The sequence below is a fragment of the Rhineura floridana genome, chromosome 3 (genome assembly GCF_030035675.1).
Source record: "Rhineura floridana isolate rRhiFlo1 chromosome 3, rRhiFlo1.hap2, whole genome shotgun sequence".
In the NCBI taxonomy this organism is placed as follows: Eukaryota; Metazoa; Chordata; class Lepidosauria; order Squamata; family Rhineuridae; genus Rhineura; species Rhineura floridana.
The window spans coordinates 164185536-164329714 of record NC_084482.1 but is presented as its reverse complement, the minus strand read 5'-3'; the positions used below and the strand labels follow the sequence as shown (position 1 = coordinate 164329714).

Below are 144179 nucleotides of genomic sequence, written 5' to 3'. Positions count from 1 at the left end.
GACTTTCCTCTTCTCCCAGGCATTTTAGCGTGTGTTTTAAATTGTTTTTATATTGTTTTAAATTTTAAAATTGTGTTTTAAATTGTATATTTGTTTTAATGTTTTTGATTGCTGTAAACTGCCCAGAGAGCTTCGGCTATGGGGCGGTATACAAGTGCAATAAATAAATATGGCACTGGATTTCAGTCTTAAACAAGTAGATCCTGCAACAAAATGCAGCAGTGCGTCTTCCCCTTCTAACAGGAGCACTCTTGTTTAGAGTGCCAGCCAGCCAGCCATGCCCACCTACATTCAGTATTTTGTGGCTACCAAGTATGCTTGAGCTGTTTTAAAAGTTTGTTATTTTTACACAGACACTAGTTTGGGGCCTTTTCAGGGTTTTTTTTTTTTTGTACTTCTGGAGATCTTGGGATTCTCAGAACCTTTGTTTTTAAGTGGCTCCAGTTGGGCTACATTTCTATAAGTAGGAGTTGCTTGCAAGTCCCCCCGGCCCCCCTGTCTTGTGATGAACCAGTTTAAAATCAACTGTTAAACCAATCAGGTAAATCAGTCATTAAAGGGTGGTAATTATAGTTGGAAGGTGTCAAAGATCTATGGACACAAAGTTATAGATAGAAAGATAGATGTGTGTGTATGTGTGTGTATAGGTATATAGACACACACCCATACACACACACACCATCAAACTAAAAATCTAACCCGAGACTCTATGTCACAGCTATTCCAGTGTGATGTGGCAACCAGAAAGCTTAGGAAATAGTCCTCAGCTGCTGAAGGGACTTGTGCCTGCCCTCGGCAACTGAAGAGTCAGAGCTCTGAGAGAGAATGGCATTGTATTGTGTAGTGTTTTGCAAACAGAAAAACAGCAGGAAGTTTCTGAAGTGTCTGCTTTCCCCACTCAGAGCTGTTTAGTCATCCGTGTGAGTATGTCTGTGTGCGTGTGCATGTGACCAGAGGTGGGAGGCAGCGAAGGCAGAGGGGACAAAGCCTTTGGGAATTTGGAAAGATTAAAGACTTACGCTGACCCTCGAATGAGCTCCCAGCCTGCAAATCTAGCCCTGATCCTATCTTACACCTAGGGCGGATCCATTTCACTTTCCTTCGTAGCACTTTCCTGATTCAGCTGGCGCTCCCCAGTCCAGACATGCTTTGGTGAGGATGTGGAAGGTCCACAAGCCTCTTCTCTGACTTCTGCACTCCAGAGACTTTGACTGGGTGCAGCTGACAAAGGAAGCCAATGTGGATAACAGACGGGCGGGCAGAATTCTTGGGAACCGCTCCCCCAGTGCAGGCACACATACGCACAAGCCAGCCAAAATGGTTATGCAGATCATGGTGTGGGTGAGGTACACGGGACAGAATGCTTGGCAGCTACACCCAGCGTGTGAGAAAAGGATTTACAGTCAGTGTGAGGTGTGGTGCTCTGGGCAGAATATGAAGTGCATGGCCTCAGCAATATTTGGGACACTGATTTGGCAATTTATCTGTCCTGGAAGGATCCTGGCTAGGGTCCACCTCAATTTCATGTTCTCTGCATGCTGTTTTCTCCTCAGCTAAAGATGAAACAAGCCAGTGACCCCTTTCAATGGTGGCTGGTTTTATATTCTTCAGCAGTTGGGCTGCCAAGAGATGTCCCCTTTGCAGTGTTAAGGCTGGACATTTCAGGCCTGTCTGGCTATCCTCTTATTATGCAATGGAATGGAGACTTTTGTGCTTCAGTTCCAGGAATTTTTCAGTCTTAAAAACACACACACAAAAACCAAGCATTTATATACTGCGTATTATGAAAATATCTCAAGATGTTTTTTAATTAACATAAATAAAAATACAATAACAATAATATTCAGGTGGAGCTACCAGCTTATTTACTATCGACATACGGTTGTGATTCCCCTCCTGCCCACCCCTAGCAAAAGGCTTCTTCCATGCAAAGGGGCATTGTTGGACTTGATCCAGCTTCCTACGGTTTCTCCGTATATTCCTTCTCCCCAAGCACCTGTTATGTTAGACCAGAGGTCACCAACCGTTTTGGACCAGTGGACACATTTTGATTTTTGAGAAAGTGCTGTAGGCACCAGTTACAAAATGACTGTCATGTGTGTGTGTGGCATAACACCACATGGCTGACAGTGTGTGGCATAACAATATTAGAGTACAGCCATTGCTGCTCCCTTCCATTATCCTGACAGCTTGATGCTTACTGTGAAAAGTCAGTGATGCCTTACTACTGACTGTGGAGAGCATAGGATATTGGTTTTCACACACATACAATTATACTGCTGCTGTATAATAACAGGGAGCATTCCTTAGTACCAGGAAAAATATACAAAGTAGCCACATCACATTACACTCACTCTTACACACACAGCACATGCACTACACGCATACAGACCACAGACACAAATGCATCTTTTTTCTTATATCCTATGTGTTTAAATTATATTTATGACATTACTGTAGTTTATTGTGTTTTAGTATTGTTATGGGCTTGGGGTTGAGATGGATAATTTCTATGAGTCCCCTTCTAGCCTCTCATTTGGAATCCTGTGCCTGGGGGTGAGAAACCCCGTCTGCTAGTCAGATGAGTTTCTTTTGTTAATCTAATAGAGTGGCCAGGTGGGTTAATGGGCCTATCAGGTGCCCATCAACTGGGCCAGGGAGATTCTTTTGTCATTGAAGCTCTTCAGGAGAGCGTCCTCCCCTTGTGTTTTGAGTTGTGTCTGAGAAAGGCTGGGAACTGGAGGCAGGCAGAGAGACTGGCTCTCTGCACCATGGCTTTGGGGTGCCTCTTGTAACCCTGATGGAAAAGCTGGATATTGGACTGTTGATGCCTTGAACCCCTCCCTCCTAAGCTCAGGTTGGAATGTGTGTAAATAAACAAACCATTTGCAGTCGAGGGGCGAAATAAAACACAGAGACGTCAGCTTGGGTTGAACAAGGGCCACTTTATTAAATTACATTAAACAAAAACCCAATTTAAAGTGACCTGCAGAAGGAAAACCTAGGTGCGGGAACTGTCTATAAGCAAGTATCTTGCCACACAGCTCTCGGGTGACCAGCCCCTGCCGGAGGAAGGGAAAGCCCATCTGCTTACCTTTACCCAGGCCACACCTAGTAGGTGAGTAGGGGGGCCTTCCTACGTCATCCCCACCCAGGGCCGGATAACCGTTGGGTAGATGAGATAAGTTGGCCCCAGAGGCAGCCCATATCCTGCCTTAAGCTGGAAAGCTCTGACAGACAGGCCTCCGAAACCGCCAATCACCTCCAAAGGTGCCTAAGGGGGCCACCTAGCTGTCCTTACCTATTTCCCTTCCCGCACCTTCCCGCACTACTGCTAAAATAATCTGCCCGGTAGGGCATTAAACTCCAATGCAAATTAGCCAAATTAGCCAAAACCACCTATTGATCGCAACGCCCCCTAACCCAATCCCCTCCCGCTCCCATAGTGTGGAGCAGGCAAAAAACCTGCCCGCCAACTAGGGTGGGCAGGATAAAAATTCCTACTCGGCCCCGAAGTGACCCCTAGGCACACCATGAAAGAGGGAGGGTGGGGTGGATGTCGCGCGAGCAAAGAGGGGGTAGGAAAGGGCAGCTGGGCTTAAATAGGCCCTTAAGGCCCGCCCCCTCACGCTGCACATCGTGCGTGCGTAATAGACGCGACACGCGACTTTGCCCTTACAGAAGATGGAGGCAGCAGCTTTGTCTCCGACTGCAACTAGGCCCCACTCATCAGTTACACAGTGAGTGAGGCTTCATATTTCATAAAGACACCACAGTCTCCGTTGAACTTCTTCCCAAGGAAACCAAACCCTGGGCAAGTGCAGGGACCCCTGGAAATCTCACCGCTCGGAGATTGGGGTGGCACACAACAGTATTATAAGCAACCTTGAGGCTGTTTTACAGTGAAATGTGGGGTAGAAATAGATACAAATAAATAAATGCAAAAAAAGTGTGTGTGTGTGTGTGTGTGTGTGTGAGAGAGAGAGAGAGAGAGAGAGAGAGAGAGAGACCCCCTTCGTGGAGTGATCTTGTGTTTGTATTAATATGATCTTTAGATCTGTAGATCTTGTCTGTAGGCAGGTAAATCTACTTACAACCACTAGAGAATTCTCTGTACTTTTTGCTTTTGTTATTTTTTTCCTGAGTCCTTCATTTTTTCTGCCTGGGAAAATACTAAACTGACAACTGTTCGATAGCTGTCCACTCCCTTTTTCTTCAGAAAACACAGCAAGGGGAGTGGCAAGGTGTAGTGCTGCCCCCTTAGCAACACACCTCAAAGATTAGATGTCAAGGAGTTGTTTTAACTCTCTGTGCTTGCTGAATCATTGTCCTATCTGATAGGACAGATGCCAAAAATGGCAACTGCACGATTTGCTCTAATGATGCAGGTTCCAAGCAGAAACCTCTAAACCAGGGATGAGGCACCTATGGCTCTCCAGATGTTGCTGAAATCCAACTCCCAACAGTCCCAGCTATTACAACAAATGTTCAGGGATGATGAGAAGTGTCATCCAGCAACATCTACAGTGCCACAAGTTCCCATCTTTGCTCTAAACAGAACCAGAAAGTGGAGCTGGCGGAATGGCCAGGGAAGACTGTGGGGATTTGGTGGATGTCTGAGGAACATGTAAAGCCAGTGAGCAGCAACTGTGAAAAAAGTGAATCCATGTAAGGGATCAATGGCTACTAATTGTGATGGCTATAGGCAGTATGCCTCTGAATACCAGTTGCTGGGAATCATAAATGGGAGAGTGCTGTTGTGTTCATGTCCTTCCCACAGGAATCTGGTTGCCTATTAGAAGTGGCTAGAAGAGCCTTTTACTAGCTGCACCTGGTATGACAGCCAAGACCATTCCTGAACTGGGAGAGTTTGACTACAGTTGTTCAGGCATTGGTGACCAAGACTGAATTACTGCAATGCAGTCTTATGTGGGACTTCCCTCGCACTTGACCCAGAAACTGCAGTTGGTGCAGAATGCGGCAGTACAGTTGCTGGCAGGAGTGTGACTGTGTAAGCATATGACACCTCTGCTCAGTGCAGACAAGTGCAGATCTGTTACTGGGCCAAGTTATAGGTGTTATTACTGGTACAATATATAAAGCCCGTAGTAGGTTGGGACCAGTTTACTTGTCTGGTCACTTTATTCCATATGATCCCACTCGAGCACTTCGATCTGCAGAACTGGCACTGTTACAGGTGCCACATAATAGTAGTTCTGTACTTGTAAGAAATTGTTCTTTTAGTGTGGCAGCACCTATACTTTGGAACTCCCTGCCTGTGGACATCCGGCAGGTGCCTTCACTGATTGTTGGTGCCTTCGCTGATTTTTGGTGCCTACTTAAAACATTTCTGTTTAGGCAAGCCCACACAGTCTCATAGATACTGACGTCTTTTAATCTCTTTTTAGTTTAATGTTGTTTTTATTGTCTTTTTAATGCTTTTAATTACTTGCTTTGAACTGTTTTTATTGATAATTTTAATATTTCTTATAAACCGTTTAGAGGTTTTCTTACAATCCAGCAGCACATAAATTTTGTTAAGTAAATAAAATAAATACTGTGGGAAACAGGACACTGTGCTAGAAAGGCCTTTGGTCTGACTGATCCTGCAGAGCTCTTTTTATGTTCTTATGTACCTTGGACTTGAAAAAGAGAGTTAATAGCTTAACATTGTGGGAACTAATTGTTAGACCATTTTTCTTAAGTTTTCTGAATGGCTAGGAAATGCTGGAAACCTTCAGAGAAAGGGTGCAAAAGCCTTCATGGCCCCCAAAGGCGTCATTCCCCCTAAGCTAAGGATGTTGTAGTATTGGTGTCTGTATGAAGTGAGATGTGGTTTTAAACAGAAAACATTGCAGACCTTGGGCCAGTCACTGCCTCTCAGCCTCAGACGGAGGGAATGGTAAACCCCCTCTGAATACTGCTTACCATGAAAACCCTATTCATAGGGTCGCCATAAGTCGGAATCGACTTGAAGGCAGTTCATCATCATCATAATCTGAGTCAGGGAGAGACACAGGGACCTGAGTTCTGTGATCTGTAAATGCTCTGGGGAACTGTCACTGTCTGGAGACCTGATGCTGGAGCTGTGGATGCTGGAGCTGTGGACTTTGGCTGTCTGTTGGAGTGTCGAGGTGTGCCTCTCCACCTACGTTCACTCTGTATAGTTATAAAAAAACTCAAATATTACAAAACATCCATAAGTCTCCAGTGACCTCCTTCCAGACAGTACCAAACTGGGGAAAGTGTCGCACAGCTGGGAAATCTCACCTTTTGGAGCAGTGGGGGTGAGTGTAACAATAACCACGACCTCAAATGGATTTGAATCATTCAAATATTGAGGTTTTGTTTATTTTGGTTGACTTGCTTTCCAAACTATTGTGGGGTATGTTGCAGACATATTTTAAACCTTTTGCTGCAGAATGAGATTAAAAAATAATGATGGTGATAATTAAAGCTCGCCTCTCACTTGGGACATAATGAAAAGAGAATCCAAAATCTGCTGATAGGTGAACAAACATTGGAGCACTCAAGTGTCATTCTGAATCTAAGCCTCACCTTGCCCACTTCTAGGAGCTCCCCTTATTATGCCAGAACAAACTACTTATCCATCTAGCCCAGTATTGACTAAAGTGGCTTTTCAGAGTCTCAAGTTGATTTCCCCCCCATCTCCTGCTGCTTTTTAGCTGGGTAGCAGGGATTAATATGGGTGCTTCTGGCTGCATAGCATGTGCTGTAACTCTGCGCTAGGTACACTTCCTCTTTCCATTACCTCAGTCTCCCGTCTGCATTCCCATTGCTTGTTTTCAATCCCTCCCTTTCCCCTTCCTTGTCTTCGCCATCTGCGGTAGACTTTAAGCCTTTCGGAGGCTTTTGGAAACTATGGGGTGTGTGTATGGGAAACATTCTGAAATCTCTTGATAATTCTATTCCATTGGATTTCAGAATGTTTCCCATAAACACCCCCCCTCCAATAGTTTATCAGGGGATTCCTCCGTGAGAAGATCAGTAAGGATGGATGAGACAGTTTCCCCACCTTTGCCAGTTCTTCTCTACAACATGAAGGGCTGACATCAGCTGTCAGTATTGTTGGGCATCTGACTGGGCCTGCCTCCCAGCAGGGGATTAGTTGCCGATCCTCCTCTTAACCCTGCTTTCCCCCTTCCCTCTCTGCCTGCCCTCCCCAAGCATGTGAGAACTGGCATGAGCAAGGAGAAGGCACATCAGCCACCACTTGCCTTGCCCTTACCTTCTCGGCAGTGGAGAGGCAAGCAAGCGGGCCTTTTGCTAGAAGGTAGGCCCACTCAAAGAGAGGTGCTCACTGACATCATCTTACCAAGGGCCTTCCAAAATCTGGAGCCAACATTGACAACTTACCCCCTCAGGTGAATACTGGGTGTGTTTTAGGAGGCTCCCTTCACTCACTGTCACACAAGGTAATAGGAAGGACAGACTTGGCCAATGCCTTATGTGTGTTGTAGGTTTCTTTCTTTCTTGCTACATTTATACCCTCTCTTTTCTCCAGAGAGCTCAAGGTGGTGTACATGGTTCTCCTCATCATCATTTTATCCTCACAACAACCTGTGGGGTAGGTTAGACTGAGATGAAGTGCCTGACCCACGATCGCCCAGTGAGTTTCATGGCTGAGGGGAGATTTGAACCCTGGCCTCCCAGATCCTAGTTCAACACTCTAACCACTATACCAAACTAGATTACATACCCAGAATCTTCAGCAATAGCCAAAGGCAGACATGCAGGGGTTTCTTGGAGACAGCCTGGCCTTGAATGGGTTTCCTACAGCAAGCCAGAAAGTTTGAAAAACTACTAGCCTACTCAGTGACTTGCCTATTGCTGTCCCCGTACAAACATTCAAGAGTAGCTGTAGGAATCAGCCATATTATTATTATTATTATTTATACCCCGCCTTTCGGCCAAAGGCCCTCAAGGCAGCTTACAAGAAAAATAAACACAGATATAAAAATACAATAATATACAATATAAACAATGCAATATACAAAAATTAAATTAAATAGAAACAACATTATCATTGTAGACACTGCCAAGAAAGAGGAGGTTCTGTTAGCGAGGGCAGCAGTTCAATATTGTCTTCTCCCCCATGTCCTCGGGCTTGCTCAGCTGATGCTCCCTGGGCTTCGGCTGTTGCTGCTGATGGCAGTTTATGTCGGAGGGCAGCTGCAAGAGCTCGGGCTCGGGGATCTGGGCCCTGCCTGGAGCAGGAGGGGGAGAGCAGTGCTGTTGCTATGAGAGCTTCTTGCTTAGGAAGGTTTTGATGTCGAGGACCCGTTTTATAAATATATTATTTATCTAGGTCCTGCTAAATGTTTTTGAGATCCCAGATGCCTGTGGAAAGCATCACTGAGGCAAACCTGTCAATCACGTTACGGTCCTGGAATACATTTGAACTGGTGACCTGGAGGTGAAAGATTCAGCAGGTTCTATTTAAAATCTGTTGGGACATCCAGTTCCCACTGATAACAGACCAAGATATAAATACAGTAACAGTCCAGTGATGCCTTTTTCCCCTATCATGTTTCCTTTAGACTTTGTAGGGACTGATGCCTAGAGGTGTCAAATCTTGGGCTCTTTTTATAGAGTTTTGTGCATCACGGCTAAAAACAGGAATTTTCTTATTAATACAGGGTTAGATCCAGACTTACTCATCATATTTTAGTAAATATTGCTTAGTGAAGTCCCATTGATTTCAGTGAACCTACTTTTTCAATGTGACTAAGTTTGGATCCAACCCACAGACAGCAGAGATAGAAATATGTTTTAAAGTATACAAACTATTAATCAGGGCTGCAAACTTTGATTAATTGATTAGGTCAATTGATTAAGTGGACTAAAAAGACACCCCGAATTACTCTGGTTTTTAAATTTTATTTTAATAGTTCATTCTTTTTCATGTAAGTACTTATAAAAACTGCTAATGGCAGGCACTGTCTAAGCAGAAGTATGTCACTCTCATACAGGAGGGAATGCCTCTTTGTAAGATGGCATCTGACTCCACCACTGAGTAGCTGTATTGGACCTGCCTTTCCCTTACTCCCTCTGTAGGAGAGAGGAATAGCAACCGGAGAGTCATTTCTATTGATGGAAAAAGTGTGGGGTGAAATGGTTAACCCTCCCTCACCCCAGTACCATGATCCTGATCCAAATTGGGTTCTATTCCTGCCACTGCTAAGTAACCAAAGAAACAAAAAGATGGCCCTGAGTTAATAGCAGTAGTGGCTGGTGCCTATTGGACTGGGAGGATGGAAGGCAGGATGGTCAACAGTATGTGGAGCCAGAGCCAATGACAGGCGGAGCCAGAGCCAGGTACAGCCAACTAATTCTCTGCCCTGCAGAGTTCTACAATGACAACACTAGCTGACAGGCAGTGCCACCCCCTGGACTGGTTGTAAGAAGGCAGGCACATGAGGGCTGGCTGAGGGCAGACTGAGGTTGGTGGGGCAGTCCCCCGTACACCCTAATGCATCAGTCTCCACTGTTAATAGTTGCTTATAATATAAATCCAAAGGAAAATGTTGCACTGGTGGGTCAAACTAAATCTTCTGCTTTATACCACAACTTAAAAAAAAAAAAGGCAAGAGGCTCTATGATCTTCACTGTGTTTCAGTAAAGATGACCTTACCACATAACCCTGCCACTATTTTTCTTGATTTATGGATACAGTTCTGAGATTGCATCATTGTGAGTTGCCAAGACTTCAGAATGCGTGAATAGTGCAGATGAAATTAGAACTTGGGTCTCCAACTCCACATTCAGTTGTCAAAATTCACTCAGCCACAATGACTGGGTTTTAAAATAAAACAAATTCTCTTGTTAAGCGACCTGTTATATATTGCAGATCTATGTATTTACTGAATTCAAAAAGCCTTACTTTAAGATAGGCGTGCTTAGGAATGCAGTTGTGCAGTCAATTCTATGGATGTTTTCTGGGTAACTCTTGCTGAATTCAGTGAGGCTCACTCCCAAGTCAGTTATATAGGATTGTGGCCTTAGGCTGCTGCCATATACCCACTTCCCTGGATTAAGCTCATTGAACTCAGTGGGATTTACTTCTGAGTAGACATGTACAGGTTTCTGCTGTCAGTCTCAAAACAATCATAAGTATGTAAGAGACTGCTGTATGAGACCAAGGCCCCATTTAGGCTGGCATCCTGTCCTCACAGTGGCCCACCGGATGCCTATAGGAAGCCTGTAAGCTGGACCTGAGCGCTACAGAGCAGTCTCTTCTGGTGATCCACAGCACCTGGTATTCAAAGGCATACTGCCCCCAGTGGAGGTAGAAGACAGCCATAGTGGCTAACAGCCATTGATCAAATAACAAGACATCAGTTCTGGATGATGTACAAAGCAAAGCCTTAGTGTGGGTCTGTGGGCAATGGTTTTGGACATCAGTAGAATGCAATCAACAACAGATGGAGTGAATCAGTTAAAATTATGCCAGTGAAGTTGCCTATAGCTACATGTACATGCAGTCCTAGAAGGAACACAGAACACCTAAAGGCTGGTGTCAGCCTTTTTGGAACAGAATATGACACTGCTATATAAATGCAATTAATTTCTACCGCAACTAAAGAATTGGAGAATTAAATACAAATGCAGTTGCAACCCCATTAACCAATAGCAAGCAAGACTGAACTGTAGTCTGGGCAAACTAATAAGAGATTAAAGAGTCCATTCATATGCATGGGCAAATTACTTCAATGCAGAGTTTCTTATTTCTCACCTTTCTGTAACAATGTGCAATGACAGCTTACAAAAAATAAAAATAATATAAATTCAGTCTGTATAACAAAATCCACAATCGTTACAACAGACAGCAGTTCAAAGTGGTAGGAGATACATAATAAATCAGGATCCTTAAAGGGCTCTTAAATAAAATTGTCTTTACTCTTTGCCTAAAAGCAGGCTATTCCAAAGTCTGGATGCCGTACCCAAAAGGCTCCTTTCTGGATACTTGTCCATCTTATCTCTGAAGATGGGAGATTCTAAAGGAGGGCTTCTGTAGTGAATAAAGGCCCTGAGCAGGTTCAGATGGAAGGGATATGATGAATTTATGAGGTATTCCCATGTTACATGTTTCTCAGAATAGCTATGTACTGCTTCCATGTGTGTAAATATCACATCGGTTCAGATGTTAATATTATTCACACAGGTTGTTCTTAGGGCAGTGTGTATGCTTCAGTACTTCAGGGCCACAGGAAAGCCACAACATGTGGTATTAGCTGAAGAATCTAGCTTATTGAGAATCCCAGCTTTAAAAAATTAAAAACCTTTATAGTCCTTATGGTTTCAGATAAGTACTTCCAGACAGCAGCTTTATTTATTATGGCATAAGTGTTAGTGGACTACAGCCCACTTCATCAGATGTATGAAGTATTACCCTGAGTGTGCACATGTATACACATACATATAATATACACATAGTTTTTCGGGTGTGTGAGGAAGGATTGTAACTCAGTAGTCAGAGCATCTGCTTCGCACACAGAAGGTCCCAGCTTCAACCCTTCACATCTCCAGGTAGGGCTGGAAGAGACATCAGAAACCCCGGAGAGCAGCAGCCAGTGTAGACAATATTGAACTAGGTGGATAAATGGTTTGACTTAGAATAAGGCAACTGCCTATGATCTGTCTATGTTCTGGAACTAGTGAGGGAGGGAAATGAAATGCAGAAAAATACAGACATGTACTTAATTAACTTTGTAATTCACAAAAGAGTTATTGATAACACAGACATCCTTGCATTGGTAATGTGCTAAAAATTATTTGTCTTGGTTAGATTCACAAATTATAGCATTGAAACTCTTGATGCATTCTGCAGCTTCATGTTCATTTGAAGTTCATTTGCTCCAGGATGGCCACTCTAAGGTCACTTACAGAGTCTTCTGGGAAGGAAAAATATTCCATCACTGGCTTTTGAATATTGCCATTTCTGATGTCAGATTTGTTTCCAAGCATTTGATGGCTGAGATACTGGCCATGGCCACCGTGAAATTAATAACTGTGAGGGTATGTGATTGTTTTAAAATGTTTTAGATGGCTTTTAATTGTTTTTCAATGTTTAAATATGTTTTTATTGGATTTTAAATAGCACCAATACAATATTTTGATGCTTGCAGCCCTGTGCTTCTTTGGGAGGAAGGGCAGGATGCAAACTGATACTGCTTTTGTATTCACGTGTCACATATTCCTCATGTAAATGCAGTGACAGAACAGCTATGTACTGCTCCCATGTGTGTAAATATCACTGCTATAGGCACAGAAATACTGGTCTGTTTGTCCTATGTAGAAGGCAGAGCAGCACTGTTGGCAGCAGTAGCATAGAGCGTGGTGAGGCTATGTCGCCCACCTGACCTCCCTCCGGTTATGTCACTGCTGCATGCTGGGATGGTGAGAGGGAGGGGCGAGGCGGTAGCAAGGTTGGTGAGGGGCAAATGTGCTGCTGGCACATTTGCCCCTCACCAACCCTGCGCTGCCTCGCCCCTCCCTCTCTCCATCCCGGTATGCTGCAGTGGTGACACAACCAGGGTGAGGTCAGGTGAGCGGCTCCACAATGCTATCTGCTTCTGGTTGGCAGATAATGGAATACATCCCATTGGAAGATAAGCAGGATAATGAACCCCTGATGTTGTGGATGACATTATTAGGTCCTCTAAAAGCATTGCCCACAGTAGACATGGAGACTGACTTGGCATCTGGGTCTGCCACACCTGTGTCAGTATCTCTGTTATGTGGCCTATTGTTGCGTGTGAATAGCTGTTTTCGGTTGTGGATGTGTGTGCTGGTTTGTGCTGCCTGTAAGCAAGTATGGGCCTACCATCCAAGGCATGTGAGTGGGAAATGTCATTGTCCAGGGCGGACTGTGGATCATTGCATGTCTTTGATTCTTGCTTCGCTTTAACTTGCAAAGTGATTCAGAGAATGGAGGCTACTAGGCATGCAGATTGTAAGTGAACTATTGTTTCTATCAGCCACGTGGACATGTGGAGGACAAGTGATTCAGATGTCATTGGATCTCAGATGAAATTTGGTTCAGTTTAAACAGACATGAAACTAGAGGCAGATCCTTTAGATTAAATATTTCATTCATCAGATATTTCGAGCCTGTTGCTTAGGTAGGCTCAGGTCTATAAAATGCGTGACTGTGAAGGAAATAAACACAGAAACACACACTATGTAGCAATGCAGTCCTAAGACTATAAAAGCCAGAATGCAGGGAGAATGCATACTGAAGTATACCTGTGAGCCTGTAATGCAAGAGCTGTAATTGAAGTGAACAAGCATTACTAAGAGAACAAGCCAACATCTAAAGGGTGAAAGGACTGAGCAAACTTGATAACAGGACTCCTCTTGCGGATTTTTGAACTCTCTGCAAGGGAAGACTGATGTGAATTGGAAGTTATGAAACAGTGTTGCCTGTCTAGTAGTCTCTACTAAACTAAGAATGCTGTACTACCTCTGACAGACAGGAGGTAGTTCTGTTTTGTTGGACCAGTGGCACTATCACATGACTTTAAATGATCACACGTGACACATGGAAAAATAAGAAAGAGAAGTTACTAGTATTGAAATGGTGGGAGTAAGGTTAATGAAATCCACAAGCTTCATCCCCTGATAATTCCACAGTTTCAGCCAGTGGTGCCATTCAAGTAGGACTTTGGGCAGACATCTAGGGCCCCACTCAGCAGTATGGGCCCGGAGTCAAGGCAGGGCTAGCTTACCAGATGTTGAAGTAAGTGAAGTAATACATGTTACCATATAAAGAGGCAACTCAGCTCAGAGGCACCATTACAGATGTTCTCTCATCTCTAGCTTGGCCCTAGGGATGAAAGCAAGCTTGCATTCTAAGTACAGTGGAAGTGGTTTGAACACACAGTCTTTCCCCAGAAAACAAATGCCTCCGAATGCAGCAAATGTGTGTTCAAGTAAACCACTTCCACCACATTTTAAATGTCTGATTTCTTAGGATCCAATGCAAATACAGGAAGTGGGGTGGGGTTAGTGCAAATACAAACTATTTGTTAGCAAGTACAGCCTGCTCTGTTTGCCTGAGCAACAAAAGAGATTGGAAGATTATTTTACCATGCCAAGTCCTTTTGATTTCCAGTCAGCGCTTGCTCTCAAATGAAGGCACTTTATGTCATGCAAATTAAACCCTGCCTTATTTAGCAGTGCGTGTGGTTTCCGTTCTCTTCTGGGCTGCCCCTGCTAGTCAGGGGTGAAGAAAAGGTCAGGCCGGGGACTCCAACCCTGTCAGAGAAACTATAAGAGTTGTTCTGGTTTTGATCCTCCTAATCCCCCGGATGAAGCTTTTGGTCCAGTGAAGTGGGGTACTAATTAGTCTTTTATTAAATACATTGACTTCAGAATCCTAGTAGTAGAGATCTCCTATTTCAGGTCATTCCACCATAGGGAACCAGAGTTATGGGGGCAAATTTGTCTAGGGGCTACCAGGCCTAATGGTGGCAGACCCACGTCTTAGAAGTAGGTTGGGGGGCAGGGAGGATTTGAAGCAGAGCATGGGTAGGCAGGGGGGGCATGAACCCTTCATTCTCTCCCCCCCCCACTTTCCCAAGTATAAGGTTCAGACAGCAAACTTCAAAACACTAAGGACTTTCTACTTGGCCACACTTTCACTAGCTGAAGCAGAGGAAGCTGCTTTATAGTGAGTCAGACCATTCGTCCATCTAGCTCAGCATTGTCTACACTGGCTGGCAGCAGCTTTCCAGGACTCCAGGCAAAACTCTTTCGCAGCCGTACCAGCATATGCCGGGGACTGAACCTGAGACCTTCTGCATTCAAAACAAATGCTCTGCCAATGAGATTTTTAACATTTTCTTTGCTCTGTTTTAAATGCTTGTGTCTTGATCCAGTGATAGTGGTTTGTATGTGGAAGCAGGTGCAAACCATTTTTCTACTACTGAGGCTTTGAGTCCTCAACCATCACATCTGGGGGACGGTAGGATGGACATCTGGGGAGAAGCATTTCTGAGGGGAACTGTGAATGGTGAGTACCTCCCATCCATGTTGTTCTTCAAATCCCCCTCCCTTTGCTTTAAAGGGCTTCAGCCTAACCCACATTAGTCTCTGTAGGAATCAAAGAAATTATCAAGGGAGGATAATTTGGAGTTGATGAGAAAGAAATCAGGAAATAAGAGTGGGTGATAAGCAAGACATTTTGGTGTCTGGAAAGCAGCAGTAGGACACTGGTGGCTTCACACACAGTGCATGGAGCCCACCATTTTGAGAAAAGGGGTGAATGAAAGATCTATGTGCATATGCATGCTCTAAATAAACAGAGTTGTATGCAATGCTGGTCCCTAAGTTCTCTAAGACCCACCAAAATGAACAATCTGAAGTCAAGCATGTCCATTAATTTCAGTGGGTCTACTCTGAGTAGAACTAGCATTGGATACAGCCCAATCTTGCAGCTTTGCAAATGTGTGGGACGATTTGGGATATTTTGTAGAAGAATTTTGAGACTCCAGGATGGAGCCAGTGCTAGTGCATGGGCACAGCGAGGTATACAAAAATAGCCCACAGGGTTTGCTCCCTGTCATCTGTTGCTGATGATGGTTGAGCACTCCACCAGTGTTGTTAGATAACCAACTCCACTAGACCCACAAGGAAGGGTTCATGGCATATACACCACAGACTGTAACTCATCAAGAGACTAGAGGGTGTGGCATCCTGTGAGTGATCTTTATTTCTATTGAAGTCAAAGGGGTTAAGCAGGGGTTGGTACTAAGAGGACTACTGGTGACTAACCCACAGCCTGGGAAAGTGATGTGTTCCTGCAGTGCAATGGGCTGCCAGAGGCAGTGGTTTATTGAGTTCATGCAGTATTTGGGGCAGGGGAAGAAAAGCCAGGAGCTACGTAGGTTTTAGTTATGAGTAAGAGTGGGCCCCCAAGGAAATCGCAGTGAGGAAGAGAGAGGAAGGGGATTGTTCTTTTGTACTCTCTTCACCCTGATTCCTACCCTCAAGCACACCCATTCTCTCTCTTTCTCTCTGTGACACCCACACGTATGTTTTTTCTCTCAGGCGTGTTATCACACACACACACAAATATTCTCTCGCTGAGGAAAATATTTAGCCATCATAGCAAAAATGTTTAATAATTTGTGGGCTGGACTGGGGTGTTTTTGTTTTTGTATTTTATGAAGTTTTTACTTGGCTTTAATCCATTGTTTTTAACCAGCCTTGGATTTCCTTGTTGTACAAAAGCAAGAATACGTGTATATATGCATTCCCTACATTATAGATCTGTTGTAAGAGTGCTTGAGATGATGTGAGCCTCTTTGTGAATACTAAAGCACAAGACAAGAGCTGTGCTGCTATTATTAAGATCCATGGCACACACAATTCATATACATATTTGAATGTAAATACTAAAGGTCCACTAAGAAAGCAGACTTTCTAGGGCGGAAGGAATCAACTGGAATAAACTTCCCAAGAAACAGGGGGAGGGCATGGAAAGAACATTCCTGGGCTGCTAAAAGATTCTGCAATGCTAAGATTCATAGGAAGGTGTTTTATACTGAGTCAGACCATTGGTCCATCTAGCTCAGTACACTGACTGGAAGCAGCAACCCCGGGTTTCAAAGTGCTCTCTCCCAGTGCAACTGGAGATGCCAGGGATTGAACCTGGCATGCTCCATACCTGAGCCACAGCCCCTTCCCTTTAAAAAAATATTTTTAATATTGTAAAGGGTTTTAGGTCTTTGCTGAGCAGGCCTTTCCAGATTAATGCTCAAGGTTAATAAACATGGATTAGTTACCCCATAACTCCAGACAGTACCATAGCTATGAAAAGATGGATTTGCCTCAACCTTTCAGTGAATACTTAATGGTAATAGGGGATTCTAATTTGTGTTAGTGATTATAAATAAGTTGTTGGTGGGGAGTTGTTGTTTGGCATTAATAATGTGGACTATAGAAGGGTGTGATCTCAATATGGGGCATGTGAGTTGCGCTAAACAAGCAGCAAAACTCTCTGACACCTAAAAGCGTCTGCTGGCTGGTGCAGTACACCAAGCAGAACAGTCCCCACTTAAGGTGTGGGCATTCTTCTCTGTGTGAGTCACAGGAGAGACAGGCTTTCATCCGTGGAATGTGAAAGGAGGGGATGGAGAATTTTTGATCTTTGCAGGATAAGGAGCTCTCCCAAGGCTGCAATATGCAGAAGACAAGTAGGGTTTGTCAGCTCTGGAAAGAGGCTTTGATGGGCAAGAAATATATATACAGTTTCTGGAGGCCCTTGGACAAACCTACGACTGAACTGGATTTTATTGGGAGAAATCAGATATAGATTCAAAAACCTGGAAGCTCATATTTTTGGATCAACATTATTGCTCCCTATGTGTTTCATAGTTACAAAGAGTGTTAGCTTCACACATCTTCAGCCTTATGCAGACCAAAAGCAGCCATTTTTTCACACTAGTAGGAAGAAACAATAAGCGGATCTGCTGAAGTACTCCTATATTCATTTTTATCCTACTCTTCCTCCTCCAGAGAGCTCCGGGTGGATACAAATGGGTTTTCCTACCTCTTATCCCTACAACCACCCTGTGAGGTAGTGACTGGGCCAAGGTCACCAAGTAAGTTTCATGTCTGAGTCAGCATTTGAACCCAGGTTTGCCTGGTCCTTTTTCTTACACTTGAACTACAATACCACACTGGTTCTCGATGAGTAGGTGCTTCATTCCTGAGCGACTCACAAACAGAGCTCATCTGCTCATAAAATGGATAAAAAGATATGCATACCACTCTTCAGAAAGGAGTATCTTTCTCCACAATTACTTCCCTTTATTTCTCCTTATAACACAGGTGGATAAAGATCTTTAGTACGAGTAGAGTGAGACCCCTATCATAACTGACATGAACAATAGCGCTTGTCTTTATTCAGTTTCTAAGCCAGATTCCACACTGCCCAGGAAGTTCACTCAGGTTCAAATTGCCTTTGCTCTACTTTTTATACCATATTAATTAACAGTGTTTGGAAAGGATACATTCCAGCCTGAGAGGCTTTTTTAGTGGAAAACTAGATGTGATGGTAGATGACTTAGGGTGCAATCCAGCTCACCTTTACGCTGGACTGGGGTGAGTTGGATGCTGTAGAGCGCTGGCTGTACCAGGAGGCTCCCAGTTGCACCAGCCTCCGCAGGCAGCAGCCCTCTGCCATGGCGCAAATGTGGCTTTGCCAGGAGCCTGCCAGCACCACTATAGCTCCGCCGGGGATGGCCAGCCTAGTGGATAGAAGGCCAGTGGAAGCCCCGAAAATGGGGTGTTCCAGAGGGGCGGGGGGGTGGAGCCTCGGGGGAACTTACACAAGATCCTTCTCGTGTTCAGACCCCTCCCTTGGTTCCAATCTCCCTTGAAAATCTGCTGGCTAATTTTTTTTTTTAATTCCCATTCAGGCCTACAGGGAGTGCTTACTTCCTGGGATACCTGTTTGCCGGAGCCAGCGCTTCCCAGCCAGCTCCTGAGTGCAGCTCCCAACGGAGCCCGCATTCAGCTGGGGTGGTGACTCCCAAGCCGGAGGAGGATTCTGAAGACCTTTCTGCCAGCCTCCCCTCCGCAGCTTCCCAGCAGTTTGGTTCCTCTGCCTGGTGTCAGAACATTGCAGGAAACACTAAAGTGGGGTGAGGGATATTGTAAAGCAGCCTTCCCCAACCAACGTGGTAGCCTTCAACTTCATCAGCCCCAGTGAGCATGGTCAACTGTCAGGGATGATAGGAATTGTAGGCCAGCAACATCTGAGGACAACAAGTTGGAGGCAACTGTTTTAAAGCCTAGCACATATGTGTTTCCCCTGTTAACCCTTTCTCTTACAAAACTGCCTCTCCCTGCTCATTTTTCTACCGGTGGGCCTCCAAGACTGTAAGTAATCCTTGCTGGGTGAAAAATGGCTGGGGAGAAACAACTGGGAGGGGGAATCTTTTCCAGAGTAATGATTTAACATCCCCCCTTCCATCTATCCACCTGCTTCATAGGAAATTAGCACAGTCTGCAATCTGGCACACAGATTGTGTCACCATAACATCAGTTTTGGCCCTCAGGGTCAAATGAGATACTGGGAGTTTTGTGTTTGGATTTTCTGTTGGAGTTTGATGTTGTTCACAACAGCCACAGCCTTTTTCTGTACGAATGAATCACATGCTAACATTTTTGACACTGAAATGAACTTCTGAGGACCTGTAGAGTTTCAAAGTACACTGCTAGGTAATAGAGTCAAACTATGTTTACCCTAACTATTAAAGTGTTTTCACAAGTGACACGGGAAAGTCAGTGGAAGGATGTTACCTGGAAGAGGGTTGTTTTTAATTTAAAGAATGTACTTTCACCCTATGCTATTTTTCTGCTTCAAATTGCCCCATCCCAAAGTTGGTATTTGGTCCTTGAGGGAAAACATACAGGTATCATAAAGGCACCTCATTGTTTAACTTTGTGGAAGCAAATAACACCTTTGAGTTGATTTAAATTACAAAAATGGCACATGACAAAATAGTTAAAGTTCACCTCTACCCGTGCCACGCCCAGAGCTTGGAAAAGTTACTTTTTTGAACTACAGCTCCCATCAGCCCCAGCCAGCATGGCCACTGGATTGGGCTGATGGGAGTTGTAGTTCAAAAAAATAAATTTTCCAAGCTCTGGGCCCCTGATCTGCTGCTGGCTCTCCCATATCTGCGTTGAACTATGTGGGAAAACATCTCATCACAGATCTACCAGTGTCACTCATGGCTGGTGGAGATACAGCTTGACTTCATTCCATGCCATGGTAGCTTAGTGAAGGAGAAAATATACATGGTCCTCAGAAGTCCAGGCCTTAGAATGTGGGAGCTACAAAAACACTCCACAGAATAAGAACTAGCATGAAGTTCCTCAAAGCCTATGGCTTGATCTTGAGCCACAGAGGAAATGGGTTTCATAAGAGACACTAAATTCACTAGAAAGGGCAAAGAGATAAATGGAATTGTAAAGCCTTCCCCTTCTCTTGTTTTTCTTGAACTATACAATGGAGAAATTTGTGGGGAAGGGTGCATGTGTCGTATAGGAGGGGCCTGAATCATTGTTAGAACACATCATCTGCATGCATGGTATTCCCAACCTCAATCCCTGACATCTCCAGTTAAAGGCTTTCAGCTAGTTAGGTTGGGGAAAATATTGGCTCAGAATTCTGAAGCGTGACTGCTTGCCAGTCTTGATACTGGGGACAGGGAACCTGTAGTCCTCCAGATGTTGTTGGACTCCAGCTCCATCAGCCACACCATCATGGCCAATGGCCAGTATTGATGGGAGTCTGACAACATCTGACAAGCCAGAGTTTCCTCATCCCTGCTTAACTACATCTAAGCTGCCCAAGGTCTGCTTGCACAAGAGCAAAAGTTCAGTCCAAGCAAGAACTATTTTGTTAATTACTGCCACCACTGAATTCTTACTAGCACTCTGGATAGCTGAAAGAAGCATGAGTTGAGGGGAGATAAGCGAAATCTGGTTTCCCCTTTGCTAATCTCACAGCAACAACCTAAAAAACAGTAAGCAATTAATCTAGGCAGTACCTTTAAATTGTATGGACATGCTTGATAAAAGAGAATAAAACTCATCAAAATGTTTTAATGCAGAGTAAAATACAAGTATCATAGTATAAAGCAGCAAAACAAAAGATTAGTCAAGCAGGTTCATTTTTCTCTGCTTGCTTTAGGTGAAGGTTAGAAAACTTTCAGATTCCAAGAGCCCTTTCTTAAAAACATCTTAAATGGTCTGCTATGATACAGATCACATAGCCTGTAGACCATGTATGTCACAGAGTTGCTCTTCCAGACCCCACACAGGCATGAGATAAAATCCACACAAAAGGCAGAGAACATTTCAGAACCTGTTCTGCTTCTTAAAACTAAAACCTTCCACCTTGGAAAATAGATCAGATCGCCAGGCTTCAGTTCCTTTAAAGCCAATTAAATCCAGGTGATGCACTAAAGACATCATATACCGGAGCTGGGTAACCACATCTCTTCTGAGGAAGGAAGACTTTAAATGTTTCAATTGACAATTCAGGATGGTGGGCAGAAACAGGCTGGACAAAATATACAGACTTGCTCCCTAGGTGGGCCTAGGCAAGGAATAGATGTGCCAAGCTGCTCATTGTGTGTGGTAGACCAAGTCAGCCAAAGGAAATGAAAAATACATAAATACCAGGTAGGGTTGTCTTCTCTGAAATCTTCTCCCTTGATGAGCTTCGGTGATTTTAAAATGGCAGCCAGTCATGCTGAGTAGGTTTACAATAGTAAGTATAGCTGGAATATGATCACACTGGGTTATGTGAAACATTGCCACAACTCTGTACTGTATATAGCAGGTTCTGATGCCTGTTCCCTATTTTGGTAAATTACCTTCTGTTTATGCTGTTTCGGGGGGGGGGCAAATAATAAATCTTCCTTGGCAGTTATTTGGAATCTGACTTTATTAATTTCATTCTGGATCAAAATAATTTGGTGGCTGATGCAGAAAATCCAAAAGGTGCATCCCAGTTCAATAACCATGCATAAATTCTGCTGCCTAGCCACAGTGGCTACCTCATTGTGACTCAGGGTAGGGCCATTTTTGGATCTGTTCAAAAAACTAAAGATAAGGAATCTCACCCTGAGCAAAACTTACATCTTCCAATATGACATGCTTTAAAGTTAAAGTTATTGTCAATGTCTGCTTAAGCATCAGTTAAATTTGCAGATCATCGACTCAGAGTTTGAAGGGACCTCAAATGTCTATCCAACCCACTGCTGATACAGGAACTTTACTACTATGTTGAAAGTTATGTCTATATGGCCACGACAGAATCTACTGCACCTTATTTCCATGATCTGGATTTTACAACATTGTTCATGCGCACTGAACTATTAAATTCTGACATGCTTAACCGTAAGGTTTTGTGAAATAGGACAATTGGCTACAGATCTAGGATACTTGTCTATTCAAATGTGCTGCCTTGGCTGTGGGGAACTTCATTGTTTCAAAAACTCGACAACATCCTGGCAGGTTATATTACATATTATTGCAGGGTATACTGAATTTGTCACCAATACTGCATTGTAATTTCCAAGGATGTCAGTTACAGAACTTCATTTTCTTGTTTTTACTACCAGATCTAACAATGGATATAGTCCTACATATATTAAGGTAGCCCTACAGCATGCTAATAAGTATCTTGGTATGAGTGGGACTTAGCTCTGATGTTTTGAAATTCCAAAAATGATAGTTTGGGGAAGCTAGACTTCTTTCAGGCTCTAAAAATGTGTAGATTATGGCATACAATGGAGAAGTGTGTAGTTATAGGGAACTGAGACTTCTTAGGGAATATACACAAGTGACTTGAAAACTGATTTAATTCTCAGCGCCTCAGTCTCATCAGCTGATTTACATTGCCACTGCTCATAAATGAGGCTTCTGTCACTGCAAAAGTCACCACACTAGTGTGGTAAGAGGTTTGCTCTGACATTTGCTTAATTTGTAAAGTATTGCACTGTAATAACAGGGGATGGAGCCAGACACATAATGAGCTTCAGGTAGAAAACACTTGTGTTTACAGGTGATCCAAAAACCAAATTGAGGTTGAAATACAATAGGAACTTAACCGTCTTACATGGGCCTCAATCAATTTATAAAATTGGATTTCTTTGCATTTAAACAGTGTTGCAGTGACTACATCATATGGAAGTGCACAAGCAGCATGAAAAGCAAAGGCAACCATGTTGCTCCATAAGGAAAAAAGAAATTCAGAATTTACAGTTACGACTATAGGGAAGGGCCAGAGATCTGTGGTAGAGCATCTGCTCTGCATGCAGAAGGTCCCAGGTTCAATCCCTGGCATCTCCACACAGGGCTGAGAGAGAACCCCCTCTGAAATTCGGGAGAATTGCTGCCAGCCAGTGTACATAATACTTCTGAGCTAGATGGACCAGCTGTCTCACTCAGTATAAGGCAGCTTCCTATGCTCCTAAAATGCTACAAAATACTAGCAAGCTTTTGAGTTTGCCAGAAGTCTTCATCAGGCAAGTTATTATACAACATTGGGGAGACCCAGTGCCTGCAGGAGGAAGGGGACCACCACTGCCCAGGGAAGGAGAGCTGTTTGCTGCTGCTGCCTGCCTGCCTGCTTGCTGCTGCTCAGCTACCACCACTGCCCTCTCCCTGTTGGACTTCTGCTCTGCAGGGGTCATGCCTTGCAGGACCAGGCCCCCAGGTACTCAGCCAGCTGTTGGTGATATCGTCCACCTGTCCATTCCCTGGAGGAGATACATATGCTGGCTGGCTGAGGTGGCTCCTGCTTTGCAGATTACCTGGCTTTTTGTGGGTCTTGAGTCATGTGCCTGGGAGAAAGGACTCAGAACCAAGTGGGGAGACGTGAGGGGGCCCCAATCAGTGTAGTGACGGGTAGAGGGAGATATGGCATTGTGAGGAGGACTTGCCAGGTAAGGGGAATGCGGCCCAGGCACTTAACTACTGTGCCTTGTTCCGGTCCTCCTCACATCCGCAGGTTTGTTGGTTGCCCTGTCAGCCAGCTCTCAGACCTCCGGATGCTGCTCCTAAACACCAGATTGGTGCACAATAAGGTATCCCTCATCCACATTTTAGTTGTGGATGAGGCAGCCGATCTGGTATGTATAACCGAGAGCTTGGTGGGTGAGCAGGGAGGAGTCAGTCTCTCCCAGCTATGCCTGCCAGGGTACTGGTTCAGCATCAGGGTAGACCTGAGGGTCAGGGAGGGGGGTTGCTGTGGTCTATAGGAGCTCCATCTCCCTCTTCAAGCACCCTGTCCATGTGATGACTGGTCTGGAGTGTTTGCACCTTGTGTTGGGTGTACTGTTGAGATCCCCCAGATGTTGCCTGGAAGAGGGTTGTTTTTAATTTAAAGAATTTACTTTCACCCTATGCTATTTTTCTGCTTCAAATTGCCCCATCCCAGACTGTTGGTTCTGGGGATGTCAACATCCATGCCGAGGCCATCTTATCCAGGGCGGCTCAGGATTTCATGGTCTCTATGACAACCATGGGACTGTCCCAATATGCCATTGGCCCAACACATGTAGCAGGGCATACTCTAGACTTGGGTTTTGCAACTGGACATGGAGATGGTGATCTGAATGTGGGGGGCCTTACATCAGTCCCTCTGTCATGGACAGATCACTGCTTGCTGAAGTTTAGACTTACAGCGGCTTTTCCCCTCTGCAAGGGTGAGGGACCTTTTAAGTTGGTCCACCCCCAGAGACTAATGGATCCAGATGGTTTCCAAAGGGCTCTGGGGAGTTTTCCAGCTGATAGGGCTGGTGCTCCTGTCAAAACCCTGGTTGAACTGTGGAATACAGAAATGACCGGGGCAGTTGACATGATTGCTCCTGAGCGCCCTTTCCTGTGTAGAGTTCATACGGCTCCATGGTATACCCGAGAGCTGAAAGCGATGAAACAATATAGGAGACGGCTTGAGTGCAGATGTAGATGAATTCCTGGTGTTTGCAATTACACACTGGTAAGTGCCTATGGTAAGCTGTATTTAGGGGCAGTGAGGGCAGCAAAAAACACAATATTTTGCTGTCACTATCAAATCATCAATCTGCTGCCCAGCGGAGCTCTTCAGAATTGTCTGGGGACTATTACACGCTGGCCCCAAGGACATGGTAGATCCATCTGAGGCCCGCTGTAATGAATTTGCTAGGCACTTCCAGGATAAAATCTTTAGCATCCGCCAGGACTTAGACTCCAGCGTTATAGCAGGTGAATCAAGCGAGGTATCCAGAGCACAGCCTTGTCCCGACTTCTTGGATGAGTTTCAGTTGGTACAGCTTGAGTGTGTTGACAAGGTGTTTGGACAGGTTCATGCAACGATTTCTGTGCTGGATCCTTGCCCTTCTTGCCTAATAAAAGCTAGCAAGGATGGAACAGCCGGCTGGGCCAGGGAAGTGATTAATGCCTCTCTGCAAGAGGGGGTGGTCCCTGGCTGCTTGAAAGAGGCAGTAGTGAGACCACTTCTGAAGAGACCCTCCCTGGACCCAGAAAATCTTAATAATTATAGGCCGGTGGCAAATGTTCTATTCCTGGGCAAGGTCCTTGAACAAGTGGTGGCAGGCCAGCTCCAGACACTCTTGGATGAGACCAATTATCTGGATCCATTTCAGTCGGGTTTCAGGCCTGGTTTTGGCACGGAAACAGCCTTGGTCACCCTGTATGATGACCTTTGTCGGGAGAGAGACAGGGGGAGTGTGACTTTGTTGATTCTCCTTGATCTCTCAGTGGCTTTCAATACCATCGACCATGATATCCCTCTGGGACGACTGGCTGAGTTGGGAGTGGGAGGTACTGCATGGCAGTGGTTCTGCTCCTACTTGGCGGGTGAGCTCCAGAAAGTGGTGCTTGGGGAGCATTGCTCGGCACCCTGGACTCTCCAGTATGGGGTTCTGCAGGGGTCAGTTCTGTCCCCCATGCTGTTCAACATCTACATGAAACCGTTGGGTGCGGTCATCCGGAGCTTTGGAGTGCGTTGCCATCAGTATGCTGATGACACGCAGCTCTACTTCTCCTTTTCATCTTCTTCAGGTGAGGCTGTCAATGTGCTGAACCTGTGTCTGTGTCTCATTCTGACAATGAACTGGATGAGGGCTAATAAACTGAGGCTCAATCTAGACAAGACTGAGATGCTGCTAGTGGGTGGTTCTTCTGACCGGATGGTGGATGTTCAGCCTGTCCTGGATGGGGTTGCACTTCCCCTGAAGGAGCAGGTTCGTAGCTTAGGGGTTCTCCTAGAACCATCTCTGTCACTTGAGGCTCAGGTAGCCTCGGTGACACGGAGTGCCTTCTACCAACTTCGGTTGGTGGCCTAGTTACGCCCCTATTTGGATAGGGATAACCTGGCTTCAGTTGTCCATGCTCTGGTAACCTCCAAGTTAGATAACTTAGATGCACTCTATGTGGGGCTGCCTTTGAAGACGGTTCGGAAACTGCAGCTTGTGCAAAATGCAGTGGCCAGATTGGTAACAGGGACCAGACGGTTCGAACATATAAAACTGATTCTGGCCTGCTTGCATTGGCTGCCTGTATGTTTCCGAGCTCAATTCAAAGTGCTGGTTTTAACCTATAAAGCCTTACATGGCTTGGGACCACAATATCTGATGGAATGCCTCTCCTGACACGAACCCACACTACTCTCAACATCAAAGGCCCTCCTCTGGGTGCCTACTCTGAGGGAAGCTCAGAGGATGGCAACAAGGAAGAGGGCTTTCTCAGCGGTGGCCCCCAAATTATGGAATGATTTTGCTGACAAGGTGCGCCTGGTGCCAACATTGTTATCTTTTTGGTGCCAGGTCAAGACTTTCCTCTTCTCCCAGGCATTTTAGCATGTGTTTTTAAATTGTTTTTTTAAAAAAAGTGTTTTAAAATTTGTATATTTGTTTTTAATTGTTGTAAACCACCCAGAGAGCTTCAGCTATGGTGCGGTATACAAATGTAATCAACAACAGCAACAACATTGAGGCGGGGAGAGTAATAATAATATGATACTAACATGTTGTAGCCATGGGGTCAGCTTGTAGACTCAGTTCTAAGATGGAGATTGCAGGCTGACTAGCAGTGTATTCCTTAGCATGTCTACTCAGGAGTAAGTTGTACTGAATACAATGGAGCTTACTCCCAGGTAAGTAAGGTTAGGATTGCAGCCTTACAATGCAGTCCAGTAATGTCTACTCAGAAGTAAGCTCCATTGGGTTAAATGGAGCTTACTCCTGGGTGTGTATTGGATTGCAGTGGCTGCAATCCAATACACACTTACCTGGGAGTAAGTCCCACTGAACCCAATGGAGCCTACTTTTGAGTAGACATGGATTGGATAGCACTGTCAGCGTCTTATTCATAAGGAAGGTTAAAGGAGTCTGAATGTCCTGTGTGAGAACTCCCTTGAAGAGATATTACTCCACAGTAATGGAGTAAATTGTGTGTGTGCCCTTTAGTTGTGTTCTCTTTTGTCTGGAGTCACCTCTTGCAAAGACATCACCTTTAAAAATAACTTTCTGAATAAGGAAGTTGGAATGGAGACAAAATGCCCGTTCTATCCATTCATTGTTTGTTGCCATCTGATTGACTATAGAGCCACTGCCTTTGGATTTATTATGTGAGCTGAGGAATAAGAGTTACTCAAGCACATGCTGGCTGCGTGTCAAGGCAACAGCAGCTCACTGAGTAGACAACCCAGGAGGCCCCAGATCACGAGGAAACCACGTTTCCTCTTGGAGGTGGCCTGATTTGTTTTTGAAATGCTGAAGGTGGAAGCGGCTTTCATGGGATCACAGCTCCCTCTGCTGGATGAGAGAGTGTATGCCTGAGTGTGGGGAGGGGACAGCAAGTAACTTAACCATAGTGTAGCTGTAAGAAATTAACAGGGAGGGAGGGAGAGAAAGAGAGCAGGAAGGTTAATTTTTTATATCAAACCATACAAACCCAAGAGCCATAACTTTTCCACATCATTAAAATTTATGGGTATGTAATTTTGGTTGGTATTCAGTGCTAATCCTAAGACTAGACCCATTGAATAGGCATAGGGTTGCCAGGTTCAGGGCCTGAGACTTCTCCTGTATCTTTAGGAGAAGAGAAAGTCAGCCAAGTGCAGGTGTTCTTGCAACCCTGTAATGGGAAAAACCACAAGGTGGAATTCTCCCTTCCCCCTGCACAACTTTTCAAGATACAGAAGACCTCTTTCAGGCCTGGCAACCCTAGGCATGACTGACGTAGGTTTGTTAATTTCACTAGGTCTACTTTGAGAAGGACTTCGTTAACTATAGCCCTTTAAAATTTATGTAATGAAAAATTGATATAACCTTTCCTTAACTATGATTACAGCTGAAATATAATTATTACTATTATAATCATCAAAAGGCATTGTGCAAGCCCTGGGTATCTCTGGTCTTGGCTACTCTTTCTCCTTGCCATTTATTTTATATTTTAAGGTGATTCAGGATTCATTTTTGCTAAATTCATATATTTCCCCCTGGGATGGTGTGATCATGTCACAACTCTTAAAAAACAAACACACACTATAGCAGAAATCTCAAAACTAAACTCTAGAAATCATTTTTCAGCACTGATGCTAGCCTGAAAGTCTTAATGCATCAGGCACTATCTCCAAGCCAGGAGCTGTCAATTCTGCACTTGTCTTCTCCCCTCTACTCAGTGTCTGTTCCTCAGCTCTCTTCCCCAGGTTAAGGGCAAAATAGGGTGAGCCTGTTCCATTGCAATTCAGTATTAGCACAATCAAGGCTGGAGAGCCTGAGCAACACAAGAGACTGGCTGGTGAATAAGCAACGGACACACCATCGGTCTTGGCAAGCTCTCCCACAATGTTTCCATAGGGCTGCCACCCTTTCTGTAGTGCTGCCATGAAGCCACTTAGAAGGAAAGGCTTCCTGGACTCACTCTTAGAAATCCTTGGAGGGGAAAAATGGCAGCTGCCAGCTACTGAGACCTTGGGGTGTGTGTGTCATAGATGCCAAGACCCTGAAACAAATAGGGGTAAAAGAGGTAAACTGAGAGAGTTTTGAGAAACATTTTTTCCCCAAGCCAGATGCCACTAGTCTCCAAAATTCAAGCCAAATTCCTTTTGAGTTGCTTCTAAAGAATAGTCACTAGGAAGCAGGGCCAGTGCCAGGATGACTGAGCCCCTGGGCACTAGCCAGCCATGGGCCCGCAGCACCATAGCCCAACACACACATGATACAGGTGGCGTGGGGCTAATGAGCCTGCCTGTGCACCACACCTACCTCTTGTGCCGTGTGAATGATGTGCGTACTATGCATGCATGCATGCCTGTCATCAACCAAGATCGCAGTGGGGCCATTAGCCCCTTAGGGAAGACCCCGTCACCATCTTGGGTGATGGCAGGTATGTGCGCACAACATTCACATGGGAGAGGTGGTTGGGATGTGCATGCAGGCTTATTGAAGCCTGTGCTGTCTGTATTGGGGGTGGGTTCCTGGGAGCTCCCAGGATCTGTTGCAGGGTCAGGTTGCGCAGGACCTGACACTGCCGCAGATCATGGAATGGGAGCACAACCCTCCCACCCTAAGGAGAGACCCTTTAGGGGTCCCTCTGGGCTGCAGGGGCCATCAGCCAGGACCCAACCTGGCTGCCTTCTTGCACTGGGCCTGCTAGGAAGCAATAGCAGGAGAGGGCTATAGCCCTAATGCCCTGCTTGTAGGCTTTCTAAAGGCATCTAGCTGGTCACTGTGGGAAACAGGATGATAGATTAGATAGGCCTTGTGGTCTGATCCAGCAGTGCACATAATGCAGTCACCTTCCAAGGAAAGCAAGTTTAGGTCTGAGTCAGTGCTTACACAAGAAGACTGCCTTAGACCTCCAGGTATGCTGCTTTAAGTTCCATGGTAGAAAAAGGTGGACTATAAATGAATTTAAATAAATAAACATTTATTTTCCTCCCACAAAAGCAGCAATATGCCACACTCTTGTCTTTGAAATGTCTCAGTGATAGAACACAAGGGTGATATACAGAATGTATGATGGTATGATGCATTTTTATCATGCTAATATTATTACAAGCTGTTGGAAGAAGCCAATGCATCAGGGAGATGCAATTTTAATAACAAAGAGGGAACTATGTTAGTCTTACACCAAAAACAAAAGTCAGTCTTGTGGCACCTTAAAAGACTAACAGATTTAATTTTGAATAACTGACGTTTATGAAACACTAACCAGGCCCCAAAATTTTATGTGCCTAACAGTGTAGACATTACAAATATCATATTTTAAAGATACAGGTAGGGAAAAGTAAATCCTGAAGTTAGTGTTCATGTGCTGTATAATTTCATACAAAGAAAGATGAACCTTTAATCAAACCTGGAAGAGATGCCATCTAGTGGTCATAAGGAGCAAAGGCTGTGAACAAAAATTACAAGAGGCAAGTTTCACTGTGGAAGGGCACTTGCTGTTTGAGCACATATACAACCTCCCCCAAACCAAGCTCTGGGGAAATATGTTCTTAGTGTTGGTAGCTGAAGGGACTGCACATACTGCTGATTGGCCCAGCCTTGCAACAGTCAGGGAGCCAGCACACCAATCAGCTACTGTATGAGGAGAGAGGGGAAGGGGTGACACAAACTCCTGTTTAAAGGCATGTCTGTGCACACCTACAGATGTAAACCTAGAAGTAAAGAATGACCTTAAGCATGTTCAAAGGCTTGGATATGCCCAATGGGATTTCTGACTTCCCCCCCTCTTTGAATGGAGGGTCCCATATCATATCACAAAATGCTTTTGAAACATCCTGCCCCAGCCTCAGAAAATGACTTCCCATTTGGTATGGAGAGATTCTGCTTGAAAAATGGACATCCAGTCTCTTGGGGCATCAAACCAGTTTTGCAGTTCTTTGGATCCTGATCAAGGGTTCCAGTCCTAAATGTGTGTTATCTGTTGTGAAGAACAAAACAAGATAATATATATAGAACAGTTTTAGTGCACTTTGTATTGAGTACTCCTCACTTCCTGAGAAATTAAAAGTTCCATAGGCAGCATGATTTCATGCATTGGTACTCAGAACCATGTGTGAATGCCATGAAGAAAGTGTTTTATCACACAGCACATAATTTATGGAATTCACTGCTACAAGACATTGTGGCAGTCACCAGGGCTGTGGAGTCGGAGTTGTGGGGTCGGAAGCAATTTTGGGTGGAGTCAGAGTTGGAGTCAGTAGAAATGTACTGACTCTGACTTCAAAATAAAATTAATATTTTAATATTAATTTATTAATATTAATACATTAATATACAATTGCCATTTATGAAGGAGTCAGAGTCGGACAGTAGAAAAATAGAGGAGTTGGAGTCGAAGGTTTGACATACCGACTCCACAGCCCTGGCAATCACTAGCTTTGCTCGAGCCTTTAAAGGTTTTATGCTGCCATTTTATCTTACTGCTCTGCTATGTCTTGCTTTGTTGTGAGGGTTTTTTTTTACAGTTCATCATTTTATATTGCAGTTTTATTACCTTATTGTAAGCTGCTCTAAGAGCACTGGTGAAGAGCAGTCTAAAAATATTTAAAATTAAAAAAATGAATAGGTTAGGCTTAGACAACTTCAACAGGGGACTATACAAATTCATGGAAGAAAAGAGATTGACTTATACGTTGCTGTAGGTTGTAAGCTGATTTACAAACATTTGTTTTCTGAAATGTGAGATATATATACAAAATTCGATAAATAACAGCAGTAAAAGCAATCTCAGCTAGTGAATACTCCGCAACACCCTTCTGGAGCATTGTCAGGGCCAGGTTCAAGGCAGTTGCTGCCTTCTGCCACAAACGGCTGCTGCCTGCAACAAATAGCCTGCCTTCACCGGCATGCACTCCACTTGTATCTGCAAAGCGGCCACAGTCCTTGCCAGCCACTGAGTGGGGTGCAAGGCACAGGATGTGGGAATGGATGGTGACCGCCTCCACATCTTGATCCACCCCAATCCCCACGCTCCACATCTGCCAACAGCTCGGCACCTTCCACCGCAGGTGACTGCCTATTGCCACCACTACCCTGTTCTTACAGCCTGCTCATCCTTCTTGCTGCTGCTGCTGTTCAGAAGGGCACCTCAGCATCACACGCAGCATCCAAGCCCCCCTTGGGCATTAGATCACCAACCCGCATGAGGGAAGAGCCCTTCCACACCCACGCAAGGCAGCTATACCCACACAAGGCCCAGTGGAGCAGTCATAAGAAGCAAACCTTCAAGACAGGGAGAGCATCATGAACCTGCAACCACAACCAGTCCTGTGCCTGGCAAAGGGGCCACAGGAGCTCCCCTTGGAGTGAGGAGCCAGGGGAGCCACCTGGGGAACTCACACTAACCTCTTCAGCTACCTCTTCGCTACACTACACTAACCTCTTCAGCAACTAGATGGCATTAGATTTGATATAACAGTACAATACGCCCCTAGGGAATTCCCTTGTAGCTACTTTTCTGATCTTCCTACCTTTCTTCTGTTCCTTCTCCTCCCACCTTGTCGAATTTTAACTCAACAGCACCAGGAAACAGTCTTCATCTTCTCCCAAAGGCAATTCGATTCAAAAACTCAGTTTTATAGCAAAGAGGAGAATCCAATTCTTAGCAGCATCCCCAATTTTAAAAGTTCTATCTGAATTTTGATCCTTTCTCCAATGCAAAGTTTAAAGAGCTTCCACCATAGGGTTTCTACTGATAGAGCGACACCCCTTCTTAATTGGTGCAGAGAGAAGCCACGAAGAAGAATAATGATAGAGCAGCAATCCGTCTGACCTGCCCTTAAACATCAATCAAAGTCGCCATTGGCCGTGATTCTCTATAAGAATCTATAGAGATTCTTCAGAGACTCCTACCCCTTGGCGTCTCTAAAGATGAAAAAAAATATGCTCCACTTTGCTTGAAAGTTCAGTTTTAAGCCAGAGCAAACTTTCAAGATTGCGATAATGTGTGGGTCTATATTATTATATCTCTATGGGTAGTTCTTACGAGAACTTCCGGTTTTTTGGTTTCCATGCTTCCAATGCAAAGCGTAGAAGGGAGAGAGATGTAGCCTAGAGCGGCTAAATTCTAAATTGGTTTGGGTATTGTATCAAATATTGGCTTTATCCGATTTTAAATTGCATCGTTGTAATCAGCCGAGGGATCTTATGATGCAGGGCAGGTACGAAATCCTATAAACAAACAAACATGTCCCTTCTAGCGAATGCTCTATGGACATAAACAGAGCCGGCTCCAGGCATACCGGGCTCTTGGGCATCAGCTTGCCCTGCCCCCCCCCCAGGTCGGGGTGTGTGTGTGTGCGTGTGTGTGCGTGCGCACGCGCGGGCCCCACCGCATGCCCCCCCACGCCCCCCCACCTGTCTAGGCTTTACCATTGCCCTTACCATTGTTCCGAACTCTGGAACAGCTTACCTGAGGAGATACGCCTGGTGCCTACGGTACTTTCTTTTAGGCGCCAGGTTAAGACCTGGCTATACTCCCAGGCATTTTAATGTTTTTACGTTTAATTTTGTTAGTTAACTTGCTGCTATGTGTTATTGATTTTATTATATTATTGTATTTTAATCCAGTTTTGTACACCGCCCAGAGAGCTACTAGCTATGGGCGGTCTAGAAATGAAACGAAATAAATAATAAATAAATAAATAAATGAAGATGGCGACCGCAGTTTCCCTAAGGGGAGTGAAGCCTCCGTGGCCATCTTTGTTGATGGCACATGTGTGTGCTACATGCCACATCTCTGCCATCAACTAAGATGGCGGCAGCGGCTTCAGTACCTTAGGGAAGCTGTGGCCGCCATCTTCATTAAGGGCAATGCTAAAAAGCCAGATGCCTGGTAAGTGGGGAGCGTGGGGGGGGGGTGCAGATCGCGGAAGGCCCCTCAGGGGCTCCTGTAGCTCCGGGGCCCTCGGACCAGTGCCCAACCTGGCCACCCTTTAGAACCAGCCCTATTATGGTTCTTTTCTTTGCAGGCGGGATTTTCTGTTTCATTTGATGTTGTTGTTCTTTCGCCCTCAATTAGGTAGTGTAAAAATACTTAAACAGTGACCTCCAATAGCATCTGTTGACTTGTAAACCACCCTGTTCAGGTCTGTGACTTCCTTTATGGAATCAATCTATCTCTTGTTGGCTCTTCCTCTTTTTCTACTCCCTTCAGTTCATCATGTCTTCTCATCATGTGTCCAAAGTATGATAACCTTAGTTTCATCATTTTAGCTTCTAACGATAGTTTGTTTATTTATTTATTATTTAATTTATATCCCGCCCTTCCTCCCAGCAGGAGCCCAGGGCGGCAAACAGAAACGCTAAAAACACTTTAAAAATCATAAAAAGACCTTAAAATACATTAAAACAAAACAATGTTAAAAACATTTTTTTAAAAAAGCTTTAAAAACATTTTAAAAAAATAGGGTTAAAAAGACATTATTAAAGAAAACATATTAAAAGCAGACTGGGATAGGTCTCAACTTAAAAGGCTTGTTGAAAGCGGAAAGCCTTCAACAGGCGCCGAAAAGATAGCAGAGATGGCGCCTGCCTAATATTTAGTTCTGGTTTGTTCTAACACCCAGTTATTTGTCATTTTCGTAGTCCGTGGTGTCCGCAAAGTTCTCCTCGAACACCACATTTCAAACGAGTTGATTTTTCTCTTATCCCCTTTTTTCACTGTCCAGCTTTCACATCAATACGTACAGATCGGGAATACCATGGTCTGAATGATCCTGACTTTAGTGTTTAGTGATATATCTTTGCATTTGAGAACGTTTTCTAGTTCTCTCATAGCTGCCCTCCCCAGTTCTAGTCTTCTTCTAATTTCTTGACTATTGTCTCCATTTTGGTTAATGACTGTGCCAAGGTACTGATAATCCTTGACAAGTTCAGTGTCCTCATTATCAACTTTAAAGTTACGTAAATCTTCTGTTGTCATTACTTTAGTCTTCTTGATATTCAGCTATAGTCCTGCTTTTGTGCTCTTCTCTTTAACTTTCATCAGCATTCGTTTCAAATCATTACTAGTTTCTGGTAGTAGTATGGTATCATCTGCATATCTTAAATTATTGATATTCCTCCAATTTTCACACCTCCTTCATCTTGGTCCAATCCCGCTTTCCTTATGAAATGCAGATATAGTTGATAGTTTTAATGCATATATTGCACACTGGATGTGGGAAGCTGTGAGTACTGGCTTATGACAACTTTACAGTGTACTCCAGCGTAACTATCCACACAATACATATTGGAAATGAGGACTTGAGCCTGGAAGAGTGCAATTTACAGAGAACTGTGGCTAAGTGGTACAGCACTTGCTTTGTTTTGCAAATGCTCTCAAATTTAATCTTGCCATCTCTAGGTAGGGCTGGGAATGACCCCGACAGCTCCTGCCAGTTGACAGTACTGAACCAGATGGACTGAAGGGAAGTATTTATTTATTTACCCACTAGTAACAAAACCCAACTCCCACTCCAATGGTTCTCCTAGACCTGTGCCACTGGCACCATTAAGTCTCATGTATTCACTCTGAACCTGTAACTTATCAAGGACCTGGTACCTGTGGGGTACAAGTGTAGTACAAAGCCAGACAGATACAGATATTATATTTAACCAAGGTATTTATGTTTGATTATTATAAGATTATTAAGTACACAAGCTTATCCAGTCACTTTAAGGTAGTAATGGGTTGTATTCAACATAGCACCAAGAGTCCCATCAGTGCAAGGATTACTGCTTGTGCAAAAGGATTCCCCCCCTCTTTTCCTCCCCCAGCTCCCCCTAAATTTGTTCTGGGGTTCCCCAACTCTCTGGAGCAGAGTCTCTGGGGAGGGTGCAGGGCACGCAAGGGGTGGGGAAGGGGGGAAAATCCCTTGGCGCTAGTGGTAATCCTTGCACTGAGAGTATGAGTTAGTAGAAAACTGTCCACTGTATTTTTAAATTATATGCTTTGTTAATTTGTTGCTATCACTATAAATACCAATAGCTTATGTTCAACTATTAATGTTAAACTAAGCAGCTTTAAGGAAGCAGTTAGTTACCCTATTAAAAACCTTGAGCCAGATTGCCCTTTTATTATCTCCACTTCAGGTAAGCCTCACTAATACTATAACTGAGGACTCTGCTGGATGCCTCTTTTTCCAACCTTTTGGCCACTCCACCTGCCTCTCAGGCCTGCCTTCCTTCTTCTCTGATCCTCTTCCTCTGCTGTCGTCTTCTTCTGGCTGACTCCACCAACCCCAACTAACGTCCTGCTGACCAGTACCCAGCCATATATACCCTTCTTCTGGCCCCTCTAGTCCAGTTCCAGCCAATCATACTGTGTAGCTGAAAATTCTAAACCAGCACCCACCAATAGAAACATGCATACCTTCAATCCTTCTTTTGCACACTGAGAATTCTAACACTAACCTTTTTTTACAACTGTCTGTTAAAGCTCCAAGCAACAGTTAAATTAACTTTCACTGAATCAGACAGAAAACTTCCCACATCAAATACTTTACAATGTACATTACAATACAAATGTTAGAACGCATTACACAATACCCATTAAAACTTAATTCAGATAAACAGGATTTCTTCACAGTCTGATTCAGAGCAAGGTGACATCCTATGTTTTAGTACAGTGTTATCTCCACAATGTTGATTGGGGTAGAGACTGAGACTCACACAACAACAACGAATGTAGTCCAGTGTTATTATCTCCATATTAACAGTAACCCAGTGTGTCGTAGTAGTTAAGAGTATTGTACAAGGACTGAGAACAACTGGGTTCAAATCCCCACTCAGCCACAAAGCAGGCTAGATCAAAACAGAGGCTTATCAGGTCTAGCAACCAATGTCATCACATGGCCAATGGCTGGACATGAGCACAATAGTCCTCTTCTGATGTTGTTCCCCAGCATGTTACCTCCAGTCCTGGAGGTAGTACATAGCCATCATGACTAGTAGCCATTGATAGTCTGATGCTCCATAAATTTGTCTAATTCCCCTTTAAAACCATTTCAGTTGATGGCCATTATTACTATGTCTTGTGGAAGTGAGTTCCATAGGCTGTATGAATAAGTGCTTCCTTTTCTGTGTCCTGAATCACTTACCATTCAGCTTACTTGGTTAATTCTGGATTCTGTTATTATAAGAGAGGAAGAAAAACTTCTCTGTTTTAGGTTTCTCCATACCATGCATTATTTTATGTACCTTGATCATATCCTTGCTTGCTTCCTGTTTGTCTGAACTAAAATATTCCAAATGTAACCTTTTCTCATACTGGAGTTGTTCCAGCCTCCTGATCATTTTAGTTGCCCTTTTCAGAAATGCTTACAGGCCTACACTGTCCTTTTGGAAAGGAGAGCATTGCTGTACTCAGGTATTGCTTGTGGTTTTTCCATAGGTATCTGGCTAGCCACTATGAGAAAGAAATGCTGGCTTAGATAGGATTTTGGCCTGACCTAGCAAGGCTCTTCTTATGTTCTTATGAGGCAGCCAGAACTGTACACGGGATTGCAAGTGTGGTTGCATCATAGTTGTGAAGAACTGGAATGTTGCTGATGTCAAGATCCCCATATCAACAACCAATTGAATTGCATCATTTCCATCTGTCCTTGTTGTCCTGTCTGTTGCCACAACAGCCTTCGTTCTGTAGACTTTGTCAGTTAAACTGGTAGCCAAGGGGTAAGTATAATCCGAGCCTGTGGTGGTTTTACTTAAGTCGGGGCATCCAAAACAAGTCAAGAGGACCAAACTCCCCCACTTAACAGTCACTCACCCATAATTTTCTTCTGACACCTTTTATGTGTGAGAGGGAGCAGTAGAGCCAGTAGCTAAGCTTGAGGCAGAGCAATCCAAACTATGAGAAATCTGCTGGTTGGAGCAGTCACCACCATCATAAAAACTGCTGCATCCAAACCCCATTTGATTGTGGCTGGGAGTGGCAGCTGCTGTTAGCCACCCTGTCCACCAGGCATGCCTGCTCCACACATGGACAATCAACAAAGCACACACACACAGCAAGCACTTCCCCTGCTGTTCTGTAAACAAACACACATGGCCCCACGGATACACCAAGTGCATTGCAATCACAGCCCCCACACGTACCCCTGCACTGGCTGCCAGCACCCACAGATCACCCACGCCAAAGAACCACACTAACATACACAGCAATGAAATAAGAAAATACAGAAAGCTTTATTGCAAACATGGAAGCATGTACACAGGCCACATGGGCACAGTAACATGGAGCATTGCCAGATAGCAAAAACACACCAACCCATTGGGGACCCCCCTTAGGAGTGGCAACAATGACCACCCTCATGATGGACAGTGGGCACTTCCTCCTCAACAGCAGCAGTGACACCAAGCGCTGAGGCCAAGTCCCTGCCGACTCCTCTCCCAGAAAGCAGCCACTCCAGCCACCGGAATCAGCTTACAGAGCCTGGACAGCAGCTCCACCATCCTCATTCAGTGATGCCAGGTTGTGACAAATGCAGGATCTGACTTACATTTGCATGCTTACTTTTTTTTTTACCTGCCCTTCACTATAAGGTCTCAGAGTGAGTTACAACAATTTAAAATTTGGTGTTTGAACAGTTTAAAACCAATTATAGTCACAGGAATAAGGTGGGTCAACTCCACAGAGAGAGAAGTCCCCATTGACCATGCTGTACATCCCCTGCATGGAGGTCACCACCTCCCCAACACCCTCCTGGAGCATTGTCAGGGCCAGGTTCAAGGCAGTTGCTGCCTTCTGCCACAAACGGCTGCTGCCTGCAACAAATAGCCTGCCTTCACCGGCATGCACTCCACTTGTATCTGCAAAGCGGCCACAGTCCTTGCCAGCCACTGAGTGGGGTGCAAGGCACAGGATGTGGGAATGGATGGTGACCGCCTCCACATCTTGATCCACCCCAATCCCCACGCTCCACATCTGCCAACAGCTCGGCACCTTCCACCGCAGGTGACTGCCTATTGCCACCGCTACCCTGTTCTTACAGCCTGCTCACCCTTCTTGCTGCTGCTGCTGCTGTTCAGGAAGGCACCTCAGCATCACACGCAGCATCCAAGCCCCCCTTGGGCATTAGATCACCAACCTGCATGAGGGAAGAGCCCTTCCACACCCACGCAAGGCAGCTATACCCACACAAGGCCCAGTGGAGCAGTCATAAGAAGCAAACCTTCAAGACAGGGAGAGCATCATGAACCTGCAACCACAACCAGTCCTGTGCCTGGCAAAGGGGCCACAGGAGCTCCCCTTGGAGGAGCCAGGGGAGCCACCTGGGGAACTCACACTAACCTCTTCAGCTCTAGGAAAACAAGGAAGGGATTGCTGGATGAACCACATGGGCTACCTCTGCACCTTCAGCTGGGCTCCTACTGAGAGCAAGGGGGGGATATAAATCAAACCACAAATATGTACATACTTACATACATCCTGACTGGGCCTACTTGGGGGCACGGGGGCACATGGGCCACCAGTGCTCCCCTGGCTGTTATCCACTTTGTCAGCAGGAGCTTGCAGCATGGGGCCTGCCTACAGAGGACACAAGAGGGGAGAAGGGGAGGCACAATCAGTATGCATGCAGGAGTCCCAGCATATGCTTCGCCGGTGCTCACTGTCTTGGTCCCTCAGCCCATCCCAAAGGCCCATCTGTGAGGGAGTCCCTTGCCAGTGCCACATACCACCTCTTGGGGGACTTTTGGGGCAACAGCGCTCTCACCTGGTCCCAGAGCTCCATCCAAAGACTCCCTGAAGGGCATGCCTGTGCAGAAAAGATCCCAGGCACACTTGTAGATGGTACCGTTATGTGTTGTTCCATCACTTGTGGGTGGACTCAGCCATGTGATGCTGGTAGGCCAGGTGCTGACCTTCTGAGTTGGACTCATGAACCACATCTGACAGCGCTTCTCAGCTGGGTCCCCGCCATGACTGCACAGGACTGTTTTAGGGTCAGACACCACAAGCTTCTACAGGAGGGTCTTTTCCTTAGGACGCCAGTTCAGCTCACACTGTGATAATACTAGGCCAGCTGAACTTCATGTTTGCTGAGGGGGAGTAGTGAATTTACTCAAGGCTGCCAATCAATGCCAGCTGTCTAGAACTGCCATTTTGGAGTTCCCATAATGTACCTGATGTGCTGCAGTTTTGCCTTCTGAGCATCAGTGGCTAAAAAGGGCTTGCAAATTTGGGTCTTTGCCAGCTTCAGAGGAGGGCAGCCTCAGGGATTCTGAGGATGACTTCACTAAAGCTCATCCAATGGCTGTGGGTAGGGCTCATTCTAGTGAACTTTTGCAGCTTTGGCATCTGAGCTTGTGTGTGGCATCATCACAATCCTAGCTCAGTCCATGGCTATTGAGAACATACCCACTTAGTGCCAGATTCAGAAGAGGGTAGCCTCAGGGTCTTTTCACTCTTATGCAAGCAGCCAGAGGAGGAAAGGATGAAGGAAGAAACTGGTCTCTAGGTTGCATCTCTCTTCAGGGAATGCTTTAGTGATGAAGGCATGGAGTCGAAGAAGTAAGTGCGAAAGGAGGGACTATTTAAGGCAAAATCATCACCCCAGACCAAGGTATGTGGTGAGTTGTATGGTTTTTATTCCTGCACAAAGGGTTTATTTGTTTGTTTAAAATATTTAGATCTTCATGCCTCAAGCCCAGTTTTTGAGGCAGCTGACAACATAATTTATTCAAAAAATGAAAGAATTAGAACCAAAACAGCAGTCAAAACAAAACACTAGTAAAAGCAGCAGCAAAAACACACACAATAAAACAAAGGTTTAAAAGGTTCTTGATACCTCTGGAGACCTGTGGACCTGTCCTTTACATCCTACTGACTAGCCTTCAGTTTTTCAAGAACAGATTTATTTACCTGTCCAGAGACACCTTTTATTTTTATTTTTTGAAATTCAAGTTTTCTGATACACCACATTTGCACAAAAGAGCTTTTGTTCTTTTCAAGTGTGTTGTTCCAAGCCAGGCAAGGATTGGGTGTCACTCCCGTGAAAGTATGTCGCTTCTTTTCCTCCCCCTTTCCTTTCCCAACTGCTCCACCTGCAACGGCAATTCTTATTTTTATTTTTAATACAGCTGTTTTGTGCAAGAGCAGTTCTGCACAAAATAGTTGTTTTAAAAATAAAAATATGGCAAAGTGTCTTCAGCAACAACTGGTGGAAAAGGGCAGGCTGCATCCTTTTGTTTCGGATGATGGAAACAAAATGGAAGTAGAGTGTGTGGTGATAGATGGCACCCAGCGAAACGGCACCACAAATGTAAAAAAATGCCCACACAATGCACTCCAGTACAGCCACAGTCAGGTAGCATGCAATTTTATACTGGATTTTCCACCCTGATCAGATTATCCATGGATCAAGAAAATCCAAATTTAGCAGCAGGAAAGTGTGGGCTGGTACTTGGATGAGGAAGATGCCATGTGGACAAAGCAAAAAATAAAAATAATAGACACAACAAGCAGCTTCAAATCTACATTAACCTGCAGTGTGGATAAGCTGAAAGATATTCATTAAAGTTTATTATTGATATAATAAGCCTTGAATCTGGACAGAACAGGATGTTGTCCTGAATTGCTGCAGAGCGCTGATGAACTCTGGTTATTAAAGCCCATTGAAATAGCTGAAGAGGTGTAAACACCTGAGGAGATGCTTGCTTCCTTTCCTGATGCTCTGTGGATTTAGGCACAATGCAGCCTGGGAATGGAGAGGGGGAAATCTGGCTTTAGCATTACAAGTCTGCTTCTGCTCATTTTCCTAACAGTAGTTTAATATCTTCTTTTTTTCTAACCTCAAGAGATTTTATTTCCTCCTTGCAGCATCCTGCAGATTTTTGTCTTTGTGCTCCCTTCATTAATGACATCTCATGCTACAGACATCATTGCATCATCATTCTTATTATTTATTAAATTACTATCCTACCATTCCTCCCAGAAGGAGCCCAGAGTGGCAAACTAGGGACAAAACACTAAAAACATAATAAAATATCATAAAAACAAAACACATTAAAAACAGCTTTTTTATTAAAAAAATATTTAAAAGCTTGTACAATTGCTGGTGCCATTCCTTGGTTGCTTTCATTTTTGGAGCAATTGCTTTTTTTTTTTTAATGAGCATGGGGTTCACTCTTGGGGATAGATAAAAAGGTTGGGGTTCATGAATTTGAAAGCCTGCTGTCAGATACCATAAATGAGCTTTAACTACAGAATTCGCTCCAGAGCTGAATGCTAAGATATGATCAGTTCTTGAGTTGGTCTGAAGACATCATCCCTTACATTTGTATTCCTCACTCACCAACTAGTTTATATGTTTCAAAGATTCCCACCTTTTTAAAGTGGGTCTATGTTCTGAATGTCAATATCCAGATCTATCCAACTTAGGATCTGAGATCCAAATTTGAGATCACTTCCTGTCCCCCAAGATAAATCAGCTTCCCTAATTGGGATAGTTTGCCCAGAGTCATTTGCAAAAAGTAAAGATGAACTGTATTTGCACTGTACACAATGGTAAATCCCTTATATTTTCCCTTATGAGAATCATTAAAACTGATGTTTGGATTCAAACCACAGAGAGAATTAAACCCACTCTAGATTCAGATGTCCTTGCCACAGGAAAATGTTCTCTGTGTTAATAGTACTAGAAAGATATATCTGGTCTGTGTTTTCGCACTGATAGCACAACTCACCTCCTTTTCATTGTATCCTTCAGTCTCTTGATATTCAGATCAACTACCTTGACAGATTCCCTTACAAGCAACTATGGCTATGATCCTATCAAGCTTATCTGGAAGTAAGTCCCGCTGAAGTCAATGCAGCTTTTGAATAGACATGTATAGCATTGTGCTGTAACAGTGTAAGAGATATCCCATCCTGACTGGGCATTAATTAAATAAGAAACAGCAGAACAGGTGGAGGATAACAATGTGTACGTTACAACGGCTGTGAAGGTGGATGAAGGCTGCAGCAGATAAAAGCCTTCCAATTGTGGTATCCCATACCATTGGATCAAAGCCTTTTTCTGTCAAGATTGTGTGTTGATCGTCGTGCGCCGATCTCCCCACATAAAACAAATTCACGCACAGGTGTCTTCCAAACAAATTATCTTGGAAGACAATCTTACTCAGTCACGAGTGATCGGCAACCAATTAAATAGTGTTCCAGCCTATTTATTGATTTGATGCTTCTTCTTTTTGTAGAAGTCATTTAGAAGATGGGGGCGGGGGAGAAACAGAGCTGGACAAAGTTTCCTGATCACTGGGGACACAACCACAGAGAACTGTGGAGACCATACTGTACCCAACTGCTCAGGAGGATGAATATAAGGACAACCCTGCTGGATGATCAAATCCTGGTCTACCTGTACCAGCACCTTAGATCATGCATTGACTTCCAGTGGTTCACTGCATAGGGAATGGGTTTGAAACTAGGTGATGAGAGTTCGAACCCCACAAGGGATAAGAGGGAAATGCCCTCAGTCACATTTTGCATGCCTGGCAAGGGCATTTCTTTATTTTTACCCCCCTCTCCCAGTCATAAATGCCAGAAGCACAGGGGTTGCAGGAGAAGGACTAGCTGGGTGGGACATAGTTAAACTATGGAATTCACTTCCATAACAGGCAGTGATGGACACCAACATGGATGGTTTTAAAAGAATTAGACAGATTCACAGAGGATAAGGCTATCAATGGCTACTCGCCATGATGGCTATGCTTGGCTCTGCCTCCATGGTTGGAGTCAGTATGCTTCTGAAGACCAGCTGCTGGAAAATGCAGGAGAAGAGAGTGCTCTTGCGCTCAGGTCCTACTTGCGGGCTTCTCATAAGCATCTGGTTCGCCACTGCAAGAACAGGATGCTGGACTAGATGGGCCATTGGCCTGATCCAGCAGGCTCTTCCTATGTTCTTAATTGCTTATATTTTACATGCAGAGGATCCCAGGTTGAAGTCCAGGGTACAACCTCACACTAGCCAAAATGGGAAGTGCTCAGCCACACTCAGGAACATCCCAGCCAATGGTGTGCTATATGGACCAAGAGGCTGATGCCTGCGTGGGCCAACTAGCTTTTTGATTCACCATTCCCCCGGTAAGTCACATGACCAACCCCCCTCTATATTTGCCTGATGGGCTGACCTTGATGGGTAGTGACCCTTCATTGCCCTCCCCCCATCCCTCATGTGCTCTGCTGGTGTATCTGTGAGGTTCTATTGGCATATCTTTCCAGCTGGCAGCGTATCTCCAGTTCTGGTGCCATAGTGGGCCTTCTCCCAAATCCTACAGCCCTAGAGTCCTCAGTTGGTGGATCTTGTGCCTTATATCTCCTGCAATTACACTAAATAAAAATTAAAATATCCAGGTTGTTGTACGTTCTTTTTCTCTGCTTATGAGTAATAGATCACCTGCTTTGCATGCACAAGGTCCCAGTTTCAATCCCCAGCATCTCCACCAAAGTACTGGTGGCACTACGCTAAAAGTTTCGAACAGCAGCTAAAGGAAAGCTTGTGCATGGATGGTACTGTTTTGGTTACGCAAGGATCCACATTCAAAGAATGAATTTACCATAAGGATAAAAAGGAGGACCCCCACCCCCAGTGTTAAAAAGCAACTAAAAAGCAGCAGATATCAAGACACAGATTCAGAGGTGAATGGTGATGTGTGATAGCAGAAGAATATGAATGGGAATACTCACCATCATGGGGTCATAATGGATGCAAACATTTATATAATTAAATTAGATTATTTATATACTACCCTTTCCACAAGTCACAAGGTGGTTTACAACAGGCAAACATACATAAAATCCGTAAAATAACACAATCAGCAATACAATACCAGTGTGGTGTAGTGGTTAGACTAGGACCTGGACACCAGGGTTCAAATCGCTGCTCAGCCATGAAACACACTGGGTGACCTTGGGCCACTCACAGTCTCTCAACCTAACCTACCTCACAGGGTTGCTGTGAGGATAAAATGGGGAGGAAGAGAACCACGTATGCCACAACATGTACGCTGTGAGGAAAGGTGGGCTATAGATGTAAGAAATAAATTAAAATCACTAAAGAACAATGACGAATAGCAGCAGCAATCAAGTATCTCCTCCTCCAAAGCGCCAAGATACATCTTTGAAAACGAAAGGGCAATAAGGCTATCAAGCACGTTTTCTGACTTTGCCGACACAATCTCACATGTGTGAAATCTGACTACAGCAATTTATACGCGAGACACTTTAAACACAAGGTTTGAAGCACACCATTCTTTGTTATCGTTTTCCTTTAATCCATGTCTGAGCCCTGCGATAAAACTATCTGGTTCAAACGTCTCCATGATCAAAGGCAGGCAGCGCATTGTGTGCGCCCGCGGCAGGAGACTCAGATTGGTAACTAGGACTCAACTACCTGCCGTCCGGCGGAGGGCGCGTCTCCTCTTTTGAAACCCTTCTTCTCAGTCCTCCCCGAGTGTTGAGCGTCGCTTTGCCGGCGGAGGTCGCTGTGAGGAGGCCGTCGAGGGGCGGCTGACGGAACGAGTCCGCTCTTGCCCTACGGCAAGCCGAGCCCGTCACATGACCACGACGCGGGGAGCGAGAGGTAGTAGCTGCAGCCGCCGGAGGTCGGCCTAAAACGCCGTCGTGAGAAGGAGTGGCGAAGGCGAAGCGGAGGGACACCGGTGAGGCGGGCACAGGAACAGAAAGGAAGGTGCGCTGAGGCTGCTGCTGTTGTCGTCGCCGTCTTCATCACCATGCTGGCTTTGTTGACTCGGCTGCTGGACTGGTTCCGGTCGCTGTTTTGGAAGGAGGAGATGGAGCTGACGCTGGTCGGGCTGCAGTACTCGGGCAAGACCACCTTCGTCAACGTCATCGCGGTGAGATGTGTGATGTCTCGTGGGGGTCCCCCCTTCCCTTCTCCCCGCATCGAATCGGAAATTCCTCCCTTCCCCGCCGCCTCTTATAGCCGAGGGGGGGGTGAGTTAAGGTGGCCTGTCGAAGATGGGTGGGTGCTCTTGCTTCTCCTTCCCTCCCCTTCCATCTCCTTGTCGTGGCTTTGGACAATGCGTGTAGTTTCCCCGTAAGTTGTAGGCGGACAAACACAGATCTGTTACTGTTTTAAAGACTTAAGACTGAAATCCAATATGCTCTTACCAGGGAGTAAGTCCATTGAACCCAATGGAGCTTACTTCTGAGTAGACATGTATTCGATTGCAGCCTAAGACGGCTAGTCACCGCCCCCCCCCCCGTCGCCCTTGGTCGGGTAAAAGCTTCTTGCATGTGCTGAGTGCTGCCCCTTGGGGGTAAAAAAGCCTTAGCACATGGGGAGGGGGGAAAGCATGCTAGGGAGACGGTTACGTTTACCCATTTTCAGGGTACTATGAGCAGGAAGTGGGATTTTTCTTTTTTCTTTTTTTCTGGAAGGGATAGCATTCAGACATGCAGCTCCTTGCCTGCAAATGATATGTTCGGGAAAAGCTTTATTTCTTAATTTTGCTATCTGTAAATAGGGCCTTGGTGAAGTGACTTGCGATTAGGTGGGGTTGAGCCAGTTTCTTTCTTTACCAGTTCTCTGCCCTTACACTCATGTGGATTTAAGGAGTTCGGGAGGAGGGTTGGACTGGGGAGGGTGGTACCTTGTCTTGCTCAGCCTTGTCTTCAGCAGATCTGAAGCTCATTGCATAGTAAGTATTGCTTGGGATGGGCATTGTAAGAACCTGCAACTCCCCTCCCTGAAGCTGCTGTGATCCTGACTCTTTAAGGGTGTGACTTTCCCAAGGAGAACCATTTTCTGTCACCAGTATGCATAAGATACCCTGGGTTGTGGGGACTTAAAAGGCCTCTCTGGCTTTACCTTATTTTGCTTTGCTTTGGAGAACAGTTTAAAATAAGATGAATTAGAGCAGTGGTTCCCATCCTGGGGGCCGTGAGGTAATCCAGAGGGGGCCGCAGACAGTAAAGAAATGATTTATTATTATTTTTTAAAAAAGGCTTCACTCTCCCTGGACACTGTCTGCTCCCCACTGGTGCTGCAGATGACATCCCCCCCTTGCTGCAAACGAGAGGGGAGGACTTTTGCTGAAGCACCAGAGCATCTTTCAGGCACACCTAGGGCAGGCATCTGTCTATAAAACATGTGGCAGATGCCAAAGGAGGCTGAGGGTGGAGATACCAGAAGAAGAGATTATACTATCACTGACTCCAGTCTCCTCACGTTTCCGCTGCTGATGGCGCCCTTACTCAGAATGAGAGGAGAGGGCTTTTTGTGAAGCAAGGCTGCAAGGAAAGGCTGCTTTCCCCCTTCCTTCCTGGGGGGAGGGGTTCATGAAAATTTTTGAGCTTATAAAGGGGGTCCCATACCCATAAAGGTTGGGAACCACTGAATTAGAGGGTCCAGCCCATACCTTGAGGCTATCCAGGAGCCCCATATGTCTGAGCTCTTCCAGGAAATTTTAAATATAGATGTAACTTATTTTATTTGAAGTATGTCTAGGCTGCCTTAAAGGGTCAAAAATCCTGGTCAGGGCAGCTTAAACCCTCAGATAGTGGTATACTTGAATATACCTGGACCCTGTGTTCATTATCTGAGGCCCTTCTCCAGGTGCTTCTTCGGAAAGAGGTTTGAAGGATGGTGACAAGGGATAGGGTCTTTTCAGATGTGTGTATGAAATGCTCTCCCCAGCAAGACCTGCCTGGGGCCAATGTTAACATTATTATGATGCCAGGTTGTTGTTTTCCCAGTCTTTTGAGAGATAATCATGCTTACTGCAGTTTCCTTCTCTCCCTGTGTGTTTTTGGAAGTACTGGTTTATTGTTAAACTAGATGATGATTTTTAAATTGTATGTCTAAGTCACCTAGAGACATTCTGAAATTGAGATAAACATCATGTATTTAAAGTAATATATGTGAGCTGGAATTCCTGCTTGCCATCTTCCCTAAATGAGTCTAGGGGCTTTGTAATAAGGGGTTAAGAATCTGTTTACTTAATCAGGGGAGGAGGAGGCCCATAGGAGGAGCCTGTCTGTATTCTGCCTTGACACTATTCTTCCTTACAGGCCCAGACACTTCCAATTGCTTAGATTGCACAGCAATATTTAATGCAGAAGTAACTTCGAATGAGTTTGTTCAGATTTACTCCCAGGCAAACTTGCACATGTTATTTATTTATTTATTTATTTATTCATTCATTCATTCATTTCATTCATTCATTCATTCATTTCATTTCATTTCATTTCTAGACCGCCCATAGCTAGTAGCTCTCTGGGCGGTGTACAAAACTGGATTAAAATACAATAATATAATAAAATCAATAGCACATAACAGCAAGTTAACTAACAAAAAAATAAACGTAAAAACATTAAAATGCCTGGGAGTATAGCCAGGTCTTAACCTGGTGCCTAAAAGAAAATACCGTAGGCGCCAGGCATATCTCCTCAGGTAAGCTGCTCCAGAGTTCGGGGGCTGTGATGTTCCTATATTAATGTATATATGGTAAGTGTTGGTTGTTTAGAAGATACATGGTAAGTGGAGTGAAAGAGGGGGAGTGAATGGGCAGTAGAATGCGAGATGATTGGCTGAGTGTTTAAAATGGCTGAATGTATAAAAGGAAGAGTGAGAGTGGAATCTGGGGGGGAGAAGAGAACTGAGTGGGTTGCTTGGTGGGGTTTAGAGAGTTGTTTGCCAGGAGGGAGGTGGAGTTCGGATTAGTATTGAGTAAAACCATATCCTTATGTGCCTTAAGAAGAAATCTTGTTAATCTTGTTAGCTTTGTTATCTGTAATAAATACTTAATTTGGTTTACCAAAGGCCTGATCCTTGGCTGGGGTTTCACAGACCAGAAGGGAGGGTAAGGTAATGACCAAGGCTGAAGGGGAACTGTAACAAATGGTGGCAGCGGTGAAGAGAATAACAATACCAGTATTCAGAGTCTCTGGGAATACTAGCATTGGGACGTTAGTGGTGGTTGCCTAGCAGGGGGATCTGTTGAGATCTGTGCTAGAGCGGGGAGAGAAACCATAAGAAAGGACAGTCCGGACTGGTGGAGTCCCTGGTGGTGCCTAGAGACAGGCAGTAACCACGAGCAGGTAGGAACCTGACAGGGAGAGCCAGGGAAGGACGCGTCACAGGGGCCACCACAGAAAAGGCCCTAGATCTAACAGCATTCCTCCGGGCTTCCTGATGAGTTGGTACCCGGAGGAGGGCCTTAGATACTGAACGAAGTGAATGGGTAGGTTCATAGCGGGAGAGGCGTTCCACAAGGTATTGCGGTCCCACACCGTATAAGGCTTTATAGGTCAAAACCAGCACCTTGAATCTAGCTCGGAAACAGATGGGTAGCCAGTGCAAGCGGGCCAGGACAGGTGTTATATGCACAGACCGATAGGTCCTCATCAACAACCTGGCTGCCGCATTTTGCACTAGCTGGAGTTTCCGAACAGTCTTCAAGGGCAGCCCTACATAGAGCGCATTACAGTAGTCCAATCTAGAAGTTACCAGAGCGTGAACAACTGAGGCGAGATCGTCCCATGTCCAGATAGGGGCGTAGTTGGGCTACTAGGCGAAGATGGTAAAACGCATTCCGTGCCACCGAGGCCACTTGAGCCTCAAGCGACAAGGAAGGGTCAAAAAGGACCCCCAAACTACGAACCTGTTCCTTCAAGGGGAGTGTAACCCCATCTAGAACAGGATGAACATCCACCATCTGGGCAGGTAAAGGGCTCACCAACAGTGTCATGTTGCCATTAAAATAAACAAGTTACAACAGCCCTAAGTATAACATAAGTTTATCTTATGCATGTGTGAAAGTGCAGACCCTCAAGTATTTTGCTTACTGCTGAGGAATATAAGGGGGTTAAAATGTGTTCAGAGAACTTACTTACACCAGCTGTCTTAATTAGCACATATTATAAATGCATATTCATCTTTTTAACAGGATTTTCACACATGCACTCTAGTTGTAAGACACTGTTTTTCCTTCCCAGAACATATCTGTGTATATAGCAGTGGTTGCAGTTTGTTTTGGGTATGGTGAAATTGGGACCAATTCATCTGGAACACTTAGTTCTGAATAGAGGGGCTTGATCTTGAATGTGTGCCCTTTGGGAGACCAGGTGAGGGTGAGTTGCATTCAGCTCAGTCTCCTGCTAGGTCAAAGTAGCTTCTTTTTTTCTTAGTGCAGCAACAATAGGAGGGTGGGGTCGAGTTGCTGTTTGAGATGGAATGAGAAATGCTTTCACAATGAACACAGCTGCAGAATGTACCCCTCTCAGTTTAGCTATTAACTTACTTATCTATGCTGAAGTTGCCTCATTAAAAGCTTTGATGGTGTCTTTCTAAATGACTTGATTGCATCGCTATAACAAACAAGATGCTATATTTTCCTGATTGTTGTGTGCCCTTACCAGGGACATGCAGCATTGTCCCTTAGATTAAAAAAACACTGCTCTCAGCTGGCCTCCTCTTACTAACGCTTAAGAACTTTCTTCCATTGGTAGGCTTACTGGTGCAGTGAGCTGTTGTATCAGTTATGCAGTGCTTAATGGTTGCAGGTTTTTGGGCAGATCTAGTCTGTAATATGGCTCCGAAGCATAAAACAGCTGCCTTGCAGCCCTGGGAAATGCTTTCTGGTCTGTATTAGCTTGGCAGATCATTGGAGTGTAATGAACACTACCTATAGATATTTTCTTCCTATTTGCTGTTAGACCTTAGCTGGAACATAGTAATGAAACTTCTGAAGGGATCTTCTGAAAGAGATCCGAAACTGGGGTTTTTTGGCCTCTGTATCAGTAGTGCTTACAACAAAGCATAAGCACGAATAGTCTGCACAACAAACAGCACTGTCCTAACCATGTGTATTGAGAAGTAGGGCCTTCAGTAGGACTTACTCCCAAGTACATAGGAGTTAGACTTGTAGACTAATCTGCCCTTCCTAGAACACAAGTGTTTAAGGGGTATTTAGTATGATGATCAGTACAGCAGTAGCTGAAGTTACCAGGAATAAGACTGCATATGTGAATATCTCAAAGCGACAAGAATGATTTAAATATATTGCACTAAACCCTTGTGTTCACGAAGTCCAAAGAAAGCCATTGTGTGGTAGGCATATATTCTTTAATAGTGATGACTTCTAAAAATCCTAAATATTTCTGCATCAGCACCTGCACTGGCATATCTTCTCTCATTACCTGGATGGATAAATGACATAATCAAGAGATGGCCATGCTCATGTTCTCCTTATTCACTGAGGGTAGGTACATGTAGCAGTGCCGAGGAACAGAGTCTTGGTCCAGTGGTAGACCACCTGCTGAGATTGTTGCAAATGATACTGGACTAGTGCACTTTGGTCTGACCTAGCAAGACGCTATTCATATTAAACAAAAGTGCGTGCTCGGAACACTTGGTATACCTCATAGTCATGCTTTGTTGAGAGATCCTGAGTGTGCATTCTTGCTTTGTAAATTTTTATAGTACTTGATGAATCATAGGAATTCGTGGGGGGGGGAGCAGACCACATAAAGCTGACGTTGACCCATACTTTTATATTAGAGGACAATTAGCAAAAAACAACACAAAAGGATTGTGAAATGTTTGCAAATAAAGGATAGTTTAGGGAATTACTGGACCATGAGCTATAAGATGTGTATTCTTATGACTGAATGCCACCACAAAGTGTGCTGGCCTCAAAACTTATTTTTTTTTAAACTAAATTAACAATTTAGTTAATGAAAAATATGACCAAGGGGAGTCATACATCCTTTCATTAATATCTCCTTTTGAATGTTTGAATGCCTTGTACTGCTTGTTTTCAGGACTACAGGGCATATTTGCTGCATTTTTAAAAAATGAACTACCAGTTGAAAAAATGGCAAAGCAAAATGGCTGTGTTGGTATAGTGGTGCATGGTATTCTCTTGTTCTGTGCTAGCGGTGGGGAACCAGTGGCCCTCTAGACATAGTTGGCCTCCAGGTCTTATCAGCTCCATCCAGCATGCTCAGGAATGATGGGAGTTGTATGGCTTGAGAAGGAAAGGCTTATTGTATCTTTAACCCATTTTAAGTAGTGTCTAGATCTACAAAATAAACTATATTTTCACCAAACTTTCAGGTAAGCTGGAAGCTAGCTTTTACTTGGCATATTTGGTTGAATATGTTACCGCATACTATCATTGGATTATATAGTTCTAAGCAGAATCTTTTTGTTTTTACTGACAATACAAGTAACTGGCATTAAATTAAACATATGGCAGATTCTGTGGAAATTTTTATTGTTCCACTTTCTGTAAAATGAGCTACAGTTGATAAAATGCTCAAGACCACAAAGTTGCACCTTTTCCATCCACCAAAGGAGCATTTATCACAACGTAACTGGGATAACATAAATCAGAATGGTATGCATTGAATATTGGGAGCCATGCCCCTCCCCACAGATTGTAGGAACCTCTTTGCAGGGGCTCTTAACTTGTGGTTCATTGACTCCTAAGGTGTCTTCAGGGGGTCCATGAACCAGGCGTTAAAAAAAATACAGTGCAGTAAAATAAATTCTATTTATTTCTGGGGGTCCATAGCTTTCATCAGATTCTCAAAGAGGTCAGTGACCCCAAAAAAGGTTAAGAATCGCTGCACTATTGGAAGCCTAGGCACTCGGTTGATAAAAGTACTGGACATCTTTCCACCGCTGTTTAACAGAGTATAAATTCCTTACAAAAGCAATAGTAAGAAGGTATACCCTTGTCCCTTGTGCAATAAATATGCAAGTGCTTTAAGGAGGGAGGCAAATAACAAGGAAGAAGCAGATAGTATATCTAGCATTTATTTTGATGGTAGCCTTACAGTGCAATCTTTTATGTATTTATACTAAAACTCTCCATTGTGTTCAGTGGAACTTGCTCCCTCTTAAGTGTGTTTAGGATTGCAGCCTTAAGTTAAGAAACTAATGAATTAATAGATTGTATTGGCTTTGATTACATAGTGATGCACTTCTACAGCATGCAAAAGTTCTGACTATGTTTCCTGCTTTCAAAGAAGTGTGGAACCCTTATGTGCTTACCAATGGTTCCTTCTCAAACTGGGGGGAGGTAACGAGTGGGGTACCGCAGGCTCGGCCCTGGGCCCAGTGCTCTTCAACGTTTTTATTAATGACTTCAATGAGGAGGTATAGGGAATGCTTATCAAATTTGCAGATACAAAATTGGGAGGGATAGCTGATACCTTGGAAGACAGAAAGGAAGTTCAAACGGATGTTGATAGACTGGAGCACTGGGCTGAAACCAACAGAATGAAATTTAGCAGGAATAAGTGCAAAGTTCTACACCTAGGAAAAAGAAACCAAATGCACAGTTACAAGATGGGGGATACTTGTGTCAGTAATACTACATGCAAGAAGGTTCTTGGGATTGTTGTAAATCACAAGCTGAGTATGAGTGAACAATGTGATGTGGCTGCAAAATAGGCAAATGCTTAAGTTCCATTGGCTGAGCCCGGATGAGGAAGTTACACTGGTGTATTCTCATCTGGTAGCCCAGGCCCAAAATCTACCTATTCCAAATTTGCTCATCCCATCAGATCTTGGATTAGGGTTGTAAGCCTGCAGTCTTTAACATGCTTGCATGGGAGTGAGTTCCACTGATTTCAGAGGGGCTTATGTCTGGATATGCCTGTGTAGGATTTCATTATAAAGCAGGATAGTAAACATTTGTGGGAGATGTATCTTTACTTTATTTTTCATTTATCGTACCAAGTGCTGGCCTAATCAGTTTCGATGTAGCCAAGATGGTTTAAACGTTTTGAGAGATTAAGTGTTTCGAGAGTTGGATTCCTAAACCTTTCAATACTAGAAGAAAGCCTTATCATTGCTTAAAGTAGGCTCTTATGCAGTCATCAGCCAAACTGGATCATTACTTGTTTTCTGGACAGACGTAGGAATAGCATGACTCATGAAAGATGATCTAATGAAGCTGAAGTCTGGCTTCTTTGTGAGTTGCTATCCCCATCTCAACTCGGAATATCTAAGACTGCTGAAGTAATTTTTTATTGCTAAGCAAAAACTTGGATTTACATTTTTGGATGCATGTTTAGAAACTCAAACCAATATCAATTCGTTAAAGCATATGGATTTAAAACTAAATAAGACCAAGGATGTTGAGCAGTATCTGCTCTTCTGACCTTACTGGATTTTTCTGCCAATAGTTGAATTCCTACTGGTACGTCTTAGCCATGTGTTAGTTTGTGGCATTGGGGACAAATGCCCGACCTGAGAGCTGAATTGAATTAGTAGTGAAAATGTTGGCCTGTTTGCAATCATGTTGTAATTCTTTTGAATGGTCTTTCTCAGCTTTAAAATCCTCTGGATAGCTTATGCAGGACAGAGTATGCTACTGTTGTGCATGGAAATAGAAGTGATGAGGGAATTACTGACGTGGCTTTTGCAGAAGTAGAATAACTCCGGATGCTGTGTTGGAAGTGGCAATGAAACTATGCACTTATGTGAGTTTGCGCTGTCTATGCATTTAACACACAAATGTCAACAGAAGCGTTTAGGCAATAAAATAATTCTGACTGCTTATATACACTCTTGTTAATTATAGTGGCATATTTGCTTCAAAGGGGGAAAATGGCCCTCTCTTTTGGTGTCTCTGAATGAAGAGACTCTGGCTTGCCACACACAACCAGGTGGAGCTTGTGATACTCAAATTTTGTATCTGCTGCTATCCAAACAATTTTTAGTGCTTGGGTCAATACCTCTTCATGGTGAGAAGTATGCAGATTAACTGGCACATCTGAGAATATTTTGGCTATGTTATCAAACAGCACTAAACCATGGTTTTGTGTTATAGGGATGAGCCATAGAAACCCTAGGCCTATGTATTTCCCCTTCACATCCCTTCTCCGGCACAACCATGAGGAGCAATATGAAAGCTTTTACTTCTACTTTCAGACTAACCACAACTTGCTGTGATAACCAAACCTGGACAAACTATGATAATATTACCTATGGTTAGTGGAACCAAGCCAGCATCAAAGCATAGTTTATGGAGCTAGATTGTTTTCACTAATTGTAGTTAAGATTAATAATGGTAGGGTTCAGTTGTAATACTAGACTGTGGTTAATCTATTAAAGAAGCAGAAACATAGACACGCCCTCATGGCTCTGCTGGGAGAGGGAAGGGAAGAGCCAGTCTGAGGCTCACTGCAGCACATCCAGCAGTGGTGTTTGAATTTTTAGTGTTTTGTAACTTTTCAGCAAGGATACTTCATTACATGATTACAAGTGGATTTGGGCAACTATGTTCACATGACAGAAGTCACATCCACACGATACATTTAAAGCACTCTTATATCACTTTAACAGTCATGACTTCCCCCAAAGAATCCTGGGAAATATAGTGTGCTGGGAATTGTAGCTATGTGAAGAGTAAACTACAGGATTCCTTTGGAGAAGCCATGACTGTTCAACTGCTATAAGCATGCTTTAAATGTGACCATAATCATTGTTAGGCCAAAGGCTGAGGATCCTGAAGGAGATTCAGTGTCCAACCGCTTGTAATGTCTGCCTTTGATAAGTTTTTTTCTTTTTCATTTGAAAAAAGATCATCTTGGTTCATTAACTGCTTTTAGAGAAGTACTGTTGATGTTGCAATCAAGAGAGAAGCACTACACCACAAATACTCTTGATAGTGAGATTGTTCTTACCATGTTCCATTCAGGTGGGAGAAAACTGAAGCGTTGGCTGAGCAATAGATGGGAGCCACAATAGATCTGGGGAGGGGCTTATTATAGCTTCCTTTCATAATAACTGCCATCACATCTTGCCTTATAGAGGCAAACTGAATTAAATACTGTTAAGTCGCTCTGAGAATGTTATTGCAGGGCAACGTGTCAGTCCATCAGATAAAAAAGCAGTTGGTTTGTATATTGCTGTAAACCGCCCAGAGAGCTTCAGCTATGGGGCAACATATAAATGTAATAAATAAATAAATATGGTATATTCTGTTTGTGTCCTGCCCAGAGCCCAAGGCAAGAGACGGAGTTGAGGCTTGGTTCATTTCTAGTTTTCTTAGTGTGATGATTACATCCAAAGCAGTGCGCTTCATAAACCTGTCTACAGTAGGGACCCGCTTTACGGCATTCCATTTTCCGGCGTTCCGCTGATGCAGCGGCTTTCAATTAGGGGAAATTCCCCGTTTTAAAGCTGATTTTGCACTTTTGTGGCATTTTGCGGCATTTTCGCGTTATTTTCGCATGACACAACCCATTATAGTCAATGGGTTCCGCTTTATGGCGATTTCCGCTTTACAGCAGGGGCCTGTTCCCAACCCGCTGTATAAGCGGGGCCCTATGTGACGCCCTTCCCTGGTTCTCCCTGTCAGGTTCCCACCTGCTTGTCGCTACTGCCTTTCACTAGGCATCACCAGGGACACCACCAGTCCGGACCGTCCTTTATATGGTTTCTCACTCCCCTCTAGCACAGATCTCACTAGATCCCACTGCTAGGCAACACCACCAGTCACGTCCTGTAACCAATACTCCCAGAGACTTTGCCTGAGTCTCTCTCTAGCTGGTTACTTTTGTGACTGCGTGCTTATGCTGTTCCCAACCCCCTTGTATCTTTATATAAAAAGCATACAACTCTGGGTTGCTCTGGATACTTGACTTGTTACAATTCCTCCCTTCACCGCTGCCACCATTAGATACTGCTTCTGTTCAGCCTTGGTAATTACCTTGCCCTCCCTTCTGGTCTGTATATTCCCCAGCCAAGGATCAGGCCTTTGGTAAACCAAATAAGTATTTATTTACTAATAACAGGAAATAACAAGATTACTTTAGGAATGTTTCAAAAGCGTATGGTTTCATATATGGTTACTCTTTATGTTTCTGTTCATATATGTCCTCTTTAAATATCAGCCAAATCCAAACCAAACTTCCCTCAGAACTCTGCCAACCAACTCAACAACCTCTCTCTAACCGACTCTCTCTCCCATCTTCCAACCGAGGACCTTCCTCTCATCACTCACAAACCTCCATTTATACCTTCAGCCAGCCAGCCACTCAGCCAATCATCATCCAGCACACTTCAGCTTCTCACCCATGTACTCCCCCTTTCTCTCTCAGTCAATTACCATACATCACCTAATAGACCCGCACTTACCATATTTACAGATGCTAACTTACAGGAACATCACACCCTACTGTACTCTAGCTCACTGCTTTCCCTAGCTAAGCTACCTAAGCAGTGTCTGCAGCATGTGGGGAGAGTTGACTCGGCACTAGAGCCTGGGTGGGCATAGGGAAGGTCTTTGTCTGTAGATGACGGCTCCTCCGAAGTTCCACCCTCTCAAGGTCCCTCTTCTCGCGCTGTCTTGCGCAGGGCGAGCCTCCGACGGACCATCTGACAGCAGGGTTTTGCTAGTTGATGGCTCGACTTCAGGGAGCGGGAAGCTGTGGGGGTGGGGGTGGCATGCGCAAGGGGTCGCTTCCCAATGGCTCAGGCAAGGAACTTGCAGGCGGTGTGAGAACTGCCTCGATGGGGTGGCTGGCCGGGGAAGTCTGCGGGCTGACAGCGCTCCCCCTTCCTTCAACACTCCCAGGGACCTCGTCCTCATCTGACTCCTCTCCCTGAGCTAGCTCCTCTTGCACCTGGGGTGCAACAGTTTGGATCCTAATTTTCTGCAAGGCCAATATAGCACCCCTTGAAACTTTCCATGATTAAAATCAGGTCTCAGTTTTATTCACCTTGAACTCCTTTAGGCATATAGAGGGAAGCATATGATCTGTTTCCAGGTATGTCTCACCTCAAATAATGTCAGAATTCTGAATTCTGAAGGTCTTTTCCAAGCATCTGCAATGTCAGAATTCTGAAGGTCTTTTCCAAGCACCTGCAAGTCCTGAAGGATAATGCTAAACGAAAAGTCACTTTTAAAGTGGTGTCAATGTATGGAGATGGCAGCTGTTTGTGGTAGGATGACTACAGTTGTGTCAGGTGCAGGGGAAGGATGATGTTCAGTAGTCTTCCATTAATATAGAAGAGATGCCCACTCCCATCTTGTCAATCCAGGATAAAAGAGAGACCTATGTACAGCTCAGTTTTTCCACCTATCCAGTCTGCAGCTGATAAAGACTTAAATGAATTTGTTGTCTCCTTTCGTAGTGCTGCTTCCCTTGACTGGTGACAAAGGTACTTCATTCCTGCCTACACGATTACTGTTATTGTTCCACATGGTTGTCTTTCCAGAACTGCAGATATACTTCTGTGTTCACTTCAGGGCTGGAGTGTGTGTAGTATGGGCATGTGAACTATTGGAAACAATGAGATAATATTTATATTAAAATGTGTTGCTGAAATAGCCAGAGTGGCTGTTCAGTCTTAGAGATTTGCTGATGTTGTGGAACCTCACTTGTGGAAGCTCTTGAAAACCCTAAATATCTGAAAGAAATGGTGGTACAGCTACTCAATGAGGATGATAACAGATGACAAAGAAAAGGCAGGAGTGCTCAATTCCTACTTTGGTTCAGTTTTCTCCCAAAAGAGGTTCTATGACCCTCCTGGCAAATGTGAAGTAGAACGGGCAGGATTGCAGCCTGAGATAGATAGACAAATGGTCAAGGAATACCTGATCACCTTGAATGAGTTAAATCTGCAGGGTCCCATGAACTGTATCCTTGAGTATTGAAGGGAACTGGCTGAAGAACTCTCGGAACCACTGTCTGTAATCTTTGTGAAATCGTGGAGGATGGGTGAAATGCCAGATGACTGGAGGAGGGCTAATGTTATCCCTATCTTCTGATATCAATTCTTGGGAAAATTCTGGAGCAGATTATAAAGTGGTCAGTCTGTAAGCACCTTGAAAACAATGCAGTGATTACTAGAAGCCAACATGGATTTATCAAGATCAAATCCTGCCAGACTAGTCTTATCTCATTTTTTGATTGGGTAACCTCCCTTGTAGACTGTGGGAATACAGTGGACATAATGTCTTCACTTCAGCAAAGCCTTTGACAAAGTGATATTCTGATTAGCACACTAGCTAAATGTGGGCTGGATGAACAACTATCAGGTGGATCCATAGTTGGCTACAGAATTGTATTTAGTGCTTATCAATGGTTCCTTCTCAAAGTGGAGGGAGGCAATGAGTGAGGTACGGCAGGGTTCAGTCCTGGGCCCAGTGCTCTTCAACATTTTTATTAATGACTTGGATGAGGAGGTGCAGAGAATGCTTATCAAATTTGCAGATGATACAATGTTGGAAGGGATAGCTAATACCTTGGAAGACAGAAAGAAAATTCAAAGCGATCTTGATAGGCAGGAGCTGTGGGCTGAAAACAGAATGAAATTTAACAGGGATAAGTGCAGAGTTCTACCTCTAGGAAAAAGAAACCAAATGCCCAGTTATAAGATGGGGGATACTTGGCTCAGCAATACTACATGCGAGAAGGATCTTGGGATTGTTGTTGATCACAAGCTGAATATGAGCGAACAATGTGATATGGCTGCAAAAAAGGTAAATTCTATTTTAGCTGCATTAACAGAAGTATAGTTTCCAAATCATGTGAAATAGTGCTTTCCCTGTATTTGGCACTGGTTAGGCCTCATCTTGAGTATTGCATCCAGTTCTGGACACTGCACTTTAAGAAGGATGCAGACAAACAAACTGGTTCAGAGGATGATTAGGGGACTTGAAACAAAGTCCTATGAGGAGAGACTAAAAAGAACTGGGCATGTTTAGCCTGGAGAAGACAAGACTGAGGGGAGATATGATAGTACTCTTCAAGTACCTGAAAGGTTGCTACACAGAGGATCTTCCCAGAGTGCAGGACACGGAATAATGGGCTCAAGTTACTGGAAGCCAGATTTCAATTGAACACAAGGAAAAACTTTCTAACTGTTAGAGCATTCCAACATTGGAACTAATTACCTAGGTAGGTGGTGGGCTCTCCAACACTGGAGGCATTCAAGAGGCAGCTGGACAGACACCTGTCAGTATGCTTTAATTTGGATTCCTGTATTGAGCAGGGGATTGGACTCCATGGCCTTACAGGCCCCTTCCAACTCTGCGATTCTATGACTGCATGAGGAAGCATAGCATGTAAGATATTAGCAAACCACTGCAGCTCCAGGAAGTGCCACTGTAATTAGTGAACTGTTAGAGTGGGTAGTGCCAGTCCTTGTGTTAAATTCACCCATGTGAACCTGTGTCTCTGAGAGAGAGTCTTGACCAATAAGCATCTGTTTGCTGTTCCCTGGTGTTCTTCCAACAAGCCCCTCTGTGCTGAATAAATTGTGCACCCAGCCTTACAGTTTTCCATGTTAATTTCAGTGTTGAAACTGCTTCTGTCATTTTGCTTTTCAGGGGTATGAAGAAGTAAAACCAAAAAAAGTAAGCAAAAGTTCAGGCTTCTAAAAGTGAAAAGAATTTTAAAGCTTTTTTTTTTAAAAAAATGTTTTTAACGTTGTTTTGTTTTAATATATTTTAAGGTCTGTTTTTTATGATGTCTTAAAGTGTTCTTAGCACTTTTGTTTGCTGCCCTGGGCTCCAGCTGGGAGGAAGGGCGGGATATAAATCTAATAATAAATTAATTAATTAAATAAAAAAGATCATAGTTAAAGGTCTTGCAACTTTTTGTAGGACAGCCTTGTGTAATTGGAATCCATTTCTGATGAGGATTGGTGTCTTTAGGCTTCTATAAAATGCAAGTTATTTATGTGGTGTAGTTTTTCAGTAGTGTTGAAAGCAAACACTAATATGTTTATGCCTCAGTCAGTCAGCTGACATGGCTCCTCAGCATCACTTGTGGTTCTGTAAGCAGCACATGCTTATCAGCAGCCATGCTTTTTTGTGCTTGTTTAAAATCTCCAGTCAAGAGTGCATGGCCAGCCTGACAGGCTACCAGCAACAGGAAGGACAATATTAATGTGTTTAATTTTATTACTGTGACTGCAGGAATCTTAGGAGTATTGACTTATTGCTTGCCTTTTTGTAACTGAAATAATGGAACTTCCAAAGGCCCAGGCACATGCTTTCAAATCACTCTCGCATCAGAAAAAATGTGGAAATGAAATAGGACAATAACGTGTATGGGTCTCCAAGCGGATCATTGTGACAGGTCTCGAGGTTAAGTGAAGCAGTGAGGCCTACCTGTGATGGCTGGGGAGGCAAGCAGTGCATAAATGGCCATTTGTGCAGATATGCTGCAGACATGAAATTACAACTCAAATACAGTAAAATGAGCAAATAATAGGTGTTGTACTAGGCCTGGGGAAGCCTAGCTTCAAATGCCCATTCTGTCATGAAGCTTGCTGGAAAACTTTGGGGCAGCTACTATCTTGCTGTCTAACTTACCTTGCCTTATTAATTTTATTTTGAAGTCGGAGTCAGTACAGTAGGGCCCCGCTTTACAGCGTTCCGCTAATACAGCGGTTGTGAATTGTGGAAAGGCCCTGCTTTACAGTGTGCGTTCTGCTTTTACGGCGTTTTTTTTGCCGCCGGGTGCCATTTTGGCCAATGTAAGTCAATGGGATCCGCTTTACAGTGGTTTTCGCTTTACAGCGGGGGTCCAGAACATAACCCGCTGTATGAGCGGGGCCCTACTGTATATTTCTACCAACTCCGACTCCACCCAAAATTGCTTCGGACTTCACGACTCCGACTCCACAACCCTGGGAAAAACCATGTATTCTGCATTGAGCTGCTATGAGAAGACGGCAAAGTATTTGCACAACAAGCTACTAGCCACAAAGTTTGTCTGAATTGATGACAGACAGACTATAGCTCTGAAGTCTGTTACTGCAAAAATGGGCAAATAGTGTTTGCGTACAAATATAAAGTCCATGAAATTGCAGACCCAGTAAGAAGTAATACCTTAAGGAGCTAGCCTGTTTTTCCTTTACATCTCATTTTGAGTAAGGGAGTGCTAGATTGCCAAGCTATGCTGACACCATTGTATGTGGATCGCTGGGTGCTCCTGCATTGTGCTGGAGAATCCAGTTGGGTAAAATGACCTATTCTACCACAAGTGCCACTCTGGACAGCGTTGCAGAAATCTTTATGTAAGAAATAATTATTGTGGAGATGAGTGTTACGGATCAGTAGATTTTTATTTTACTCTGAGGTTGCTATTCATACTTTAACAATTTTTTTGTACTAGAACTTGCTCCCCCCCCCCCCCCGGCCAGAGATAACCCTTGGCTATCGCTGCTAATAGCCTTGGCACAGCAGTGATGAAGGGAAGCACGCTTTGGCCCCATGCGTCTGCGAAGCGTCTGTGACTGCTGGATTGTGTGGCATTAGGGTGTGTGGTGTTGTTGCAACCTGTTATAAGCTGCTCTGAGAATTACTTCATTGAAAGATGGGATATAAATCTTATAGTCCTATGCTGTCCTTTAGCCTGCAGGACTGTCCAGAAACTTCTGCTAAGGTCAGAACGACCAACGCTTTTGCTAATACTCCTGCATTTTGGAATAAGTATCTGGTGTGAGAGTTTACATACTTGTTATTGCATAATTGCAACAGCATTGCTCCAATTCCTGGTATTAACAATTGTCAGTGTGGGAAATTAAGATGTTCCAAATGCAGTAGAAAGCTATGGATATATGTTTTTAGTGCGCTTAAAGGATATTTTTTATTTTTTCTTCTGAACTGGTTTAGATCATGTGCTAGAGTAGCCTGAAAATCAGCAAGACTAACTTTCTGAAACTCTGGCTTCAGTTGCTGTTTTATACTTTAGTTTTAGAACCTGTCTAGGGATTATCGCTCTGGATGATTACCATAACTACACACACACTGCACTAACTTGAGGGTTAAGCAAAAATTTTATACAACCTGATTTCTATGTTAGCGCAGCAAACTGTAATCTGAAAAGTGCCTTGTTCATTACATGGAGTGTATTTTATTATGTTTTATTATTGTTTTAGTGAACAGCTGCATAGGGCTACTAATTACATGGTATGTGGTATAATGAAGACACTTGGAAGTCTTTTTTATGCGAACAAGACTATGCAGTTGTTTGAAGCTTTTTAGACCTGCCAATCATATTAAACTCTGGTGAGGTAGGTTCATGAATATGAGAAAAGAGTAAATGTTTCTCATATGATATTTAGAGTGAAATTTCTCACTATCTTAGAATTGTAGGTCTGTCAGTGTCTGCTGAATTTGTGCCAAATGTTAACGTTCTTGCAAGGTGTCTGTCTGGTATGCAGATCTGGTGATGCTGTGGGGAGATTTGAGCATTGTATTTTCTTATTATTTTTACTTACTAAATGGCTGTGCAAGAGTTCTTGTCTAGCAAGCAGGATGGAATGGCTTGTTTTTCAGAGTAACCCTAACTTTGATTCTGCATAACATATTGAAGCTAATATTTTATTTACTGGTTCTAGAGTAAGTAGGACAACAATTCCTGTGTTGACATATTTTGTTAGTGAATTTTACTCACACCTTTCTTGCATCATCGAATTTAAGGTGATATACAAGGGAATTCCCAGGCACTTCGCCCCCCCCCAGCATTGACCAGACCCAAACTTACATTGTTTCAGCAAAGTGGCGAAATCATGTACCCCCAGGCAGTATCCTACTGTGGTTGCCTTGGTCAATAACTTTCATCTAAACTGGACAGAAGTACAATAATTGTTCGTCGTTTGGGATATCTCACCGATGCTTGATATTGTCATGGCCCCGTCAGAGGACTCCTCAGATGAGGACGACTCAGGAGTAACAGCAGCAGACCCAGGAGCAGCAGGAGACACGGAGGAGCCTCCTGAGAATCCAGCTCCTTCTGCCCCTCAGCTGCAGAGCACCCCAGGGACAGCAGAGGCCCTGCAGCCAGACACAGACAGTGAACAGGATACTCCCCCCTCACCTGCAGAACGTAGACAGCAGAAGGTCAGGCAGAAAAGAGGCAGGCCTGTCTCCTTAAGGCCCAAACGCTGAGGGCTCACACCTGCTGTCCATCCTGCTCTTTATAAGGCACACCTTGGCTGCAGCTTGTTGCTGACTGCAATGTCAGGCGTGGCTTTGTGTAGACCTAGTTTCCCTGCAGCATCTCTTTGACTGACCTCCTTGGCAATTGATCCCGGACCTCCACTGACCTCACTTCTGGACTTCTGACTCGGCCAGTACGCTTCGGATAGGCCTGGCAGATTTACAACCCGACTGCTGGCTAAGGACTTTCCTTCCTTGCCAAAGACCCAGGAATTTCCAGCCCCCCCTTGAGCTGACAGATATAGTTTACCGTCAAATTCTTCTGGATTGTCTAAAGTAGATAGGAATTGAGGGCACTAACTGGCAGTGGTTCTGCTTTACCTGATAGGCTGTGCCATAAGGGAGCACTGGTGGCTGCTTAAGTTTTGGGTGTTTAATTGTGAGGTACTGAAAAGTTTGTACTGTATGCTTGCAGCATCTATATACCACTATTAGGAAAGATGGCTAAGCAGTTTAGCATATGGTGTCATTTAATATGCTGATGATGGCAAGCTTCTGTTTTGATCAGATCCAGAAGCAGTGGGCTCAGTTCTTGAAAGAATGCTTGTGCGTGGCTATGGGCTAAATGAGGGCTAGCAAGTTCAGGCTTCAAGAGAGTTTAATGTGCTACGGTTTGATAGTTGTGTGTTTTACCTGCCCTGTATGGGGTTGCACTCTCCCTAAAGGATATCATACATAGCCTGGGAGTTCTCTTAAACATTGCCTTTTCTGTTTAATTCTTAGGTGGTGGCATCAGTCTGAAATGCCATTCACCGTCTCTGACCAGTTCACTTTGGACAAGGGTTTGGTTCCTGTCCTCTGTGCTTTCATAACTGTTTTAATTCAGAAGCTTAAGCTAGAGCAGGATGCTGAGGTTTGCCTCCTGAGTGGGATGCCTGCAGGGAGCATATTGCTCTGATTGCCTATCTTTTCCCAGTAATTGTATCCTGCTTTTCAAGGCAGAAGCCTTCGCAACGTAGCTTCTGGACCCAATTCAAAGTGCGCATGATGACCATTTAAAATCCTACATGGTTTGGAGTTTGGATATTTTTTAAAGAGCAGCTCCCATATGTACCTCTCCACTCCTTAAAAGGGCATGCTGCCTAATCTCTTACGAAAGTGAGAGTGTAAGGGCATGAAACTTCGCCTTTTCATGGAGGTGTCCATACTCTGCAATGTTCTGCCAATGTAAATGCTTCACTTGTTGCTGCTTTTTGGCAGATAGTCAAAATACAGTTTTTTAGGCATTTTATATGATTGGGGATCATCCTCTTCTTTGATACTCTTATGTAACTAGTTAACTTTGGCATTGCTGTATAATTGTATAACTTGTTTTTCTGCTCTGCTGTCGAGAGTTTCCAATGCTTTACGTACATACGCTTGCAGCATTTAATAGTAGATTAGTTTTGATTATTTGTATGTCTTTTAGTATGATTTAACAAATACAATGGGATCTATGCCTGTTAGCTGTCTCGGTCCTACTTCTGTCACTGTAAACATTCTTTGAAGCAGAGCAAGGCGACCACACTTGGAGATAACTGCCTTCCTTCTGATAGTTCCAAAAATGATATATACTTTGTATATAACTCCTTTGGGACAATATTTGTCATGATCTTAAAGGGTTGTGTCCAACACTGCTGTTCAGCAAGCACAGCAGACTTCTACTTGCACAATGGAACTTTCCCCTTTCCTCTACCCCTCCCCCCACACTCTCAGAATCCGCTCCAGAGTGTTGGAGGAGAATCCTCTGGAGCAGTTTTTGAGGGCACATGGGGAGAAGGAATGAAGAAGAAATGCCATTGTGCAAACAAGACTCCACTTGTATAGCATCTTGATTAACTTTGTAGATAAAAATATCGCTTCTTTACATATATAATCCAATAAGTCAAAATAGGTTGATCTATCAACATTCTGTCCTTTGCTAATAATGTAATTAATTTGTTTTGTTTTGCAATACAAACGAAGTAAATTCTTGTATATCTTGGGGATGTTTTGCACTGCTTAAGACAATATTTTTTTCAAATGAAACTAGGGATCTCAAGTGAATGCCTTGATTTAAATTCCTGATGTATCATCTTATTTGTAAAAACTCAAACCATGAAAGTGCTTGGGCTATCCATCCCACATTTGTTGCTTGTCCATCTTGGATTTGTGCATTGAGCAGGGGGTTGGACTTGATGGCCTTATAAGCCACTTCCAACTCTACTATTCTGTGATTTAAACTTGATAGACTCTTATATTTATTCTGCTGAAGAATTTGGGAGGACTTGGATCACCATTAAATACAAAATTTCCTACACAATTGTAAGAAAACTACTTAGGTTAACCCCATGTTTAATAATGTCTTTTTCAGTATTCTGAACTTTGGACTGCACCATAATTTTGTAAGCTTATAGAAGTGTAGGATTGTTTGCAACTTATACTCAGAAAATTAGTATAGATCCATTTTTACTGCAGATAATTTTGTAGTATGTACAGTAAGTTAATCAGTCTGATGGATGAACAAAATATTTACAAAGTCAATTTAGAAGTGTGCATCTTCAACCCTATTTAAATTTGTTTTAGTGATATCTGTGGTCACATAAAATGGGGGTCAGAGTCAACAACAAAGCTGTGTAAGGAACAGAATGTTGTAATTATAGCACTAAATCTATCAAGTGTTGTTACAAGTTCATTCCTATCTGTAGTCATCCTGTGAACCATCAGTTTTAAAATATATTCATGAGTATATATTCCAGTAACTAAGAGAGATTATAGGTCTCGAGCTGCCTGCTTTTAAATGGTCAGGTGATTCCCTAGTCACGAGCATGGATTACAAACTCATGACAATTCTGTTGCATTTGGTTAAATTGAGGGAGGAAGTGGTAATGCTGTAAATTAAAAAAGCTCAAAGCAGAAGGTAGCAAAAATTTAGAATGAGGAATGCAAAGAAGTGTGTTTTTCCATGGCAGAATGGAGACTCACTAATGCACAATCAAGTAGCTTAATTTTTTGCCAGTCCTGTTGCTGTTGTTTCCAGGACTAGAGAGCCTAAAAACTAGTTCTCACCCATAGTGACTAAAATAGAATTGGACTTACTAGATTGCCTGCCAACTCTAAGCTTGTAGTGAATACGCTTTCTTGTTAACTAATCACCATTCTTAAGAGTTACCTGAGTTGAACACGTCTTGCAAGTACACATGAGCACATTGACAAGTGGGTTGTAGTTTGGTTGTTTGTAACAGTAATTCCTTGAAGTTTGTAGAGTACATGTTTTGCTTTTCACATCAAAAATTCTCTTCCCAAATTGTGTGATAGTTCAGTGCAATACATTTTCCCTTTGGGTGTATTGAATACTTGCATAGTGCTCTTTTTGTGTGGAATGCAATTTTGAGTGGCGTGTGTCCAGCTGAGTAGTTTGCCTGTAGAATAGGCTGCCTAGCATTTAGTTTTCAGTGTTGTACTTAATTATGCTGGCTAAAGGTGAAGAAATAGGCAATGAATGTTTGTGCTTCATAGATCTGTTTTTTCCCCCTTTTCTAGTGATGTTATACTAAGATTACATCGGGAAAACATTCTCTGTATGTCTCGATCCAGCTGTGGTGGCATGTTTGTTGTTCATAACCCCAAAAATGGATTGGATCCATGCAGACTCTATACAGGTCTACTCTGGATTGCAGCATTTGAATGGCCTGCCATTTTAAGATACAGCACATTCTGATCATTGCGTAACCTTTTGTACCTTAATTTAATTTTAAAAACGCTGCAAGTTGTATGTCAGTAAGTCAGTAAGTGGGAAATCCCAAACAAAGTGCAGTGCAGGACTTCAAATGTTCATTAAGTGGTAGGGGCAGAAATTTGGGCATCAGCAAAATCTTCTAAATGGCTTTAGCGATGCTGCCAAGATCTTGGGGGGGATTCCCTAAAGGTGCTGAGGAATAACACTATTGTATCACTGTAGAATTGCTTTTAAATATTTGTACTTCCTATGTAGTAAAATAACCCCACAACCAGACCTACAACTGATATGATGGGTGGTGACTAATCATACCAATCACCATGTTACAAGATAATGGGCCATTTCACATGGTGTTTTAATCTGAGTTGCATGCCTTTTTAATTCACAGCGATCACATGACGTAGGAGGCAAAGGGAAGGCGTCCCAATTCGTTTAGCTTTTAATCCGCAGCAATTCGATCCCATTTTAATCCGAAAAGGGAAGGAAAAACCATCTGTGCTTAGCATCTCCAGAGGCTTGTAGACGCTGAGCTCCAATGCTTTTGTGAGTCCATGCCCGCTCCCTCCTCCTCTCTTTGTTATGTCATTTCCTGCTGGCTCCCATTCTGCAAGTCTGCTGCAAAGGGTGCTGCGTGATTGACTCTTTCCCTTCAGTATGAACAGAAAACAGTGATTGGAAGGTAGAAAGTGTGATCTTTAAACTCCCATCGCGATGGAAAAAGCTTCGTCTTTAAAATGGGAGTTCAGCTCCTGTGTGAATGAGCCCAAATGTGATAAGCATAACATTGAAACCAAATTGAAACTTAAATTTGCAGACTAAAGCAGGCTTTTCCTGTATCACTTTACCCCCTACTCATAGCCAAATAGCTTGATAGTGGTCTTGCTCAGTCAGTATTCTTTAGTCTCAAAAGAGCAACCAACTTGAAGGAAGAATAGTGCATACAGGGCTTCACCTAAATATTTAGCAGATTGGTATTTGTGTGTGTTGTCAGGTTGAGTGGGGAGTAAAAAGCACTCTATTGTCTGAAACTACTACTGAAGTTTTGCTCAACAAAGTTGAAGTCCAATGGTCCACAATAACTCATCTGCAGTACAGTATTAGTTTTAAATTTCACCTTGTCATACTTCCCAGATTCTTCAGGTCCAGACACATCCCAGAGTAAACTTTCAAGTTTAATACCTGGAAATTATGCAATTTGATGCCAGTATAGCTTCCCATGATGCACATAAACCTTACAGGTTCTTCCAGATGCTATCCTGTTGCACCAGGGAGTTGGGAGTACTGCTTTTTGGGTTGATAACCAATGTGAAAAAGATGAGACATTCTGTCTTGATTGGCTAATACACTTTCTTAACATGGTTGCAGGGAAATTATTTTTGGGAGTGGCACACTTAACTTGCAGGGTAGCTGGGAAACAGGAGAACTCATTCCATGCTACCTTCATAATCCTACAGGCCCTTTTGGGGCCGTTGTATGTGATTCAATATAGCTGACTTATTTCTTCCCTTTCCTTCTCTTCCTACTCCCTCACCCATTTTTATGATTTTCATGGCCTCACATGTGATACTTGCTCATTGATTGTCTTAACTTCAGATTTGTTCCCTCTGAAAAAGATGCTAGGAAGAAGCATGCAGTCTTCGTTTGTGTTGTATGTTTTAAATGTTCTCTGGCATTTCAGCCATAATTCTGACATTGGAGAGAAAACAGTAGGTTCATATTTATGAAGCTAATAAGCTCCTTGAGAGATCCTCTGTCTGCCCTACTAATGACTGTGCTCTTTTCTCTCCTCAGTCAGGTCAATTCAGTGAAGATATGATTCCCACAGTGGGCTTCAACATGCGGAAAGTTACCAAGGGTAATGTCACAATAAAGGTATGTTTTTCTGCTTTTCTGAAGATAAATGCATTGAATTGCTACCACTTCTAAAGGAAGAAATGAAAGGAGCACAAGTCAAGCTTAGAGGGCACAAGATGTTTCCATCCTACCTCATCATTCAGTTGACAGCTCAGCAGTCACATCAACCTATTAGTATTATCTGCTAGGATTCAAATACTTGTAATAGAGGGGCACTGCATGCATCACTTTGGTTTTAAAGATGTTTTACAGTGTGTTTAGTTTTTGTTTGCCACACTGGGTTCCTCCTTGGAGGAAGCGCAGGATATAAATGTAATTAATAAATAAATACTTGCTTAGTGTTTTACGTTTGAAAAGCATTTAGCCTGGTCTAGAAGAATCATGATTATTCAATGAGTTATAAACAATACTTTAAAAAACCCCTAACTGCTGAGACAACCAGCACCCAATAAATCTTGGCAAATATTCTTTCAGATGCTGTCATGATTAATCAGGGTTGGGGAATCAGTTCCACCCAGCTCCCATCAGCTCCAGCCAGCATGGCCAGTGATGATAGAAACTGTAGTCCAACAACATTGGAGTACCCCAGACTTCCCTTTCCTACTGTAAAGTACAGTTCTTTGTAGGATTATATTCACTTTTAAGACAGTTGGAGTAAACCAGACAATGGGTATGCACAGATTGTATAATTAAGTATGTAGTCTTACCTTCTTCAGTGTTTAATAGGCTGTTAGGGAATGTGGTGAAGAGTGTTATTGAGTCCTTAATGAATAATAAGGGTGCAGTTAATCATGCACATCCTCAATCCAGCTGTTTTTTAAGGTGGGACGTGCAAGATGCATGCGTGAGCGTTCATAGGAGCAGGGGGCAGCATTGATAAGTTGCTTACAACAGCACTGGACATCCAAATGGAAAGCAGATGAGAATCAAGGCTTGGTGTTCTGATGCACCTCTGTAAAACTGTCTACCTAGAGCAGGTGAATTGAAATGGGCCTATTATTTATTATTTATTTATTTATTGCACTTGTATACCGCCCCATAGCCGAAGCTCTCTGGGTGGTTTACAGCAATTCACAGTTCCTGCTGGATAGGAGCAGTGCTGATTGCGTATGCCATGTTCTGTCACTATAACTTGAGTTATTTGTGTTCCTTGGGTCATTTTTTCTACAGATGTAAGCATCTTTGCATAACCTCATGTTGCAGTAGAAGCAACGTTAAGAGGATAGCTGCTTTGTTGCTCCTTCTGGTAGACCAAATGCCTTCAGGTTTTTGGTCTACATAGTTTCCTTTATTAAACTGAATTTAGTCCTTGTAACTTTGAATTCAGTCTCTAAACATAATTCTCTATTCTGTCTCTAAAAAGATCTGGGATATAGGAGGACAGCCACGATTCCGAAGTATGTGGGAGCGCTATTGCAGAGGAGTTAATGCTATTGTGTAAGTGGAGACATCTTGCGGCTGCTTGTATTGTGCTTAGTCTTTCTAAGAGCTCTAATGCCATGTTCTACCCTCAGTGGCTCAGCTATGAGCTTCAAACTTGGGTTTCCTTTCCTTTGAACTCTATCAGTGTTATATTTTACTGTCCAAAGAAATATCTTAACTGCTCAATAGCATTTAATCTCAAGTGCTTGGCAATCCTGGGTTTGTCAAGTACAAACGTGAACACGACAAAGGATTTATTTTTAGAAACTATTGTTGTGTGTATTGCATGAATGAGTACACAGTATTTCTGCATAAACCTGGGATCTGATAGCCTACAGTGGCTGCTGTTTAAAATGAAGTTTCTAGATCACATGGCTACCAATGAAAGCTTGGCAATAATTTTATATTTATTTTAAAATATTTAGTAAGCCTTTTAATTCAAATTGAGCTTCCCAGGCAACCTCCAATGAATAGAAATAAAGGGTTTTCAAATATGAGATCCTTTGCCAACCAGGTCTTACTGATTTTTTTTATTGCAGTACTGTGTTTTTAGTCTGTCTACCACCTTGTAATATTTGATACGAAAGTGCAGTTTATACATGTGTGTTATGTGCCTTCAAGTAGATTACGACTTATGGCAACCCCATGAATCAGTGACCTCCAATAGCATCTATTATAAACCACGCTGTTCAGATCTTGTAAGTTCGGGTCTGTGGCTTCCTTTATGGAATCCATCCATCTCTTGTTTTGCCTTCCTCTTTTTCTATCGTCTTTCCTACTGAATCATGTCTTCTCATTATGTGTTCAAAGTATGATAATCTCATCTTCATCATTTTAGCTTCTAATTATAGTTCTGGTTTAATTGGTGCTATGACCCAATTATTTGCCTTTTTCTCTGTCCATAGTAAGCGCAAAGCTCTCCTCCAATACCACATTTAAAACGAGTTGATTTTTCTCTTAGCCGCTTTTTTCATTGTCCAACATTGACATCCATACATAGAGATCGGGGAATACCGTGGTCTGTATGATCCTGACTTTAGTGTTCAGTGATACATCTTTGCATTTGAGGACCATTTCTAGTTCTCTCATAGCTGCCCTCTCCAGTCCTAGTCTCCTTCTGATTTCTTTATTGTCTCCATTTATGACTGCGCCAAGTATTGATTATCCTTGACAAGTTCAATGTCCTCGTTGTCAACTTTGAAGTTAGATAAATCTTCTGTTGTCATTAGATATCTTGACATTTAGCTGTAGTCCTGCTTTTGTGCTTTCCTCTTTAACTTTTATCACCAATCGTTTCAGATCATTACTGGTTTCTGCTAGTAGTGTGGTATCGCCTGCATATCTTGATATTTCTCCCTCCAATTTTCACACCTCCTTTATCTTGGTCCAACCCCACTTTCCATATGATATGTTCTGCATATAGATTAAACAAATAGGGTGATATAATACACCCCTGTCTCACTCTCTTTCTGATGGGGAACCAATCTGTTTCTCCATATTCTGTCCTTACAGTAGCCTCGTGTCCAGAATATAGGTTGCTTACCAGAACAATCAGATGCTGTGGCATCCCCATTTCTTTTAAAGCATTCCATAGGTTTTTGGGATCTACAAAATCAAAGGCTTTGCTGTAATCTATAAAGAATAGGGTGATTTTCTACTGAAATTCCTTGGTCCATTCCATTATCCAATGTATGTTTGCAATATGATCTTTGGTGCCTCTTCCCTTTCTAAATCCAGCTTGGACATCTGGCATTTCTCGTTCCATATATGGTAAGAGCCTTTGTTGTAGAATCTTGAGCATTACTTTACTTGCATTGGATATTAAGGCAACAGTTTGATAATTACTGCATTCCCTGGGATCCCCTTTCTTTGAAATTGGGATGTATATTGAACGCTTCCATTGTTTTATTTTACATATTCAACAATTTTTTGTCAAAATTTGGACAGATTCTGTCTCAGTAACTTGTAGCAACTTGGTTGGTATGCCATCTGTTCCTGGTGATTTGTTTCTTCCATGTATTTTAAGTGCAACTTTCACCTCCGTGAATGAATCTGCCATCCTTGCATCTCTAGAGTTCTTTAGTGTGTTGCTTCCATCTTTTATTTTGTCGGTCAGTCAGTGTGTTCCCCTGTTGTTTATTCAACATCCCTACTCTTGGTTTGAATTTCCCTTTCATTTCTCTAATCTTTTGGAATAGCGCTCTTGTTGTCCTCTTGTATTTCTGCACAATAATTGTTGTAGTAGTTCTCTTTTTCCCTCCATACTAGTTGCTGTATTATTGCATTTAGAGTTCTAACTGTGTTTCTCTCTCCTTTGCTTTTGCTTTCCTTTTCTCTTTAATCATTTTAAGAGTTCCATCAGTCATCCATTGAGGTCTTTCTCTCTCTTTAATTAGAGGTACCGTATATTCCGGCGTATAAGACGACTTTTTAACCCAGGAAAATCTTCACAAAAGTTGGGGGTCGTCTTATATGCCGGGTGTCGTCTTATACGCCGGAATATAGTATTTCTCCTGCTTGCAGCCTGGCCCGGCGTCCCCTCCCCTGAGGGGAATCCCCATTGCTCCTCCGTCCCCGCCATCTCCTGCACGGCCTCCTCTGCCGCAAAATGGCGGCCGGGGTGGGGAGCAGCAGCAGCAGCCTCCCCGCATCCTTCTCCTCCGTGGCGGCCTCGCCTGCGCTGCCTCCCGCCGCCGCTGCTGCTCCTCCGCCCGCGGCTGCTCAGGCGAGCAACGGGGCCGCGGCGGCGGCGGCTGCTCCTCCTCGGGCGGCCAATGGCGGGCCGCTTTCTTTTTTTTTTTTTTACAATAATTTTTATTCAAATTTTCATAAAACATACAAAACAAAATCATAAAACATTCAAAGACAAAAAACAAAACAAAACAAAAATGATTAAACAAAAAAAAATAAAATGTTGACTTCCCATTTGTCACATATCAAATCAGTTATAGGTCTACAATATATAACAATCCTGTCTCTTAAATCATATTATAAAATCACTTTCCTCCAGTAGTTATCTTAATTAATCATCAAATCTCATAAACATTACTTTATTCTTTCCACAAAAAGTCAAAGAGAGGTTTCAATTCTTTAAGAAATATATCTATCAATTTTTCTCCAAATAAACATGTCAATTAATCCATCTCGTTAATAATTATAATAATCTTATTGTCATAACCATAGTCCAAATAAACATTTCGATTAATCCATCTCATCAGAATCTGTTAGGTCCAATAATTTCAATAGCCATTATTCCATTATCCCTATTAGTTCCATCTTCCATCTTCAATAGTCCTGTTAAGTCCAGTAATTTCAGTGTCCAATCTTCCATTATCAGTATTCCATAATAATCTTGCTGTTGTAGCCATAGTCATATAATAAGAGTCTGATGGGAATTTCCTCTATCCCAAATATTTTCTTGCCATCCATTCTGAATAAGTTGCTGAAATACTGTTGTAAGGTCATATCTGTGTTCTTCTTTTTTACAAAATGCACTGGCTCATCTCTTAAGAGTTTTTCCATTGTCACATGGCTGCAGTTAATTCCATAGATTTTCTCTATATCAAGCTCCATCACATCATTCCAGTCCAGAAGATTATCCAAGCCATTGATAACTTTATCTCTAATATCTTCATTAATTTCTTCAGAGATAACGTTAAATTCCAAACAGTAGATTTTATTTCTAAAATCCATAAACTCCAGATCTTTTTCCAATTCCACATTTGTTCCAATCGCCAGGGCTTGTATCTTCCCTTTATTTTTTCTTTTCTCATCTCTGATCTCATTCTCCTCTCTCACAGGATCCCCTATTTCTTTAAACTCCTGCGTCATTTTGCTCAGTTCAATTTTCAGCTCCTTACTACCCTGTCGCAGGGTTTGTTTCGTTATCTCAATCTCATCCATTATTTTCTGAAACATAGTTACTTCCAGATTCTCAGCCACTTTCTTGATTGCCATTTTTAAAACCACGAAAACAAAGCAAAACAAAAATAAAGAAAAACCACTTCTTATTTCAGCAACAATTGGGTTAATATTCCAGGCTTGATGACATCACAGTATAAACAGAGCAACCTGCCTTATCTCTCTATGTTCAAGAATGCAAAACAAATTTAGTTCCCAGCATCAAAACAGTTAGTGGCGTCGTGAAGAAGCAGATTCGTCAAAATAAAATAGACCAAAAAGAGAATAGTCCCAGACAATATAATATTCCTTGGAATAGAAATCAGGAATAGAAATCCCTCTTCTGTGTATATCTTTAGAATGCACTTCCAGGACAGCTTTTTGCAACAGAAACAGAGATAAGCTGTTAATTTCGTGGATAACAGAGAAGAGTTATAGCTCACCCAGAAGCTGTCCAAAGCCGATCAATCTGACAAATCTCCTTTTGCTGCAACAATTTAAACCAAGTAAAAAAAATAATAGAAAGAAGGGTGCTTGCCTGTTAGTCCGTTCTCTCTTTAAAGAAAAGATAAACGTATCGCTTAAGCAGATAGAGCTTGTTCGGAAGTCCGTCCGGCATTGTTGGCTGGACCTTATCTCATAAATTAATGAAATCCAGTCCTCCCAACAAAAACAGGCTTTTGAGGTTGATCTCTACGTTTCTCCCTGCCCGGGAGAAATTTCATCAGTCAAAAAAAAAAATGTTCTGACTGATTTATATCTGAATAAGCTTCTTTTGAGGCGGGAGCCCGTCCCAAAAGCAGGCACAAGCGAAGTCACCCTTCCCGGAAGTCAACGGCGGGCCGCTTTCGATGCTCTCGCCGCCGCAGGCCGCGCCGGCGCCTCCGCTGACGCACAACCACCGGGCGGCGGCAGCAGCAGCAGCCTCCCTGCGTCCTTCTCCTCCATGGCGGCCTCGCCTGCACCACCTCCCGCCGCTGCTGCTGCTCCTCCACCCGTGGCTGCTCAGGCGAGCGACGGGGCCGCGGCGGCAGCGGCTGCTCCTCCTCGGGCGGCCAACGGCGGGCCGCTCTAGCTGCTCTCGCTGCCGCAGGCCGCGCCGGCACCTCCGCTGACGCACAACCACCAGGCGGCGGCAGCAGCAGCGGGAGGCGGCGGAGGCGGGAACCCGCTGCCGACAGCTGCCCCTGCGGCCTCCTCCTCGGCTCCCTCCGCCGCCGCCGGCCTACAACTGGCAGGCGACGAAGCCGACGGTGCAGGAGCGCTTCACCTTCCTCTTCAAGAACGAGGTGTTCAGCGACATCCACTTCTTGGTGGGCAAAGGTCGGTGCGGGCTATGGGGCGAGGGGGCTCTGGCCATGCAGGGAAGAAAGGGGAGAGGGACGCTGGCTTTTTAAACGGGGATCAGGGTCTTTCTTGCGGCTGGGGGCGGGTTGCTATGGGGGCATGCGGGTTGAAGAGTTGTGGCTGTGGTTGGGGGCTGTTATTCCGGCGTATAAGATGACTTTTTAACCCAGGAAAATCTTCTCAAAAGTTGGGGGTCGTCTTATACGCCCAGTCGTCTTATATGCTGGAATATATGGTATTCTCTTTTTGCATTCTTCCCTAATAAAGTCTCTGACTTCATAGTTCTTCTGGTTCTCTGTCAGCTAGGTTTAAAGCCTCAAATCTGTTCCTTATTTGATGTTTATATTCTTCTGGGATGTTATTTAAATTGTATTTTGGTATTATGATTGCTTTGTTCTTTAGCTTTACTCTGATTTTCTATATTACCAGTTCATAATCTGTACTACAGTCTGCTCCTGGTCCTGTTTTTGCAGGAAGTATGGAACTTCTCAATCTTCTGCTTCCAATTAAATAATCAGTTTGATTCCTATATTGACCATTTGGTAATGTCCATGTGTACAGTCTTCTTTTTGGTTGCTCAAAAAATCTGTTTGCAAGAAACAAATTATTGGCTTCACAGAATTCAAGAAGTCTCTCTCCTGCATTTCTATCTCCTAAGCCCCGTTTTCCCACAATTTCTACTTTTTCTCTGTTCCCTACTTTTGTATTCCAGTCCCCCACGATTATCAGAACATCCTGCTTTGGTGTGTGATCAATTTCTTCCTGTACTTCTGTGTAAAATCTCTCAGTTTCCTCTTCTTCTGTGTTTGCCAATGGAGCATAGACTTGGATTATGGTTATGTTAACAGGTTTCCCGTTAAATCTCACTGATATAGCTCACTCACACCTTGCGTTATAGCTCTTAATTGTTTTTCCTACATCCCTTCTCAGTATTAAAGCAAGCCCGTTTCTTCTTAATTTCTCATTTCCTGCATAAAATATTTCGTAGTTGCCTGATTGAAAGTGTCCCATTCCCGTCCATTTTAATTCACTCACACCAAGTATTGTAATGTTGATATATTCTATTTCTTGCTTGACAGTTTCTCACTTTCCCTGGTTCATGCTTTTCACATTCCATGTTTCTATTGTGTACGTTGAGCAACTCCAGACTCTCCTTTCGCATCTCTGCGCATCAGCCTCTGGGCTTCCTTTCAGCTTTGACCCAGCTGTGTCATTAGTCACAGTGCTACTTGTACTTGTCCATTGTTCTTCCCCATTAGCTCCCCCAGTGCCATCTGACTTGGGGGTCTCATCTTCCAGCACTATCTCGTGTTGCATTTTGGCAGGGCTGTGGAGTTGGTACGCCAAACCTTCGACTCCGACTCCTCTATTTTTCTACTGTCTGACTCCGACTCCACACAAAATTGCTTCCAACTCCACAGCCCTGAAAAGGGCTGTAAATGTCTTTTTAAATTGGAAGCTCTCATAGGAGCATTTTTATTGCTGCCTGAATATGCGCTGATCTTGGCATCACAGCATTTGTCTTCATCTGGGTCCTGTGTCATACACTGACACACAAAATGTTTTCCATCTTGAGTTGTGGTGAAATGCTCAATTACAGCTGACTTCATGGGAAGCTTCTTTGACATTTTGAATTTATATTTTAAAAAATTTGTCAATCAAAATTTATTTTGAAGTTGGAGTCAGTACATTTCTTTCGACTCCACCCAAAATTGCTTCCGACTCCACGACTCCGACTCCACAGCCCTGCATTTTGGATAGTCTATTCATAGGGTTTTCGTAGTAAAAGGTATTCAGAGGTGGTTTACCACTGCCTTCCTCTGAGTCTGGATGCCTCTTAGTCTGGTGTCTCAACTTTGACCATTCCACCTTGGGTGACCCTGGACCTCTTGCTCTAGACTCCTGACGTCATTGCTCTCAGCTTCTTCAGTACTCTCAGACCCCCTCACCACATTAAGGTGTGCATCCTAGAGGGGGGCAGTTTATACATAGTTAAATAAAAATAAATAGAAAACAAGACTTAGCAAGACTTCCACACCTACTCTCTATAACTCCATTTGGCTATTATTCTGTAACCTCTCACAGAAATTCCCAGCAGGATTCTGGCTAACTACAAACATTAGATCATATTCTAATATGGCCTAGTTCACACTGCATCTTAAAAGGGTCTTAATCTACCTACTTGCCAACCTCAGGGAAGTGCAGTCACTATTGCTGAGGTTAATATGTGGGTTGCAAGTTGCTTATACACTGTACATTAGTTTAACTGGTGATCTATTTTAGATCCTCTAGTAGTTGGATGGGGCTTTTGTTTTTGTTTTTTTTGCTAGAGTTACATTAGTTCAGACAGGGTTGTACTGCAGGATTGTATTGTATATGCTATTAACCTGGTGGTCACTTAACTCATTCCTTTAACAGGTATATGGTAGACGCTGCAGATCGTGAAAAAATAGAAGCCTCTAGAAATGAGCTGCACAATCTACTAGACAAACCACAGCTACAAGGAATTCCTGTAAGTAGTAAATGTCTGGCTCGTCATCCCATAGAAATACTTAAGATGAAAGTTTGGGGAGGAGGAAGGAAACCTGTTTCGAAATAAACTCTAGCTTGTTCATATGTTAGTAATGCTTGCACTTGTGTTCAGCTTCTGTACCTCCATCCATTCTATGTTCTTAAGCATGTCTTTGATGTGCACATCTGTCTCTTGTGTTTGCATCAATCCTTGTGCAGAAGCTTCCACAACAGAAATATACCCCAAACAATAAGATAGTTCTAATGTTTCCCAGAGTGCAATCTGCTAATGTGAAAAGTGGTTAAAAATAACCTGATATGTTGGGTAAATTTAAGCAGACAGCAAGACAGAGAGAGAAAGTTTTTTTTTTTGACAACCTGGGTTCAAAAGGTTTTAAACTGCTAACTAAAGCCCATACGTCTGGCCTGTATACCAAAGCCGACAATATCTGACTAATGGTCACCAAAAAGCTTTTAGGATGGCATGGAAAGGAGCCTTCTAGTTCTGCTTCTTGGTTGCTTTGTTCATGTCTCACTACTTTACTGCCCCTGCATGCAGCTGCTGTGTTGCATCTGACAACACTGCTAGTGGTGCAAAAGTGTGGGCTAGCCATAGCATAGTCATATTTCACTGCTCTCTATCCCATGGCTAAGAAAACCAGAGGTGAAAAAAGGTACAGGACGAGATCTGTGTGGACTGCATATTAATGTAGTACACACTAGAGAGGTATACCCTAAGAGTGGTACCCTAAGAGTGGTACTATCTCATACTTTGCATTTGTCTGTGGCCATTTGCTTTAGGTCAGAGGTGGGAAACTGGATGTGGCTGGCAGGCCAGATCTTTTCCTCTCCCACCACCTGCTGGCCTCCTTTCAATCATCCGATGTAATTATGCCGCCAGGTAACAATTTCAAAAAGTCTTCTTTAAAGGTGTGCTCACTTTAAGCTCCTGATTGTTCCTTTGGAGCCGTACCTTTATCTGCTGCACACATATCACATGACATCAAGTGTGGGGGAGGTGGGTGTGGTTTGGGAGAAATGGCCTTGCAGGCCAAATTGAGACCTGTGCTGGGCCTGTTTAGGCCCATAGACCAGAGTTTCCTAAACCTGCTTTAGGTTAGCTATCTAGATTCTGAAACTTTAGTTCTTTCACATTTACTGTTTTGTTTTCTCTCTGTTCTGGTTTACAAGAAATGGATTAGTGTCTTGTTTTAAATAGAATGTAAGCTGCCTTTATAAGAATACAAATAAATACAGTACCTTCCCTTTTCAGGTTTTAGTACTTGGAAACAAAAGAGATCTTCCTAATGCTTTGGATGAGAAGCAACTTATTGAAAAAATGTAAGTGATTATGGTAAGATGCTCTGTGCTGACTCTGTTCAAAATTAAACTTTGTAGGGCAAGATAAATGTTGTAAGAGACCAGTTTTGTATTATAATGTGATTCTTAAAGAGTCGCAAGATGTCTTTCTAGTAATTACCTTAGAAATATTCCTATTAATTACAGTGTGGATAGCAATACTTTAAAAATAAGAGGGGCACTGCCACGGATGATCACAAATGTGTTCCTGTGCTGCTTTTATTTCAGGAACCTGGCTGCTATTCAAGACAGAGAAATTTGCTGCTACTCCATTTCCTGCAAAGAAAAGGACAATATAGGTAATTAAAGTACAGAAGTGCTAATTTCTCCTGAGAGCAGCAATTGGAGTTATAAAGGCTCTTCTTGCAAATATGCACACTTCCTTTCAGATGTTTAGCAGTTCTTGCCAACACATCCTAGCATTTCATGAATTCATAACTTTGTGTAATAAATTGCTTGTGGAACTAGACAGACCAAACATGTGGTTTCAGAAAGTGAAACTGACATTTATTCAGAACTTTTCTGAGCTAAAGTGTTGTAGTCTAATCTTTACAACAGCCTTTCCCAACCAGTGTGCCTCCAGATGTTGTAGGACCACAACTCCCATCTTCCTGACCATTGGCAATGCTGGCTGAGGCTGATGGGAGTTGTGGTCCAACAACATCTGGAGGCACACTGGTTGGGAAAGGCTGCTTTACAAGATGTCTCTCCTTGAATGGTGTTAACTGGCAGTCTGTTGCAAGCACCTTCAGTCTTTCCCCTCAGCTCAGAAAAGTGGAACTGTCCTATGGCATTACTTGGGTCTTATTTTTTTCAAAGGTAATCACAAAACCATGTATAAAGAGAAGAAAAATATACTAACCACACACACTTCACTTAAAATGTGAAATAGGCTGTAGTTGGCTTAAATAAGAGAGTAGCAAAACCAGCCTGCTTTGGAGAGATTTGGAATTCCTCTAAACCAAAGTGGCCTTGCCCAGAAGCTTCAGATTAATTTCTGAGGCTGTTTCTTAGTTTCAGTTTGTATGCCCAATTTGATACATTTTTGAACCACTCACAGACAAGTTCTCCATAAAAACTTAATTTTCTTATACCCTCAGAGCTGTAATCAGAGTGACTCAGAGAGGGCTGCTACCATTTGCCAACCGGACTGAGGCTCCCACTGGAAGGGGATGGTGTTGGAGAGAGACTGTTTTTTTACTATTTCTCCTCACCCTTGCACACTCCACCTTTCATAGTATTCTCTGAAGTCACATTTGCTTTGAACAGCTTTTGAAGGGGCATGGGGAAATGGCAGGAAAAACTGCCTTTTCATGCTTCCTCCCGTGGAGCGTCCAGTGGGCAGAGTTCTGGATCCGACAAGCACAGCTTTTGATAATGCATCTAATATTTACTGTTTGAAATGGTAAAGGCCCTGCAGTGTGCACATCAGCTCTTGAACATGCATGAAGAAGCTTTTTGGATCAAGGCCTGTGTTGAGGATCAACCATCAAGGCACCAATATATCCATTTAATCTTTGAGTAATGCCTCCTGGTTTAGAGAATCTGAATTTAGTCTTGTCCCACACTGTTGACTGCCTGCCTATTTTTAGCATATCTTTTCATAAGGACAAGTAGCAACAATTCAGAAATACTGAGTGAGTTAAAATACCCTGAAACCTATCCAAAGAACTTCTTCCAAGATGCTTGGGGCTTGGCCAACTTCTGAAAGGTATTTCCATAAATTGATCATTTATGATCATTTATTTAGCCTGTCTATTGGCTATTTTCCTGTGGTCTTTCCCTCCAGAATCTGGAAAAGGAAAATGGGCAAGCCCTACTCTAAACTTTTAAAATATATATTTGTGTAAATAAGCCTAATCTTATTTTTTAAATTTGGATGTTCAACTGCAGAAAGTAGAATATCAGAGATAAATGACCAATGTTTCTTTTTCTTCTAGATATCACACTTCAGTGGCTTATTCAGCATTCAAAGTCTAGAAGAAGCTGAAATATCACCAGTCATCCCCCAATTGGCCATAATCTGTTGTCTGCTCCTTCCATGATGAAATGTTTATCGAGGATAGTCCTCCTGTATCCAAGGAATTGCCTTTTTTCAAAGTTCATGCCTCCATGTGCACTGCTGAAGACTTATATTCCTACTTCTGTCATAAAAATTGGCTAGAGTTATGAGTCGTGCAAATGTTTTTATTAGTTCATCTAAGCAGTAGCAGTGGATACCCCTCTCAAAAGCTATCATTAAATCAGTGTGTTTCTGCTCTGGTCTTCCTGAGCCAAGTTTTTATATTTGATTTTCAACAAACTTATTTAATTCTTGTATTTAGTGGCTCGTTGAAGATGCTGACAGAGGGCAGCACAAGGATTCTAGCACCACTTACTGTGGTTATAAAGCTTTTAAAACACTGTTTAAATGGGGTACTAACTTTTTCTACCAGATGCATGTGATATGTGTTGTAAAATGGTTTGCAATGGAAAGTGCCAGCCACTAGATATTAAATCACTAAATTCCCTTGAATTCTCAAGCTTCCTTCATCCCAGTGAATGAGATGGCCATTTGTCAATTTTTGTATCTGTGCAGGTCATTGCTAATAACTTTACATGCTGAAATTTTAAAGGGGAATAGAATACTTCAGAATAAAGCTTTCAAGAATTTAAACACACAGGCACGTCAAATGAACTTGAGAATCTCAGACTAGAGTAACAATCACATGCTCCTTGAAATGCTTTGCAAGGCCAGTCCAGCTGCATGACACTCCGTTGGTGTCACACTGACTCCCAGCACAAAAGAATCTCTCACTGTTTGGCTTGTCCTTCTCTTAATGGAATAGTTGAGCACAGTTGCACTTGGTGGTAGGAAATAACTATGCTACTGTGACAACTCTAGGTTTGTCTGCTTTCTTGGTGCGCAATCATGTGTAAAAGTCCACAGGATAAGAAGTGTTAAATGGTGTTTTGAAGCACACGAGAATCAGTGAACTGATCCTGTTTCTTGGTAAGCTTCTACACAGCATAGAGGTGTATGAATCATAAACATTAACACTACTTTTGTAGCTTTACCTTCTTGGCAATGTCAATATTTAAAGGGACAGACTTGTTAAGGCTGGTTTTGTTCATACAGTGTTGATGTAGCCCACTGTATGCATACAAATATATGGTGCACTGCTTGTGGTGCCCCTTATTGTGTGTGTGTGTGTTTTTTTAAAGCAACACCTGCATGTACTTGGATGCTACACTTTTCAGAGTCCATGTTAATGTAGGTTTTATATATTTAGGGGCATGTTCATTATATGCCTGATCCAGTACAAATGATTTCTCAAAGGAGAAACATTTCATACTGGACTCAACTACTATGAACAGCCACAATATAGTTTGTCTTTGCTACTCTGCATGCATGGCAAAACCCTTCAGGTCTAATACTGTCATTCCTGTTTTACTTTCAAATAATATCTGCCAAAAGGCCACAAGTGATGTCTTTATAATGCCAAGGAATATTTATAAAAAAAACTGCCACAGTTCTGTCAAATGGTCTGGGGAAAATAAGATGGGATCATACAGTGGCTGCAATAAGTGAATATGTGTGTTAAAAGTATTGCAGGTGAAATGTATGAATACTTATAGAATGTTACAGTAGCTTTGCTATAGCTCTTGGACCAACTTAACACATGAATGTACCCCACAACATCCAGTTTTGATTTATACTGCCATGGCCTTACTGTTCCCATACAAACTACTGCACTGTTGCACAGACACAAGTATTGCCTCCATCTGCAAATTGAGCTTGCATTTTTAACTCTATATGCTTCAATAAATCCTGTGTTGTTGGTGCTGTAGAGAAGGGTCAATAACTTGCTATTGTACTGTATTGTACTATAGACTGCTATACTTGACTAGACTCTCTGCTTGTGCCTAAAAATAAGGAAGGTGAACTAGAATGTGTCAGGATTTTTTTCCTGCGAGAACCAAATTACTGTTAGGTAATTGGCCTGTTGCTGAATTTAGTGTGTTTGGATTGGGGTTTTTTTGTGTGCATACTTCACTGCTTTCAGCATTTTGACATCAAAAACCACTATCAACATTTTAACCTGTGCATTAATCTTGGCATGTGAACAACTTCTACATTTACCAATCTATGTAAATATGTGAATTTTTTATTTAGGTGGATGGCATTTTGTTTTACTGCTGTTTAGCTTTATCCAATAAACTTACGTTTTCAGGGTCATGCTGACATGTATGTAATTGGACTCTTCAAGGTCTGTGTGCCTGAAGTGGGGTAAGAATACATCCTGCTCAGGTCTCCAAATTTTAGACTCTTACTATTCCTGTACTCATTGAAACTTTCATAAGTTCAAGGCCCTTGGGGCTCTAGTAAACTGTATTCTCTTCACAGGGAGCAAAGCCTCTAAACTTAGTCTGTGGAATATGCAGTCACCTCCCTAAAGCTTTGTAAGGTAGAAATTTGTATTCCTGCACCATTTGTCTAATAGAAAAGCTTTTTCCTTAAAATGTGCATGACCTAGCTATGCCTTAAAACGGGGTCAGGGAACTGGTGGATCTCCAGAGTCTGTTAGACTACAACTCCTACCATCCTTAACCATTGACCGTGCTTGAGACTAACAATATCTGGAGGCATTTGGGTTCCATATATCTCACTTAAACCTTCACTCTATATTGATCAGCTCACAGCTGGTCTATAACAAATTCAGTTACCCCACACCTCAAGATCTTTTGTGTATGATTTGTACCTAATTAAGCTAATCGGAACAATTATGTATAGCTCATGCTATTTGATATTGAAAAATACTTTAACTTCCCAAACATCTGGATGGGGGAATTCTTGTTACAGACTTGTAAAGGTGTAAGCAACTTAGCTGTCTTAATTGGGGTATGGAGCTAAATGTTCTTCTGGGGAAAAGATAAAACTAGCTGGAATCTTGGGTTCTAGTAAGGGCAAAAGTAGAAGCAAGGTTAGCAGAAAAAATTGCATTTGTTCATACTGTGTAAATAGGAAAAGATGAGCTACTTGAAGGTTAATATACATAATCTATATAAATCTTCAGCAAACATGAGAATGGAAGGCTTGAATGGATTATAGTCAGATTTGGGTATGGAGCCATAAAACAAAGTTCCTAGCAGCTGGAGAGCCCAATGTAAGAGCTGCTTTTGAACAAGTGAGGAAAGGTGAAGATGTTAACCCCTTCCACTTGAGCTATTTTACTTCTGAGTTGCTACTGGGGTCATTTCAAGTTCAATATATCATGCCACAAAAAGATTTTGGGCCATAATTGCCAGCTATTTCAAAGGTTTAATATAGAAAGCAGTTTTCCCAACTAATTAATGGTGCTAAGCGACACATGCCTGAAGATGTATCACAGAAAGGTTAGGAGTGCATTTGTAGACGTAACTTGTGCAGCTTCTACTAGTCTAGCAATGATCAGCAAAGCCAGCACTACAGACCTTGTGTGGCTTGTAGCAACTCTTGCAGGTACAAGTTTTTAAACACTATGCCTGGACTGGGGAACCTGCGGCCCCCCAGCTGTTGGAACTGGAACTCTCATCATCCCTAGCTGGGGCTGATGGGAGTTGAAGCCCAATAACATCTGGATGGTCACTAAGTTTCTCATACCTACAGTATGCAAATGGTTAATTAGACTGAGGCTAGTGGATGGAGAGGCTGACTGGTATTTCAGGAAATTATAAACTACATTTGCAAGGATTGCTGTCTAGTCCCTGTAAACAAATTCCACATTTTGTTTTTCCCCTTGCCTCTCTGCTTAATCTCCATGCTTTTTAAAGGCCAATTAAACTGCACACATTTAAGTGCAATGATGTGCAAATCAACTATGAATTGTGAGGAAAGTGAAAATGGATTCATTTGCAGAACAATGATGGCCTAAAAGATCTGGATTTTAGCTGCAGTAGAGGCTGGCATTTCCTCCACCAATCTGTTTATTCTTATGTAAACATACGATTTCATGCCTACTTAGATTCCTTCTGCAATATCATTTAGAAGGGCTTTGCAGACCTCATTACCAGAAGAAAACAAACATGCAGGGAATGACTTCTATTGCAGGCTTCTTATTATCTAATTTCGGGGGGGGGGGTAAGTGACAAACTACTTAATCAACAAGCCTTTGAGTGGTACTCATAAGACTATAATAGAACAATTATCAATAAAATTGTTAAAATCAGCCAATGTTAATTTACATAATGTATATGTACATTATGCATCTGGATAGTTTGCTGAAATAAAGTTTTTAACAAGTACCTAAAATAGTATTGCAAGGGTGCCTACCTAATACCAATATTTTAAGATTTAGGTCCCACTTTTAATAGCAAACTGCAACATAGTTCCCACTTCACATAAATAATCTCTCACATCATCTCTCTCTTGAGGGCCACATTCCCTCAGGGATAATCTTTTGGAGACTGTATGTCGGAGGTGGGCAAGCCGTCTTGTACTAATAGTAATTTCTAGTAATTCACTTCTGGTTCCTTTCCTCTACACTTATTTCTCTGTCATGCTATTTTAATAGGAATGCAAGAATGAGGAAAGAAATGAACGGGTCAGATAGTTCTGGGTGCTGCAAGTGATCCCTGGGCTGCAGGTTGCCATCCCTTGCCAAATGTGTCTGTTCTTTTCCTCCTTTCTGTTGTGGTGGGGACCTTTTAAATCAATGAAATGAAATGGACTGCCTTCAAGTCGATCCTGACTTATGGTGACCCTATGAATAGGGTTTTCATGGTCAGTGGTATTCAGAGGTGGTTTACCATTGCCTTCCTCTGAGGTTGAGAGGCAGTGACTGGCCCAAGGTCATTTATAAAAGAGTAAAAACATAGTGCAGTGAGTTTAATATGTACTCATAATTTCCCATACACACAGCCCTTCTATGAGAAGATCAGTGTGGGTTTAAAACTAAGTTGCATGAAAATGGCTTGATTTATCGATGTAATTTATAACATGGTAAGCCAGCACTTGTGTCTTAGAACAAGCACAACAAAGACAAAACAACTCAGTTATTGCATAGGAATAGTACAGGAAAACCATTCTCGGGAAGAGGAGGTGTGCCCTAAAGACAAGGTCAAATTGCAGGAGGAGGTCCTGTGAGCTTTTCTGTAGGTCTGTCCCTGCTGCTCAATAACTCATTACCCCTGCAGTGTACGTACCAGCATTAACCTTTAAAAAGCAACCCCCGGGAAGGACAGGGCAGAGCTAAATGACAAACAGGCTATTCTTTGTCTTATTTGTGCATGTCCTGTAGCTTTTACTTGCTATGGATGAACACTCAAGTTGAATGATGATTCTATATGGAAGGTTTAGCCATAAGTCTACACTGCGGAGGTCTGTTTTATAAAGAAGGGCATGTTCACTGGTCAGTTCTCATATTACTGCTATCCAGTGCTTTTCTGGTAAAAAAAATGAGATACTCATATCTTGATAAAAGTGCTGTGGGTGCAACCACCCAATGGTTGCCATGGACAGCCAAAAAAGAGGTGGCAGTACTCCTTGCTTGCAGAAGGTTCCAGGTTCAATCCATGCCGTCTCTAGGTAGGGCTGAGATACTCTTGCCTGAAATCCTGGAGAGCTGCTGTTAGTCAGTGTAAACAATACCGAGCTAGATGGACCAATGGGCTGACTCAGTATAAGGCAGCTTCCTGTGTTCCATACCAGTGAGTACCATAACAAAAAAAGTGCCGTTATCTATGGCTGCAATTCTGAACCCATTTACCTTGGGAGTAAGCCAGAGTAAGTTCAATGGGACTTACCTCAGAGTAGACATGGTTAGGACTGCAGCCACAGTCAAGTTTTGTCTCTGATTTATCTACAGTCAGTAGGGTACTGGCAAATTCAGAAGTGCGGGGTCCCTTCATGGTACTCATGCTATGCCTCGTCGTAGTCACAGGGCCTCACTCGCTTCCTTGTTCTCCATCGTCATCTCCACATTCCTCCGTGCTTCCCCTGAGTCTTCTCAGTGGCTGACTCATATCCTTTCATTCTGATTGGCTCCAGTCAGCAGGAAAGGACAAGGAAACATGTTAGATGTTTCTTCTCAGTGGCTAACACACTCCCCTTTTATGTTGATTGGCTTGTAGGACTTTGGAGACATAGGGACCTAGCAGGGACTCTGCTCCCAAAACAGTAAGGTGTCTAAAACATATGCACCCCCGCAAGACTTGTACAACTACACCCCTGTGAAGGATAATTTTACAGCAGATGTCGATTTGGCAGCAATTTGAAAACCTATCTGTGTGATGGAAATAAAAGAAGCAGCTTGGGTACCTTAAAAACTTAATAAATGTATTGCCCTGTAAGAGCCAGAGCCCACTTTGTCTAATAAATTGAGAGGTCACTTAAGTGCAAAGATATCTAATCCTCTGTATTAGTATTATTAGTATTGACATTAGTATGGTGAGTGACTGCCGCATGCAAATGAAGTCGCTGGTATCTCACCAGAGACAAATGAAAGTGAGAAAACAGTCCCCCAACCCAGCCTACGTAGAGCTTTTTTTGTGATGTCACTCACTGGTACCAAGTACAGGCACCTCTTTTTTTTGCTCCCTAAGGCAGCCATTTTGTGCTGGCACTCCACAGCACTTTTATCAAGGTATGAGTAACAGCATCTACTTTTTTTAATTTACCAAAAAAGCTCTGTGTGTGTGCACACCCTCACCCAGAACTTGTATCCAAAATCCTTTTTTAAAAACATTAACGAACTTGAATATTTTTGCATCCCCAGAATATTCATCCCTTCTCCCCCATCTTACCCTACCCAACCTCCCTTTTTTACAGCTTCAAACTAGCTGATTGTGCCCAATGCTTACACTGATGCTTACATTGCATAATGCCACATTATTGTTTCCATGTTGATGCAAACTGCAGGGCTTACCCTGGATACCCCTGACAGAGCTCCAGTGCAGAGCTTGGAAAAGTTCCCTTTTAAACTACAACTCCCATCAGCCCCAGCCAGCATGGCCACTTGGTTGGGCTGATGGGAGTTGTAGTTCAAAAAAGGAACTTTTCCAAGCTCTGCTCCATGGCCAGAGGGGTTTAACAGTCAGAACCTCTTGTGACTGTAGCTCTGTGAGGGGAATAACAGTCTCCTAAACAACTCTTGGCACTCTTAGAATCAGAATAGTAGAGTTGGAAGGGGTTTGTAAGGCCATCAAGTCCAACCCCCTGCTCAATGCAGGAATCCAAAGCATTCCTGACAGATGGCTGTCCAGCTGCCTCTTGAATGCCTCCAGTGTCAGAGAGCCCACTACCTCTCTAGGTAATTGGTTCCATTGTCGTATGGCTCTAACAGTTAGGAAGTTTTTCCTGATGTCCAGTCGAAATCTGGTTTCCTGCAACTTGAGCCCATTATTGCATGTCCTGCACTCTGGGATGATTGAGAAGAGATCCTGGCCCTCCTCTGTGTGACTACCTTTCATGAGGGGACATATCTCCCCTCAGTCTTCTCCAGGCTAAACATGCCCAGTTCTTTCAGTCTCTCCTCATAGGGCTTGGTTTCTAGTCCCCTGATCATCCTTGTTGCCCTCCTCTGAACCTGTTCCAGTTTGTCTGCATCCTTCTTGAAGTGCAGAGACCAGAACTGGATGCAGTATTCAAGATGAGGCCTAACCCATGCTGAATAGAGGGGAACTAGTACTTCACGCGGTTTGGAAACTATACTTGTTAATGCAGCCTAATACAGCATTTGCCCTTTTTGCAGCCACATTGAACTGTTGGCTAATAGTCAGCTTGTGATCAACGACAATTCCAAGATCCTTCTCACATGTCGTATTGCTGAGCCAAGTATCCCACATCTTATAACTGTGCATTTGGTTTCTTTTTCCTAAGTGTAGAACCTTGCATTTATTCCTGTTGAATTTCATTCTGTTGTTTTCAGCCCAATGCTCCAGCCTATCAAGGTCGCTTTGAATTTTGTTTCTGTCTTCCACAGTATTAGCTATGCCCCCCAATTTTGTATCATCTGCAAATTTGATAAGCATGCTCTGTACCTCCTCATCCAAGTCATTAATAAAAATGTTGAAGAGCACTGGGCCCAGGACCGAGCCCGGTGGTACCCCACTCATTACTTCTGCCCAGTTTGAGAAGGAACCCTTCACAAACTACACTTCCCAGGATTCTTTGGGGAAAGCCATGACTATCTAAAGTGGAATAAATGTCTGGTGTGGATGTGGTCAGGGACAGTTTTAGTTTAAATTTGGGTGGGAGACCATGTGTCTGCTGTAGAACAAAAAGGTGGGGGACCCCCCCAATAATGATATTGCTAACAATGTTTTTTGTTTTTTAAAGGAAAGGGGTTTTCCTCTCTTCCTCCTTCCCCTTCCTCGCCCAGGTCAGTTTCACTCTAAGCATGGTTGCATAAGAGTAATCCTATTGAACTCAGTAAGCTTGCAAATGATCAAATCTGCCCTCCTCCTATCCTCTCTTCTCTCCCTCCAGCGCTCTCCTCCACTCCATATGCTCAGAGGCATGTTACCAAATTCATCCAAGCTACAAATTCTGTTTGCATTTTGACAAATTTGTAGGGCAGTACAATATCTCATCTCCTGCTCCCCTGGTGCATTCACTATAGCTGCCCAATTTTCCTGCTTTTTAAAGTTTGATAGAAATATCTGTTGGCTATAGGTACATTCTTAAATCACAGGCGTTTTGCCTATTAGAGAATTAAATAGTGTTTTTCCCATGCTGCTTCAGTCTTTTTTCAGACAGTAGAAGCTCTGATTATTTTGGAAAGAAGAGGACAATAGCTTAACCTCCACTGGTGTAGATGGTGTTAGCACTTCTTTCCTGCTTTTTTAAAAAGAGGTGATGTATGAGGTGACATACTGGACAGGTGAGCCTATCGTCATGTATCTACATTTTGCCACAATCTGTCATTCTATCAGTATTTTAATTTTTTAAATCCTTAACAGTTTGTACTTAAACATCCTTTTACTGGTATGTAAAAAAATAATTTAAATATTTCTGCTATAGCACCTATGTCTTAACACAAATTTTAAAAGTTGATTTAAACATCCAACAGGCTGTTTTTGGGGTTGATGTCCATACTGGATTCAGAAAGGGAAGAGGTCGCAAACATGCATTGGATAATGGAACGGACCAAGGAATTTCAGAAGGGAATCACCCTGTGCTTTATAGATTATAGCAAAGCCTTTGATTGTGTAGATCATGAAAAACTATGGAATGCTTTAAAAGAAATGAGGGTGCCACAGCATCTGATTGTCCTGATACGCAACCTATACTCTGCACAAGAGGCTACTGTAAGGACAGAATATGGAGAAACCAATTGGTTCCCATTGGAAAGGGTGTGAGACGGGTTTGTCACCCTACTTGTTTAATCTATACACACAACATATACAGAAAGCAGGATTGGACCAAGATGAAGGAGGTGTGAAAATTGGAGGGAGAAATATCAATAATTTAAGATATGCAGATTATACCATACTACTAGCAGAAACCAGTAATGATTTGAAACTGTTGTGGTGTAAATTAGTATATTGGTTAAGCAGAGATTTACAGCGGTCTGAAATGCGTGTGTACTAGTGTTTGCGTTTACCTAAGAAAGCAGGCTTTTACCCTGCATTAGGATCACTGAAACTTAGACTTAGTAAAATAAGAAAAGCTACTTTATTTGTAGAAATACATAGTGGGTAGAAAGGCATACTAGTTCTAACTAACTAAGTTGGAGGCGCAACGCCCAGGCTTGGGAGTTACCCTCATGGCTAGGAGAGAGAGAGCAGAGACAAAGGTGTCTCCTCTCAGACAGTGGAGAAGAGAAGAGGGGGAAAGGGTTGAAGGAGGAGGGGCAGATAAGCTTCCCTTAAGATGTATCAGTCTAATAGCAGAAGGAAGTCAGTCACAGCATCACAGGTAAAGGTAATCAAGCCTATCCATCCGGAGGACCCTAACTCTATCTCCCTTCTGGAACATAAAAGAACAAAACAGGAGTTGCTCTTGCCCCACTTCCAACAGAAATGAATGCTGATGAAATTTAAAGAGGAAAGCACTAAAGCAGGACTACACCTGAAAGTCAAGAAGACTAAAGTAATGACAACAGAGGATTTATGTAACTTTAAAGTTGATGAGGAAATTAAACTTGTCAAGGATTATCAATACTTTGCCACAGTCATTAACCAGAATGGAGACAATAGTCAAGAAATCAGAAGGCTAGGACTGGGGAGGGCAACTATGAGAGAACTAGAAAAGATCTTCAAATGCAAAGATCTATCACTGAACACTAAAGTCAGGTTCATTCAGACCAAGGTATTCCCTATCTCTATGTATGGATGTGAAAGTTGGACAGTGAAAAAAGCAGATGAGAAAAATCCACTCATTTGAAATGTGGTGTTGGAGGAGAGCTTTCCGGATACCATGGACTGAGAAGAAAACAAATAATTGGGTGTTAGAACAAATTAAATCAGAACTATCACTAGAAGCTAAAATGATGAAACTGAGGTTATCATAATTTAGGCACATCATGAGAAGGCACGATTCACTAGAAAAGAATAACGTTGGGGAAAACGGAAGGGAATAGAAAAAAATAAATAAAACCAAACAAGAGATGGATTGATTCCATAAAGGAAGCCACAGACCTGAACTTACGAGATCTGAACAGGTTGGTTCACGACAGATGCTCTTGGAGGTCACTGATTCATAGGGTCACCATAAGTCGTGATCGACTTGAAGGCACATAACAATAAAATTTTCTTGCACTGTGTAAATTTGCCCCTGATCTTCTAATTAGCAGTAAAACATTTTTTAGTCTTTTAAAAAGCTATTGAAGTTGTACAATGGCTTCTTAATAAAAAAATTATTTAGTGCTTTTTAAAAAAACTACATTTTAAAGCGATTTTAATATGATGTAGATTGCCCTTTCTTTACTGAAAAGGTTATGTGAGGCTTGCTGAAGGGAACAGAAAGGGATGTAACCCTCCTTCCCATAAAATTGCAAGCTGTTTGTATTCTTTTTTACATCTCGTGGAAATGAACAACTTTATCCTAGTGGCATATTGGTGGTGGGGGTGTGATTGTAACTGCCTGTGTGTCTTTCTACAGCAATCACATAGGTAGGAGGAAAAAAAGGTATTATTAGAACTACAAAAAACTTTTTAATAGTCCAGTTTTTGTTTACAGTAGTTCTATAAACCGAGCTAAATTACAAGTACTCCCTCTACCGACAGTAATGCTCCCTGAATGCAGGAAAGTCAGTATTCTAATCTGGCAGATAAAATGCGGCGCTGATGTGGCCCGAGGCCCTCCAAGGCCCGATTGGCTACGCTGCGGCTGAAAAATCGTAGCTCGCCAACCACCCCTTCTTGTTACAAGCTCTTCCCTTTCTGTCAAAGACGGCGAACTTCAAGGGCTGGCGTCATCCTCCTCCTGCCGCTTTTAGGGTAGCGACGGCCGCCTAGTGATGACGACAGCAACGATGACTCCGAAAGGGCCTGTCACAATTATCTCTTTTCCTTCACGCCCCTCCTGCTCCGCCACCTTTTACATATACTCATCGCTCTTAAAGGAGACGTGTTTTGATCAAAGATACGGAGGAGGAGTCAGAGGGCGAGACGAGTTGAGAGGTCGAGAGCTTTCGCCTTCGGTTCTCTCCTCCAGCAGGTGCGGAGCGTTCAGAGCGGAGCTTCCGCTTAAAGTATGCGCATGAAAGGGGCGCTCGGTGGCGCTGGTGGCGCTGAAGGCTTCGACTCTTCCGACCATGCAATGGCGGTCGCTGGTGCTGGCGCTTGTGGCTCTGAAGCTGGCCGGCCACGCGCTCCTCTGGCTGGCGGGGCCCAGCCTGGGCTTCTACCAGCAGCGGCTGCGGGCCTTCTCCTGCAGCCCTGCCAAAGAAGGCGCCTCATCGAACTCGCGCTGCCTCAAAGCCAGCTTGATAGCCCCGCACTGGGCCTCCTTCTTGGGCAGGGCCTGGGGAGACGGTAGTGGCGGCGACATCAGCGGCGGCAGCAGCAGCTCCTCTTTGGAGAGCGGCGGCGGCAGCGACGAGTATGAACAGCGCTACAGCCGTGCCTTCCCCCCTCAGCTCCGCACCCAGCTCCGCGACGCCGCCCGCAGCATGTTCGCTTTCGGTTACGACAACTACATGGCGCACGCCTTCCCCCAGGATGAGCTGAACCCCATCGATTGCCGCGGGCGGGGGCCAGACCTAGCCGACCCGTGAGTGGTGCGAAAACAAAAATGGGATGGGATGGGATGGGATGGGGTGGGATCTTGAAAGGGCCGGGCTGGTGGCGGTGGGGGAATCTCTCTCTCTGTGGTTGAGTAGCCCTGCCTGTTCTTTCTTGTCCTTTCCTCACTGTTCTTATCGTGGTGGGGACGTGTTGTAGTCGTGGGGGTGTAGGGTGGAGGATGCGCTCAGTTCTTGGTCGAGGGCATTCCAGCTTCTGTGGCTGTTTCGCTTGCTTCGAGGGTGAGATCTGGCATCATAAACGAGCTTCAGACGTGAGGTCGTAAAGGGAGGAGGGTTTGAAGAGGAGGTAAGGAGAGAGGACAGGTGTACAGGGGGTTGGACTTGATGGCCTTATAGGCCCCTTCCAACTCTACTATTCTGTGATTCTATGATACATAGTACCTGATGTGTGGATTGAGTCAGGAGGGGAGAAGAGGAGTTGAAAGTTCTTGTGAATTTAAGGAGAAGGTAGAGTGGAGGAACTTAAAGGAGTAGGCTTAGAGTGCTCTTTTTCAAAGTGGTTAAGGGGGCAAGTTATGGGACTGTTTTGTCATCTCTGTGGATTAGTAATCATAGTTACTGGCATGTATTCACATTTCTCTCTCATAGTCTTGTATTGTTGGGGAACTATCATTTAAGTACCATGAGTGTGAGAACCATATGCTGGTGTAGGAACCTGAAGACAGCAATGTCTTGATGCTAATTCCGTATGGGATTCAAATGGAAATTTAAACTGAGTTGGGGGATTCCTGGATGTAGAAGTGGTTGGGGGTAGAGTTTAGGTGAAAATGCGGAGCTTGATTTTGAGATGCGAAGAGCTGGATTTCGGAGAGATGACACTGGCGGTAAAGGTATGGCTGTTAGTAGGATGAACAGTCGTTCAGGACCGTAAAACTGGACAGGCATCAGGGTTGTGTAGTGGCTGCATGTACTTTTAAAGTGTACTCTTCTTTCCAAAGAACAAAGGATGACAAGAGTGTGACAGCCATGGGTGTCCTGCAGCTTGTTTTCTCAGATCCTGTTCTTACAGAAGTGACCTAAATGTGTTGCACCTAGTGATGCCATCTTAAATGTTGTTCGTAGTCCTAAAAATGCTAGAGTGTTTTGAAAATTGCATAAGGATTGCTTCATTCCTCCTGGGAGGGGGAAGCAGTAAGCATTGGGGTGAATTTCTCTTGGGTGTAAAGACTAACTTTACTGCTAAGGCTTTGGTTGTTACTAATAAATTCTCTGCTTCCTGCAACTATACAGACATTAATATCAATGTGCTTTCTGTGGTAGTTCTCTTTTTGCTAGTGAATGACTGCAGGTTACGGTATATGCAGTAGCAGCTTACTGATGTGTGTGTAGTTTAACTAACACAACTTAACATGTTGACCAGCAAGTCTAAGGGGGTATGCCACATTCTCTATGCTTTCCTGAAAATTGATTTATAAGTGAGCAGTATGACACCTTGAAAATAAGACCACAAAGGTTTCTAGTTCCCAAATACCTATGGACATAAGAAGAGCCCCTCTTTAATCTGTTTCCCAGTCCCACAGTAGCCAGATGCCAGCGGGAAGCCTACAAGCAGGGCATGACAGCAACAGGCCTCTCCTGTTTGTGATTCCCCAGCAACTGGTATTCTGAGACATGCTGTCTCTGATTCTTTTATGCAGCCATCATGACTAGTAGTCGTTTATAGCCTTATACTCCATGGATTTGTCTAATCCCCTTTTAAAACCACCCAAGTTGCTGACCCATCACCACATTGAATCCCATAGTAATTATATGCTGTATGTACAAAGCAGCTTTGGTCTGTCATCCACTGGATGGGTACTCAAATTATATATGAGAGAGACTAATTCCAAAACTTCTTGTGGCACCTTCTTCCACTTTTACCACATTTTGCATTGTTTTGTACACATTTTCCATGTCTCTCTGTTCGCTTCTTACTTTTCTCTAATCTGAAAAGCCCCAAATGTTGTATCCATTGGGAAGTTGCTCTAACCCCCCTGATAATTTTGGTTGCCCTTTTCTTTACATTTTCCAGCTCCATAATGTTCTTTTTGATATGTGGCAACCAGAAATGTACACATTATTGTGAACATGGTCGCACCATAGATTTGTATAAAGGCATAATGATAATGGCAGTTTTATTTCTCCCAGCATAGCATTCACCTCTTTCACAGCTGTTGCACACGGAGTAAACATTTTAATTGAGTTATTTACCACAACCTCAAGATCTCTTCTGGTCAGTCATTGCCAGCTCACATTCCATCTGTATATATGTGGTTAGGATTTTTTTGCCTCAGTGTGCATCACTTTACACTTACTTAAATTGAACTGCATTAATTAATTAATTAATTAATTAGACGCCCATCTGACAGAGGTTAATCTGCCACTCTGGGCGACGTACAACAAAATACAATACATGTATTTGATATTTTATTGTCCATTCACCTAGTTTGGAGAAATACCAGTTTGGAGCTCATTGGTGATCCCTTTTTATGTCTACCACCCTGAAATATTTTGATGTCATCTGTAAACTTGGCCACCTGAGTGCACCAGAGTCCAGGTTACTTCTTAAAAAGCACTGGTCCTAAATGAATCTTTAGACTTTGCTTCTTATACCTGGTTGGCCACTGTGAGAACAGGATGCTGGACTAGATGGGCCACTGGCCTGATCCAGCAGGCTCTTCTTATGTTCTTATGTTCTTACAGTGCTTCGCTTTACAGTGATTTGCTAATACAGTGGTCTCAATTAGATGCAATTAGACTAAAGCCCCACTCATATGGCGCTTGTTCTGCTTTTACGGCGGTTTTCGGGCATCGCGTGCCATTCTATTCAATGGGTTCTGCTTTACAGCAGTTTTCGCTTTACAGCGGGGGTCTGGAACATAACCCACCGTATGAGTGGGGCCCTACCGTATCTCTCTATTGTGAGAACTGCCCATTTGTTCCTTCTCTCTGCTTCCTTTTATTGAACCATTTAGTGATTTATAAGAAGATCTGTCCTATTATCCCATCACTGCTAAGTTTAATCAGGAGCCTTTGGTGAGGAACTTTGTCAAAAGCTTTTTGAATGGAAAATAATCTGTTTTATTGAAATATGTTACTTTATCTAATAATTTAATTAAATTTTATATAAACGTTACACTATAAATATAGTTTTCTGTCCATAATTCTTATTAACTAACCCAGAGTTATCTAAAAATGGAAACATGAGCTTGATTTTCTGGAATTTGATCTGGATGACAGTTACATATTTATTTATTTATTTATTTATTAAATAAGCATATGGAAAAATAATTCAATAAGAATCTAGCATAAAACTTATTTAGGGTTTAATTTTGGCTCTTTGCTCAGTATGATGCGATGTGTAAACTAAAAGTGCTATCTATTAAAATGCACTTGACATTTCACTGGAACTAATAGGCCTGTGACAGCAAAGCAATCTGAGCCTAAAATTTTATTTCATATAAAGTTATATTGTGCTGTATGGACTTTATCATGCTGTCTTTGCAGATTTTATAATTACCAGTGTGGCTGCTTCTAAACAGATGTGCCAGTAAGAAAACTTTAATTTTATGCTTGGAAAGTGCTTCTGCGGTAATTTTGTCAGCGTAGAGTAACATCAAAGTAAATCTTAATGCTTTTATAAAGAGCAGGCAGATGTCTTTAACCTTTGCCATCTTTTTCATTTTTGAATGGTGCTTCAGGTCCAAATAATGCTATTTTCTCGGAGGAAGCCTTCTCTTCCCCGAGATGTCTTTCTTTCTTTCTTTCTTTCTTTCTTTCTTTCTTTCTTTCTTTCTTTCTTTCTTTCTTTCTTTCTTTCTTTCTTTCTTTCTTTCTTTCTTTCTTTCTTTCTTTCTTTCTTTCTTTCTTTCTTTCTTTCTTTCTTTTTCATAGAACAAAATTAACTATAGTTTCCCCATATATAAGTAGTTTACTTCAAATTTCAAAAACTCTTGAAGTGTTGAATGTTGGTTGTAGACCTCTTGACTAAATCATAATTTTTAGGTAACTTTGGTCATTTTATTATAGGTCTTGAAAAGGGGAGGCAAGCTTAAGCGTTGTCTTTATAAATACAGTTGCCTACATCTCTGTTTTTGTCAAAATAGCCACTGATTCTTAATCATCTAATTTTAAAAAAGAAAAAACAGCAACAAAATCCAGCCAGAAGTTCTTGCTTCAAAGGCTAAGTTCAGGCTTTTGTTAAAATACCCTATATCATGGCAGTATCATATTCCCATCTACTCTTGCTTTGTAAAAATCCATTTTCACTGCAAGCAGCTCCTGTGTTTCTTGCCCACTGACTTTGAACTGCTTTCTTTCATGTTTTTGTGACTTAACTGGCACTCTGATGTTTGTATAAAAACATCACATTTGAGCAAATGTTTGGATGTTTCAGGTTACTTTTAGAAAATCATTTTTGGGCCTAGTTAAGAGGAGTACTAAGAACCTAAGGCTAGGGTTGAAGAAAAGATATGTAGAACTACATGACAAGGGAGCTTATTTTGCTGTTTTGAAGAAATAGTCCTCACTTTCAAGGAGACAAGGTTACCTTTAGGCTGAACAGTGGGTTGTCACTTCAGTGTCGCTCTAGAAAAAACAGCTTTTATGCTTTCTTTGGATCTTGGATCTCCCCCTAAGGGTGTATGTTACGCATACTTTGAAAGGAGGAACAATCCGTCCTTTACAATCTTATGTTTGTAGTGTATCAGGAGAGATAAGCAACTGTGTCAATTGATCCTGAATATATGCTTTAATCCAGCTTTTTACAACCTGGTGCCCTCCAGATGTTTTAGATTACAAAGCTTCAGCCAGCATGGCCAAGGGTTATGGGACTTGTAGTCAGCAACATCTGGGGAGCACCAATGATTGTTTTTAAATCGAATGGTCAATAAGAAAATGTGGCACAATCATCTTGGCCCACTTTTTGCATTCTTGAAAGAAGAAAGATTTTTACTTTAGTTTAGTGTAGGAAACAAAAGATGAACAATTTTCTGAAGATATCCTAAATTGCCCATAGCTCAAAAAGTTTTTGAAGTTGCATCTCTCAGTTTAGGATCCTATACTTTTGTTCTCCAGGCCATACTGACAACAGTACAGTAGGGCCCCACTCATACGGCGGGTTACGTTCCGGACTCCCGCCGAAAAGCAAAAACCGCTGAAAAGCGGAACTCATTGAATAGAATGGCGTGCGATGCCCGAAAACTTCTGTAAAAGCGGAACAAGCACCGTATGAGTGGGCTTTAGTCTAATTGCGTCTAATTGAGACCGCCGCATTAGCGAAGCGACCTAAAGCGAAGTGCTGTAAAGCAGGGCCCTACTGTATAGCTTCTAGATAGTTGTGTTACTTTAATTTTAGATGTACCCAATCTGTCAAGTCAAAACCTCTAGGCCTACCATATTTCACTTATGTCCTGTTTCTAAACATATGACTTTCTTGGATCGTGTGTCCAGTAGGTAGATGTTGGATCTTTGCCTTAATATGAAAGAAATCACATATGGCTGAATTAAAAGTGTTAACTCGATAGTAGACTGCTTTACTATAAGAATGTGCTGTCTTTAAAGTTATGTGGCCATGGCTGCCATCCTCTGTGTACTTAGCTGGGAACACTCCATTAAATTATTTGAGATACACTTCTAAATAAAAAAGCATAGGATCAGGCTACATAATGTATAGACTACATGCTTCAGCTAACTTTTAGAAAACCTGATAGAACTAACTTCTGATTGACTTTATTTCAGTTCAAATCTGAATATCAATGATGTCCTGGGAAACTACTCGCTTACTCTGATTGATGCATTGGATACCCTAGCAGTGAGTTTAAAATATCTTTTTAATTACTGAGAGAAAAAAATCAGAAGTAGTTAATTAAATGGAGGACAAATTGTGATGCAAACATCTTCATTAATACAAGTACAATCCCAAACATGGAAATCTTGGGGAAAGTGAGAAGTAATATAGGGAATTGTACATTCTGATTTTGCCACCTTGCCTTAGTTAACACATACATCTTCTGGGCAAAGAGCCATATTATTCTGTTGTGTGCCTCCCCATTAGACACCTAGAACAAAACAAGAGACCACTCCTCTTCCCTGAGTTCTCCATATGCTGTTGAGCATTAGGAGGGATGCCTTGCTTCATGCCTGCTATGGGACACAGAACTCCCCTATTAAGGGGAAAGGGATCAAGTGGGCTTCAGTTCATGCCTGGCTTTTGTGATAATCTCAAGCAGTGAGAGATTTGATTATCTGTGCTAGTGGACTCTATGGAGCAGGGTGGAGTCAGTGGCAGTTGTCAACAGTTGCAGTTGAAAGACTTGCTGCCAGGGTAGTTTTCTTAATTGAGGAATGATTTTCTAAAAGTAAAATTATTCTCTGAAGGAAACTTGATTCTACATTTCTAATATTTGTATTCCATCTTTATCCTTGAATGTGATTAAGACCCATGCTACAGTAGATTTCTGTATCATTTTCTTCCTGGTGAAATGCCCCTGATGGCATTGCCTCCTGATTATTTTAAAGTTTGCCCATTTGTATCATATTAGTAGCAATCAGTCTGTTTCTAGCTGAGACAAATTGCTACAACTTCTCTAAATGGTGTTTTTAGTCAGTTATACATTTAATCCTGCAAGTTGTTTTACTGATACCTTGAAAATTTGTATAGTACATAATTTTGCTGTAGTTGCTAATTACTATCCATAAATTGAACATTTTACTAATCTGTCACACTTAAATTTTGGTGCTTTTGTTTCCAATAGTTCATTTTTTAAGGTCTTGACATATAACTGAGCTTTTAGGAAGTGTGACAATAGAAATTTCTAAGACTTTTAGTAATGGCTGATATTTATGTATAGTTAAAACATTTACCGTAGTTATTTCGCAAGGGTGGGCATTGCTGGACTACAAATTTAAACGGAGCCACAGCCGCAGGCTTCAATGGTCGTCGCGGCGTAATTAACTGCTGCGGAAAAAGCCGGAGGGAGGGGGAGGCAGAGCAAGGGAAAGAGCCGCAGCCGCAGGCTCTGGGGCCGCCGAAATAGGCGGCGATAAAAGGGAGAGAGCGAGGCGGCGCAAGGCAGAGAGCCGCGATCGGAAGCTCTCGATTAGACTTGCGGCCGCCTGCTGAGCGAGGGAGAGTCGCAGCCGCGGTCTCCCGGAATCGCCGTTAGGATCGGCAGAGAGCAGCGGCTCCTGCGAGGCTAAACGAGGGCAGAGGAGTGCCGCTGGGCGAGAAGGAAAGCCGTAAGCTCCCTTAACAAAAGGAGACTAAGGCAGCCGCCTTAGAGAGATAGAACCGCAGCCGCGGTATCTCTGGGAGCCGTAGGCTAAAGTTCTGGGGGAAAGGATCAGGGAAGGGAGGGCCCTCCCAAGGAATTCCCCAGGAACAACGAGACAAACGATGTCAAACACAAGACAGAGGGAAGGAAGAAACGTAGGATAGACAGATAACAAAACCTTCACACTCTGGGAAACGAATACACAAACAAAACACAAGAAACTTAGCTACGCTATCTGGAATAACAAACTTGTTCGATACGAAGGCAAGAATGGCATGTCATAAGCAGGGGTAGTCTTATACGGCGAGTATATCCCAAACTCTATATTTTAACTGGAAAAGTTGGGGGTCGTCTTATACGCCCAGTCGTCTTATACGCCGGAATATACGGTAGTACAAAAGCTTGTAATTATTTAATCTGATACTCATTTTTTGCCTTAGGTAATGGGAAATTCTTCAGAGTTTCAGAAAGCAGTGAAACTAGTTATAGACACGGTGTCGTTTGACACAGATTCAACTGTCCAAGTCTTTGAAGCAACAATTAGGTAAGTTGCCACTTAAAATTTAAGAGCAAGGTATATGAGTACTAACTAAATTTAACAAATTTAAGGAACAAGATGCACAACATGGTGTAATAACATGGTACTTTGGAATAATAAGTAATAATTTCACTAAAGCAAAGTAGAGGGTTAAAGAGGTAAATTACAGTGAAGAAGGCATGCATTTCATTGTAAATAAACGCCAGCAGGGAATAGGACAATAATTTTAGCCCTCTGATGCTAAATGCCTGGCAACTTTTTTTTTTGTCTTCCCCTTAAAGTCAAAGCAGAGATGGACACACATGGAGTTCTTTAGGGGGAAATGCCAGATGCTCATTACAACTGTAACAAGCCCTACTAGAGGCAGTTACAAAAAAAGTTCCTGTATGAGTGGAGCATCCAACAGTACAAGTGGAACATGCAACAGTAACTACCTCCCCACATCTGCATTGCACTCCCATCCCTAAAAAGCACTACAAGTTTGGGTAACCTTCAATGCAGCTGGAGGGGCTGCTGTTGAAAGTAGATATGAGCATTATCCTTTGTAATCCTGGTGACTTAGTTTTTTTTACTGCATACTATGCACAGATGTACAGAAGCATGTACTGTTTGAGTGTGTCACTTAAATTTGTTATAATACTGAAAATCATTGATGTCTTTGATGGCCTAGGCTTCTTCAGGACAAAGGGCAGGATATAAATTGAATAAACAATAAAATATTTAAAGAATGTGCTTAAAGAACAGCTCTGTTTCCAACACCTGCAATTTTAACCACATTCAGATATTTAAAAGCAAGAAAAATGCTTTACCTGACTTCTGGTTGAGGATTTTACCATTGAAATTAATATACCCTTTTTGTTCTTTACACATAAGTTGTGAATACTTCATAGCTTAAAAGCAGTTAAGTCACAGTCTTGCCTTGTTTTGCTTTACATTGTGTTTTCATATCTTTAGTTAAATCTAAATAAAGTATAAATGGATTCGTGTATCTATTTTGCCTCTTCTGTCTAAGCAAATTGCTAACTAGACACTCTTAACCTCATTATAGGCTTTGGAGTTACTCCAGTTCAATGCAGTACTGTACTTGAATTCATTCAACTTTACCATACTTGGTATTTTCTTATTAGATAAGACCACCGACGTGTCCTTGCTCAAGATACACAAGCTCAGCATGTAACTGAGTATGGTACATGCATGGAATAAACCAAAAACATGCTGTATGTTGTGTTTGGACACAATGCAGTTGGTATGAAGATCCTGTGATTATAAGAAATTTGGCAAGTGAAGGTCACTACAAATTTTTTGAATTCTGTGCTGGCAGACAAATCTGTGATGAGAACTAGCTCACGAAGAAAATTTAAGATGCTCTTCTTACATCATGATCTTTCCACTGAATGGAATAAACTAGGGATGGGGAACATCACGCCCAGGGGCCAAATGCAGCCCTCCAAGTCTCTCTCCAGGCCACATACTTCACAGGCCCTGCTTCACACCCCGAATGTTTTTACTAGGATGGAATGTGTCCTTGATGTCTGATGATGTGTCTTCGTTCTCTGAATGGAGGGATAGAAAGGGGTGTGTGAATGTGTATGTAGAAACAGGCCTAAAGTACAAAGGTAAAACATACATTTGCTCTTCCATCCACTTTTGCCTCTGGCCCCACCCATTGCTGATACGTGGCCTCAGAAGGTTGCCCAGAAGGGAATGCAGCTGAAAAAAGTTCCTGATGCTTGATCTAAATTAATGTTCAGCTTACTGTTCAACTTGACCATAACTTCGAGTGGTGTGATACTATAAATTACACATAATGTCACAAGTTCTATATTTTTAAAAAACCCTTTCTGATCTTCCTTTTTTACAGGGTTTTGGGAAGCTTGCTTTCAGCCCATATAATCATAACAGATGCCAGGCAGCCTTTTGGTGACATGACTATTAAGGGCTATGATAACGAACTCTTACATATGGCTCATGACCTGGCAGTAAGACTGTTACCTGCTTTTGAGAACACCAAAACAGGAATTCCTTATCCTCGGGTAAGTATACCACAAAGAACAACTTTAATGTAAGCTGCTTTTCATGTTTCTGTGGCATCACAGCTTTCATTTAGTGCTAAATGGGTTTTAAATATTAAGAATCACTTTTTAAAAAACTAGGTGGAAAAATCCTCCATGTATTGCAGCGGAGAAAGTAATGTGTTGTGTAGCACGTCCATGTTTACAGACTTTGCTTTCCCATGATAATACATACAGCCTGACAGCTGAAAATGTACTATTGAACTCACTTAAATCTGCTCTCAAAAGCAGTTACTTTGATAGCTGCACTAGGTCAACTGTTAGTTCCTCAATATAGCTATGTTCATGGTACTGTTCCGTGATGAGGATTTTCCAGTGTCTGACCTGGTCTTCTGATGGTTGGGTATTGACATGCTTAATGTTAATCTAGATATTCCTTTAAGACAATTTCCCTGTGGAATATGATGCAATCTCATGACAGAGCACTGATGAAATACACAAGTCACGTTATATTTGCACTTCATTATTGAGAGGGTAGAAAACCATATTAAGAATGCAAAAGACAAATGCAACTGCTTATTTTTCAAGAAATCTGCATGTATATCTTATCTGATATTTTGTAGGTAAACTTAAGAACAGGAGTACCTTCTGGCAGCAACAATGAGACTTGCACTGCAGGAGCTGGATCCTTACTGGTGGAATTTGGAATTCTTAGCCGGCTTCTTGGGGATTCCACTTTTGAATGGGTTGCCCGCCGAGCTGTGAAAGCACTCTGGAGTCTAAGAAGCAATGACACTGGGTTGTTAGGTGCTTAATTTGGTTTTGTATAATTAACAAAAGAATGTGTTAACAATTTTCTTATAGTGTGATCCAGGACATTTAGTTATTTAAGATACTTATATACTGCTTTTCAGGTGAGACTTGCAAAGTGGTTTACATAGAAATATTATAGTTGTTTGTAAAAAAGCAAGACACACTACAAAGGGGGGAAAACCTGTTTTGAAAAAAAATCTCTCCTCCCCTCAGAGCAAGATTGTTCCTTAGCCCTAGAGTGGCAGTTGCGGGAGGCAAAATAGCACTATAGTATATAGCTTTACAGCTATGATGGTGGGAAGAGGGGCTTGTCCCACCAATCATAGCACCATTTTTGATGTTGGAACTGGGACCTTTTTACCCAAATGCCTAGGAATCCTCATTGTATTGATTATTACACCAGGTACCTTTTCTGAAGACATTTCCATAGTAGAGGACGCCATCTTATCCTTTTGATGATTTCACATACCTGCTATCTTAACGTATAGCAGAAGGACATTCCCTTTGTATTTTTAAATGAGACATCCTACTAGAATTAAATGTAGAACTAAACAAATTTTCTTAATGCTGTATGATTAACGTTGGGTTAGGATACATGTGCTATGTTCACATTTTGATGTGTGCATTTTGTATGCATATCTGCAATTTTTTTTTTTGCAGTGTCTTTTTAGAAACTGCTCCCCCAGAACTCCCAAATAGTTCTTTAAACTCTTTTGAGTTCAAAAAGCAATTTTGGTATTGGGCTTGAGAGCAGTTTAGAGACACCTACAAATACTAGATTAGATCAAGACTTGTGCTTAGCATATTTCCAAATGTGATGAAAGAAACGTGAGGGTGTGATTTTTCTTAAACTCCTACTCCCTCCTGAAAATTTGTTCTGAAGCAATAGAGATCCTCCAGAGCAGCGTGGGAGGGAAGGGGAAATAGGAGAGACAATCACTTCCTTGCTACCTTCCTCTATGGGAGTCTATTCTTTGCTGGTCAGGCTACAGCTGGAGTTCTGTGTCTAGTTTCGGGTGTCACATTTTAAGAAGGGTATTGACAAATTGGTGCGTATCCAGAGAAGGGTGACTAGGATGGTGAAGAGTCTGGAAACAAAAAGAATGCTTGAAAAAGCTGGATATGTTTAGCTTGAAGAAAAGTTTAAAGGGGGACATTTATTTATTTATTGCATTTGTATACCGCCCCATAGCCGAAGCTCTCTGGGCGGTTTACAACAATTAAAAACATTAAAAACAAATATACAAATTTAAAAACACATTTTTAAAAAGCAATTTAAAAACACATGCTAAAATGCCTGGGAGAAGAGGAAAGTCTTGACCTGGCGCCAAAAAGATAACAGTGTTGGCGCCAAGTGCACCTCATTGAGGAAATATTCCATAATTTGGGGACATGAAGAAGTGTCATGCAGAAGATTGTAGAATCATTGAATAGAGTTGGAAGGGGCCTATAAGGCCACTGAGTCCAACCCCCTGCTCAATGCAGGGGTCCAAGTTAAAGCATACCTGACAGTGGCTGTCCAGCTGCCACTTAAATGCCTCAAGTGTTGGGAGAGCCCCTTACCTCCTTAGGTAATTGGTTCCACTGTTGTACTGCTCTAACAATTACACCTTTTTCCCTGATGTTCAGTTGAAATCTGGGTTGCTGTAACTTGAGTCCATTATATCATGTCTTGCACACTGGGATGATCAAGAAGAGATCTTGGTCCTCCTCTGTGTGACAACCTTTCAAATACTTGGAGAGTACTGTCGCACCCGCCCTCAGTCTTCTCATCTCAAGGTTAAACATGCCCAGTTCTTTCAGTCTCTCTTGATAGGGCTTTGTTTTCATTCCCCTGATTATCCTTATTGCCCTCCTCTGAACCTGTTACAGTTTGTCTGCATCTTTCTTAAAGTGTGATGTCCAGAATTGGACACAATACTCAAGATGAGGCTTAACAAGTGCCAAATACAGGAGAACTAATAGTTCAACCTATACTCTGGACAAGAGGCTATTATAAGGACAGAATATGGAGAAACCATTTGGTTCCCAATCTGAAAAGGTGTGAGATAGGGGTGTATTTTATCACCCTATTTGTTTAATCTATATGCAGAACATATTGTATTGGACCAAGATGAAGGAGGTGTGAAAATTGGAGGGAGAAATATCAATAATTTAAGATATGCAGACAATACCATACTACTAGCTGAAACCAGTAATGATTTGAAACAAATGCTGAGAAAAGTTAGAGGAAAGCACAAAAGCAGGACTACAGCTGAACGTCAAGAAGACTAAAGTAATGACAACAGAAGATTTATAACTTTAAAGTTGACAATGAGGACATTGAACTTGGCAAGGATTATCAGTACCTTGGCACAGTCATTAACCAAACTGGAGACAATAGTCAAGAAATCAGAAGAAGGCTAGGACTGGCAAGGGCAGCTATGAGAAAACTAGAAAAGGTCCTCAAATGCAAAGACGTATCACTGAACACTAAAGTCAGGATCATTCAGACCATGGTATTCCCGATCTCTATGTATGGATGTGAAAGTTGGACAGTGAAAAAAGGGGATAAGAGAAAAATCAACTCATTTGAAATGTGGTGTTGGAGGAGAGTTTTGTAGATATCATGGACTGCAAAAAAGACAAATAATTAGGTGTTAGAACAGATTAAACCATTACTATCACTAGAAGCTAAAATGATGAAACTGAGGTTATCATACTTCAGACACATCATGAGAAGGCATGATTCACTAGAAAATACAATAATACTAGGAAAAACAAAAGGAAGTGGAAAAAGAGGAAGGCCAAACGAGATGGATTGATTCTATAAAGGAAGCTACAGCCCTGAACTTACAAGATCTGAACCGGGTGGTTTATAACAGATGCTATTGGAAGTAGCTGATTCATAGGGTTGCCATAAGTCATAATCGAGTTGAATGCACATAACAAATCCATGTTGGCTTCTAGTTATTACTGCATTGTTTTCAAGATGCTTACAGACTGACCACTTTATCATCTGCTCCAGAATTTTCCCAGGGATTGATGTTACACTGATCTATAGTTCCCAGGTTCCTTCTTTTTGCCCTTTTTGAAGACAGGGACAACATTAGCTTTCCTGCAGTCATCCTACACTTCACCCATCCTCTACAATTTCACAAAGATAATAGACAGTGGTTCTGAGAGTTCTTCAGCCTGTTTCTTCAATACTCTAGGATGCAGTTCATGGGACCCTACAGATTTGAACTCTTTCAAAGTGATTAAGTATTCCTTGACAGTTTGTATATCAGTCTCTTCAACTTCACGCTTGCCAGGAGGGTCACAGACCCTCTTTTGGGAGAAGACTGAGGCAAAGTAAAAATTGAGCACTTCTGCCTTTTCTTTGTCATCTCTTATCATTTTGCCATCTTCATCAAGCAGGTGTACCAGCATTTCTTTTCCCTGTCTTTTACTATGGATGTACCTGAAGAAAACTTTTTTGTTTTTACCATCTCTTGCTAACCTCAGCTCATTCTTAGCTTTAGCCTTCCTGACTCCATCCTTGCAATTATGTAATACTTGTCTGTCCTCTTCCTTTGTGGCCTGGCCGTCCACTTCCTGTATGTGACCTTTTTGGTTTCCAGGTCATAGCTAAGCTTTTTGTGAAGCCACATTGGCTTCTTCTGCTGTCTTCCACCTTTTTTCCTTGATGGAATTGTTGGCCATTGTGCCTTTAGAATTTCCTTTTTTAGAAATTCCCACCCATCTTGGACTCCTCTCATAAGGGTCATTTGCCATGGAACCATACTTATCATTGTTCTGAGTTTATTAAAATCAGCTTTCCTGAAGTCCAGGATATGCATTTGGCTACTCTCAGCTTTTGCTTCCTTTAAAATCAAGAACTCAAGTATAGTGTGGTCACTTTCCAGCAGAGTTCCCATAATTGCCACTTCATCCACTAAGTCAGGAATTTCTTAGAGGGACCGTGCTTGGCAGAACTTGTCTCCCAACAGATATCAGGGTAATTGAAGTCCCCCATCATGCCTCCTCGAAACATTGGCAGTTTGCTTTTCAAAATTTCATCCTTGTCTTCTCCGTGATTGGGTGGTTGGTAGTAGACTCGAACCACCATGTTCCTTTTATTCCTTGCCTCATTTATTTTAATACAGATACTCTCAGTGGAGCTACTAAGCTCATCCTTCTGTATTTCTGAACAGTGACTCTGCCTTTCCTTTCTGTTCCTTCTGTTCTTATTGAACAAGTTATATCCTTCAGTTGCTGTAGTTCTGTCATGGGAGTCATCCCACCAGGTTTCATTTTACCTATCAAGTCCTATTTACCCTCCTGTATTAAGAGTTCATGTTCGTCCTGTTTGTTTCCCATACTCTGGGGATTAGTATACAGACATCAAAGACCATGTGATTTATGGCCTGGCTTCCTTCCTACATTTTTATGAAGACTATTACTGGGCCTCTTTAGAGCCTTTCTCTGTTCCTGTTACCATACCTGTTGAGCCTCAGCTCTCTCAAGGGGGCCAGGGAGGGGGAAGACATGAGTTTCAGGTTTCTCAGCTGTCAGAAGACGCGGAGGATCCAGGAGTTGTTGAGTCTCCGCAAGACCTTGGGAGGGGGAGCGAGGTTGAGCTCGGGCCAATTCCCACAGACGGTGCTGTCTCTGCAGGGGAGAGCGCGCCGCCCCCAGACATGCCAGAAGGGTAGTCGGACGATGTGTCGGAGCGCTCTTTGACTCCCCCTCTACCAAGCAGCTCTTGGGATACTTCAAACGCTTCTCTGCCCCCTGATCTCAAGCCTGTTGCTATGGAGCCGGTTCTCTGTGATGAGGCGGGGGAAGCACGCCCCTTTCTCCTCGCTCTCGACACCATGAGAAACGGACAGGACAGAGGCCGGACTTACGAAGGAGTCAGAGATTACGATCCAAAACGTTCCCTACTTAAGACTGCAGCCCTCAGGTTCGAGCTGCTGAGTCAACCTTCTTCATATGTTGCAGAGCATGTCTAGAGTGCAGTTAGGGAATTCTTGTGAGATAGCTTAGGGGTTTCTATGAAGCGCACTGCTTTTGATGTATCCATTACTTTAATAAAACAAGATTTAATTGCACCAGTGTCTCAGTCTCGTGGGACCCACTCTGAACAGGACAATACCCAAGCCTTTGTCAGTCATTACCACCAAGTTTAGGTCTCCCTTTCCCTTAGGATTCACTTTAAAGCTCTCCTGATAAAGTTCTCCATGCTGTGGCCAAACATTTTCTTCTCTGGCCTTGTGAGGTGCAACCCATTGGTTACCAGCAGTCCATCTTCCAGGAGGTGTAAGCCCCAGGATCCAAATCTCTCTTGTCAGCACCACTTTCATATCCAGTCATTCACCCGTAGTATTTTTCTTGCCCTTTCTACTCCTTTTCTAAGTACTGGAAGAATGGATAACTATCTGGGCCCCCATGGTCCTTGAGTTTCCTTCCCAGAGCTTCAGTTTGATGTGATTTCTTCGTATCTCGTCTTGGCAGTACCATTTGTTCCCACATGGATGAGAAGAAAGAGATACCTGTCAGTGGGCTTTATGAGTGATGGCAACCTTTCCATCACATCTTTAATCCGTCCTCAAGAGAGACAGAATACCTGGTGAGTCCATGGGACTTCTCAGCATGCTTGGGTTTCAATCCCACGCAGTAGGAAGTCTCCCACTACTACTACTCTTCTTGTGGGGCATGGTTTCATTGCCTCTGCTTGATGGAGCTTTAGCCTTTCACTTGCTGTCACATGAGGTCTCCTGTAATTCTTCCCCTGCAGGCAGTCCTCCAGTCTCATCCTCAAGTGCCTGAAAGAGGTCCCATAGTTTCACCAGTGAAGGGTGTCTTCTAGCTCTTCTGCTTCTGTCACCCTTTTCCACGGAGTTTCCTCCACTTTGTGGTTGCTCTCCACAACAGTCTCCTCTTCTGCTACAACATGCTGCTGTTCTTCCACCTCCTGTACTTTTCATTGCTGTTGTTGTTCCAGCGTTCTGTCTTTTTTTTCTTTCTTTCTACTTGTATTAATGTGCTTTGTCCTGTGGTTCTTCAGGTTAAACAGGAGAGTCCTACTGGCATGTGCACCATACAAGAAAAAAAAAATGTTGGCGACCTCCCCCGCGGAACTCATCTGCCAAACTCCTGTTAGCTCTCTCTGCTTGATAGAGAAGACTTGTTTACTGTTCCAGAGGGCAGGACTAGAACAAGTGGAAATGGTAGGGAATCAGATTTGCTCTAAACATTAAGAGAAACCTTCTGACAGTACAAACTGTTCAACAGTAAAACAGACTGCTTTTGGAGGTGCTGAGCTCTCTGCTAGAGGTATTTAAAGAGAGGCTAGAGGGCCATATGTTAGGCATGTTGTAGTTGCATGCCACATTGCAGATTCTGCATTGAGTAGGGGGTTGGACAGTATCGCTTCCCAAGATACCTGCTAACTCTGTTATGCAGTGATTTTATTACATGCTTAGGGAACATGCATAAATGGCTCTCTATATTGTGGTCTAAGATGATAGTCTAAGGGTATATTAAATCTTTCTAAACAAATCTCATTAAAATTCACTCTTACACTAACATTTATTCAGTGTTTCTCTCTTTTGAAAAGAAATGCTACTGTGAGAAAGGCTATGTCCTAGTTTTCTGATTATACTGTTAACGGTATAGGCCACCCAAAAGAGAGATCTGTTGAAGTAAGTTATTTATGAATGTTCACCCTGCTACAAGCTGGTTAGTGCTATGGCTCTTTCAAGACCACATAGTAACATTGTGTGTGCATAGAAAGTGGGTGGAAATGTTCCTGTGATCATAACTAAAAACTGCAGGGGGGAAGAGGTGTACTGTATATCCACTACTGAGACTGCTTTTGCATATGTATTTTATTGTTTAGCTTTCTATTAAAAATATATTTGTGTAACACCATTCTCCCTCTTCTAGCCCTATCTAACCCTGTTGTGACCTCATTTTAAATAAATGTTGTTCTTGGAGTAAATTTTGTTCTTAATTCTCATATCAAATCAATATGCACTTCTAGCTTGGGTATATTCCTTAAAACATAACATGTGAAACAGCTCAAAATTAACAGCTGCTTTTACACATTTTTTAAAAAAATATGTGCACCCATTGTTTCTCCTACAAGTATGTGTGTGTGCTACATCATAGATAGACATGTTAGGGAGCTGTGATCCTTGCTGCAGGTGCACATGATAAGAAATACGCTGCAAAACACATGAAGAAACCCTAATTTAGTGAATGGTCATGTACACAATAATGCACGATAGCAGTGTTATAGAGATTCTCAAATATGGGTATATTACTGCAATATATTTCAGAAGAGCCTGCCCTTTTTCTAGTGCAGAATGCAGCTATGTGCATACATGATGCTGCCTTGGACTCCTACTGGGAGGAAGGGCGGGATATAAATCAAATAATAAATAAATAAAATGATGAGAAAGTTACATGATGACATTGAGATGGGATCCTATACATCTAATTCTCTTTGAATTGTACCATTGGTTTTCTAAGCCTAATTCTCAAAGTTTTAGATTTTTTTAATAAAATCCTATACCGTCTTTGTGTCACATACTTTAATGAACCCTATGCCTGTAGATGCCCTAAAATCCTTTTGAAATAGTATAGGGAGTCCATGCTCAAAATCTCCTTAAATAGCTCTTATATTAAGAGGTTGCACTGGGGAATATTCCATCACCCAAGTCACCTTTTTCTTTTTAGAAGACAGTGCAAAGGGATCTAGTGCAGTCCTTCGGAAGCTTTCATTATATTGAATGCTTTGCATACATGTTTTTGAATTGGGTGTAATGCCTGACTTTTATATCAGTATCCTCTGACTTTCAATATATTGGAAAATAAATGGATTAATTGGTTTTATTGTAACTTATTTTGTGTTATACAGGAATTTTAAACTGTCTTGAGCATTGTCAGCCAAGGAATCTATAAATGAAATAATATATGCAGCTACCCTTGGATCATTTTTGTGTTTACTTCATAGGCAATGTTGTGAATATTCAAACTGGCCACTGGGTTGGAAAGCAGAGTGGCTTGGGAGCAGGATTAGACTCCTTCTATGAATATCTTTTGAAGTCATACATCCTCTTTGGAGAAAAAGAAGATCTAGAGATGTTCAGTGATGCTTATCAGAGTATTCAGAACTACTTAAGGCGAGGGTATGATGCTTATGGTACTAGTTTCCTCTTTCAACAAGCCTTTTAAGTTGAGACCTTATCCCAGTCTGTGTCTGTGTCGGAATTGCTTTTTAATATGTTTTTAAACTTTTTTTAAAAAAACGTTTTAAACCTCTTTTAAAGATGTCTTCAAAGCTTTTTTTGAAAAATGTTTTTAAAGATATTTTGTTTTAATGTATTTTAAAGTCTGTTTTTATGATGTTGTAAAGTGTTTTTAGTGCTTTTGTTTGCCGCCCTGGGCTCTTGCTGGGAGGAAGGGCGGGATATAAATAAAAAAATTAAAAAAGTTTCAAGAGGATGTAAAACTTGCCTGGGGTGGTTAGAACATGGAATATCAGTTCCCTTAAGAATTGTAGGTTCCTCTGATGTAAAGTTCTTTTAGAAGTTGTGATTGTTACCACAGACCAAATTGACCCTTAATGCCTTATTTCAAATCCCTCAAGCCCATGTTTTTTTGTTAAGTCCCCATGCCCACTTGTAATTGTAATTAAATCTAAGAGTGGAATCCAGCATTGTACAAGTGGACTTATTCTTGTGCACTGGGACTTCACCTTCCTATTGTCTCCCTTTATGCCCCGAAAATCTACTCCAGGAGTCCCCCTTCCTGCAGAGGAAAGGAGAGGAAAGTGAAGTCCTGTTTGTAAGTGGACGTCTGATCCACTCATGCACAGACAGCTTTTGCTACATTTTTAAGTATATAAAACTGAAATTGTTTACCCCTGTCTCCTCTTAGCTTCATTTTCTTAGTTGCCCTATGTAAAATCATTGTTTATATGCTCTTTGGGCAGGCCCTGTCCTCTTGTACTCCATACAGTCCTGTACATACTGACATTATGTAAAAACACTGTTGTAGGGTGGAAAATTTCCCAGTGCTTTATTTTTCTGTTGTGCAATGAAATCAATGCTAATTACAAATAGAGTAGGCAGCATTTAACTAAATTCTTGAACTAGCGCAGTGGAATTTCCACACCCCCCCCGTGCATTCCCTGTACCATCTCTGCTCTGGAGGGTTGGGGGAACCCCAGAACAGATTTAGGGGGCATATGGTGGGAGGAGAGGGGAAGAATGTCGTTCTTGTTTATTCAATATATTAAGTCACCTGTTACCCAAAGGTCTCCAACTTGCAGCATTGTTAAAAATAAATATACCACACCATAAATACAAGATAATAAAACAACCACCGCCCTCATATGGCCACAGAGAGCTTTGGCAGCACACTACTACAAACATCAACTTAGTCTATCAAATGCCAGGGAAGTGTTCTGCTCAAGGAGAAATCCTTGCGCTGATGGATCGTTTGCCTTAGACCTACATTGAATACAACCCAGTATTAGGCTAGGTTGGCAGTTTCAAATGTATTTTGCTTTGTTTTCTCAATATAAGTAAAACATGCTCAATTAGATCACTCTAGGGCATTGGAAATGTTTCTGATGCAAACGGAAAAATTTCCAAAGCAAATTGCCAGGAGCAAATACGTCCAATTTGTATAGGAAAAAAATCCAGAAAGTGTTCCAATTCAAAATTGTCTTGAATCTACATCACATTAATTATAATTATTATGCTATTGTTAAACAATATAACTTCATACTAAATTACCATCTACTTAGTTTTTTGTTATGTTCTCCTGTATTGGCTGATGTCAGAGGAGTTAACCCTGTAGCATATTCAGAAAGCTTTCACAAGCCTTTAAATTATTCCTCCAAACTAAAGACTCCCTGTCCCCTTGCACAAAAAGTCCTGCACTTATATGTCTGAAATTGGGCAGGTTTCATCCACCTAGAAGAAGCAACTATGCCTGCAAATATTACCTAGTTTTGTCAACAAGTTAAAAAAAAAAGGTTATAGTGGGGCCAAGCGAAGCCCCAGTTTTCCAAGATGAGGCTTCAGATCCAGGCCAAAGTGGGTTGTACCCAAGGGGCTCCAGGCTGAAACAGGATCCAAACTGAACTTTGTTTTCAGTATGCACAACTAGCATATATGTAGTATTTTGGATGTTTGCCATCCTGGACTTCTTTGAGAGGAAGGGCAGGATAGAATGTTTTGTAAACCACTTAGTGGTTTTCCACACTCAAGCAGTATATACTTTTTGATAAATAAATAATAGCCTGATATAGCATATTTTGAAGCCAACTTTGTTTTTTATTCATCTTAGGAGAGAAGTCTGTAATGAAGGTGAAGGGGACCCACCACTCTATGTTAATGTAAATATGTTTAGTGGGCAGTTGATGAACACATGGATTGATTCTCTTCAAGCTTTTTTTCCTGGACTTCAGGTATTTGCACTTTGGTGGAGAAAGCTTAGAAAACCTTGAAATATGTGTTCCATTAGAAGCTCAACATCCCAATTTAAAATAGGTTTTGCTGGTTCTTGCTGGAAAATTAGCATGTTTGTAAAGACTCCATTTATCCACTTCTGAATTCTGTCTTGCACCTGCACAGTTGACTTGCAAGTCTGGGTATTAGTCTAACTATTGGACTTAAATTGCATGTACATAGCCATAGAGATTCTATAGATACAAGTTGTATCCACTGTTGGTATCATCTTGGGGGATGGGCCGTAAGAAAGTCAATGCCTATTTCCAGAGGATTAAATTGTCAGGCAGCTGTTTAGCACTTTTGAAAAAATGCATATTGGGTTGTAATTGTAGAGAGAAGATAATAACAAAAAAGGGGGGGGGGTTGAGGCAGATATCAAGGTTCCTTGACCATTAACAGCTGCATTAATATCCTACATGTTTCTTTTCTATCCCCATGAAAGGTATGTACTAATTCAGCTGCTAATTGAATGTTAAACTGAGTTGCATCAGCTGTATTAAACAGTGCAATTAAAAGTTGGGCTGTTGTACAATGTGCCTGGTAGATTTTTCCAGTCTGCTTTTATAATCATTTGCAATTCAGAAGGTAGCCACAGTAGTTTTATATGTTGCAAGTTAACTCGGAGTTCTTTTGCTGAGTTAACGTTTGCTACATCGCTTTTAGAGTGGGGTTTCTGAGAACTAATTTATTGTACGGTACTTTTCTGGCCTGGGAAACTGGCTGTGACTTGTAATAAATGAATAATGTAGTCTATGCTGCAATCTGATAGTCATATATGAACGAAATCGGTAATATTACTGTTTTGTTATCGATGAGCTATCTTCCTGGTATGTGGTTTTTCAATTGTTGCTGTTTTTCAGGTTTTAATAGGTGATGTAGAAGATGCCATTTGCCTTCATGCATTTTATTATGCCATTTGGAAACGATATGGAGCTCTTCCAGAGAGGTACAACTGGCAGTTACAGGCACCTGATGTCCTCTTTTATCCCCTAAGGCCAGAGTTAGTAGAATCTACATATCTTCTTTATCAGGTATTACAGTTAAATAAAAAAAGCATTATAATAAGGAATGTATCCTATTGCTTCAGTAAGACACTTTTCAACCATTGCTGTCGCTTTAGAGATGTTGTCCAATATGTAATTGCATAATTTAGGACTGGCCTCTTGTTTTTTTGTTTTCTGTACCTTTGGTAAGTGTTCAAATTCATGATAAACCAGACCGTAGATACCACTTCCTGAAATGTTTGATTGAATGAAGGTGTGGTGAATCAGACAAGAGTTTTTTCAAAGATTTCAGTACCATGAAAACCCTATTCATAAGGTCTCCATAAGTCGGGATCGACTTGAAGGCAGTCCGTTTCCATTTTCAGACTATTTAAGGCAGGAGAGAGTAGCCTGTGGCCTCCCGATATTATTGGATTAAACTCCTATCATCACTGACCCGTGGCCATGTTGGCTGGGTCTGATGGGAGTTGTAGTCCAACAGCATCTGTTTCTGTCCTTGATTTAAGCGGGAATTGATTTAAGCAGGAGTCAATTTTAATTACATTTTGGATTCTGCCTTTTGCATATGACAACCAGGAGCCCAAGAATTTGGTCCAATAGTTTTCTTTTGTGCACCAAAGAGGGTCTAGGGCTTCTTCCCCCCTCCTCAAATACTAACATTTGATATGCCAGAGTGGTTTACTATCCAAATTTGGGGAACTTGTTTAAATTCTTGTTGATGAGAGCAAACTAGGATAAAATTGGCTTCATATTTGATTTCATCACTAACTTAGAGGCTTAATTATTTAGTTTTATAAATGTTTTAGCTGTTATTTGCATGGTGTTCAATTTCTTCACATTTATTTCTTTATCTAGGCAACAAAGAATCCTTTTTATCTTCATGTAGGCATGGATATTCTTCAGAGTCTGGAGAAATACACAAAAGCAAAGTTAGTTTCAAACTCATTTTTAGATTATCGTTGTGCTTAGCTGCTTGAAAATACGGAGACTAGTTACTAGTGAATTACTGTTCAACAGTAGCCCCCAAGTTGAATCTGTGAATCTCACTTTATTTGTAGTATTTATATTTTGTCTTCTAACAAAATTGCTTGAGATAGCAGCTTACAATGCATTCAAAATGCATGAGTTGTAGAGAGGACAACTGTTTGTAGTCCTCAGGTGTTCAGTTGCCACACTGCTGCCGATTCCCTGGGACACTGTAGATCGTGGTGGGGAAAAAAACAGCCTGGAAATGAGTACTAGAGGAGCTTGGTATTAGCCCTTATGGGGTGAGGCTTACTCAGTGGGCTTCTCCTGCCTCTTATAGCTGAGGAAAGTTTCAGAGGAGTCATATGTCATGGATGAGGTGAAGAGAGTTCAAATTTCTGGGCGTGTCCATGGCTTTAGGCGTCTGTGCATGTGATATATATATATAAATCTACACACACGCACACACACACTTTGCTTGAATTCCAAAGAGAAACAAAGTGATTGTTGTGGCATCTTTGTTCTAACAACTCTTAGAGGCACTGCGTTTCTGTGAGGTAGTAGAACAAGTTTATTGCTCTTGAGTCTCCTATCTGACAGTGCAGAATTGCACCTTCAAAGGTAACTAGAGAAAAGCTAAGAATTGCAGTAGGTTTTGCAAGATCTCTGCAAAATGATTAGCTTAGGCATTTGTGGCATCTCTAGAGATGGTTGAGGCTAGAAAAGGGATAAAAAATGAATCAAATTTGCCTTTCAGATGTGGTTATGCTACTCTGCACCATGTAATAGAGAAGTCCAAAGAAGATCGGATGGAAAGCTTTTTTCTCAGTGAAACATGTAAATACTTGTATTTGGTATGTATCTTCAGTGGTCAGCCTTGGCGTTTTCTTTTAAAACATGCTGTTCACTAGAACTGTAACTAGCAACAAGTGGTAGGCCTGTTTGTGATTATTCATAGGTATAGTTTTGTGATTATTCATAGGTATAGTTTTTTGATGCTTTATAATTATCTGTGGATATATATTGCATTGGCAGGCAAAGTCTGTAATACATATGATGTACTGGCAAGTCTGTAAGGCAATGCACTCTTGTATTTTCAAAATATTTTTATGGCATTTTGCTGCAGAGTATTCTGCCATCTGATCTGTATTAATTGGGCATATGTGGTGGTACAGTGTTGCTGTTATGCTATGCCAAACTTGAAACATTAATGATACATTTCCTATTTCAGCTATTTGATGAAGAAAACCCAGTCCACAAATCAGGCAATAGATATATGTTTACTACAGAGGGGCATATAGTATCACTAGATAAGCGACTTCGTGTTTCACTATGGCAAGATACTTTTCCTGACGAACAGAAGACTGAAAAGCTAAAGCCAAATGAACTTAGAGCAATCAATTCTACTTCTAATGTAAGTTGAAACCAGTTCCACTTTACCTACAGAAATAAGGGATGGAAACAGGTTGCAGAGTAATCCCAAGTATTTTTAACTTATTAATATGATGTGTGCTGACTTGAACAGAAGAGAACATGTTTTTCAGCAAATGGATCCTCTTCAGATGTAGTATGTTGGCAATTGCAATAGTTTTTTTTTACTGGCCCTGTCTGTTTTGCTGAATAGGAAATAACATTTTATAATTAACTATTTTGAAGTGGTGGAGAAGATCAGAAAGCCGTTTCACAGTCAGCTTCCAGCCTACAGGGTCCTGAAGATATATTTAATGTATGAAAATGTTGGGAGCAAATTTGAGTACTCGGACAACCTGTTTTCAGCTATTCCAAGACGTAGTTTCACATACATAAAATTTGAAAACCTTGCTGTTCACCTAGGCATTTGATGGCTGAAAGAGACTGTTCCTGGCAACCTGCAAATCATTAGATAGAAGAATGTTTCTCTCTGCAACTGTTTTTAGAATGTTTTTAACCCTAACTATTTTAGAATGGTTTTAAGTGTTTTTAGTATGCTTTTTGTTTTGTTAATGTGTTTGCTGCCCTGGGCTCCTTTGGGAGGAAGGGCGTGGTGGTGGTGGTGGTGGTGGTGGTGGTGGTGGTGGTGGTGGTGGTGGTGGTGGTAGTAGTAGTATGTGTTGCTCATCTTTCTACTTGAGGGTCAATATGCATAAGCAGATGAAAAAAGCAAAATTCTCAGGAAAAACTGAGATTTCAACATAAAATTTTCTACACACTATATCTTAGTCCTTGCCTGAACTTGTTTTATCTACAATTCTGCATCCTTGAATTTTTGTGACTAGCACCACGAGGCCTAACTCCCAGTCTCTCTGCACCTGTGTGGATACAAGAGCCTGTTCAGTCATTGCCTTCTAGAGTGACTCTCAACCTATTATTCTCTGATGTGTGCATGCTCCTTCCCCTCCCCCCCCCAAAAAAAGTAACATCCATTTGGCTGAACTATGATCAAATACATGTAGAAATCTCCTGGCTATCCATGTAAGCGTCAGGAAAAAAATTCAGTTTTGGCTCACGTAGCCAGGATGAACACTGTATTTGATGCATTACAGCCAAGTTCACTCATTATTTCCTTCTAGTGGTGAAAGGATGAGGTATGTGCAAAACCAAGATCATTCTGGGTTGATTGATGTCCCTGGAATGCAGTAATTTATAGAGATATGGTACTTATCCTGTGGAAGTTGCCGGAAGTATGGGTAGCTTCAAAGGCAAACTTTTCAGTACTGAGTGTTTCTCAGTCTTTTAAGGATGCAGATGTTCTTAACACTCAGAGGTGTGCACATTCAATTTCTGCTATTGGAATCAGTATTTGAGCATGTCATTTCTAATTCTAAGACTGGGCCTCTTTTTGGCTGGTTCTGCATGTCATCATGAATCATGCCCTTAAAAACAATATAAGTTTCAACCCTAAGAATCTAGCTATTCAGGCCTTCAACTATTAAAACAGTTTCCTTCTCTTTTACAGTGCAACAGAGTACCAGATGAGAGGAGATACTTGCTGCCTTTGAAGAGCGTTTATATGAGACAGATTGATCAGATGGTGGGGTTAATCTGAAGAAATTTTCATATGGATTAATCCTTAAAGAGCAAGGCTACATCTTGTTCTGAAGATGTTTCTCTTGAGCTACATAGCTTATAGCAGGTGCAAGAATTTAAATAGCCACTCATTGTAATGAAGGATTTAGTTTCAGGTTGGAAAGAGGACCCCATGCTAGACTGCAGTTGTTATAACTGAAATAGTCAGAAGTGGCATATTCAGTATAATATAAGCTGAGTCCTCAAGTGTAAAATTTTGAAGTTAATATTTCTGATAAAGGCTTGATAGACTAAGATTGATTTTTTTAAAAAGAGGTGCAAGTGTCTTGCGCTAGATACACTGTTCTGCCCCATCTCTTAGTTATTTTCTGAATAAGAATGTTGGAGAGAACCTACAATATAACATATATTTCTTTTAAAAAGTGGGGTGGGGAAAAAGAAAAGGGAATGTGCAATTTCTCTCACTTAAATATTTATTTTACTAGCAATAAATAATAATTATTGCTCAGGTTGGAAAACATCCATGGGTTCTGGTTTACTCAAAATGTCTTGCTGAAAACGTCATAATCGAAATGCATTTGGTTGTAATACCATCCAAGGTATTCACTATGTTCAAGACTAACATCTAGGCTGATGTTGAAAACAGTGTTCTTCATTTGAATTGCACATTCTATGGCGTAAGGAGTTTACTAGTTTCTGAAATGATTTATTTTAAAAAGGTGCCTTCTAGTAGGTGTAAATGCACAGAGCCACTAATCTGATTCCTTGCATTGCTGATTTAAAAACATTTTCAACATTCTTCACTTTATATTCTGCTTTGTGCCTCTCTGAGTGATCTACCTGAATTAATACATCTAAGTATTTACATTTCTTGTAGTTCTAATATGCAAACTTTTGGAGCTTGTGCCTTCTTAGTTTATCATTCAGAACAGAACCAAGGGCTGTAGCTCTTTCTTTTCCAAAATAAATAACCTTTTTTAATCATTTAGAATTATTGTACTGAAACAATGTAAATGATTAATATCCCAAGTAGTATTTGAGGGTTGCACACTCTCCCTTTCACACTAGCTGTGAATTGAGTATTTACAGGTGATTATTGCCCCTTCTCTGGGCAGGTATTTTTTTATATATATAGCAGAGGAAGTGGAGAGAAGCTGATCCTCAAAGATGTTCTGGCCTTTGATTTCCATTTTAATTGTGACGAGAATATTCATAATGTTGAAGCACCTTTGGGCAACCAAAATGGCTGTAAGCTGAGGCCTTTCTCATTTCCAATAAATAAAGCCTCTCTTCTCCTGTCCCCCAAATGGTGGGGAGGGTAGAAATAATATCTGCCTGCCTGCCTTCAAGAATATAATTTAAACATGCTTGAGAATTGTTAGTAGATGGACATACGATTATTGCTATTTAGAATCAGAGAAACCCCCCCCAACTTAAATGTATAAGCATTGTCCTCTTTGAGAAGCATAAGACACAACTTAGATCAAATCTTAAACTGTAATGTGTACATACCAGTTTTACAACCAAATTCAATCCAGTTCATCATATGTTTGCTTTCATAAAATGAATTTCAAATTAACACAATCTTTATCAAATAATTAGGGCTTGCTTAATTTCTTTGGCAAACAAATGAATCTCAGGGATCTCAAAGTAGGCTTCTATTTGCCTAGAAAATTTTCTGTTTTATTATACAGCCTTCCTTCCTATTTTCTCAGTGTTGCCGTTTCTGAGAGAGAGCTAACAGATCAGAATCCTCTGGAATATAAAATCTATAAAAACCATGATACCTCTGTAGGTGAGGCTAGATCTTAATTGCCTTGCTTTTTCTTCCAAAATTACACCTAGAATGTTTGACCTAATATATGGCTTGGAGGTCAAGCAACATTTCCAGAGTGAGATGTGAGGGGATCACAGGTGATAAAAATGAATGGGCTAATGACTAGCAGTTTAGGACATGCATAATCTGCTAATCTTAGAATAGTAAACATGTTAATAGTTCATAGTTCAGATGAGTACATTACCTTTAGGAGGGGAGATGTGAAGCAAAAGAGCTGAAAGCTTCAAAATGACCTGAAGGTTGTTTTCAACTTAAGAGGAAAAACATAGCCTGGGATCCATAGATCCACTGTTTATGCAATGTGCTTTACTAGCCCAATGAATTTCTCGACTCTGACCAGCTGTTCTCCACCCTAGTCACTGTTTTTGAAATGGAATATTTCAAAAGCATTTTTTTATATGGAAAAAATGGTCTAACATCTCTTCGAGTTTGCAGAACTCATTTCATAGTTCTTTGGATCCTGGCCATAATAAGCTCTTAATGTGACAAGAAATTCAAACCAAAACAGTTCAGTTTACCACTTTTATAATCATGTTGTCAACAAAGCATGCTATCACAAAGTGTGTGCATGCGCATTATAGGATCTGCTGGGTGCTTCCCCAGCATGTCCACGTTAATGGTTATGACTATGTAGCCTTTTCCATGGAAATTGCATGTTTTGCTACTCAACTTGGGAAAGTCTGTGCCTACTAAAATGTTAAGTGTCCAATTGATGACTTACAGTTTGGCTTTTTCCCCCAAGTAATGCATTTTAGATGTTTCTTTAAAAAGAGCAAAGTAGCTTTTTTAAATAATAAAAAAAATCAGGCTACTAGAGTCCTTCTAGTACGCTTGTACTTCCAGTAAAAGTAGTACAGTTTCTCCATGTGATCCAGCCAGAATTTTGATTGTTTCAGTACTGATAAAAACTCATATTGAGGAGGTTGTAATTGTCCTTAGTGGCTGGTGTCTGAGGCCACTCGTGGGTGCTAATATGTGCTGTGATCACTCAGACATTTGACATTGACATAGAGATTGCACTAAAGTTGTCTATGGAGTAATGAAGGGACTAGATCAAATTTTCAAGTAAAAGATTTGAAATTTCCAATTTTTCTTAAACTACATTTGAAGTTTACCATTACTGTTGTGTAAAATATCTTTAGACACAAAAAGTGACCAGTTTGTCCTGCTGCAAAATTAGTGTTAAGACCAAGTCTAAAGCATTGCTTGCATAACTTGCCAATTCTTATAACCAGACTGAATTTCTCACCTTAATGTGCAATATGTGTTTTTTTCTAGCCTAATGTGGCATTGTTACAAAATGTATTTAATAGGGCAATGGAGTTAATGTTTATAAAGGATCAGATGTTCTGAGAAATGTAAAGATTTAAAAATGAGTAGATTTTACATATAATTTGTATTAAAAGACTATTTCTTAACTCTTTGGTGTCTGTCTTCTCTGAAGTCTTAGAGAAAATAATAAGCAATTAGAAGACTTTGTGGGAGAAGAGATTTTGTTTTCCAGATGGGGTTTTTGTACTGGGCACCTCTAAAATCTGATTTACTCCTTCCCCCCCAAAAAAGGAGCAATCTAGACTTTTTTTTTACAGAACTGGATGAAATTGCCAGACATGGTAGCCCCCTTCTGAGGGAGAGGTTCTTGTTTTAGGATTCATATGAATCTTTTGCACACCCCTATTGATATTAAACCCTTTGCATATGTAGTCTAGCCCAGGCTTTTCCAAACTTTGGGTCCCCAGATATTGCTGTACTAGACTTCTCATAATTCCTGACCATTGGCTATGGTGGCTGGGACTGATGGGAGTTGGTCCAGCAACATATGGGGACCCAAAGGTTGGGAAGGGCTGGTCTAGTCTATTTGGATACAGACCTCACATCAAGAATTATCATTAAGGAGTTTGCAAAACACATGCACAGTGGCAATATATGTAAAGGTAGAGATGCCTGCTATCTTCTAATTTCTTCATATGCAATGTCAAACTCTCCAGTACTAGATTTTCTATAAGGTTGGTGGGGGAAGGGGGGAGCAAAACTGACCTGAAATCAACCCCAAGAGTTGCATATAAAGGAGCAGCTTTGTACTTTCCCTGTATTTTAAATAAACGAGATGGCATCTTTTAAAGACTCGAAACTTGAGCCACCATGTTTTAGAAATGTGAAACATTTTATCTGTAAGAATGTTTACATATACAAGTGTGAGACTTTGATCAAATATAGACTAAGCTCAAACACAGTGAGGTAGTTCACGCTCAGCTGCAAGACACTGACTTGTGCAAAGTTTGTGTCCATGTAACATCCAAAAGACAAACCTCGGCTTCTGGTTTGTGTTTTACAGACATGATTTATATCCACAAGAGGGCACTGTGGCCTCATTGAAATCTTTCTTGAATGGTGCAGCAAAATATAATTGTGTTCTTCAACACTTGTTTGTGAAAAACATTGTCACAGGCTTTGCTTTTCATCAGTTCAGTTTTGTCAGGGAGATGTGAAGTAGATGAAGTAGTAAATTCAAAGTGCATATACTAGAACACTATACACCTACGGGAACATAGCATAAAGCAGTTTATTTCCCTAAGTCAGACTATGGTCCATCTAGCTCAGAGTTATGTGCACTGACTGAAAGTATCTTTCCAGGATTTTGGGCAGGAGCCTTTCCCAGCTCCACCTGGAGACACCAGGGATTGACCTGGGACCTCTTGCATGCAAAGCATGTACTCTATCAGTGAGCTATGAGCCTTCTCTTACAGCCCTCTTCAGACATTACAAAAGTAAAAGCGTATTGGAGGCACAGGGATGTGTAAACTGGCCCCACTCCCACAAACATAGCAAGGTCTGAAGGGGTCTTGCAAGCATGCTTGCTTGAACATACTTTGCAAGCCTCCCCACAATCGAGACACTTGAGAGCACAGGGTTCCTAATGCCGGGGAGACGGTTCAAGTGAGCACACAGGCCTCCTTCAGCAGACCTTGTGGATGAATATGGAAAGGTTCGGAGTTGGATGTGTTGGAAGTGGGGCAAAAGCAACTCCTGTTTGGGTTCTTTTGTTTGTATTCCAGAAGGAAGATAGAGTTAGGGTCCTCCATCTGGCTAGGCTTGCCTACCTTTACCTGTGCTGTTCTCTACCTAGCTTCCTTATGTTGTAAACTGATATGCTCAGGGAAGCTTATCTGACCCTCCTTCCTTCGGCTTTTTCTTCGACTGTCCAAGGAGAGAGGAGACATCTTTGTCTTTGCCCTCTCTCCTGAGCCATGAGGGCAATACCCACGTCTAGGCTTTGCGCCTCCAACTTAGAACTGGGTATGCCTTTCCTATCTGCTATGTATTTCTATAAATAAAGTAGCTTTTTTTATTTCACTAAGTCTTAAGTCTCAGTGATTGAAATGCAGGGTAAAAGCCTGCGACTTGGGTAAATGCACATACTGGCACACATGCAGTTCAGATGCTGAGGATCTCTGCATATATATACATATTTCCACAATAGGATGGTGCCTCTCACACCACCTCACCTTTCTCATGCTTGAAGAAGACTTGTGTGATCCCACCCTCCTATCAACAGGAAGGCTACTACAACCCTTCTGACAAAATGTGTTTCTTATCCCACCACTTGCCAACCCAAGTGACAAAAATGTTTTGGATGTTCCCTTTCTGGCTTGAACATATGGAATTTGCTGCCAGTTTCTGCAGCGTGACCTATAAAACCATTAGGCTGTGCCACCAAAATGGCAGGCATGGACTGACACCGCTCCCCGAGACAAACTGATAAAATGAACAAGCGAATAGTTACATAAGGGAATGGCATATTGTAATTCGGAAAACAAAAGATTATTTCGGTATACAGTGCTTAGTTACTCGAGGTTAAATAAGCATAGCAGCAGAATCCTTATTGTAAGGGTGCCTTCCTCTGCTATTTCCTGTGCCAAATTTCCCTCTCTTCCCCTCCCCCTCCCCAGCCAATCACAACTAGGAACAGATGCTCTAGACTAGTCTTCCTCTGCCTCAGGAGTTCCCTGCTGCTTCTGGCACCTAGGGTAGTTTAGCTGTTTCAAAAGGGTGCCTGCTAAGATATTCCCTTTGGTCAGACCTCTCCTTGAAACCAGCTGGTGCAAAGCACGGCTTGAACTTTTGCTTCTCAGCATGGCTGCTTGTTCTTCTCAGCCACCAGCTCCTATGTTCATGTCCTGACACAGCACAGTCCTCTCGGAGATCTCTGCTCTCTCCAACTGACCACCAACTGTGTCTCACCCAACTGCCTTAACTGAGCTCATTTGGCCATTTCCTTGGCTAAAACCTCTGACCAATGAAGTTCTTACCCTAGTCAGGGGCCCCACCCATTGGTTCTATACTGTATGGATCTTCTAACCACCAACCAGATTTGTGGACCTTTTGACTTACCCACTTTGTATTTTAGTTCATACATAAACAAGCTAACATGGTCTGCTTGAAGTGTCTTCCTCTTAGTAACTGTTACTAAGGCAAGCCACAACAGTCTTCTATCCAAAACAAAGTAATAGGCCAAGCTTTGCCTTCTGGCCTACTTAGAATATTCATTTGCATGACCAACTGTAAACAAACAGATAAAAAATACAGTGATTCTTCACAATCCCCTTGGCTGAAATGAATATAAGCATTCTGCCTCACCAGTTTAGGGAAGTCCTGGACTTCGTGTTCTTTCCAATAGGGAGCAGGATTCTGTGTGGGATATGTATCTGCATGCATTTTTCCATGTTCCCTTGATTAAGTTGCTTTCCTGTCTCCTCTCTGAAAGTCGTAAGTAGCTTGCCGTTTGCAAGGAGGCAGACTATTCACGAATAGGCAAAAAACCCTTGTGGTTTAAGAATGTACCTAAGCTAACAGCTATTTCTATCAAAGCTTAAAAAGCAGGGGAATTGAGCTCAGAGGCACGTTACCAAATTCTTCCAAACTACATAGGAAGTGGATTGGACTGTGAAAGATCAAACCAAATTGTGTTTGCATTTTGATAATTTTGTAGGGAAGTACAATATCTCAGGAGGTGTCCTGCTCCCCTGGCGCATTCGCTATAGACGCCCAATTTCCCTGCTTTTTAAAGTTTGATAGAAATATCTGTTGGTATAGGCACAGTCTTAAACCGTAATGGTTTTTTGCCTATTAGTAAATTTCTCTGTTTTTTAATCCAGGAGGTAAATGGGATCCTGTGCAAGTATGCTGATCATTTGCATGCTTATTGAGATCAATGGGATTTACTCCTGTGCAATCATGCTTAGTTAGGGTAGGTGAAACTGACCATGGGGGAGGGGGGAGGGTGAACAGGGAGGAGGAAGGGAAGGAGGAGGAAGGAAAGGGGGAGGAGGAGGGAGGGAGGAAGGAGAGGAGATTGGAGGGCAGGCTCTTGACAGAGGGAATACCCATTTCCTTTCCAAAAGGAAAATATTGTTAACATTACCATTATTTTTTAGGGTTTCCCCCACCTTTTTATTCTACAGCAGGCACATGTAGTCTCCCACCTAAATTTAAACCAAAGCTGTCCCTGGTCACATCCACACCAGACATTTATTCCACTTTAAACAGTCATGGCTTCTCCCAAATAATCCTGGGAAGTGTAATTTGTGAAGGGTGCTGAGAGTTGCTGGCAGACACTCTATTCCCTCACAGAGCTACAATCACCAGAATTCTCTGGGAAGAAGAGCTGACTGTTAAACCACTCTGTCCCCTGGAGCTCCATCATGGGAATAGGAGTCTCCTAACAAATCTCAGCACAATTCACAAACTATATTCTCATGCCTATATAATTTCCCTGCAGCTGTGCATCTCAGCACAGGCCAGATCTCCCACTGTGTTTAGAGTGTGAAACAGATGACATTTTTCAGAGCATCCAGACTAAAGGTTGGCCCGTAGAGAATTGTAGTAGCTTAACTTATGTCAGGAGATGTCATGTGTGAAAAGCTGCTGAAATATCATCATCATCATCAACAACAACAATATAACAACTTTTTAGAGTTTGATGTTGAATCTAACCTTGGAGAATCTACGAAATTCTTCTAATGAGATACTTTGAGCAGAATGAAGAACACATTGAAGAGATTCTTATTAGTTGCAGAACTCTAGATTCAACCAGGATCTCAGCTGGGTGAAGACCTGTTGGCACAAATTATATTAAGAGTTCTCTGAGAAAGTCACAATATTCCAGACACTTGGAGGTCCTCATAAATGCTACCCAAGATCTTGACCAAGTCTGGCTGCTCATGGATTTATTAGTTCTTGCCAGGTGCTGGGCAAGATGTTCCTGTGCTAGGAAGTGATGAATAACAGGTTGATTGCTCAGTCCCTGTGGAGACTATGGCTGCTATTTCAGTATAAAAAAGCATCCCAGAGCCAAATAAATGGAGATTTCTGAAAAAGTGAGAACCAGTTGGAATTGGTGACCTTTTCTATGGAGTTTGGTGCAAAGCATGCCTTACGGAGTCCTCTGTGATGATCATCTTAAGCTGGGTAGTAATGTTCACCTTTTAGTGAAGCTAGATAACATCTGGATAGCGGTAGAAGCTTATAATACAAAACTGGCTCAGCTGAGAGCCATCAAACTGTTTAGCAGTTTTGTGACATCTAAAATATACTGATCTTTTCTGGTGAAAAAAAAATCTGCAACCTTTTGGAAACAAATTAAGAACAGCTTAACCTTGAACTGTTTTGCACTTATGTATTATGTATGGGCCCCAATAATGACCATGCAGCTTCTGGCAGCCTACTCATACATTAGCTCTTCTTTGCCTCAAATCATGCCATCTCTTTCTTCTTCCTTGGACTTCTGTCTGTCCTACAGTATCTATTCTACTCTTAGGTCCTTGCTTTAGTCCCACTGCCCTTTTCCTTTAAATATACTGACACGCTAAGCTTCTTTATATGCAGGGACCTCTTTGAATTGAGCTTTGCAATAATCAGCCTCTCTTAACTGCTGCTTGCCATTCACTTCAATCAGTTAAGTGATAGTGACCCTTCAGTTGCCTTATGGCAACTGATTAGATTATGAGCATTCCATGACTGACATCAGAGCAGCTTGCCTAATCCTTGGAAGTTTCATCATAACAAAATATAACAAATATAGTTTGGTGGGAATTTATATCCATGTGTAATGTAAAAAAGGTAACCTGCAGTTGTAGACGCCCTCAAAATACAGGTGGTGCGGAGGCTCCCTTCATTCAACAAAGTGTTTAAGCCTCTTAAAGCACAGTTAAATAGATGCAAAACAGATGGATGGTCTAGCAGCACACACATTTACAAAAAAGCTTTGAAATAATAACCTAGTCATCAGTCAACCAGAGCTCAGGTCCAATCTACCCAGAATACTCATTGCTTCTAAAATGTGCCTCTTATGAACCGTATGAGAATTGTTCATCACTCAGAGTTTCAAATGCAAATTAAACTCATAAAGATTTAGCCTTGATTTCGTCTTTCCCCCTATGCTTCTCTATCCCTAAGCACATATGATATAAGGGTCCTTTTAACTTTTGAAGGCACCTATCCTATAGATTCCTCTAGTGGAGAGCAAAACGCCACACATCATCTGTGCTCAAATGTGTTTTCACAATCTGTTAACCCAGGTTATCTTTTAATCATTCACTTAAGGTGAACATAAAAAAAAGGTGGGAAGAGCCTGAGAGATGCTATTATTCTGGGTTTTGTTTTTGTTTTCTTTCATTTGGGTTTGCAGGGACATTGCCACAGATTGTGATTAATGCTTATCTCTTTAATTAATATAAAATATAAAATTTCTAAATGATATACAAATATTTGCAACCATGCAAAATGGTAAATGCAGAAACATATGGATGCTCAAAAATCCACTTATATAATATGAATATGCCTGAACTGATCAGTAAAGCCATTACAATTCAGTGACTGAATGCATCCACTTTTAAAGCCATATACTTTGGAGGTTAATCCTGCTGAACAATGAACTTGTGCACAGGATGGCTGGTTTATGTCATATGCATGAACTGTGACCACTGTGAACGAAAAGGAAAAAATGCTCCTTACACTGAAGCTGACCAATCATGTGATTTATATATCTATCTATCATGAAGGGATCCTGCACTTCTGAATTTGCCACTACACTTATATACTAGCTACTTTAGATGTCACATCTCTTTACACCAATATACCACATAATGATGGGATTCAGGCTTTAAATGAGTTCCTTAACACCAGAGATACGAACAATCCTCCAACAGAGGTTCTCACAACTTTAGCTACACTAGTTCTGACTTGCAACAACTTTACATTCAATGGAGAACACTACCTGCAACTACAAGGCACAGCTAAGGGGACTCGCATGGCTCCATCATATGCAAATCTCTTTATGAGTAAACTGGAACAGGAGATCCTCAAAAAGGCCATCAACAAACCACTTATATGGTGTCAATACACTGATGATATCTTTATGGTCTGGACAAATGGTAAAGAGAGTTTAGAACAATTTAAAAATTAGATCAACTTTTAGTCTATGTACGCCGCCTAGAGTGGCCGTTAATTCGGCCAGATAGGCAGCCTAGAAATAAAATTTTATTATTATTATTATTATTATTATTATTATTATTATTATTATCCATCCATCTATTAAATTTACATTTAATACTACAAATGACAGTCCACACGTCCCTTTTCTGGATGTCCTTCTCACCACTGAAAACAACAAAATAGCCACTGATTTCTACAGCAAACCCACTGATGCCCACACCTATTTAAACTGGAAATCCTGCCATCCTAAGCATATAAAGAAAAACATTGTGTACAGCTTATCTCTGAGAATCAAACTTATTTGCAACACTGAAAATAAATACCAGAGAAGGATCAGTGAACTTAAAGAACACCTTCTTCTAAGAGGATATCCTCCACATATTATTGATTGCAACATCCACCAAGCCTCCATTCTGTCCAGAGAAAACCTCCCCCATCATAATGAGGTGTCAAAGAGCAGAGAGCAACGGATTCCATTTGTGGTAGATTTCCATCCAGCATCTCCTATCACCGAGCAATCAAGGAGAGCTACCCATTGCTGGCAAACTCTGAACATCTTGCTAGAGCCATCAGCAGGCCTCCTGTTGTAGCATTTCGCCAGCCTCCTAATTTGCACAGACTGTTAGTGATAGCTGTACTTAAGCCACCTATCACCAATCCTGGATCTCATCCTTGTCACTCCAAACGCTGTATCACCTGTGTGTACCTCAGGGAGACAGCTACTTTTACAAGCACTAGGACAGGCAGGACATATTACATCAAACAGAACATCACCTGCAGGTCCTGCAATATAATTTACATCATTGAATGCAAAAGACCAGGATATCATATCCAATATGCAGGAAAAACCACAACTGACCTACTCACACGCTTCAGAAACCACAAATCAGCAACCTTAACAAAAAAAGTGGAGCAACCAGTTGCAAAACATTTTAACATTGAGGGTTACAGCCTGTTGGACTTTTCTATAACAGTGACAGAGATGCCAACGGATCCAGCAGCATTGCCTAAAAGGGAGAACTTTTGGATATATTCTCTGGACACATTGGCACCACATGGCCTGAACCTGGAGGACAGTACCACCACTACTTAGCTTCTGCAAATGAAGCCCCTCTGAGCATTCCATCCTCAAAGCTCTATAACTGCCACCTTGGTAACAGCATTTGTATGTTAGCAGCTGATGAAGGCGGAAGCTGAAACATTTTGTTAATACAATAAAAACCTCTGTTTTATTAATCACAATTATGTTCATATATTTTAGGTGATTAACGGAATCCTTAATAGGGATCCGGAGCAAACTTGAGTGAAGTTGCTTTCAATATATATATATATATATATAGTGTAGTGGCAAATTCAGAAGTGCAGGGTCCCTTCATGATAGTCACAACCACGCCCCCTCCCATCCTTTTTTTTTTTTTTTGCAACTGGGTTAGAATGAGACCCTTGCTAATGCTGTCTACCACCGCAACAAACACCCCTATGAGCCAATAAGCATGAAAGGGGGTTGTTAGCTACTGAGAAGAGTCTTCTCAGTGGCTGACTCACCTCCTTTGACTCTGATTGGCTCCAATGAGCAGAAAAGAACAGGGAAACACATTAGAAGACTCTTCTCAGTGGCCATCAGTGCTGATTGGCTCATAGGATGCTGGAGACCCTGCTGGGACCCTGCTCCCAAAAAAGTAAAGAGTCTAAGATCCCTCAAGACCCCAGATGACTACATATGTATGTTTTTGTAATTTCTGTATGGTTTTATGTATGTTTTTGCTTTTAAATCCATGTAATCTGCCTTGGGATCTGCATTCTGGATAAGGTGGACAACAAAAATAAATTTATTATTATTATCATCATTCCAGATTGCAGTGAATCATTTCTCTTTCTTTCTGAGAATATATTTACAAGTGAGATGGATGTGAATCAATTGCATATTGTATAGGAAAGAGCCCTTAAGCTAAAAATATACAAAACCAAAGACAGATACAGTGTATTTAGAAATGAGGGGGAGAGTCCCACTTTTACAGTCAAGGAATTCTGTTGCACTTGGAATATCCTGGCATTGCATACGATAAGGATTTGCTGCTGTGCAAAGGAAGGGATGGAGAAAATTGCACTTATAATATTTTTATTTTCAAATCTCCCTTTAAAGTTTCACCCAAAGGTTATTGGAGAATGGCAAAAGGTAATTAACAGTTTTGTATGGGAAAGAAAAAGGCCGAGGGTGGCTTTGAAAACATTATTTAACGGACTGGATAAGGGCGGTTTATCACTCCTAATATTACAAAATGTAATGAAGCCACCATGTTAGCTAAATTAACGGGCTGTATTTAGGGGGATAGATCAGTTGTTATAGAACAATCAAACCTCACAACTAATTTAAGTAACATCCTTTGGTACACAATAAGATCTGATCAAATGATCAAAACCAGCCCCTGTACATCTGCAATTGATAATACTTGGAGTAGGTATAAGAGCAAATTGAGCCCAGGATTATCACCTTTGACAGCTTTCTTCTATAACTCAGAATTACAAGACAAATGTTTGCTAGGAAATTTAAAAGTATGGAAAACACATGGTTTTGTGGAAACTAGACTATTACTCAGAGATGGTACAATAAAATCTTACCATGAAATCATTGAGGAGATGCAGCAAAAGCGACCTTAGGTTTTTCAACATTTACAAATACAGAATATTGTTCTTTCATTAACAGCTAAGTTTGGTCAACTGAGAAATGCTACAGAATTTGAAACTCTTTTGGTCAGTGACAGCTCTTCAGAATTATTGAGTAGGGGCTCACTGTTAAACCACTCTGGCCATTGAAGCTCTCTCAGAGGAATAGAGAGTATCCTGAGTATGCCCAATGCTATAATAGACTTCAATGTTAAATTTCTTAAACTAATTAAAAATCAATCATGCATTTTTTTAACTTTTAAATTGCAGAAGATGAAGGTCAGAGTATGGGGTAAGGTCAGTAATAGGATTACAGGTACTCTGTGAACATGGCTGATTTTTAATTAATTTCAACAAATTATGAGACCACTGTCAGAAAAAAGCCCAACAGGGGTCTGGATTTCTTTCCTCTTGTTATACACTTTGAACTCTCAATTCTCTCTGAGTGTTTTGTGTGTTGCCATGAAAACTTAGAGGGTTGTTAAGCAAACATTTCTGAGTTCAGGACTATAGGTTTTGTAAGGTTTTGTTTTGAAATGAGCTTATGGGAAGCAGCAGAATGGCATAGGGGTTATTTTCAATTTAACATTGAAGAATGTGAAGAATCCATGCTGGCTATAATATACAGCCACTCTTGTGGGATTTAGTCGCAATGGTCAAACTGGCAAATTTAATTCGAGTCAGGGAAGGTCGACAGACCTGTGATAAATTGATTTAAATGATCTTTATTTGTTATTTACTGGTCAGGTAAAATTCAGGGAAATGTTTCTCTGAATGTATTATTAGAAGCTCTCTAAAAGATTAATGCAATCATGTTACGGGCTGATTTGTTATAAAGAACTATTTCTATTTTGTTATTTATATCTTTTTTTTACTAATGTATTGTTTAACTAACACAGCAATAAAAAAAACTTTCCTATACATGCATTTCTCTTTCTTTCTGAGAGTGCATTTTAAATGGAAGTGAGATAAGAACATAAGAACATAAGAAGAGCCTGCTGGATCAGGCCAGTGGCCCATCTAGTCCAGCATCCTGTTCTCACAGTGGCCAACCAGGTGCCTGGGGGAAGCCCGCAAGCAGGACCCGAGTACAAGAACACTCTCCCCTCCTGAGGCTTCCGGCAACTGGTTTTCAGAAGCATGCTGCCTCTGACTAGGGTGGCACAGCACAGCCATCATGGCTAGTAGCCATTGATAGCCCTGTCCTCCATGAATTTGTCTAATCTTCTTTTAAAGCCGTCCAAGCTGGTGGCCATTACTGCATCTTGTGGGAGCAAATTCCATAGTTTAACTATGCGCTGAGTAAAGAAGTACTTCCTTTTGTCTGTCCTGAATCTTCCAACATTCAGCTTCTTTGAATGTCCACGAGTTCTAGTATTATGAGAGAGGGAGAAGAACTTTTCTCTATCCACTTTCTCAATGCCATGCATAATTTTATACACTTCTATCATGTCTCCTCTGACCCGCCTTTTCTCTAAACTAAAAAGCCCCAAATGCTGCAACCTTTCCTCGTAAGGGAGTCGCTCCATCCCCTTGATCATTCTGGTTGCCCTCTTCTGAACCTTTTCCAACTCTAGAATATCCTTTTTGAGATGAGGCGACCAGAACTGTACACAGTATTCCAAATGCGGCCGCACCATAGATTTATACAACGGCATTATGATATCAGCTGTTTTATTTTCAATACCTTTCCTAATTATTGCTAGCATGGAAATTGCCTTTTTCACAGCTGCCGCACACTGGGTCGACATTTTCATCGTGCTGTCCACTACAACCCCGAGGTCTCTCTCCTGGTCGGTCACCGCCAGTTCAGACCCCATGAGCGTATATGTGAAATTAAGATTTTTTGCTCCAATATGCATAATTTTACACTTGTTTATATTGAATTGCATTTGCCATTTTTCCGCCCATTCACTCAGTTTGGAGAGGTCTTTTTGGAGCTCTTCGCAATCCCTTTTTGTTTTAACAACCCTGAACAATTTAGTGTCATCAGCAAACTTGGCCACTTCACTGCTCACTCCTAATTCTAGGTCATTAATGAACAAGTTGAAAAGTACAGGTCCCAATACCGATCGTTGAGGGACTCCACTTTCTACAGCCCTCCATTGGGAGAACTGTCCGTTTATTCCTACTCTCTGTTTTCTGCTTCTTAACCAATTCCTTATCCACAAGAGGACCTCTCCTCTTATTCCATGACTGCTAAGCTTCCTCAGAAGCCTTTGGTGAGGTACCTTGTCAAACGCTTTTTGAAAGTCTAAGTACACTATGTCCACTGGATCACCTCTATCTATATGCTTGTTGACACTCTCAAAGAATTCTAATAGGTTACTGAGACAGGACTTTCCCTTGCAGAAGCCATGCTGGCTCTGCTTCAGCAAGGCTTGTTCTTCTATGTGCTTAGTTAATCTAGCTTTAATAATACTTTCTACCAGTTTTCCAGGGACAGAAGTTAAGCTAACTGGCCTGTAATTTCCGGGATCCCCTCTGGATCCCTTTTTGAAGATTGGCGTTACATTTGCCACTTTCCAGTCCTCAGGCACGGAGGAGGACCTGAGGGACAAGTTACATATTTTAGTTAGCAGATCAGCAATTTCACCTTTGATTTCTTTGAGAACTCTCGGGTGGATGCCATCCGGGCCCGGTGATTTGTCAGTTTTTATATTGCCCATTAAGCTTAGAACTTCCTCTCTCATTACCACTATTTGTCTCAGTTCCTCAGAATCCCTTCCTGCAAATGTTAGTTCAGGTTCAGGGATCTGCCCTATATCTTCCACTGTGAAGACAGATGCAAAGAATTCATTTAGCTTCTCTGCAATCTCCTTATCGTTCTTTAGTACACCTTTGACTCCCTTATCATCCAAGGGTCCAATTGTCTCCCTAGATGGTCTCCTGCTTTGAATGTATTTATAGATTTTTTTGTTGTTGGTTTTTATGTTCTTAGCAATGTGCTCCTCAAATTCTTTTTTAGCATCCCTTATTGTCTTCTTGCATTTCTTTTGCCAGAGTTTATGTTCTTTTTTATTTTCTTCATTTGGACAAGACTTCCATTTTCTGAAGGAAGACTTTTTGCCTCTGAGAGCTTCCTTGACTTTGCTCGTTAACCATGCTGGCATCTTCTTGGCCCTGGCGGTACCTTTTCTGATCTACGGTATGCACTCCAGTTGAGCTTCTAATATAGTGTTTTTAAACAACTTCCAAGCATTTTCGAGTGATGTGACCCTCTGGACTTTGTTTTTCAGCTTTCTTTTTACCAATCCCCTCATTTTTGTGAAGTTTCCTCTTTTGAAGTCAAATGTGACCGTGTTGGATTTTCTTGGCAATTGGCCAGGTACATGTATGTTTAATTTAATAGCACTGTGGTCACTGCTCCCAATCGGTTCAACAACACTTACATCTCGCACCAGGTCCCGGTCCCCACTGAGGATTAAGTCCAGGGTTGCCGTCCCTCTGGTCGGTTCCATGACCAACTGGTCTAGGGAATAGTCATTTAGAATATCTAGACACTTTGCTTCTTTGTCATGACTGGAACACATATGCAGCCAGTCTATGTCCGGGTAGTTGAAGTCACCCATTACTACCACATTTCCTAGTTTGGATGCTTCCTCAATTTCATATCTCATCTCAAGGTCTCCCTGAGCATTTTGATCAGGGGGATGATAGATCGTTCCCAGTATTAAGTCCCTCCTGGGGCACGGTATCACCACCCACAACGATTCTGTGGAGGAGTCTGCCTCTTTTGGGGTTTCGAGCTTTCTGGATTCAATGCCTTCTTTCACGTATAGAGTGACTCCGCCACCAATACGTCCTTCCCTGTCCTTCCGATATAGTTTATATCCAGGGATAACCGTATCCCACTGGTTTTCTCCATTCCACGAGGTCTCCGTTATGCTCACTATATCAATGCTCTCCTCTAAGACCAAGCACTCCAGTTCTCCCATCTTGGTTCGCAGGCTCCTAGCATTAGCGTACAGGCACTTGTAAGCAGTGTCTCTCTTCAAGTGTCTTTGGCACTTGTGGTTAGGCCTGTGGTAATTTTGCTCTTCTGAATTTATATCCTGTGCCCCTGCTCTCACAATGCCTACTTCTAGGCCTACCCCTTTTAAAATTTCATCATTTCTTTGGTTTTTATCCCAGGGGGGAGGTTTATTCCGAACCGGACCTTTCTCAGCTCCTGTCGGGTTTCCCCCCTCAGTCAGTTTAAAAGCTGCTCTGCCACCTTTTTAATTTTTTTTAATTTTTTTTTATTTTTATTTTTTTATTTTTTTTTATTAAATTTATATACCGCCCGACTAGCGATAGCTCTTTAAGTGCCAGCAGTCTGGTTCCATTCTGGTTCAAGTGGAGCCCGTCCCTTTTGTACAGGCCCGGCTTGTCCCAAAATGTTCCCCAGTGCCTAACAAATCCAAACCCTTCCACCCGACACCATCGTCTCATCCACGCATTGAGACTGCGAAGCTGGGCCTGTCTGGCTGGTCCTGCGCGTGGAACTGGTAGCATTTCAGAGAAAGCCACCTTGGAGGTCCTGGCTTTCAGCATCCTACCTAGCAACCTAAATTTTGCTTCCAGGACCTCACGGCTGCATTTCCCCATGTCGTTGGTGCCAACGTGCACCACGACCACTGACTCCTTCCCAGCACTGTCTACCAAACTATCTAAACGACGGGCGATATCTGCAACCTTCGCACCAGGCAGGCAAAACACCTTGCGGTCTACACGCCCATCACACACCCCACTGTCTATGTTCCTAATGATCGAATCACCCACTACAAGGATCCCTCCACCCCCTGGAGATATATCCTCGGCACGAGAGGATAGCTGCTCATCCCCCAAGGAATGGGTCCCTTCTAAGGGATTGTTTCCCTCTTCCTCAGCTGGATGCTCTCCTTCCCCGAGACCATCGTTGTCCATGATAGCAGGAGAGCTATCATCGTTGGAGTGGGACACAGCTATAACGTCCCTGAAGGCCTCCTCCACACACCTCTCTGCCTCTCTCCACTTTTCCAGGTCCGCCACCTTGGCCTCAAGGAAATGAAGTCGTTCCCGGAGAGCCAGGAGCTCATTGCACCGAGAGCACACCCACGACTTCTGTCCAACAGGCAGATAGTCGTACATGCTGCAGGCGGTGCAAAACACTGGAAAGCCCACACACCCCTGCTGGCTTCTTACCTGCATAGTTTTGTTTAAGGTTTATTACGATGGATGTGAATTAATTGAATGTTGTGTAGGAAAGAGCCCTTAATGTAAGAACATACCAAAACAAAAGGCAGATATATTTCTAAATGAGGAGGAGACTTCTGCTGTCACAATCAGGGAATTTTGTTGCACTTGGAACATCCTGGCATAGCATACCAGAAGAATTTGCTGCTGTGCATAGGAAGGGATCCAGCAGCATGCTGTGTGTCACTGTTCTGAAGGCATTAGCTAACCGGGCAATATGGCAACCCTATTTACAGGTCAACACCAGCACTGTAAATTGAGTCTGGAAATGAATGGTAACTGTCCTGGCTCAATCCCTCAGAATCACACTTGAGATCACTGAAGTGCTTTTTCTCCTTTATTTTTATTGCAAAACTCAACTATAGAATGTTATGTAGATTAGGTTACAGATTACACAGGTCTATATGTCTCTACATAACATGGCTAGGCATGCCTCCCCAAGTGAAGACGTTGTTGCAACAATTTAACCCATCCCCTGAGATCCTTTAAGTAATCTTGGGGCAGGCACATTACTTGCGTGGGAACTGTTTCCCGGATTGGGACTGGATTAGCAAATGCACACTCCTATGTATGGGCTCAGTCTCTCTCTGCCTATTCTTACTCTACCTGTGTCTCCAATTCCTGCAGCACTGGGGGCAGGGCAGCAGGCAGCTCTGGGGGCACAACAGGGTCTGAAGGCAAGGTGATGGGATGGTATCCCTCAGACTCAGTCCTGTCTACCACAGCCTATGCCTTGGGGGCGGAGCTGTCACTGGGTAGTCACTGGGCAAACTGCAAAAGTCTTCCTCAATTTCAACCCCTTCCCCATTGCAGACCACTGGTCCCCTCCCCTGGATCTCAGTCTTCCTCCTCCTGTCATGGGCCCCATGGAGAATGCTTGACAGGCTTGGGAGAATGGGGAGGGGGCTGGGGAAACCATGTGGGAAATGCTTCCAGAAACCTCTAGCAGCTCCGTGCTTAGTGAGTTCATTGATGCCCATATCCCCCCAACACCTATGATGGGTGTGAGAGGAACCCTCACTGGCACCTGGCCCAGACTTAGCCTTTGAAAAAATATACTCTAATGAACCAATTAGATTCTTCCAGAAAGATAAGGATGAGGACAGTTTTTTAGAGCCAGGAACAACAGTGTTGCCAAGATCATGAGGGCTGGAGAAAAATACTTCCATCTTCCCAGAAGCAGTCCCAGCTTTGCTGCAAAGGCTATAAAGTGCTAGAGTTAGCTCATACAAGTTAGAGTGCCTGCCCCTCTCTTTTATTAGGAGCGTCTGGGAGCAGAAGCTTTGTTGCAACACCTTTCCATTGCTTCCTCATGCTTAGTGCACCTGCCAGTGCTCTGTATCCTGATTCATGCCTAGAATGTTTTGATGCTACATTCCTGTACTAGCTTCTGAAATAAAGCTTTACACAAAATCCAGTCTTTGAGTTCTGACTCTGCTTCTCTGGTCAGGAGCCAGGACACCTCTTCTGTTCCACTCTGCCAAGAGTCCTCCACAGGGATTATGAAATTATGAGAGTAACCAATGTGATTGATGTAGGATTGATTATGGGATTATGAGAGTAACCAATGTGATTGATGTAGGATTGGTGTAAAATGTACTGAACACCTTGCTTCAATCAGCATACTAGAAGTTGCTTTTTGGACCAGTCCCGGTTTCCAAATTGTCTTTAAAGGGAGTTTTACGCATTTGTGATTATGCATAGTTATGAAGTGTCCAGTTTGTATTCAAACCTGTAGTTCTCACATGAAAGCCTGACACCTGCTTTACAATCTTTTGATAGTGAGATAGTGTGTTTCAAAACTGGCACATTAGCACTTCGTAACAGCGTACAAAGCCAGGGTGTGATAGTTGTTTTAGATTTGTCCATGTAGAATATCAGACAGTGATTTTTATAGTCTTTTGTAAGTGGCGCCTTCTCCTCTGTTCCAGAGATCTCATCTCTCTCCACCCCCACCTCCATCCCTGATGTGTGTAGGCTGACAGAAGCCATTTTGTGACAATAATAGAATTTTGTCCACAGAAAAATACAGGCCTGCTTTGAAGATGGAAGTGCACTGAGCTTCACTTGGCTTTGGGCTAGTAACTGCATGAATTGTGTGAATGACAGATCTGGTGCCTGTCAGGCAGTAAAGGAAAGACAAATTAGGAATCTTAGCTGGGAAGCATGCTACTTCAATAGATAATGCGTGTAGCATTCCTGTCAATCTGATTGATTGTAATGTTTCAGTTCAAGGGACTTTTATCCTGGCCTGACACATGATTGATCATCTGGACAGTTTTATTGCTGCCTATAACAGGTGTCACTATTTTTTTTAATGTCCAGGTTAGCCTAAATCAAACAGTCTGAGGCTACATTTTAACACAAAAAAAAGGAAATAATTTTTGTTACAGTTTTAGAACCATCCCAGGTAAGTGCTTAAAGCTATGAATGGAAGAGCTTGCTAAAAACAGCTGACACTATCTTTAACACAAAGATTTCACCTGAATAATGATGTGCATCTCTTGGGACACCACAAGGGGGCTCAGACGGAAGAATGGAAATTAAGTTGTTAGCAAAGGTGATCTGCAGGCAAGGTGAAATAACTGAATGTACGGAAGGAGATCGACTAAAACAGAATAATGTAACTGGAATACCATGGACATTTATTAAAATAATAGTTCTTCTGTTTCAATTTATGTAATGCAGATGCAGTTGTATATTAGGTGAAATAACCAACAGTCTTGTGGCAGCTTAAAGCAGAACAGATTTATTATGGAACAAGCTTTGGTGGACTAGAATCCACATTATCAGGTACAGGATGCAAGCATGTGATAAGCTGTTGATAAAGAGGTTAAATTATTACAGAGTTCTGGGCTAATCAAGCAATAATGAAAGATATATTGTACAAGCAACCTAGGTGTGTTGTTCCAGTTAGTATTACAGCAACTAGTGCAGGGTGAGGAAGGTTTTTCCAGCTGAGGGCCACATTTCCTCATTGTTGACCTAATGCGAGTCACATATCAGTAGTGAGTAGGGTTACCAGATGTCTGGGTTTTGGCTGGATTCTCCAGTTTTTGGGGGTTGTGATGTTCCTATATTAATGTATATATGGTAAGTGTTGGTTGTTTAGAAGATATATGGTAAGTAGTGAAAGAGGAGGGGGAGTGAATGGGCAGTAGAATGCGAGATGTTTGGCTGAGTGTTTAAAATGGCTGAATGTATAAAAGGAAGAGTGAGAGTGGAATCTGGGGGGGAGAAGAGAAAGAGTGGATTGCTTGGTGGGGTTTAGAGAGCTGTTTGACAGGAGAGAGTGGAGAAGGAGGGAGGTGGAGTTTGGATTAGTATTGAGTAAAACCATATGCTTATGTGCTTTAAGAAGAAATCTTGTTAATCTTGTTAGCTTTGTTATCTGTAATAAATACTTAATTTGGTTTACCAAAGGCCTGATCCTTGGCTGGGGTTTCACAGACCAGAAGGGAGGGTAAGGTAATGACCAAGGCTGAAGGGGAACTGTAACAAATGGTGGCAGCGGTGAAGAGAATAACAATACCAGTATTCAGAGTCTCTGGGAATACTAGCATTGGGACGTTACTGGTGGTTGCCTAGCAGGGGGATCTGTTGAGATCTGTGCTAGAGCGGGGAGAGAAACCATAAGAGAGAGCGGTCCAGACTGGTGGAGTCCCTGGTGGTGCCTAGTGACAGGCAGTAGCCACGCGCAGGTAGGAACCTGACAGGGAGAGCCAGGGAAGGAAGCACCACACGTGGTGGTAGCGGTGGGATATGAACAACAGAGAATCCAGATACAGTGGTGTGGCAAACAGAAATAACAAAACAAGATTTCTTGTGAGAGTGACTGGCAAAGAGTGTGTGGCAAAGAGTGAGTGAACTCAAACACCATGGCTGAATACATAAAAATGAAAAGAGAGGAGCTGGTGGAGAAGTGCATAACATTCAATTTACCTCACGAGGGTAAAGGGGTAGATGAATTGAGGGTAGCACTTATAGGATTTGCTACTGCCCAGCAAAAACAACCTGTCAGAGAAGAGACCCCAGAAGGATACTTAAGCAATCCCGCTTATATAGAGTACTTGAGAGAGAAGTTAAGATGGGAGGCTGAGAAAAAAGACAAGCAGAGGGAGTTGGAAGCTGAGAGATTGAGGATGGAAGCTGAGAAGTTGAGGATGGAAGCTGATGGGAAAGACAAGCAGAGGGAGTTGGAATTTGAGAGAATGAGAGTGGATGCGGAATTACAGGCAGAAAAGTTAAAATTTGAAAGAGAGAAGTTTCATTCTGATGAAACAAGAAAGGACAGAGATGGAGCAAAAATAAAAATTACTCCAAAGGACTTTGCTGTCTATGAGCCTGGTCAAGATCCTCAAATTTACCTCAGCACCTTTGAAAAAGCAGCTCAGTTGTGGGGGCTACCTGAAGATAAATACATGCAGTATTTATCAAACCTGATTAAAGGGGAATTGGCTGAGGTATACCAATATTTCCCCTCAGACAGGCCCGTCACCTATGCTGAATTCAAAGAAGCAGTGTTTAAAAGATTCAGACTGGGGCCTGGTTATTTTAGAAAGCTTTTCAGAAACTGCCAGATACAGACAGGGAGGTCTTTTGTGGAGCTGGGGGCAAAACTGATGGACATATTTGGGAAATGGCTGACAAGTGCAAAAGCTCAGTCTGTGGAGGAAGTGAAAAACCTCATGATATTGGATCAATTATACCATCAGTTACCACCAGAAATAAGGCTCCTGGTCAAAGACCGTTCCCCTACATCGGTGCAGGAGGCCACAGAGATGGTGGATCACTTCGCCTCCAACAGAACTGGCTGGGTGGGGAAAACATCAAGAGATTTTAAACCCAGACCATATAACGCTGGCAGAAGGGATGTGGTACCACAGAGAGTGAGTCCTCCAGTAAAATCTGAAGGGCACAGGACACCCCAGAGTGGATCTGTGTACCCTAAAAGTGAGGAGAAATTATGCTACAAATGTGGTAGACCGGGGCACCTACGTTTTCAATGTGAGGTTGCCAACCCCATTAGTAATCCTGCTCAGACAAGGGCAGTGAAAACAGAGCCCAAGGCTTTAGAAACAGCGAAAAAGGTTCAGTTCTGCCAGATAAACTGGACAGACGTAACAGACCTTGTTTCAAGTCTGAGAGAGGAAGTGAGTGTACAAGGGGCAAATTATTGGGCATTGCTTGATACTGGTGCCGCTCAGACATTACTGAGGCCAGATTTAATAAAATCTGAGGTAATATTACCTCAGGAAACTGTGACTATCCAAGGAGTGAGGGGTCAACCAGAAAGTTTGCCTGTGGCCCTGGTGGAAATGACTTGGAGAGGCCGAGAGGGCCGATATAAAGTAGGCATTAATGCCCAGCAACAAGAACCAGTAATACTGGGAAGAGATGTAATGGGCGCCCAAGGAAAGATCTATGTAGTGACCAGACAGCAAATTGGCAGAGAAAAAGAAGCCATATTAAGGGGGGCTGAAACAAACAGGGTGGAATCTGTTAACCAGCCTCAGGTCACCATAGCAACCACTAGCAGGCCTGCTGAAGGAGACAAACTGTATCAAGTGGTCTCTGATAATGATGAGGCAGATCAATTCAGGGAAGAGCTGCAAAAAGATATAAGTTTGAAGCAGATAAAGGAACAAGCTCTGACCCAACAGATTCCTTTCACTGACAAACTGAGGAATCAAGTTGTGTGTGAGAATGGGATTTTATATAGACTGTGGATGCCTGCTGAGAGAAAGGATGAATGTGAACCAGTGAAGCAATTGATAGTACCTAGCAAATACAGAACCAGATTTAATGGAGTTTTGAAGGGCATGATAAGAAGCTATGTACAAGATCACCCACAAGACTGGGATGAACGTTTGGGATGCTTCTTATTTGCATACAGAGAAGTCCCTCAAGAGTCAACAGGCTTCTCACCCTTTGAACTGATGTTCACTAGAAAAGTGAGGGGACCTTTGGAACTATTAAAAAATTCATGGGAAGGAATCCCGGGAGAGTACAAAACATCTGTAGTAGATTTTGTATTGGAATTCCGCAATAAATTAACATCAATGATGGAGATGGTGAAAAAGAAT

At 42.2% G+C, this 144179-nt stretch overlaps 2 protein-coding genes and 1 long non-coding RNA gene across 4 annotated transcripts; 2 read left to right on the top strand and 1 right to left on the bottom strand.

Moving 5' to 3' along the window:
- Positions 1-29722: 29722 nt before the first annotated feature.
- Positions 29723-32374, bottom strand: LOC133382354 (uncharacterized). The gene is made up of 2 exons (XR_009761919.1): positions 32042-32374; positions 29723-30489 (listed from the first exon to the last, which is right to left on the bottom strand). It is a non-coding gene; the product is annotated as an uncharacterized LOC133382354 (long non-coding RNA).
- A 12635-nt stretch (positions 32375-45009) lies between these two features.
- Positions 45010-83806, top strand: ARL8B (ADP ribosylation factor like GTPase 8B). 2 transcript variants are annotated; one of them, XM_061618546.1, is made up of 7 exons: positions 45010-45407; positions 68986-69066; positions 70412-70485; positions 78136-78229; positions 79502-79569; positions 79816-79886; positions 81528-83806. In XM_061618546.1, exons 1-7 carry the CDS (start codon positions 45285-45287, stop codon positions 81575-81577), a joined length of 561 nt encoding a protein of 186 aa, XP_061474530.1. In that variant the 5' UTR covers positions 45010-45284; the 3' UTR covers positions 81578-83806. The 2 variants fall into 2 exon arrangements, with proteins under 2 accessions (XP_061474530.1, XP_061474531.1); XM_061618547.1 differs by lacking the exon at positions 45010-45407 and adding an exon at positions 68618-68900.
- Positions 83807-93046: 9240 nt separating this feature from the next.
- Positions 93047-123117, top strand: EDEM1 (ER degradation enhancing alpha-mannosidase like protein 1). The gene is made up of 12 exons (XM_061618544.1): positions 93047-93763; positions 99516-99588; positions 101491-101594; positions 103450-103621; positions 104224-104407; positions 112398-112572; positions 114743-114863; positions 115767-115937; positions 116766-116839; positions 117634-117730; positions 118108-118290; positions 119812-123117. Exons 1-12 carry the CDS (start codon positions 93306-93308, stop codon positions 119899-119901), a joined length of 1902 nt encoding a protein of 633 aa, XP_061474528.1. The 5' UTR covers positions 93047-93305; the 3' UTR covers positions 119902-123117.
- The last annotated feature ends 21062 nt before the right edge of the window (positions 123118-144179 follow it).

Bases quoted from the DNA above. Each gene is read 5' to 3' on its own strand.
- ARL8B (XM_061618546.1), top strand. From the start codon at position 45,285: ATGCTGGCTTTGTTGACTCGGCTGCTGGACTGGTTCCGGTCGCTGTTT. The intron at 69,067-70,411 runs GTATGTTTTTCT...GTCTCTAAAAAG, and splicing joins AGGGTAATGTCACAATAAAG to ATCTGGGATATAGGAGGACA. The intron at 79,570-79,815 runs GTAAGTGATTAT...CTTTTATTTCAG, and splicing joins AAGCAACTTATTGAAAAAAT to GAACCTGGCTGCTATTCAAG.
- EDEM1 (XM_061618544.1), top strand. From the start codon at position 93,306: ATGCAATGGCGGTCGCTGGTGCTGGCGCTTGTGGCTCTGAAGCTGGCC. The intron at 93,764-99,515 runs GTGAGTGGTGCG...ACTTTATTTCAG, and splicing joins GGGCCAGACCTAGCCGACCC to TTCAAATCTGAATATCAATG. The intron at 99,589-101,490 runs GTGAGTTTAAAA...TTTTTGCCTTAG, and splicing joins ATGCATTGGATACCCTAGCA to GTAATGGGAAATTCTTCAGA.